Below are 116,486 nucleotides of genomic sequence, written 5' to 3' on the forward strand. Positions count from 1 at the left end.
AGTAAGAAGATAGGAAGCAGTCATAGACTGTCTAAGCATTTTCCAAATCAGGAACAGGGCCCCTTTATTACATATCACTGCATACTTGCAGAAGCAGGCTCACAAAATCTTTCATGTGTGCTGGCAGCAGGCAGAGAGTGACTCCGGGCATGCTCTGAGGACTGGATTCCCTTTGGCCAGTCCCCAACACATATATGCCTGTGGAATCATGGAGGGATGGAAGAACAGTAAAGGTGACTTAGTAGCTCAGGGATGAACCTATTCACAGTAGAAGAAGGGGAAAAAAGGCTGGCAAGGGTGGCAGTTTTGAGAGTTCGCCTACTTACTGCCTGGCATCATTTTTGTTGCCCTTCCCCACCCTGCCCCGATCTCCTCTGAGGCTGATGAGGACAGACATGGTCCTTAGCCCCCTTTCTGACCTCTTGCCTGTCCCTGCTCTTCTCCAGGGACTAAGAACCCTGCAGTGACCCCTACCCTGGTTAGCCAGAGGTGAGAGGAGGGAGCTGCCTCTCTTTCAGGCTCTCCCCCCAACCCCCACTGGGATGCCTGCCTGCTGTGGGAGAAAGACCCAGTGTTCTGCAGCCTCCAGCTTTGGCCACCTGTTCCAGAGGCTGAGAAACCAGGAAAGAGGGCCCCTTTGTTTAACTCAGATTTTGACATGGTTCCTGGGAAGTGAGAGGGTGTGCATGGGGTCTTGTTAACCCTTTAGGCTGTCCAGATGGTAGAGAGATTGGTGAACATCTGCCTGGGAATCTGAAACACCCCCAGTAAGCAGTTAGGAAAAACCTGCCCAATTCCCTCTCCTAACAATTGTTTAGGGAACAGGACCTGGGATGGGCATTGGTTCTTGAGATTAATATAGCAACAAGCCTAGCAACTCCTGCTGTGGTGTAATTCCTCTAAGTCAAGATGGAGGTGGGAGTGGGATGGACAGACATTTGTCTTGGTTAAGTGCTTAGAGATCTAAGTGCCCACTTACATCAGAACAACATTAAACCACTTCCCACAATCTCTTCGGGGACAGGTGATCTGCTTCTGTTCCTTGTAGCCAATGCTATCATCTTCAAAGCATGGGAAACTAGGTTTCACCGCTCACCCAGCTGCATGCTAAGGATGGGGGCAGGGGAAGTAATCTGAGTCTGCCCGACTGAAGGGGCTTTCTATCCAGGGACAGAAAGAGGGAGGATCTCTAATCTAGAAACTGCTCTGTAAATCTTAAAGAAACATATAACTATGAGGTCTCACTATTAGAAAATGAAACAAGGAGAACTAGAAAGTGGAGGAGGTGTAAATAGAGACAGAGAAAGATAAAAGGAAGAACATAAAGGAGAAAGAAAAAAGATGGTGAAAGAGAGAGAGCAGAGAGAGAGAGAAAGAAAGAAGAGAGGAGAGGAGAGGAGAGGAGAGGAGAGGAGAGGAGAGGAGAGGAGAGGAGAGGGGAGAGAGGACAGAGGAGAGAGGAGAGAGAGATGCAGAGGCTTGTCAGAGGAAGAGATGAAACGGAAGATTGGAGAGAAATCAGAGTCCCCTTCGGCTTCACAAAACACTTTTCCCCACAGCCCAGTGAGGGAGAATCATTATCATTTGACAAATGAGGGAACTAATCATCAGAGAAGTTTAAATTGTCAAGGTCGAGTTCATGCTCACACAACTTGGGGTTGAGCTCAGATCTTTTGACTCCAAAGTTTGGCATCTTTCCATTTACTCACATTCATTCTCAACAGTTTTCCTTGATTTCTAGAGCTGAAAGTGGGCTTTCCCTCACCTGATTTCCTGGCAGTCTATATTCTTCTAATAAACTTGTATTCTAATTTTATATTTATGGATGCACATGTCATCCTGAGGTAGGGCCATGTCTTAACTGTGTCTTTTTCAATACCTGGCACAGTGGACAACAGTCAGTCAGTCAATTATACAAACAAGCATTTAGGAGCCAGGCTCTGTACTAAGTATTGAGGATACAAAGGAGGGCGAAAACAATGCCCCTGCCCTCAAGGAGCTCATATTCTTTCTACCGGGAGAAACAACATGTAAAAAATTGTCTGTACCAGACACATCCAGTGTCAGTGGAAGGTAAGCTCAGATACTAGCAGTGTGTGTGTGTGTGGGGGGGCGGGGAGAGAATTGGGGGGTGGGAATCAGGAAGGAGACAATTTCAGCTGAGTCTCTAAAGAAGCCAGGAGATGGAGGTGAAGAGGGAGCGCCTTCCAGGCAGGAGGACAACCAGTGAAAAGGCAGGGGGTTTGGGAGATGAGCTTCTTGTGTGAGGAACAACAAGGAGGCCAATGGCTCTTCATGGTGAAAAAAAAGTGTAAGATTGGAAAGGTAGGAAGAGGGCAGGTTGTGAAGGGTTTTATAAAGAAAATAGAAGATTTTATCATTGATCCTGGAGGTAATAGGGAGTGTATTGATTGCGGACTGTGTGTGTGTGTGTGTGTGAGTGATCATCACCACTCAGCCTTGGAGAATTCACTTTGGCAACTGAAGCCGAGGATGGCAGACCAACAGGAAAGCTATTGCCGTGGTCAGTTGTGGGATACAGAGGACCTCACCAAGATGTTAGTGGAGAGGAGATGTATTCAAGAGATGTTATGAAGTAGAAGGGAAAAGACTTACACCGCTCATACTAAACGTTTAACAAATATTTTAAAAATGAATAAAAAGGCAGAAAGAAAGGGTAGAGAAAGGAAAGAGAAAAGAAGGAAAAAGAACAGAAGGAATCGGAAGCTTCTCTCTGGCTGAATGCCCCTCAGCCCCACAAAAAAACCAACAGATTGTCTTCCTTCGAGCTCCCAGCCCCTTCCCCCATAGCCCCTAGGGACCCTCTCACTCCCAGGCTGCTGGAGTCCAGATGTTGCCCAACACAAGCCACTTCCCTTTGATTAAGTTAACAAATAAACACCCAGCCCAGCCCCAATCCAGCCCCCAGACTGGGAGCTATTGATTTTCAGTCTCAGGGGATGCATCATTTCTCAGTGTTTTAATAGAGATTCATTCCAGCCAGACCCTGCCTAGCAAAGGAGACTAATGAGCATTTAACACTTTTAAAATCAAGAGGACCCAGGGCAAAGGACTGAAGATGGTTGTGGGGTGGGGCGGGGTGAGTCAGGAAGGAGAAAACTGCAAGAGATTAACCACCCGCCTGCTGCCTATCTGAAATTCAGGTGGACTGGATTGATCAGGAGTTATCTCTTGCCCTGGACCTGTGATTTTGTTGGCATAATAATGATAGTGACGATGATGGCTAAAGCTTCTATGGTGCTTACTATGGGCCAGGCACTGTGCTAAGCACTTAACAATCGTTATCTCATTTGATCCTTACAACAATGCTGGGAGGCAGGGGCTATTATTACCCCCATTTTACAGATGAAGAAACTGAGGCAAACAGAGGTTAAGTGATTTGCCCAGGGTCACACAGCTAGGGGGTGTCCAAGGCCGGGTTGGAACTCAGGTCTTCCTCACTCCAGGCTCAGCTTCCTATCTACTGTAGCACCAGGCACAGGGACCTCTTGGTAGGGAAACTCCTTCCACCAACATAGCTTAGCAACTGCTCTTCAAGTGATAGTCCTGGGGTCCAAGGTGGGATTTGAACCCAGGTCTTCTTAACTCTAAGGCTAGCTCTCTATCCGCTATTTCAGGCTGCCTCTCTTAAAAGAATTTTTAAAGGTAAGGCAATGCTTAAATCCCACCTAATTGGTTCATTTTGTTAGGGATGGAAGAAAGGTGGACATGAATGGAAAAGACTTGAACAGTCAGGAAGATATTGAATCTGGGACTCGGGTGGAATTGTAAGAAATCAGGGGACAGAATTGTAAGATTTCAGAATTAGAAGGGATCTTAGAAGTCAACAATATAATGTCTGATCTGGAGACAGAAAGTCCCGAGTTTGAAGCTGTATGACCCTGGGAAGGACTTCACCACTCTCATCCTCAGCCTGTGAAATGGAGACGGTAAGGACACCTGCCTCACTGGGCTGTTGCGAAGGTCCAATGAAAGTGAGAACGTGAGGCACTTTGCCTACCTGGAAACATCGTGGAAATTCTAGCAATTGGAACCATTCGCACCTGCTCTAACCCACACCTGAGCAGAAATCTCAGTTAATAACGTTGCTCAAGTAATGGGAATTCACAACTGCTCCTTGAGGGAAGCTCTAATTGTTAAGAAACTTCCTTAAATTGAATGGAAATCCCTGCCTCTGTAACTTGCATCCACCCCTTTTGGGACAAGTAGAACAAAAACTCTGATCTCTCTTACACACTATAACCCTTCAAGCCCTTTAAGAGAGCACCCTAGCCCTCTGGTCTTTTCATTGCCAGGCTAAATGACCACAATTCCTTCAACCTATCCTTGTTTTAGAAATGATGACCATCCTGGTTACCCTCCTCTGGGAAGACTCCAGTCTCTCAATGTCCATAGGATTTAGAGATAGACAGGCCACTGGAAGACATCAAGACCAACCTCCTCATTTTAAAGAATCAGAGAGGTCCAGCACTCCCTGTCCTGAAGAATCTTACATTAAAACAAGGGAGACAATGTGTGCTTATATTTCACCTTGTCACCTAGTTTGTTCTTTTGCCTCCTGGATTCTCGATACGGTAGTGTTTTCTATCTATCTCCTTTGACTGGTTTGATCAATGACACCGGGTATGCCCCTTACCTTATGCGGGCCCGAACTCTCCCACTGATCTCTCCCTTCCCTTAAATCCTATTTATGTAAGCAAGCACAGGGTTAATCTGCGTTACCATCCTGCTCCATAACTTGATTTTTAAAGTTGAGTTCATTTTTCTTTATGTCTAGCCTCCCTAACTTGATCTTAAGTGCCCTGAGAGCAGAGAGTGGGTGTTGTTTTTCATATTACCCTATACAAGTCAGGGCAGCTAGGTGGTGCAGCAGATAGAGTACTGGGTCTGAAGTCAGGAAGTTCAAATGCGATCATGAGTTCAAATATGGCCTCAGACACTTCCTAGCTGTGTGACCCTGAGCAAATCACTTAATCCTGTTCATCTCATTTTCCTCATATGTAAAATGAGCTGGAGAAAGAAATGGCAAACAACTTCAGTATCTTTGCCAGGAAAACCCCAAATGGCTTATGAAGAGTTAGAAATGACTGAACAGCAACACGCTTGAGTCGATGTCCTATAATTCCTTGTATCTCCCAAAGGACCTAGCACAAGGCCTTGGAGATAATAAATGCTTAATATATATTTGTAGGGAGGAAGCATGAGCATGACCACAGGTGACTGAATACTGGAGTTGGCATCATAGAGCCCTGGATTCAAATCTATCATCTGACACAAGAAGAGAGATCATAGACAAATCTCTAAGCTTCAGTTTTCTCATTGGTAAAAAAAAGAGATAACACCAGATCAATAAATTCTAGTGGCTTCTAATTGCCTCTAGGATAAAAAATATATGTGTATACACACATATGTGCATATGTATGTATATAAATGCCTCCATTTGGCTTTTAAATCACTGGCCCCAATCTATCTGTTCAGAACTATTATATATTACCCACCTTCCCCAACTCCATGGTCTAGCCAATTGACCTTGCTCACACATGATACCCTCCCTTCCCAGTGCCTTTGCAGGGGCTATCCTCCCCCCCTCACTAGGATGGACTCCCTTTTCATCTTGGTCTCAGAGAACCTTTCACTCCCTTTAAGATACAGTTCAAGCACCACCTTCTAGATGGGTTCTTTCTTGATCTACCTAGTTGCTCATGCCCTTTCTCCCTAACTACCTTATATTTATTCTGAACATATCCATTCTCTATATTTCTGTAATCCCCTCCTCCCCCTGCTAAAATAATTATTTCACTTTAAGTCCAGGGAGTAATAGAATGGGTCCCTAAGGTCCACAGGCTCACCTTCTTCTTTGGCTTTAAGGAGATTATTTTAGATGAAAATTTATGAGTTAAATCACAGCCCCTATGAGCCCCCAGTCAGGAAAATTAATAACATTTAGCAGAGGTTGTATTCCCTGCTTAAATTTACATTTATATCTATCTCTATTTAACTCTTTGCCTCATGGTAGTTGAAGCAAAATTCAGATTAATTGAAATTATGGGTAATAAAATAGCAGATTATATTAGTGTCTGTGGATAGATAGATATCTGGAGGGAAAGAGCTAATCTTTTCTCTAGGTGGGTGTACTGGTGGCAGCTTATAGAGATGGCCCTAGTTGATATCTCTTTTCTTTGCCAAAACTCAGTCCTTTTTCTCCTTTTGCTGGTTATCCTGAGGCTACTGGTTGTTGACTTATGACCTCTCCTTCCCCTCAAAATTTTTATCTGCATCAGAGATAACTCCTCCATTTTATGCAAATTCCTTAGAGAGTAACCACGTCTCTCACACAGTAATGACTTTGTCAGGAAGGTGTACAAGCCCTATTCACACTAGGTTCTGATTGACTCAATCAAGAAGACTACCAATTAACAAAGATTAAGTGAGTAGGATAATCAATGGATTATGTACAAGGTAGCTCCTCTGGTAGACTGTAAGTTCCTTGAGGGCAGAGGCTGTTTCATTTTTTTTCTTTTTATCCCCAGCATCTACTAGCATGGCGTCTGGCACATAGTAACCATGTAGTAAATGCTTCTGGATTTACAAGTTTGTTGCTAGGTGCAAATGAGATAATGTGTGCAATGCCTTTTTTTTTTTTTCAATTTTTTTGAGCAGGGAAGCTTATAGCTGAACTGTTATCTCATCAGAATAGGACAATAAGACAACCACCCAACTGTTCTGCATTTAGTACTGCTGAAGTTAATTGACTTACCAGAGGTCACTCAGCGAGTATGTCAGAGATAGGATTTCAACCCAAGACTTTGGAACTCTGAGGCTTCATCCTCTTTAGGCCATGAGAAAATTGAGGCTATCAGTAGTTAAGTGACTTACTTAAGGTCACATGGCTAGTTAGTAGTAGAGCCAGGATTTAGGATTATAAGATTTAGAGCTGCTTTTCTTTTCCAATCCATTCATTTTATATGTGAGAAAAATGAGGCCCAGAGAGCACTGGATGTGTCTAAGGTCACAGAGATAGTAAGTAGCATCAACCCGCGGGTACACACACAAGTATAATAAAAGGAGCATTGGTGAATCAGTGAGGCAGATCAGGAGACAGAAATCTCACATGGGCACAGCATTCTTGTTGTTAATATTGAAGGCAGGGGAAACGGGATGGGGGGACCCAGCTGTTTCTCTGTCCCTGCTTGTGACATTCCTCTTTCTGGGCAAATTTAGGGACCCCCATTACTTGGAGGATAATATGTAAATCATTCTGCAAGGACACCATTGAATTGGACCCAACAGCTCAGGCACTTTGCACACAAGGCTCACAGGCATATTGCCAGGCCAGCTCCTTGATCAGCTCTACCAGCCGCCAGAAATTCAGGCTTGGCTCAGGGGAGAATGTTGATGCCCCCAACCCTCAGCCCGTGTACACGTGAGAGCACACACACACACACACACACACACACACACACACACACCACACACCACACACCTCTGTCTTTCTCTGGCTAAACCCTTAAATGGATTTCAGACCCCAGGAGTCAGGACTCTTGCACTTGGCAGAGGGGCTGACCCACAGATGCCAGGGTATCTGAGGCAGACATTGTGCTTAGTTGGGCTACTCAGGTGACAGACGGAAGCTCCCTGGAAGCCCCTTTAAGCTTGCTGTGTCAGACAGTCCTGCTGGGGAGCTGGGCCTAATCCCACCCTACAGTCTGCCTCTCCCTCATCTCCATTCCTGTTTCTATAATCAGGGAAGATTTGTCTGTGCCCCCCCCCCCCTCCTGTACTTCTCCTGGTTCAGATTTCTCTTTCCTGCACTGGTCCCATTTCTACAATTTTATTTCAGGGACCTTAGAATAGGAAAAATTTTTAGGTATTGAAACAAGCTGAAGGACCATAATATGGTGATATTGCCTTGGATTTCTGTTAGAATCAGAGTACTTTGCCTCCACATGGTGACAGATTCTCCTGATGTCAAACCAATGGACTTCTGGGTCCTAGGGGGAGGTGGGAATCTCAGGGTTGTTCCAGGTCAAGGAGTGAAAAGGCTTGGGTCCAAGAAAGGAGACAGCAGATGCTGAGTGTTGGTGTCACACTTGGGGGTTTTTAATGCCCTGCCAGTAGTAATGACCTTGTGCCAGTCACACACAGACACGAGTCTGTCTTGGCCTCTGTGAATGATCTGGGGAGGCTCCCTTCAATCAGACTCCTGAGGGGGAAGGGAGCCAGTCAGGAGCTGCATCCTTCTGATTTTTCACAATGTTTCATGACCACCTGTCACTCAGCTAATTGGATAGCTTTCCTGGTGGGAAGATGCTCTGTTCCCAGGCTTAACCCTCTGCCCCACCAGGGCCATTCTGTTATGGCCATTTTAAGGGGCTAATTCAGTGAGGAGATTCACAGCGGGGTGGAGATGAGGGCCTCTTGGGAGCCCCAAGGCCCATAGTAGCTGCCAGGGCTTGGCCCTATGGCTTGAGGCTCCAGGGATGAAGAGGTATTGTTCCTGTCTTCTTTCAGTAGCTTGTGTGCCGCCTCCTCCACTTCCTCTGGTTCCATCTGGCAGGCATCAGCTAATGCCTGTCCGGTCGCCACCACGAAGCCAGTGTCGCCAGCCAGGGTGCCCAGGCCACCCTGAACCAGAGCCTGTCCAGGGATGAGAGAAAGCAAGGGCATGGATAACTTCTTGTCCCTTGGTGGAGTCAGAATAGGCTCTCCTTATCCATGTGACCCTGGGGCTACCCTGGTTCGCCTGTCCCAGCCCTTAAGGATCTGTCCCATTTCATTTGAATGGTGGGTCTAAACTCGTAGTCTTTCATGGCTCAGTGGATAGGGCATTAGTTCTCAAGTTAGAGCATTTAGGTTCAAATCAATCCTCTGAGATATAATAATATATAATAATAATAAACAACCACCACCACACTTTAAGGTTTGTAAAGCATATTACAAATATTATCTCATTTGTTCCTCATAAAAACCATGGGAGGTGGGTACTCACATTATAATGCCCATTTATAGGTGAGGAAATTGAGGCAGACAGATTGGGGGGTGTAAGGAGGAGATAATAAATAAAAAACTAGGAGGGACCCTAGAGGTCAATTAGTCCAATCCCCTCATTTTACAAACAAGGAAACTGAGGACCACAGAGGTTAAGTGACTTGCTTAAAACCATGCAGGTAGCTAAGCAGCACAATGAACAGAACCCAGGACTTGAAACGACAAAGATGTGAGTTAAAATCCAGCTTCAGACTCTGGGCAAGTCATTTAACTTGGGTCTGCCTGTTTCCTCACCTGTGAAATGGGGATAATGGTATTATCTACCTCCCAGGGTTGTTGTGGAGATCAAATGAGATAATATTTGTAAAATACTTTGCAAACTTTTAGGCTTGATTTGAACCCACATCCTCTGATTTGAGAGCTAGTGCATCCACTGTACCATGACAGCACAGAGGTTGAGATGTGCTGTTTAAATAGTGTAGGGAACTTCCTCTGCCAATGAAGATCTGCATCTGTTCTGCAATTTATGGTTCTGGAGAATTGTCTAGGAGCCCACGAGTGGTCTTGGGCCACTCAGCTAGTGTCAGAGGCTGGATCTGAACCCAGGTCTTTCCGATTCTGAGGCCAGCCCTCTAGCCATTAGGTAGGTCATACTGTCTTCTCTCCTCATGCCATGTACCCCTCCCCAAGCTGAAATCCCTCTTCCCTCCTCATGCCCTTAATTCTGGACACGTCACCAGCCCCAGACTCACCTTCCGGATCAGCCGGGCAGTAGCTGGCGTAGAAGGTGCAGGAGCTTCTGGGTCCATCCCCTTCCTGCCACCTGTGGTTGCAGCACACTGGGACTCTGGCATGGAGCTCTCCCTCTCCCTAGAAATGCTATTCTCCTTCCTGTGAGACTGATTCCAAATGGACAGAGGTCTAGGTCTCAGGAGGGGCACTAGACTTCTTTGGGGAACAGCTCACTGAGGGAATCTTAGTCACTCACCACAGGAAAGACTCAGGATTTCTGGCCCATTCCTGATTGAGGGCTAATGTCTGCTATGCCAGTGTCTCCCTTTCTTTCCCCTCCGTCCCCATTCCTCTCAGCCAACACATATATTGTTCCATGGCCCAGTTTCAGGAAGGAGACCATGTGTCTATATATGACTTTTCCCTTTATTACCTGGTCAGAGGAGGAGGGAGCTTGTGCCTCTGAGGATGCCACCAGGTTTGCTGCCTGCCTCCTGGTCATTCTGACCTTCTGTTTCTCTGGATAAACAGCACCTTGATGTTCTGCTGGGGAGAAGGGGGTTTGGCTTGACCACTGATATGAAGCCAAGTTAACAGCCCCACTGGGGCCGGGTAGGGCCCCTGGCACACTGGCAACCTCTGCCAGATCTACAGGAAGCCAAGCCACGAGAGGATGCGCTCAGGCCTTATTAGCATCAAGATCAGGCACCTCCAGTTTCCCTGGTCTCTCCACCTTTGCAAGTTTAGCTTCCTTAGGAGACATCAGGGATGTGGGCCAGTTCAAGGCAGCCTGTTCTCCAGTATATCCCTTCTTGAGAGAAGGCCTTACCCTTCCACTCTCCTGCCTCAGCATTCCCTTGGGTTGCCTCTACCCATGGAGTCTTCATGCCTTCCTCCAGCCCCATGTTGTGCTCTCTCATTCAGACCAGCCCCATGATGCCCTCCCAGCACATGCATTTGGCTCACTCCCTCATTCGCCCTCCCCTGAACCTTGCTAGGTGAGAGCTAGCTAATCTTATAAACTAATTCCAGCTAAGGACCTGCATGATTGGGTTAAGGAGTTGAATTTTTAATCAGAGCTTTCTGGAGACAGCTTAACCACATGCATTTTCTCTAATGCTGGTGGGTTTTTTTTCTTAAGGGAAGATAGGAGAAATAAATATTTTTCACAAGTGTTTCTTTATAAAACTTCCCTCATTTCACACTATTTGGTGGGCAGCCTCCGACTGCCCACATGGACTGGCTGAGGATATACCTACCATCCCCACACAGTTCCCATGGCAACAAGCTCCAAGGCAACCCCCTCATCTTGCCTACCACATGAAATCTGAGATCCTACCCCACCCAGGCAAGAAGGGGCAAGCTTGGAGTGGGCACTGATGTATTTCCTCAGAGGACAGTGCCCACTTAAGGGAGCACAAAGGGGAAGCTGGGAAGGGGGTTGATCCCAGACAAGGTTGGGCTTCCCATTGGGCCAAAGAAAAGGGGACCGACCTGGGGCAGAGTGAGGGTAGAGAAGGACATCCCTCTTTGGGGAAGGTGATTCTGGAAGCTCATTCTCATGATGGATACTGAAACAGAAGCAGGAAATAGACCATCAGTCTCCTGACTCTTCATTGTGACCATCCCCACCATCAAGACTCCATTCTTCCCACCATCAACTTTTCTGATGGCTCTTAACCTGTCCCATGGATCTGGCTGCCGTGTGAGACCATGATGCCTACACTGTGGCCAAAGGGCCACCTGTCTCAGCGCCCAATAGCATCTACCCTCTCCTGTAGACTGGTCAGCTTTCTCCCTGTCACCTACTACCTCCGTGCTCACCCCTGTCTCCTTCTTTGATCCCCCTTACTTCCCCCCTCCTGAAATGCCATTTTTCCTTCTACCAAGTATGTAATAGGTACTCAGCAAATACTTTTTTTTCGGGGGGGAAGGCAGGGCAATTGGGGTTAAGTGACTTGCCCAAGGTCACACAGCTAGTAAGTGTGTCAAGTGTCTGAGGCTGAATTTGAACTCAGGTCCTCCTGACTCCAGGGCTGGTGCTCTACTCACTGCGCCACCTAGCTGCCCCTTCAGTAAATACCTTTCTTTGGGATTATTTATTTATTTAATATTTTTAGTTTTCAGCATTGATTTTCACAAGAGTTTGAATTACAAATTTTCTCCCCATTTCTACCCTCCCCCCACTCCAAGATGGCATATATTCTCATTGGCCTGTTCCCCAGTCAGGCCTCTTTTCTGTCACCCCACTCCCCCCCATCCCCTTTTGCCATTACTTTCTAGTAGGGCAAGATAGATTTCTATGCTCCATTGCCTGTATAGCTTACTTCCTAGTTGCATGTAAAAACTTTTTTTTTTGAACATCTGCTTTTTAAAACTTTGAGTTCCAAATTCTCTCCCCTCTTCTTCAGTAAATACTTTTAAATTGAATTGGTCTCCATGGAACTAGGAGAGAGATTCCCGCATATGGGAAGTGGCTGGTACACTGAACTCATACCCAAATTCTCTCTATTTAACCCTACTATAGCAATCCTGGGTTTGTTGACTTAGAAAACCACATGTTAATATTATCTACATTTTATTGTATTTTTATTTATTTTGTTAAGTATTTACCAATTGCATTTTAATCTGGTTTAAGCTGTACTAGGAACTGCTGGAGCATGCTTTGGGCAGTTTTTTGATACCTCTGATCTAGTCTAAACCATTTTTGTATTTGAAGAAGTTGAGGCAAAGAGAGGTTAAGTGGCTTGCCCAAGGTCATACAAGTGACAAAGTTGGGATTTGAACTCAGGCCCTTTGTCTCAAAATCTAGTATGCTTCCACTGTACTATCTTATATCCCAAATCTCACAGAGACAGCTAGGCAGCACAATGGATAGACTACCAGGCTTGGAATCAGGAAGACCCGAGTTCAAATCTGGCCTTAGATACTTACTAGCTGTGTGATCCTGGACAAGTCACTTAACCCTGTTTGCCTCAGTTTTTTTCAACTACAAAATAGGGATAATAACATAACGTACCTTCCATGATATAATATTTATAAGGCACTTAGCACAGTGCCTGGTACACAGTAGGCACTAAATAAATGCTTGTTTCCTTTCTTGTAGATTTCTGAATTATTTAGTGACCTAGATGCAAACCTTCTTTCTCTCCTGTCCCTTGAGCCTGGATTATTGCAGGATTCTACTTTTTAACTAATAATATTTTCAATAAATTGCTCGATAAACTCATCAATTCATTTCACTGCTCCCTGGAGATACCACCATCTGTCTGCGAGTCTGTGGGATGAGCACATCATTCAGGCTGAAATGACAGGGTGACTTCTGAAATGGGGCTGCCCCCTCCTGGTGTAAAGGGTCTCTGCAGGCCGCGTTAGCTACCCTGTGTCTCGGTGAATTGGAAGAGATATGAGAAGGCATTGAGCCTAACGTCTTCATTTTACACATGAGTATGCTGAGGCCTAAAGTGGTTAGGTGACTTTTCCAAGGTAGTAAATGATAGAGTCAGAATATGAACCCAGGTCTTCTGACTCCAAATAAAATTTCCTTTTCCACTGAGCCACTTTGCTTTCCTCCTTCATGGGAAAAATGAAGTGAATGCTCCTTTCCTCCCCCCTCCCCACCAAGCCAGGATGATGCTTGTTCTTGCTTTCCTCCCCTCCCCCAGACTGCCATCCCCAAACCTAGGGCTGACAGTTTCCAGTCACCACCTGGAGAACACACAGCTGTTGGTATTGTTGGTATTGGCATTGCTGGCATTTCTGTTGGCATGAGTCCTGGCCAGGGGATTGGCATGTGGTTCTGAGGGGAAGTCATCTAGGAAGACAGGGGAGTCCATATCCTCCATCTCCATCTCTGTGAACTGCAGGGGCCTCTGGCTGGCAACATGGGGGGGCAATGAGTCGGTCCTCTCCAGGAAGGTGTCCACCTGGCCAAAGAGGCCTCCTGTCCTCTGGAACCAAGGGAAAAGAACAATAAGACTGAGAACAATGTCCAGAAAACACAGGCTGGGAGTGACTCTAAGTCAGACAAAGCTAGAAGGGGGAAGGTAATGTAGGCAGAGGCCCCTTGGGAAGTAAATGGCCATCTTCTGCCCGCTAATAGATTCACAGGAGGATGACCTGGGTGGTGAGGTATTCCTGAGGTTTACCAGCACCACTACCACCACTACCCCTTAAGACCCCTTAAAGAGCTGTCTCTTCCCCTGGGATGACAGGGTAGACTGCCATTCTGAGAGCTGGAGATGATACAGGGGAAAGAGGAGACATAGTCTCTGCCCTCAGAAAGTTTCTAGCCTGAAGAGGGAATTATTACATTAATAATTGATGATTGTTAATGATCACAAAATGAGGAGACATGAAGACAACAGATGGACAGGGCTGGAGTTGATGCTGGACCGAATGGAGGCAGGTGGGGCTGGTCAGAATTTGGATGGGAAGAGGGACACGACTGGACAGAAAAGAAGGAGAGGCTCAGAGGCGGGGCACAGGATGAGTTGTGTGTGGGATTAGAAATAGAGTTGCTTGGTTAGAAGCAAAGACTGGGAGCCTAGTAGCCACAAAAGGGGAGGATGGTCAGATGAGGGAGAGGACAGTTTGCTCCCAGGCTGCTGCTTATCTTGGGGCAGGATCTATCTGATGTGTCTGGATCTGACACTGTCCCTCTCTTTGTTTCCATGGGGCTATGCTGTTCCTTCACTCCCCAGCCATTCAGGTTGTCCAGCTCTCACTCACCCGGTAGATCCCCTCCTCCATGGCCGCCTCCACCATGGCCCTCTCCAGCTCTTCCTCAGCTGTCAGATCTCCAGAGATGGCTCGGTGGATCTCAGGAGCTGCTTCTTCTTCAATGCTCCGAAGCCCGGCCTTATGCAGGAAAAGAAATGCAATGATCAGTGCACCTAAGGAGAAGAGATGAGGGCTCCTAGCCCCAATGGTGCTCCCCTTCTCTGACCAGGGTTTCCAGCATTGGGAGCCAGAGTCTCCCTAAAGTTCCACCATTGTCCCTTTTTCATTTTGCTATTATGTCACTCACTTTCCTTTTAGCTCATCAAGGTCCCTGAGCAGGCAATCCTGGAGCTCTCATGGAGGTCATCTAGTTCATCTTATCTAGGAAGGTCCTCAAGCTAATCACCCCAGGGGATATACCACATCCCTCTTGGGTTGCCTAGACTTGACTTTTGCTAAATTAGTTATGGTCTAATGTGACTCTATCAAGCTGCAGTTTATACTTATTGCCTTTTACCCTGTTTTAAGATGGGGAATATCGGGCCCATCTCCTGGGTGATGACATTTCTTTTAACCTTTAACCATTCAGAAATGACATATGCACCTCTCCTGGTTTCGTCCCTTTATCATTGATAGTGCAAGAACATTTACCTGTATGACCTTAGGCATACAGGTGATGCTCCTCATCAATAAAATGCGGGAATTAGAATGGATGACCTCTAGGGTTACTCCAGCTTTAACATTATGAATCTACCATATGGGAAAGGTGGCATCTCCACTCTACATTTTAGTGGGGAGATGATGCCTCCTGGTGGAGGTGTGCATGTGTGGACATCTCTGGGTCCATTGTGCTACTCACTTGAATCTGCACAGTGTCTTTTTTGGGTCGATATCCATAGTACTCCTCCTGGCGCTTCATAAACTTCCGGAAATGCTCTTGGATGAGGAAGGTGGCATAGAATTTTCCTACTGTCACTTCATCATCTAGAGGGTTAACCAACAGAACCATGAGCCCCTACTACAGTGGGCTTCCTGGGCCCAATGTGGAGTAGAAGAGGTCAAGAAAGAAGCAGGATTAGACATGATAAAACTTCATTTCCCTTGGTTATTTGGGCCAATTGGGATACTCTATCCTGAGGCTCGTGGTCAGCTCTGATAGACTTCCATGAATGCAAAGGCATTCCAAACATCTGATAGCAAGGCATTCCTCTATGACAAAGGACTGGCTCTCTTGGAAATCTCATTCCTTCCTCTCCTTTAATAACCTTGTTCTCAGCTATGAGTCTAAAGGGCCACTGATGAAATATCCTCCCTATTTCTTGATAGAGAGGTGATGGAATCAAGGTGCAGAATGAAACATACATTTTTGGACTTAGTCAATGTGTGAACTTTCTGGGGGAAACTATACATATTTGTTTCAAGGACTTTTAATGGAGGAATGAAAGAAGTATCTTTTCTGTATTTTACTACTCCTGAATTACCCATTGTTCCCTTAAAGGGAATATCTCTTGAGCCACCATTCCCTTAAAATAGAGATAGTATAGCAAAAAAAAAAAAAAAGGCAGAAAAGAGTAATTGAGGCATCTTTTAAAAAAATTTAGAGAGAGGAATGGAAGGAAAGTCAGGAAAATGCACAGAGGAGCAGGCTGGCTGTGAAAACTAGAGGTTGAATTTATTATATAAGAAGCAAAGCAAGCAACATATACACATACATATGGAAATATGCATTTTATCGGACATTTGTTAAGAATAAAAGTTAAAAAAAAACTGCTGGCCTTTGGCTCCCTAAGCCATACTTACCTCCAATGGGGGGGATGACTTGGTCAAGGAGCTTCATACTAGTTCTCTTCCAGATCTTCTTAATGATGGCTCTTAGCTCCTCATTGGCTTGTTCAAAGTTACCTGGTGGCAGGTGGGAGGCAGGAATGGCTTCTGACACCATTCATACCAAGTTAATCCCTTGAGACCAAATGGCTTCCAGGCCTTCTCTAGAAACTCTAGAGCCAGCCAGCCGCACTTGGGAGGACAGGATATTTCTCTGATATTGTTGCCCTTCTAGTGGGTCTGAAGCCCACTTCTTGGATCACTGTCCCCGACCCTGGTTATCGGGGCCCAAAGCTAACCTCGGTTTTGTTCTCTCGTGGCCTCAGCTGTCTGGTTCCTAGGTCCAGAACACGCCCACATTTCAAGGTTCTCCAACATCTACCTCCTTGTTCATCTCTTACTCCCCTGATGTTTGCCCCTTGCAACATTTTTTCTGTAATATACCTCTTTTCTTAAACAAATTCCTTTCCTTAGGATGATTAACTTTAGGGAGAAACAGTGATGGCTATTATGTGGAATAAGCAGCCGCGGGTGCTTGGGGGTAGGGAATAGGGGGACAAGACTGCGTGTTGACGAGCTTCTAGGGAAGGACCGCGGCACACACAGAGACTTACTGACATCTCACGGGGTTTGTGGGACTGTGCGGGACGAGGAGGCTAAATGATTTCTGTGTGTGTCACGGACCCCTTTGGGAGTCTGCTGAGATCTATGGATCCCTTCTCAGAATGATACTTTTAAATGCATAAAATAAGACACATAATATTACGAAGGGAACCCAACTGTATTGAAATGTGGTTATCAGAATATTAAGAGAACAAGTTCACAGGCCCCAGGTTAAAAACCTTTCATGTAGACTGATAAGCATGTATACACACATACATACAGAAGACTTTTGGGCCACCCTGTATTACATATGTTATATATATATATCTATTATACTGTATAATCATATATTATTATGCAGTATATAATATAGTGTATAATTTGTTAATATTATTATATTATAGAATATATTATATTAATATAGTATATAATGATAGAATACAATAGATTATATATATATATACATATATATATATATATGTATAAAATACAGAGTGGCCCAAAAGTCTTACTGTGTATATGTACACAAATATGTGTGTGTGAATGTGTAGATTATATATATATATATATATATATATATATATATATATATATATATATAGTATGTATATCTAAGTGTATACACACATCTACATAAGATATATTGTGTATTACATATAATATAGATGTAATTCTTTAATAAGGGAGGGAGTACTAATAACCAGGGGAATCAGGAGAGGTTTCTCACGGGAGGGGGCACATGCCTTAAACCTTAAGGAAGTGAGGGATTCTAGGGGGCAAAGGTGAGGAAGGAGGTCGTTCCAAGCACTGGGGACAGACCGTGCAGAGGCAAGGGGAGGGAATGATAGGAATCAGGAAGTCAGCCAGGTTGGCTGCAACCCAGAGTGAGTGATGGGAAATAAAGTCAAATAACCTTGGAAAGGTACACTGAAGTCAAGTTGGGAAGTCTTAAAATGCCAAGTTGTGGTTTGAATTTTATCCTGAAGGCATTGGGAAACCAGCGAAGCTCCCTAAAGAGGGCGAGGTCATGGTTAGATGTGTGCATTAGGAGCATTATCTCAGTACTCTGTGGAAGATGGATTGGAGAGGAGAGAGACAGAAAGGTGGGAGCTTGTTACAATAGAGCAGGTAAGAGGTGATGAGGGCCTGAACTATGGAGGTGGTCATGCGAGTGGAGAAAAGGGAACGGACGTGAGAAATGTTGTGGGGATAGAATTGACAAGACTTGGCGACTCATAGAACATGTTGTCCATTTGTTTCAATCCCATTTGGGGTTTTCTTGGCAAGGATATTGGAGTGGTTTGCTGTTTCCTTCTTCAGCTCATTTTACAGATGAGGAAACTGAGGCAAACAGGGTTAAGTGACTTGCCCAGGGTCACACAGCTAGTAAGTGGCTGAGCCTGGATTTGAACTCAAGAAGATAAGTCTTCCTGACTCCAGGCCCAGGGTGTTCCATCCACTGCCAATATGGAGGTGAGGAAAGTAGAGGAGTCCAAGAGAAAAGCAATGTTCCAAACCAGGAGGTGCCTGAAAGGATGCTAGTGGCTTCAGTGGAAATAGGGAAGTTTGCAGGATGGGTGGGTTTAGCAAATGATGGGGAAGGGGAAGAAAATGAGTTGTTTTGTATGTGTTGGATTCTAGGTGGGGCGTCCAAATGGAGATGTCCAATAGGTAGGTGGTCATGTAGGGCTGCGGACTAGGGCAGACTGAATTTACATCTGTAGGTCTAATTTAGACTGTATTTAAATCTGGGAATGATATTCATAGAGGTGATAGTCAAACTGATGGGTGTTGATGAGATAACCCAGGGGGTGAAAAGAGAAAGGGCCCAGAATAGAACCTGGGAAGAATTTCCTAGTTCTGAATTCTGGATTATTTAACTATTCTATACTAAATCTTCATATAATTTTGTGAGTGGTTGGTAATTTTATCCTTTTTATGTAAATATAATGTAATATAACACCATTATGTCCTTTCTCTATAAATCTTCACTAATCCTTTAGGTGGGCTTCGGTTTGAGAAGAAGGGAACATCTGCCCAAAGAGGGGGGCCGCTATGGTGACAACTGGATTCTAAGGCACAGAGGCAGAGGGTGACTCAGTGTACTTAGCACAGTGCCTGGCACATAGTTAGCATGTAATAAAGGCTTGTTGACTGACTGATTCATAAGTGTCACTGACCCTTTTGCTGACAGGACCAGTCAAGAGCATGTGGAACTAAGGCAGGAGGGGGAACCAGTGTCCTCAAGGCCACACGTGACCCTCTAGGTCCTCAAGTGTGGCCCCATCCTATTTGAGGACCTAGAGGGCCACATGTGGCCTTGAGGTCACTGGTTCTCCATCCCTGAACTAAGGCAACCGACTCATCCATGTATTTCATACAGCTGAAGAGATGGCTAGTTTCCAATCTGCTAACTGTTCTCCTATGCACCTCTCTGTTCTCTCTCTCTAGTCTTTTCTTGAATTGAGCCAAGATAGTTATCAAAGACACTTCCCAGAATATCCTTAAGAGATATACACATGTACGTACATACGTATGTATGTATGTATGCGTCTATGTATGTTTGCGTGCGTGTATGTATGTACATAAGCATGTATACATGCATGCATGTGTGTATGTATGTATGGGAGTGGATCCTCAGGGATTATTGTTCTGTGTCCAGAGATGGCCTAACTCCCTCTGAGTCCTGTAGGGCAGAGGGCCATGTAGTTTTGGGAATTTCCCCTGCTTCCACTCTCCACTATTTACTTTCTCATGATGCAAACCAATGGGATGCTAAGGGTGAAGGATGGCCCCCTCTTCGGCCAGAAGGGTGGAGAATCAGGGAACATATGGCCTAAAAATATATCTCTACTAGGAGGAGAAAGGGGAACCCATGGAGGGGGTGGGGTTCTCACCTTCTGTCTTGATCTTGAGAGCTGTTCGGACCAGAGCGAAGAGGGTAGCATTGAAGGTGACGGTGCCATCACTGTTGAGGGGCATGTTCATGCTTACTAACCGCTACACGAAGAAAGGGAAAGGTCTATGGGACTGCAGGAACAGACTGGATTGAGAGCTAAGTTTGGATGGCAAGCACCATTTTCATCAGCTCTGAGTAGATGAGGACAAGGTGTGGGTGGTAGGATGGTCAGGAACCTTTTTTGTGGACTTTCAGAAAGATGGATTTAAGGGAAAATAGCTAGAGGATTATAGAATATAAGAGCTGGAAGGCTCCTTTCCCACCCTTTGATCCAGTTTTGTCATCTGACAGGGATACTGAGGCCTGGGGAGTTGAAGTGACTTTCTCAATGTCACACAGAGAGTTAGTGGCTGATTTAGACTAATGGGATATTAGATTAAGAGTCAGAATGGATCTTAGAGGCATTCTCATCCAATACAGAGAAGGAAACCAAGAGTAAAGAGATAGTGTCACAGAGCTTGGAAGTGTCTGAAGTAGGATCTAAACCCAGGACCTACTGACTCCAAGCTCAGGATTCTACTCATTAAGCAACACTGTCTCTTCCAGGACTATAACCTAGGTCTCCTGTTACCAGCCCGGTCTGCTTTCTACTATAGCTACTATACTGTGAAACTACACTACAAGGAGAGTGCAAAGTTGAGAGAAGAATCTTATAAGTCTCCATATGGGTACCCAAAGGCTTCGGAAATACTTGGCCAGAATTGACACATGTGCCTCCCACCCAGGGAATCTCCACAGCTCCCCAGCCTCCAATGTGGGATCCCCCTGGCAAAACACAAATTCCATCGGTTACCTTACATGCCACCCGGTGAGGGCAGAACTTCCCAAAGCCCAGAGGGGGTTGGATCCGTCTCAACAGGGTCACAACATCCAGATGCTTGATTCTGCCCCTGAAGCATAAGAGCACAGCTTTGGGTTTATCATCCCACCCCTCAGGGAGCTGGAGATGGGGAAGAAGGCTAGGAAATGTGGGAATGTCCCACTCTTGGATTCAGAGACCATTCTCTAAAGTCCAGATTTGGTGGGAGGGAGGCTGAGCAGCCATTCCTTAGAGGACTCAGTGGGTACATGGTAGCCCATCACCAGGATGGGTATGACTTAACTGAGGGAGCCAGAAGTTGCCGTATCCATGGGTCAAGGCACTTCCTTCCCTAGGCTCTGGTCCTTTTTTCCTCCAGGGCAAGAAATCATTTCAGAGTTAGGTATACATCAAGGGATTATGGATAAATGGAGATTTAACAGGAAGATGTCTAAATAGACTAGTGGTATAACAGACTCCCAATTAGGAGTTAGAGATGGAGGTTTTAGGGGACAGTTTAAGACCAGGGTCCCTCACTCTGGCTGCACTTACTTAGCTTCAGGGTCATACTCAGCCCAGATCTTCTTGAACTCATCCAGGTGATGTGGGCCCAGGATGGACCAGTCTCGGGTGAGGTAGTCAAAATTATCCATAATGACAGCCACAAAGAGGTTGATGATCTGCAAGGAGCGGAACCAAAAAATTCCCAAGCATGAAAAGCTAGAAATAATGGGGAGACTTCTCAGCAAAGGAGAGGGACTATGGATGTGGAATGTAATCAAATTACTGCAAACATTGCTGCTAATATTTATAAAGTTCTTAGCACAGAGCCTGGCATATAGTAGGTATTATATAAAGCTTATTCCCTTCCCTTCTCCTCCTCTCTTTGCATAGACTCTTGATTGGTTTGCTTTTTTTCCTTTCTATTTTTAGTCCTTACTGTAAGAGATAGCTCTCTGGGGATGAGAGATATTTGGAAATGATATAAAGTATAAGATATCAGTACAAATCAAGCAAAAAGCAAAAGAAGTGATGGGCACAAGGGGAAGATAGGACAGGAGCCACTGGTGAAGAGAAAAAGACTGAGATGCTGAAGAGCTGGCTCCCTCAGGTCTTCCCTGTGGGTAGAAAGCTGGGCAGGGGGTCCAGGAGGAAACTGCTTTTTGTCTTGTTCCTTATAATGGGCTCTCATGATACTGGACAAATGACTTCAATTGTCTGGGTCCAGAGTCCCCTTGGGGGGAGGGGTGTTACCTTTCTAAACCGTGATTTTGGGATGAGTGAAATCATATTTAAATACTTTTTGTAGGAAGCCCCTTAATATAAGGTTGCATTAAATCTCCTGTAAAATTAATAATTGATAACACAGAATTTTACACATATTTTCTCACTTGAGCCTGACAAAAACTTTGTCAGGTGGATACTATAGAAATGTCTCTCTGTCTCTGTCTCTCTTTCTCTTCCTCCCTGTCTTTCTTCCTTCTTTCTTCTTTCTTTCTTTCTTTCTTTCTTTCTTTCTTTCTTTCTTTCTTTCTTTCTTTCTTTCTTTCTTTCTTTCTTTCTTTCTTTCTTTCTTTCTTTCTTTCTTTCTTTCTTTCTTTCTGTCTTTCTTTCTTTCTTTCTTTCTTTCTCTCTCTCTCTCTCTCTCTCTCTCTCTCTCTCTCTTTCTTTCTTTCTTTCTTTCTTTCTTTCTTTCTTTCTTTCTTTCTTTCTTTCTTTCTTTCTTTCTTTCTTTCTTTCTTTCTCTTGTTTCTCTATCTCATCCAGGCTGGAAGGGCAGTGGCCACTCATGGACTTAATCCCACTGCTGATTAGCCTGGGACCTTTGACCCTCTCCGTTTCCAAACTAGATTAGATCCTCCCCTCAGGCTGCCCAACATATTGGTGCCAGACAGTGTGGACACCCAATCAATTTAGCTCTATAGCATCTCCGAACTCCCAAACTCCCCTGTAACAGGGACCATAGGCAGGTGCTACCATGCCCGGCTTACTACAGGTATTATTATGTGCATTTTATAGATGAGGAAAGTAAAGGTCAGAGTTACTAAGTGATTTACCCTTGGTCACATACCTAATAAGTTTCAGAGATGGGATTTGAACCCAGGTCTTCCTATCTCCAATTCTAGCACTCCATCTGCTATGCAAGCTGCCTTCTTTGTAACCCTTCTACTCCTAACTAGGGAATGAAAACCTGACAGAGGCAACTGACAGAGGGTAGATGGCATTTATGAAGCACAGTTATCACTAAGATAAATTTTTATTTATTTAACCCCATATTCGGCTTTTTAACATTAATTTTTTAAAAATTTGAGTTCTAAATTTTCTCCCTCACACTCTAGCCCCTCCCCTCCTCACTGAGAAGGCAAATAATATGAATTCCATGTGAAAACATGCAAAACATGTGTCTGTATTAGCCATGTTGTGAAAAAAACCAAGAAAAATAAAGAAATGAAAAGATATGCTTCACTCTTCATTCAGAGTTCATCAGTTCTCTCTGGAGGTGGACAGTGCTTTTCATCATGGGTCTTTTGGAGCTGTCTTGGATCATGGTACCGATCAGAGTAGCCAAGTCTTTCACAGCTGATCATCCTTAAAATGTTGCTACTATTGTGTACAATATTCTGCAGGCTGACCTTTTAAAAAGGATATCATCTCATATAATACCAAAATTCATGGCATCACTTTTTGTGATAATGAAGTAGATGCCCTTAAATTGGGGGGAGGGCAAAACAAAATGTCATTCATGAAGATAATAGAATATTATGGGACCATAAGAAGTGATGAAGAATTCAGGCAAACATGAGGAGACTTGTGTGAACTGAAACAGAATGAAATAAGCAGAACCAGGAAACCTATCTCTATGTCTGTCTGTCTGTCTGTTTGTCTCTCTCCACCCACACATACGTATACATATATGTGTGTATATATAATATATATACACCACATATATACATATATGAATATATATGCACACAACAAATATATAGACTACAATATATGGACTACAACAAAGTAAATGGAAGAACAAATCACCCAAATTAATGTTTAATTATAATAACCTAAATTAAGGAAGACATGAGAAAATATACTTCCCTCCCTTCTTTGCAGAGGTAGGGGACCATGGGTGTGAAATATTTTTACATATTTTGTACACACAGAAATATATACACACATATATAAAATGGGAAAATTTTGATTGATATAAGGGAAAAAATAACAGACATCTAATAGAAGCTCCAGATTTACTCATGGGGAGATTAGTTTGAGTAAGGAAAGGTGATTGTCTTCCTTTTCCTAATGAGTTTGTGAAGGGACCTGGATTAAATATAGACTGAGATAGAAAAATTCAGGCTGAGGAACTGTTTGACCACTGTAGCGATCACCCGTGATTCCAGAGGACCAGTGATGAAGCATGCTAGCCACTCCCTGACAGAGAGGTGGTAAACTCAAGGTACAGAATGATACCCACTTATGGGCATGGCCAATGGAAGAATTTGTTTTGCTTGGCTATGTCTATTTGTTACAAGTTTTGTTTTTCTTTTCTCTATGGAGGGGAAGGAAGTGGTCGGAAGAGAAGAGAAATGTTTCTTGATTTAAAAAAAATAAATTTAATTAAAATAACAAAAAAAGAAGAAGAAAGTTTAAAAAGAAAGAAAAGTCCAAAAAGGCAAATCTGTGACCTTTGTTCTCATATTCATCCCTGTCCCTGGTCTCTGAGATGACTAAATGGATGACTTACCAGGAAGGCACAGAGCATGTAGAAGCTGATGAAGTAGAAATAGGCAAAACCTGTTCCACAGGTATATTCCTCCCCAACATTGGCATCAGACTTGGGGTCACAGAGCTTTCCATAGGTGCAGGCCAGCAAGATTTCCTGCCATGCCTCTCCTGTCGCGCACCTAGAACAAGACAGGCTTCTGTTAGCTTTTTCAAACCTGGAATATATGGGCTTTGCCAGGATGCCAGGATCCCCTTCCTGGCTTTGCTCTTATGTTACTGTGTAACCGGCACTCATCACTGTCTTTTTTTTTTTTAACTATCATGCTTCAATTTATCCTTTGCCCTTTGACCGTATGACTTTGAATTGTAGAGACTCCTTAGGGCCAAAACAAGCCCAGCTTGTTTTCCCAAGGGGGAAAACTTAGGGATGCTGAGGGAGAGTGGCTTGTATGGAGTCATAGTAAGGCAGATTTTAAGAAATAGAAGCTTGAAGTCTTTGCCCCCAGGAGCTCCAGACTGGGTTAGCTAGATTCCAGCTACCAGGGGATATGGTAGTGCAACAGAGGAACTGTCCATGTGCTTAAATGGGAGCAAACTGAGGAGTAAAGGAAACATATTTCTTATCGAGGTAGCTTTTGATGCAGTAGTCAGGAAGGGAAAACGGGAAGTGTCCCCGAAGTATAACCAGCACAGGCAAATGATGCTTTGCCCCAGGATGCCAATACCACTAGGATGGGGGGAGGTTTCTTCCCTCTGAAGACTCACTACCTCCTTATAACCACTATCTATGCCCTCTCTTGAAGTCTTCTACCAATGTGTAGTTCATCTAATCCCCTCCCCTCCACCAAACACCTCTAACCCCCCCCAATCCCATTCTACTGTTTTTGGTGAAAAAATCCTAGTTAAGATTCTCACAACTCCTACCTGAAAAGCAGGAGCACGGCTTGTGGGAACGTCTGGAAGTTGTTATTACGATTGATTTGGGTCCCATCCACCATGGCAATTTTCCCAAACATCTGCAGGGCAAAGAGGGCTACAGTTCCCAGGTTCAGCCTTATTTCCTATTCTCACCATCCAAGCTCCTCACCCTCATTACCTTCTCCCCACTTCTCCATTCTTCTCACTTTCTACACTTTCAAGCCCGGAGAACACAAAACCCCCAAAGAAACTGTTTTATTATTCTAAACGAGATGAACATCTTCCTCTCATCAGGTCATAGGATGAGGCTTTAAAGAACAAAGTGCGGGGGCCAGACATCCAGATGAGGAAGCTCATAGCAAGACAGGTAGGCACCTCCTCTGAAGTTTATAGCCAAATCCCAATTAATGTGGTCTCATGCATTCAAAATTGCACTATTTGAAATTATAAAAACGTGGTAATTGGTTCTAGTCTAATGCAAATATGCAGTGGGAATTCAAATACTGTATATAGGCTTTGAGAGCTGCCCAGAGCAGTAAGAGGTTAAGTGACTTGACCAGTTTTAACCCACCATTATGTTACATAGAGGTGGGCCTTGAAACTTGGGGTCTTCATGGCTTTGAGGCCAGGTCTCTATCCTTTATGCGAAAGGGCTTTTTGAAGGGTAATGCCCTTTTTTAAATGATGCTTTTCCTAATAGAGACCCCAGAGGTAGCATTTCATGTAAACTGGGAACACTTCAGGGTATGGGCTGGTGTGTGTGTGGTTTGCACAGAAAACTCAGACGTCTTGGGCCTTCAAGAGTCTCCTTAAGGGATAGTCTGGCTTCCGACTTGTATCTACCTATCTTTCAGGATTTCTTCTGGTTCTCTCTTGGGATCAGGTAAACTTGTAAGGACTGATGGATGGCTTCTAACAATGAATCAGTCTGGCCTCCTCCCTCCTCTTTTCAGGGTCATTGTTGGAACTGAAGCTGGGTGAACCCCAGCAGAGCTCCCCATTTATTCAGGCTGGGCAGAGTCAACCCTCAAATGGTAGGAGCTGGTGAGGAAGAAGGGGAGGAGGCAGGGAGAGAAGGAGCAAGGATGAGGAGAAGGCCATTCTTATGCTATAGAACATTGGGCAGTGTGGTGTAGCGGGCAGAGAGCTGGCTTCAGAGCCAAGAAAATCCAGGTTCAAATCCTACTTCAAACACATCCTGTCTATGTAATCCTGAGCAAGACACCCCTTCTGAGAGCCCCAGGTCACTCTTTAAGGCTATAAATTGCAGAGAAGGTGTGGATCTGCATTGGTATAGAAGGTATTTCCTCTTCAAGACCCTCCCTTCTCACAATAACCATTTAATTGCAGGTCTGGTTAAAAAAAACACCCAAAATAGTACAACTGTGAGGAATGATGCTTAAGTCAAGAGCCTGAGCATGTTTTGAATGCAGGAGGCATGGCAGACAAGGCCCACCTTGGCAAAGGCTTCCTGGGCTTTCCCGTCTTCAGGGTCTAGTCCCACTCCCTCCCTGCTCTAGGATACTGGTAGAGAGAGCAATGGTTGCTCCTCCCCCTCCTCTCTTCTCAGGATAGCGTTGGGACTTCACTCTAAGAGGAGGGCCCCCAGCCCCGTGGTTATGCCCAGGGCTCCCTCCTGAGCCCCTTCCTCACCTGCATCCCGATGACTGCATAGATGAAAAAGAGCATGACAATCAATAGCGCCACATACGGCAAAGCCTAGTGAAGAAAACCGGAAGAGTTAGGGGCGCGGCGGTGTGTCCCCGAATGGGGGCCCCCAGGGGACAAGCGCTCTCCCTGGCCCTTCTCCTTTTTGCTCCAGACTTGGTTTCAGCAGTGTTCTAAACTCCTGCTGTGGAAACTGGTTCCACCGATAAAGACTGGTAACTCCTCTGGAATGACTTAGTTGCCCAGGAGCACTGAGAGACTGGGTGATGTCATTGCCTAACTAAGACATATCAGAGTCAGGGCCTGAACCCAGAATATTTGGACTCTAAGACCAGCACACCTACTATGCCATATTGCCATAATGCCTCTCCTCCCCTCTTCCCTCTAAGGGACTCATGGGTCTGCCACTTCCTGATGTCAATGGGGCTCCGGGTTTGGGGGACAGAAAGCTGATGCCTCTCACTTGGCTTTGATGAGCTGTCATCTCCCCAGCAGCCAGGTGAAGGGGGTCTCTTACTCCACCCGAACTATAGACCCACAGAGGGCACTGAGGAATAAATTTTGTGGAGCTGAGAAATACCTGGAAAGACTTGATGAAGGTCCAGAGGAGCGTTCGGACACCTTCACCCCGGCTCAATAGCTTTATCAGCCTCATGACCCGGAACAAGCGGAAAAAGGCGCTGGAAATGCGGGCGCTCTCATCAGGGTCCTGCCGGGGGAAGCAGCCCCAGAAATTAGTGTAAGGAAGGAGGCTTCCCTCTTGGCTTCTGAGCTGAGGCCTCTGGAGCAGCCCCCTTGGAGCAGGGTTAATCTGGCTCTGCTTGATAGGGACTGCTTCCCTGCCTCTAAGGTGAACCCACATCCCCCAGCCATTATCAGTATGGAAATTTCCATGACCTCTGTAAGGAAATGTCTTTTCCCTGCTTCTTGTGTCCCAATGCTTTCACTCTATGGAATGAACTTGTGGAAATAAAAAAAAAATAACAGCCTGGGAGTCGGGGGTTCTGGATTCTATTCCTAGTTTGGTTACTGACTCATATGTGTCAAGGCAAAATTATCTGTGTCTCAGTTTCCCCATCTATAAAAATTGGGGTGGAGGGTAGTGGGTGGGAAGGGCTTCTCCAGTGAAGGTTATTGTGTTGAGGTCTCAAAATTTCACTGAGAAAAAGCCAGGCATGTTGTTACCACCATGATGACCATTACCACCACCACCTCCCTTTCCTGGCTGCCTCTTGGTTTCCAGTACCCACCCCCATCCCTCTGCCCTCAGCAAGATTCAAGAAGAGCAGGAGGGGAAGAGACAGGGAAGAAGCCATCATGCAGGGCCAGGGGCAGGCTCATGCAGTCAGGAATTACAGTGTTGGCGCAGCCTCCTCCCAGGCAGTACAGTCCCCCGCTGGAAGCCAGGAAAGTCTGTGGAGAGAAGAAAGGAGGGGAAGAGAGAAAATCAGAGAGATAGGACGTAGCAGGGAGGAAGGGAGAGATAAGGGAAAGACCCAGGACTTGCAAGGGGATACGAGGGAGACAAAGACAGGGTACAAGCAACTCAGTTTGGGTTCTAAACCAGAGGGGCCAAATGGTTTCCAATCTGTTCCTAAATGGCAAAGAGGAAAGCATTGAGGGGAGAGGAGGAGCAGAGCTGAGGGACAGGAACCAGGTGGCAGAAGTGTTGGGTCCTTCTACTTTCCCCAAGGTCTGTTTACACTCAATTTGAATTCTTCACTCTGATATGAGGATGCTTTGGCACATATAACACTCTTGATAGACATGGGCACTTCAGAGGAATACTGCTTTTTCATTTGAAAAGGGATCCAGATAAATCCAGATGTTTCAGAAGGATTTGCATCTGGACCTGGACCTCATATAGCTCCCTTCAGTCAGGTAGTTTCCTCACGGCATTGTACTTCAACTGCAGAAATCTTGTCAAAGACCAAGATTTCGACGATGCTATTTGCTTGCATCAAGGGCAGGTGGGGAGAGCACAGCCAAATCTTTATGACCCAATCTGCCCAGGGACTGGGAGATAAGGTGGAGAAAGGGAGAGGGAATGAAGATGCAACTCCACTTGACCCTTGGGAGGTGGAGGACAGGACAGCTGGGATCCATTTGTGAAAAGTTTTTTGCACATAGGGATGCAGGTTCAGGGGAAGCCAATGGAGTCAATGCCCAGTTACATGGGAATAGATTATTCATTTTACAGATTATCTGATAAAAACGGGAGAATAGAAGCATCTATTACGTGCGTGTGAGAGGCAGCAGGCCAGAGAAATGACCTGGGAGCTGGGAAGACTTAGATTTGAGTCCTGTCTCTGACACATCCTGGCTATGTGACCGTAGGCAAATCACTTAACCTCCCATAGTTATAGGCAAAGTCTAAGACCATACAGAAATTGCAAAGAAGGCTCCTACCTGCACCGGTAGAGGGAGTTTCCCTCTCTGGGAGTTCCCTCTAAGAGTGAAATCATAGGTCCAGTCTCTATCTCTATACCCACTATAGGTGAGGCCCTATGCTAGGCCCCCCAACTAACAAGGACAAACAGGAAAGACAGTGCTTCCTCTTGAGGCATTTATATTTATCTATGAAAGCTGTAACCTATGTAAACTGGACATACACAAATGAAAGTTGTTATTCTCTATAAGCGACTGTCCAAGGCAGGGGAAGACTGCCCGGAGCCAAAGGGCATGGGACTCTTCATTATTTTATTATCATTATTCCTCTGCCCAAGTCCTGCCCTCCCTGGCACAGAGGTGATCCTGGATTTTCAAAAACTGTCAACCAATAAGCATTCATTAAATGCCCATTACATGCCAGGCACTGTGGGTGCTGTTTCTGGGGGTACAACCGCAATACATGGAAAAATCCCTACTGCCAGAGAGCTTATCTGTCAGTGGACTGTAATCCCCAGAGGCTTCCACCAAGCTGGAAAGGCTGTGAGTACAGGACCAGCCTGGCTGAGTTTGGTGAGGCTCATCACCAACAGGTCAGCAGCCACTGACCAAGGCGGGGACTGAGGTCAGCTGTTGTCGGCTACATTCCCATGCTGGTGAAACCACAGACCCTTGGACGTACTGAAGCATCATTATTGCTTCTACTGCAATTACTGGTGCGGTGGACAGGGCTCTGGACCTGGAGTCAGGAAGACCGGAGTTCAAACACTAACTCAGACACTAACTAGCCATATGACCCTGGGCCTGTCAATTTCTCTCTTCCTCAGTTTCCCAATCTGCAAAATGGGGCTAACAGGATTCACTTCCCAGGACTGTTTTGAGGATAAAGTGAGATAATATCTGTAAAGCACTTTGCAAACCTTAAAGTGTTATGTAAATGCTAGCTATTATTACTCCAGACCAGTTTGGTTTCCCTCTGCCACACAGCACATGACTAAGTTGCCTCCCTCCAGACTCAGCTGGCTTGTGCCCAAGGAATTCAAATGAATTTTCACATGAGCCTAAGAAAACATTGTTAGGAGGAGAAATCTGCTGTTGCTAAAAAAAAAAGCCATCTTTCAAAAACAAAATAAATAACTTTCAGAATATCTAAGTCAGTGTTCTTCTTTGATGACTTAAAAAAAATCAAGCCATGACTCTAGTTGTTGGGGAACCAAGCAACACTTTGGGATTTTATTCAGACCCTGCTGCTCTCCAGGAGGCCTGTGAACAGTCAAGCTAGGGGATTATTCTGGAATTCTATTTCCCCCGGAAGCTGTATATATAAATCCCACGTGTAGAAAATTCACATACACACACAAACACCTCCCCCCTCTCCACAAACAAAAAAGTCTCATTGCTCTCTAGAGAAGATACAAAAAAACCTCAATATGCAATCCTCACATCCTGTACACATCCTGCCCAGAATCCAAACTCTGTTATTCCATACGCAGCATTATTTGTCATTGTCTGATCTACACATGCTCCAGTCGAACTGGAGCCTCAGCCTGGGTCTGATGAACAACAGAACAACTCATCAGCCAAGACCCTAGAAGGCCCCTCCCTGTCTCCTACCACTCATCAGTCCCTCACCTGTCTGACCTTGTTCCTAGTTACCTCCATGGCTGAAGGCCAGCCTGTGGCAGGACTTCTCATCTCATATACTTTCTTTCACACAGAGTCATAACTAACAATTTTTATGCCCAGGGCAAGCAGCGTGAATCCCACCCTCATTTCAGTCAAATAGGGCCAATGATGGAGATCTCAGGATATTTGGAGGCTGCAGCTAGGAGGGTTGGGGGAAGGTGTAGTGACCAGGGCTAGGTCAAGGAGGAACTCCCCTGAGGTAGGGAAGTGGGTTTTTCCCCCCAAGGACTGCAAATAGTGTTAGCACCCTATGGATTTCAGCACTCTGAGGCAAAGTGCTGGTTGCCCCATCTTAGTTGTAGCTCTGCTCTCACTCATCCCCAGTAATGGGCCTCCCAGCCTCAGTGGTCAAGATCCCTACACCATGGAGTCAGGCAGCAAAAACAACTTTCAACTGGGCAGTGATAAACTCAGAGGGGATCCCTATGAATTTTTAAAGCCCTCACCTCTCTTCCCTGACTTCCAGGCCAAATGAGGTATACCCTGTTAGAATCTCACCAAGAATACTCTCACCCAGAGGTGCTCCTCTTCTGTTTAATCTCATTGTTCCCTTGACCTGCCCCACCCACTCGGACCTTACCACACCTACTCTTCCTTCTCTACCCAAGTTGATTTTCATCCCCAATGTCACCTCTAGCTCCCTGATCCTTTCCTATCCTCTTGGTTCATTAAGTCTCTTTAGGATTCACTTAGCAGCCTGCCTTGGTCAGTCACTTCAATGATATTCTGTCTCCCTAGAATTCCTTTGACCTTCTGTTATGCCTGTATCGCTGCCAGAACTAGCTTTGATTCCTCTCCTAGACTGAAATGCATTGCCAGTGGTTGTCAGGAAGCTAAAAATGCTTCCTTGCTTTCCTCACCGTTGCTTGACAATCTATTTCTTCAACTCTATTTTCCCTGGCAGTTCCAGACTGATCTATCTTGCTCTCCTCACTCTTTTAAATCTACTCCTGACTTCCTTACTCTTGGGAGAAGACCTGACCTCCTGTTTCACAGACAACAAGATTATTCAATCAACTTCCTTTTTCTCTGCCTCACAGCCTCTCTGTTATCACATCTCCATTTCAAAATTTCCCTGTATCTTTGTCCAATTTTCACCTTATCTCCTGACTCAGAGGAAGTGCCTTTCTTCCTTTCTAGGGCCAACTCACTAATCTTGAACTCTTTTAAAAAATAGATGACTATTTGATAACATACTTGCCTTCTTAAGGGGTAAGAAGAAGAGAATTTAGAACTTAAAGCTTTAAAAAAAGAATGTTTAAATTTTTTATCTGTAATTGGGAAATATTTAACAAAATAAAATAAATCAAGAGGAAAAATGGATTCTTATTATTACATGTTTTTATTTCACCTAGGTTTTCTCCTATATCTCTATTCCTTCCCATTCCTCAAGCCAATCTTCATAATAAAGAATTTTTTTTTTAAAAAAGGGAAAAAAATCCAGGAAAATGGATCCACACATTGAAAAAATGTCTGACATCATAAGTAATGCTTTACATCTGTGGTGCTCAACCTCTGCAAAGGAGTTTTCCTCCTAAGCTGTCCTCGTTCCACTGAGACTTCATGAGGAAAGACGGAATCACTTATGTAGCAGCTACCATTTACCAGACACTGTGGTGAGCACTTTTTTTTTCTTTTACAAATATTCTCTCATTTGATCCTCACAACAACTCTGGAAAGTATTACGATCCCCATTTTGCAATTGAGGAAACTGAGGCAAACAGAAGTTAGGCCCCCTGCCCATGGGTCACAGAGCTAGTAAGTGTCTGAGTCCTAATTTGAACTCAAGTCTTTCTGACTCTAGGCCCAGGGCTCTGCCCACTGGGCCACCTAGCTGCCTTTGAGTTGCCATAAGTTGCCCCACGTCTTACCTGCATCCCAGTTTCTTGCTCTGGTTCTTTCCTGTGTCTACAGACAGACTCAGTCTTCCCCACTTCTGAAAAATGTTCCCTTAAGCCTGCTTCCATCCCTAAATGGCATCTTGTGTCCTTCTCACCACCAAACATCTTCCAGGGGTGGGGAATCTACTGCCTTGAGGTCACATGTGGCCCTCTAGGTCCTCAACTCTGGCCCTTTGACAGAATCCAACTGGATCCAGCTGACCACACTTGAGGACCTAGAGGGCCACATGTGGCCCAGTTTGGATTTGGTCAAAGGACTGCACTTGAGGACCTACAGGGCCATATGTGGCCTGGAGGATGCAGGTTCCCTACCCTTCATAGACCTTTAATCCTACTTCTACCTCCTCATTACTCACTCCATAAACCATTGAAATTTGTTCCCATCCCTATCGAAACTTCTATAACAAGGATCTCATTTGCCAAATCCAAGATTTTGTCAGTTCTCATTCCCCTTGGTCTCTTTGTAACACTGACATTGTGAACTATGCCTTTTTCCCTTTAAAACCCTCATTAAAAGCAATAGCAACAAACATCCCCCTGTGGTTTCTGTGCTATCCTGCTTCTCTCCCTGTCTCTCTGACTACACCTCAGGTTTGCTTACTAATTCCTCTTCCTCCTCCTGTCCCCTAACACTGGTGTCATTATTTGGTCTCTTTGCCCCCTCCCTACTCTAATCTGTCTTCCACACAGGCTGCCAAAGTGATTTTCCTCAAGCCCAGGTCTGGTCATGTCACTCCCCTACTTAGTAAACTCTAGTGGTTCCCTGTTACCTCTAAGATAAAACATAAAATCCCCTATTTGCCTTTTAATCCCCTTCCCAACCTGTCCCCACCTTCCTTTCCAGCTTCTTTATACACCACCCCTCTTCCTGCACTCTATAGTCAAACTGGCCTTCTCTTTATGGCTCACACAAGATACTCTATCTCCCCTTTGCTTTTGTCTTGGCTGTCCCCAGGAATGCCCTCCCACCTCGTATCTGCCTTATAGATCATAAACATTTCCAACTTCACTTTCCCTATCACAGAGGCTACAAGTGAGTATGGTCCACCCCAACCCTTTCTTAAATGTAAACTGAGGGGATTTGACAATAAGACCTCTACAATTCTTTTTTTTTTTTTTTTGGAGGGGGGAGGCAAGGCAATCAGGGTTAAGTGACTTGCCCAAGATCACATAGCTGGTAAGTGTCAAGTGTCTGAGGCTGAATCTGAACTCAGGTCCTCCTGACTCTAGGGCAGGTGCTCTATTCACTGCACCACTTAGCTGCCCTATACAGTTATTCTTAACCTTTTTATGACCCCTTTTAAAAGGGAAAAATAGCCCCACATAGTGAAAAGAACAATAGCTCTTAGAGTCACAAGGCCTGGGTTCAAATCCCATCTCTGATGCGGACTACTTGTATATTTTGGGTGAATCATTTAATCTTCCCAGATTTCTGTTTCCTCATCTGTAAAATGAGGAGGTTAAATTAGACAGCCTCTGAGTTCCTCTCCAGCTCTAGGTCCATGATCCTATTAGTATCTGAGGATTGGGAAAATAGATTCCTTTTAAAACAAAGAACTGATAAAAGAAAGAAAAGCAGTTCAGCAAACACATTTAACCAAGTCTGACAGTGTATGCAGTATTGTTTCCAGAGCCCTCCACTTCTGTAATGAAGGGAGGGAGGTGCATTATGTTTAGGGTGAAGCTTTTTGGATATTTTCATTACACAGAATTTAGTTTTTGCTCTGTAATATTCTTTTGGAATTTGTCACATCCTACCTTGTATTATACAAGGTATCCCAAAAGCCTTAGTGCAGTTTAAAGCTGTATTTATTTGAGAACATGTCTTATCTCCCCTATAGGATTGTAAAGTCCTTGAGGAGGGAACTTTCACATTAAAAAAAAAAACTTCATTGTGCTTAACAACACAGCATCCTTGATATAGTAGCCCCTCACTAAATGTCTGCCGAATCAATGAATGAATCTGCACATCTGGAAACCTTACCCTTGTTTTGGGTACCTACGATCTCCTGAAACTCACATCGATCTCACTAAGGATGACGTCGATGATGCTGCCGATGACAATCAAGAAGTCAAACACATTCCAGGGGTCCCCAAAGTAGCCCTGAGAAAGAGAGGGAACAGGAGTGAAGGGGAGAAAGGAGAGAGGGAGTGGAGAGCAACGGAAGGGGAAAGTGGCCTGGGAGGAGAGCATCCTTGGTGGCCAGCAGAGGCCTTTGGGATTCCCTGCCGATGCTGGGCAGAGTTGTTAAGGGCCCAGACCTTGAGGGAGAGTGAGGAACCAGGTTTCTCTCTAGTGATTTCACCTCCATCATCCAATTTTAAATCAGGTACTCCAGAACGCCCCCCCTCACATCTGCATAGGAAATGTGCTAGATTCGGAGCCAGGAGACCTAGGTTAGAACCTTGGCTCCAGCACTTACTGTCTGTGGCAAAATGGGCAAGCCGTTTAACTCTCTGAGCCCCTCTTACCTCGTCTTCAAAATGGGAATAATAATGCTCATACTGCCCCCCTCACAATGTTGTTGTGGGAGAAAACCCTTTGTCAACCATATAACACTCTATGAACACGGATTCCCCATATGGCTATCCTGATCTTTTCCCATCTTCTCTCTCCTCTGAGCCCAAAGTAGTAAGTAGGTGGAGGGTGAGAATACAAGGGGAGGTAACAGACCCTGGGCCCAGTCATGCAGAAGGAGAAGAGGCACACAGAAAGAATACTTCATTTCCTTTGTCACTAAGGGCTACAAGTCTCTTTGAGTGACTTCTTCACCTCCAAGACCTGAAGGGGAGGGAAGAGTGATAGGGTGGGGAGTTGGGAGGAGAGGTGAGAGGTGATCGAGGGACATCTGCTTTCTGCTTATTGGTTGATAGCATCAAGAAGGAGGAAGATGAAAGGGGATATAGGTGAATGCAGACTCCAAGAGGAGGGAGCAGTGTGATGTAGTAAGTGGCACACTGGACCTGGATCCAGGAATATCTAGGTTCAAATCCCACCTAGGACATTTACTACATGACCCTGAGCAAATCCCAAAAACTCGATGATTTTCACTTTCCTTGTCTCTTGGTTTTGTGACCTCTAAGATCCCTTCCAGCTCTCCATCTATGACTCTAGGTTCCTATAAGCTAAAATCTGTTTCTCCATGTTGAGAGGGATCCCTTCTCCTTTCCAACCCTGATGCCTGCCTTGCTTCGTGACCATGAATGACACCTCCAACACTCACCTTGGCCTTGAAAGCCATGAGCTTGAGGATCATCTCCAAGGTAAAGATGATTGTGAAGGCCACATTGAGGATATCCGAAATGTGGTTCATTTCCTCTGACTGGTTGTAATGCTGTGGAAGTGGAAAGGTGGGGAGATGGATTGGGAAGGGAGAGTAAAGGATTATGGTGGCTCAGTCTGGGTAATTCTATTTGTACAGTGCCCAGTACAGCATTTGATTGTCAATCAGTTGCTAGAGATGTCATAGAGGTAAAGGGTTGGGTAAAGGACCTCAAACAGTTGTAGGATTATTTAAGCAATGGGATGATTAATCAAAGCTTAAAAATGAGCATGATAATGAAGTATCTAACTTTGGAATCCTTAGAGATACACCTGCTCTGCGAATACTAAATCCATTCCTAATTGAAGTGTTACCGAGATGCCAACCCAATCATCCCAGGGCCAGGACCTCAGTCTGCAAGTGAAAAGTCTCTTGGGGGCCTTCTTTGACCTTGGAATCCTGATCTACCCTCTGCCCTGCCCAGGGACCTGGGCCCTCCCCTGGAGCTGGTGAGCTGGCCTGAGGGGACTCTTACCTGCATGCCCAGGCAGATGGTGTTGAGCATGATAAGGGCGAACATCAGGTACTCAAAGTAGGAGGATGTGACGATGTACCACACCTTGTACTGATAAGGGTTCTTGGGGATGTAGCATCTCAGTGGTCGGGCTTTCAGGGCATACTGCACACACTGGCGCTGAATTAAGGGGCATCAGAATGAAGGGGGAGACAGGAAATCCCCCAGAGGGTAGTAGGGGATAGGTGACTGCTTGTGGGGGAATCTGCATGATGTCAACTGTGGCCTAGTGGAGGTGCCCAGTCTGCTCTGGGGAAGTTGTGCCATCCTGGTGAGGGCCTTGAGGGGGAAGCCTTCCATTGAAATCTCACACCATTGGTTATCTTGGCTCTCACCCAACTGGTGAGCTCTCAATCTACCTCCCACTCTATCTCAGGCCATTCATGGCATTCCATCCCAGGTTTTCTAGCCAGATATCTCAGTGAATACATGTTAGGTGGAGTGCTGGGCACTAAGGGCAAATGAAGACTTTGGCACTACCAAAGAGTTACTCCCTTTGTCTGGGATGGACTCTTTCTATCAGCTGGCACGATCCCTCCCACACCCCAATTCCACCCAACCTCCCTTTGGGGTTGTGGTAATAAGAATCCTCCCTCCCTTTCCCCAATCCCACCTTGATGGGCATGGAGGGTACCTGGTTCTTGTCAAGCTCACAATTCTTGTATTCGGTCTCACCCTGCTCCTGGAAGGTGACTATGATAAAGCCCACAAAGATGTTCATCATGAAGAAGGCAATGAGGATGATGTAGATGATGAAGAAGATGGCCATCTCCACATGGTTGTTGTAGATAGGGCCCATGTCCTCGGTATGTGTGTCAATAGCTTTGTAGAGAAGCCTATGGAAGGACAAAGGGAAGCAAGATCAGAAAGAGCCTCGAATGCCAGGCTGATTTTGGACTTAATAGTAAGAATAATATTTGTACTATCTATGGATTTTTAAAAATTAAATTTCTTTTAAATGAACAAGTTTTAAAATTTAAATTTAGGGGAAGGGAATAAGCATTTTGCTAATTACCTACTATGTGCCAGGTACTGTATTAAATGCTTTTACAGATATTATCTCATTTGATACTCACAAAAACCTTAGGAAGTAGATGCTACTATGGTCTCATTTTATAGTTGAGGAAACTGAGGCAAACAGACTTTAAGTGACTTGCCCAGGGTCATACAGCTAGTAAGTGTTTGAAACCAGATTTGAACTCAGGCTTCCAGACTCTAGGCCCAAGGCTCTATCCACTGTACCACCTAGCTCCTCTCTCTCTCATCTTCCATTTAAAAAAAAAGCAGGGGGGAAGCCTTATAACAAATATACATAATCAAACAAAATAAATTTTCATGTTGGCCATGTCCAGATTATTGTAGGGAAAGCTTTAAGGAACAGTAGAGTGCCACAGAGATGAGAACCATGATGTACTTCCATAGGCACTAAGGAGACATGGCAGGTTTTTGAGTATGGGATTGATGTTTATGAAGATAATGATAACCCACATTTATATCACGCTTTCCAAGCTTTCATGATCTTTACATCTGTTTGCTCATTGAGCATCCCAGCTACACTGTGAGGTGGTTCCTACAAGGTAAGATGACCTCCTTTCTACAGATGAGGAACCTGATGCTTGGATGGCTTATGTGATTTGCCTATGGCCTCACAGCTGGTAAATGTTAGAGGTGGGATTAGAATTCAGGTCTTCCTGGCTCCAACCCTAGTGAGCTCTGCCTCTTTTGTATTAAATAGAAGCAGGCACAGGAATGTCTTATTATTCCAAGGTTTGCACAGTGCCTTTTCTCAGTTCCATGCTGCCTCCTGCGGCCTGTAGCAATTATAAAATGCTTCCAGTGGCATATGATTGACAGGGGTGACCTACTTATTTTACCCATGAATCCCTGGGCACTCTACTTGCTTCGAGAAGGAGGTCCTCTATAACAATGCCCTGCTCTACTTGCAATCTCTAAGTATTAAACATGTTCTCAGCGTGGGCACACATACACACTGCTGGGTACATGTGTGCATGTGGGGGTGGGTAAAAAAAAGATTATTTTAGCCATCCAATTACCCTTCTAAGGTAGCCGTTACCATGCTCATTTTGTATCCTCCCCCACCTTTCCCAATCCCCACACTCACTGGGGCCATCCCTCGAAGGTAGAGACGGTGAAGAGAGCCAACATGGCAGACAGCACGTTGTCAAAGTTGAAGTCATTGTGCAGCCACTGTCTGGGGTATACTTGCATCTGGTTAGGGTCCCCATCTTTGTACACATAGTAATAGCCCCTGGGGAGAGGGAAGCCCAGTCCTTTGAGTGGCTTAGCTGCCTTCTTCCCTCCCTGAAAACCCTCTTTTGGGGCCTCCCTCCACCCCAGAGAAACTCAGACTCCCCTGTCCCCCATGTCTAGAAAGTGGAAGGGAGGCATAGAGCCCACAGGAATCCCCCCCAGTGCATGATCTTCTGATGTCATCCTTATTGGAGGTATTTCTTTGTTACAAGGGAGGGCTCTGAGAGGGGGGAAGGCTATTGGGAAAACAACAGCAGAGAAAATGATGAAGAAGATGTAGATCCCATATGTCAGTCTGGAAGGTAAGCCATGGAGGGGCGGGTTTTCTATGGGGTCCTAGACCCATAGGACATAGAATCAGAAAGAACCTTAGAGACGATCTAGTTTGACAAGGTGCTCAGGGTTAAACGGGAAGCAGAAGAGTTGACGCGGTTGCCCAGTGAGGGGGTGGAGTGTCTCTTCACTGAGTCTCCCCTGGTCTTACTCTCTCATAGGGTTACAGGATCATAGATTCAAGGCTAAAGGGACCAATGCTCCCATTTTCCAGATGAAGAAAGTGTGGCCAGGGAAATTAAGTGAATTGTCCGAGGTCACATCATAAGAAACAATCAGAATTAAAGCACAAGGTCTCTTAATTCAGAGCAAGGATTCTTCCCCCAGTACCACATTGCCTCTTATTTCTTCCCAATTTCCCCAGACCTCCAGGCTTTAAGACACCATCAGATCTTCTCCATCACCCACTACACCAGCATCCTCCTAGCTGACATTCCTGGGCAGCCCCAGGTGGAGAGTTGGGGAACCTTTCCTTGATCATGCCCAGGTGGGGAGGTTCCTTCAGGAGCTGGAGGGAGGCAACTTACTTGCACTCAGCTTCGGTCATCTTAGATAAGTCATTACAGCTGTAGAACTTCCCCTGAGTGGGGTGGGGAGAGAGAAAAAAGAGAACAGGGGGTAGGGGAGGAGGGAGACAGACAGACAGAGACAGAAAGACAGAGAGAGGCAGAGACAGTGAGGAAGAAGAGAGAGGAGGTGAGAGGTGGGAAGGGGAAAGGAGAGGAGAGGAGAAGAGAAGGAGAAAGAGAGAGAGAGAAAGAGAGAGAGAGAGAGAGAGAGAGAGAGAGAGAGAGAGGAGAGAGAGAGAGAGAGAGAATGTTGTTGTCATGGAAACTGAATTAAAAAGTGGAACCAGAAGGACATCAGGATAGCGTGATAGTGAAGAATTATCGATTCTGAAAACAGGGAAGTCTCCTTGGCCCTGTTACCTTCAAGAAGGTGAAAACCCTAACCTTTTGGAAGGAAGGCAGGACAAGATAGACTTGACCATCATTACAATAACAGCTTAACATTGTTCTTGTTAATAATAACATTGTTAATAAGCTACGCTGTGATATAATGAAATGCAATATATAATATGATCTGATTTGATATGATATGATATAATATGATATAAAATGATATACCATAATGTAATAAACATTGTTAACAATAGCGTTAAGGGCAGCACTTACACTTCACAGGATTGCTAGAGCTCAAAGGCATATTGTTTATTTTTAACATTCTTTTTTAAAAAAATATTGAGTTCCAAATTCTCTTCCTCTTTCTAGCACCACTCCCTCCGCCCCCATTGAGAAGCCAAGCGACGTGCTATCCATTATACATGTGAGGTCTCAAAGGTACATCATACACCATCAAGTCTGATACCTCACTTTGAAGGCCATACTTACTTCCTGCACATTTTATAAGTGAGGAGACCGAGCCCCAGGGAAATAAAATGACTTTGCCCTAAGAGCAGGTAAATAAATGGCAGAGGGAGGATTTGAACCCAGGTTCTGTGACTTCAAATCCAATCATGGTTCTGTTGTACCACATGATCTCACAGAGCGGGCTGGCTGCCCTGTGAGGCTCAGCCAGAGTAAAACATCCAGGGACTCAGGTCTTACTGTTCCTTCTCCCTCTAGAAAATGGGAAACAGTGATGTTTCCAGGGGGGAACAAATACCCCACTACCCTCAGAGACTTCCTCCCTAAATATTCTCCAAATCAGATTGGCATCCTCCATAAGGAAGGGCCAGTTGCTCTGCACTTAGGGGTTGGAGCACACCGCTTTAAATTTTTTTTTCCCAATTAATAAGTATTTTCTCTCCCTCCCACTCCCACTCCAGAAAAAAAATAAATCCTTGTAACAAGTGGTCCATATGTAAAAAATATTTAATAGCAGCTCCTTTTGTGATAGCAAAGAACTAGAAACAAAGAGGGTATCCATCAATTAGAAAATGGTGAACAAATGATGATATCTGGATGAAATGGGGGCCTCTTACCTTGAAGAGCTGGACTCCGATGCAGGCAAACATGAACTGCAGGAGGGTGGTGACCAAAACGATGTTGCCAATGGTCCGGATGGCCACAAACACACACTGAACCACGTGCTGAGTAATGGAGAATGGATGGGGTGAAGACCAGACTCACGGCCGGCCGCCAGGCTTTGAGGGAGTCCCAAGAATGCAGCTGAGTGGCAAGAGAGGGGACTCCCCCGGCTGGAAGGAGAGGGACTGACAGTGGACACTTCCAAGGTCCCATTGTGAAGGGCTTGTGGAAGGAACCCAGAGTGGATGCGGTGTCTCAGCCAGGCTGGTGAATCAATGTACCAATGTGTGCTTTGGTGTGGGCTGTTTGGGTGCTGTGATACCTCCGTGTTCTTTCCCCTCCCAGGGGAAGTGGGTCCAGGGCCTACTGAGCTCTCACCTTCAACCCTTTGGCCCTGTTGATGGCTCGGAGGGGTCGGAGCACCCTCAGCACCCTGAGAATCTTCACCACAGAGATGGTACTGGATCTGAGGGGGTGAGGGAGGGAATACAGGGCGAGGTGAGGAGCGGGAAGGAGACCCTTGCTATAACCCTGCTCCAGCTGGGTAACACTCTTCACTGACCCCTGCCAGCTACTGGCTTCTTCCTTCTAAGCCGTCAAATAAGCCATTCTTTCCACCCAAAACACTTCCTTTTCTCCTGAGCTCCCTCCCCCTAAGTCACCTCCCTTCTCTCCTTTAAATACTACCCACATCTCATTTCTTCTGGGAAGAGAATTTAGAAATCAGCTTGGCCAGCCCTGTCATTTTACAGGCGAGGGTACTGAGGTACGAAAACGATTTGGTCAAGGTCATAGAGATTGTCAGAGTTAGAATTTGAACTCGGGTCCTCTGATTCCAGATGTAGGCCTCTTTCCATTGCAACATGCTGCCTTTCTGATAGTTGAAAATAATAGTTAAACTACTTACTCCTGGACTTGTAATCAGGAAGGCCCGAGTTCAAATCCTACTTCAGACACTCCCTAGCCATGTGATCCTGGATGAGCTAACCTAACTTCTTTGATCCTCAGTTTTTTTATCTGTAAAATGGGAGTAATAATGCACCTGTCTTAGAGTTGCTATGAGGATCTAATGAGAAAATATATGTTAAATACTTTGCAAACCTTTAAATGACTTAAATATGGAAACTATTAGTATTTGTACTACTATTTACACCACCCTCTCAGAGTTGCTGGGGGAAGATGCTTCATAAACTTTTAAATTCTATATAAAGTATGAGCCATTGTTACTGTGTGAAGCTCATGAGCCCTGGGCTATGGGAAAGGCACCAAGAGCTTCAGAAACCTCCTAGTCTGGGGGTCGGTGCTGTGCATCTCATGAGGTCTCCTTCCTCAGAGACGGTCCCCAGTCATTACTCACTCAATGCCCATGGAGATGAGGGACACGGCCACGACCAGCAGGTCCAGGATGTTGAAGTAGTTGCGTAGGAAGGAGCCCTTGTGGAGGAAGGCACCGTAAGCCGTCATCTACAGAGGGAAAAAACAAAACCCAACATTGATGCCAAGGGGATGACACAGACTAAGCAAAGTTTCTTGTCAATGATGCCTTCTCTCTACAGACTACCCAGCTAGGAATCGACTGCTCTCTCTGTTAGGAAACTGAGTCCTTGGGATGCTGTGAAGAGCCTGAGGGCAAACAATTAATTACAATATAAATCAGGGCATGAAAAGTGCCTGAGATGGTGCAAAGTACCAGATGAATGTCAAGGAGGGTGAAATAATTTATAACTGTAGTAATCGAGGAAGGTTTCCTGAAAGAGATGGCTTTTGAGCAGAACTCTGAAGGATGGGTAGGATAGAAACTGATAGAAAGAAAAAGGAAGGCATCTTAGGTGGAAACAACTACATGGACAAAGGCACAGAGGTGGGAAAAGCAAGTCTGGCTGAAGCATAGAATATTTATAAGGGAGTAGTGGGAAACAATATAGCTTGGAAAAGCAGGTTGAGTCAGATTACAGAGGGCCTTGAATGTTAGGCTAAGAAGTTTGGACTTTACTTGGAAGCCAACAGGGAACCATGAGATATAAGGAAATATTCCTAATAATTAAAGTAATCTATACATGGAATGGACTGTCTTAGGAAGTAAGGAATTAGTTCCTTTTCACTGAAGGGCTATAACCACTGGCTGACTACTTGTTGGTTATATTGTAGGGGAGATAATTTTAAGTACAGATTGGATTAGAAAGCCACTGAGTCCCAGATCCTGTGACTTAATTCCTGGGCTGTTCTGGGCATAACTACCTAGTACTGGCTCTGAGATCCTGACCCATGAAATTTCCAGAGTGAATGTTCATACCTCAGAAAACCAGAGCTTGATTTATTGCTTTTGAATTGTCTAGACTTAAAAAAGTGATGGAGAACATGCTGATAATACAGATCAAACTTAAAAGTATATTGTAGGCACATTTTCCCCCCCTTAGAAAGCTGGTTGTCAAACATTTAGTAGCCTCTCTTGCAGTGGGTCACTGTCCATTTTCCTCTTTTTCACTGTTCGCTTTTAGAGTGCAAGCCCCTTGATAGACTGGAGTCACGAAACTATGTAAATCATTTATTCCAAGTGTTAGTTTATTTGGAATCTGGTACAGTGCTCTGAACTTAGAAAGGGATTTTTTTTTTGCTTTTTTTTTGGATTAGGCTTGTGATTTCACTGGGACCGGAAAGAAGACTTCCTTTGGCAATGGGATTTGTACCTGGTCTGCAATTTATAGTCTAAGAAAGCTGCCTATGGCCCTGAGAAGGTAGGCCACTTGTCCAGGGTCAAACAACCAGCAGCTATCAGAGATGGGACTTCAATGCAGGCTTTCTTAATTTCAAGGTCAGATTTCTATCCTCCACATCAGTGGTATCAAACTCAAATAGAAGCTAAGCAAAATGTAAATGATCCCATATTGACATAGAAAACCGCATATTAAGACTACATTCTATTGTATTTTTATTTATTTTGTTCAATATTTCCCACTGACATTTTAATCTGGTTTGGGCCTCACTTGAGAGTGTTGCCAGATGTGCAGGCCGCCTTTTTGACACCTCTGCACTACCTCAAAACGATAAGAAATGTTAATGAATATCTGATAAATGAAGGAATGAAAATATTGAGGAAAGTTGGCATTCCTTCTGGCTCCAAAAGGAAACTCTTACTTCATCTTTCCTTCAGGGTATGGGGGTAGCATGACAAATTTTGTCATCCCCTTGAGAACCTGAGGAAGGCTTCCCCTTAACAGTTTGACCATGTCCCTCTACTATTGAAATTAAAAAATTTTTTTTTAAATTTCTGATTATTAAAAACCTTTTTTGGTTTGGCCCCCAACCTACATTTGCAGACTTTGCCTCCATTACTGGCCCATGGGTATACTTTCTACTCCAGTCAAGCTAGATGACTCACTGTTGCCTGATCATGACCCCATGTTTTCCCTCCTTTGAACCTCTGATTGCGTCAGTCTCTCCTGGGATGCTTTCTCCTTATACTTCATCTCTTCCTTCCTTTTGAGATCCAACTCATTTTTCATTGTAAGCTTTCCTTGCTCCTTCCAAGCAGAAGAGATCAATACCTCTTCTGAATGCCCAAAGCACTTTGAATTCCTCTGCTGATACTTACATTATTTCAGACATTTTAATAATCTCCCACTCGATTCCGAGCTCCCTGAGGGTAGGTACTGCCTTGTTTATCTTTGTATCTTTTGCAGTAGCTTGCATATACATGTTTGTTGAGTGAATGAATGACATTCAGCAGATGATGGCCCAGAGAAGAGTCCGATAGAGATGTAGACTTTTGGACACTCAGACCTAACAACATGGGACTCTCTGAAGGAGAAGCTTTCCCAGCTATAGCTAACAAGGACCTAGCATGGCCTCCTGGAGCTATTCCAGCGACAATCAACCTTCAATATGTTAGACACATGCTTGCGAGAGTACAAACGAAGATTAGCCAGTATGCTAAGCTGCTTAGAAACTTACAGAGGCACTGTGCTTTGCAACAAAGGGGCTATACACCCACCCTGTAAAAAATTAAAAGAAGTTAAGTACTCCTGCGTCATGAGAATAGAGATGTAGATCTTGTCTTCATTCATCCATCCATTTATTCATTGATTCATTTTTCATTCGGTAGAAATTCACTAACTTCTCATTATATGCAATGTCCTTGGTTAAGTATGGTTGTGGATATAAACCGGATGTAGCTCCTGCCCTCAAGCAGCTTACTGTCTAATAACAGAGGGAGGGAAGTAGGGGTGGGGGGAGGGTGTTACTTAAAGTACTGCTTTGCTGTGCTCATGTGACAAATGGCCCTCTCTCTGTGTACTTTTGGAGGGTTGTTGTTTTCTATTTCTGAGTGACTGGATAAAATTTATTCATATATAATGGTTACTTCCATCCTCTTTTCTGATTAGCTAAGTGTGGGCCTGGGATTATGGAATGGACCAATGACATCGGGCCACGAGACCCTAGTGGACCAATCCCAGTTCAGAGGAATGCCATCTTTGTCCGGGGACACGCAGGGGAGAGGATGCTCTAGGATGAGAGAGAGTCAAGATGGTCAAAGATGGACCCTGGAAACTGCAGCAATGAAGAAAATGTAGGCGCCCTGAGACAGGAATTGGGTAGTTTTCTTTTCTTTGTCCTTCCAGTAGTTACCTTGCCCTGCTGTATAGTTTGTGAATTGATGGATTTCTATTTCTTTCATATATAAGCCCTGGAAAACCCATTCATTCTGGGGTTTGGAGTGTATGGTAGATGGGGGAAAGAGGGAATAGGTCTAGGGCATCCAGTTATGGTGACAGCAGCAAAAGCAAGGAAAAAGATAATTAGGGGATAGATTTAGCAGACACATGAGCCTAGGGAGCCAAGCAGTTTCAGGAGTCAGGAACGTCTGACAGGCCAGGGACCAAGGAAGATCTAGAAAGTAGAGAAAACTGAAAGCACAAAGGCCGGTGTGCTAGTATCCCTGGAGAGGCTCCAAGGAGCCTGTCAGTCAGGTGAAAGGCCCAGGGTCACAGCCTGCCTCTGTTGGCTGGCTGGGCTATTGGATAAGAAATCCTTCTCCTGTGGGCTTTTTGATTTGTAAGGTCCCATTTATAGAAAGGTCCCTTGGGAAAGATGTGCTGCCTTTGGGGCTCATTTGATCTTATCCTTGAGACTTAAGTTCAAAGACCGTCTCACTTACTAGCCATATGACTCTGGACAAAGTCACTTAGTCTCTATGTGCCTCAGTTTCTTGATCTGTAAAATGGGAGAAGGTTGGCCTTAATGGCCATCTAAGAGCCCTCTGAACTCTAAGTCTGTGATCTTATGGCAAACTGATCCGAAGCATTGACTCTGTTTTCCATTCCCCCCCTACCCCCAGGAGCTGTTCTAAAAGTGCAAAGGGGAGCCTGAGAAAGGCAACTAAGTGACTTGACTTAAAAAGCCATGTGGGCAGATATCTGGGGGCCCTCAGGAGTCTTCTAGACTACTTACCTTGAGTACAATTTCAACAGTGAAGACGGAAGTGAAGGCGATGTCAAAATAGCCAAGGATCTGAGGTAGGGAAAAAGGAGTGACATAGGAGGAAGAAAAGAAACTGGCGAGAGTCAGTGAGGTGACAATGATATTATAACCACCACCAAAAAGCAAAATAGATTAAGAACCTATTTGTGATGGACTCTGTGCTGGACATGGTACAGAGGTTGTGACACAGACAAGCCTGAATAGATATTCAGGAGTTTTTAATCTGGGTTCTATGACCTTAAAAAAAAACCCAAGCTATTTTGATAATTGTATTTTAGGATAATTGATTTCCTTTGTACTCCTACATATTTTATTTTATTTATTTAAAAATACTATTCTGAGAAGGGGTCTATAGGCTTCACCAGATTGTCCAAGAGGTCCAGGACACAAAACTGGTTAAGAGCCCATGAGTTAGAAGTCCAAGGCCTGACACTGATATGGATGAACATGTAGCAGATACACAGAAAACTGAGTCCTAGAATCTCAAACACATGCATGGATAGATGGGATTAGTACCATTTTGTAGAAGCTGCAATTTATTTTTTTATTCTTTTTTATTTTATTAGTCAATTTATTTATTTTTAGTTTTCAACATTCATTTCCATAAGTTTTAAATTTTCTCCCCCTTCCTCCCCAAGAGAGCCTGCAATCTGATATAGGCTCTACATATACACTCCTATTAAACATAATTTCATATTTGTCATGTTGCACAGAGGAAATATAATGAATGGGAGAAACCATGAGAAAGAAAAACAAAACAACAAAATAAGAAAATAGTCTGCTTTGCTCTGCATTCAGACTCCATATTCTTTCTCTGGATATGGATGTCATTTCCCATCATGAGTCCTTTGGAATTGCATTGCTGAGAAGGGCTAAGCCTATCAAAATCAGTCCTAGCACCTAGGCTGTTACTGTGTACAATGTTATCCTGGTTCTGCTCCCTTTACTCAGCATCAGTTCATATACGTCTTCCCAGGTTTCTCTGAAGTCCACCTGTTAATCATTTCTTACAGCACAATAGTATTCTATTACATTGATATACCGCAACTTGTTCAGCCATAGAAGTTGCAATTTAAGGGGATGGGTTAAACTATCTCCTGGAAAGAGCATTGAGCTGGGAATTAGGAGACCTGGGTTCTAATCCAGGCTTTGCCACTAATTCACCAGAAAAGTTACTTCCTCTCTGAGTCTCAGTTTCCTTCCCCTGCACAATGAGGGGGTTGGACTCCATGAACTTTAAGGTTTCTTCTAGCTTTGACATTCTATGATCTGATTGACCTGGTGGACAAGTAAATGCCTGTACCTTTGAGAGGCTGTGTGTCAGGGGACAAGCTAAGAGACATGTCTGGGGTTTCCTTTTTGGGAGGAGTCTGGCAGAAGTCTTTCCCTCCATTATAATTAGTCTGGAAAGGCTTCCTTGTAAAGGTGGGAAATCAGGAGTTGTTTGCAGTATGGAGCCATGGAAGGAACAGTATATTTAAAAGTAAGAGGACCTGGATTCAAATCTACTCCAGTCATTTGTTACTTGTGTGACCTTGGGCAAGTCTTAACCTTTCTGGACTCAGTTTCCTCATCTGTAAAATGGGATGCCTCTAAGGTCCCTTCTAAGCTTTAGATCTCTAATCTCATGATCCTGTGAATGAGAATGGGGAGAGAGCAGGGGATAAACACAGTTATGAGTATGTGACCCAGGGCTATTCCTTACAGTCCATAGAACTCATGAATGGAAGCCAGGAAGGGGAGTAGGATCATGGCCATTATGCCTCTGTGACGATGTGTTGGCTATTAGATGGTCTTGAATCCTGGGTTCAGCCATAGGCTGGACTTGAGAATATTGCCAAAGAGAGAGCTATCCCCAGAATGCCATGCATGCCTGTGGGATAGGGACTTGAACATCCTGCTGCTGCCAGCTGGCTAGGAATGGTCACACCTGAGTTCTACAAGGATGAGGAGGCAGGGAAATAAGAGGTGGCTCTACAGCAGATGCTAAATAATGCGGTAATAATCCCTGACATTTTTGTGTAGTACTTTTCAGCTAGGTGGTGAAGTGGATAGAGTACTGGGCCTGGAGTCAGGAAGACTCATCTTCTTGAGTTCTTAGACACTTACTAGCGGTGTGACCCTGGGCAAGTCACTTAACCTTGTTTGCCTCAGTTTCCTCATCTGTAAAATAAGCTGGAGAAGGAATGACAAACCACTCCAGTATCTCTGCTGAGAAAACCCCAAGAGGGGTCATGAAGAGCTGGAGACAACTGAAAACAACTGAAAGACAACAAGCTTTTCAGCTTACAAAGCACTTTCACACACATCATCTATTTTGGTCCTCATCTCTTCCTGGACTCTGTTTTGTCATATCCATTTTACAGCTGGAGAAACCGAGACTCATGGAGACAGAACCTTAAAGTTGAGTGACTTCCATTTCCTGTCTCCATGTCTAGAGCATACTCTCTGCTCACCTCTTCCTCACAGAGCCCCTCTCTTTCTTTAACACATGGCTCCAGCATGTATGAAGCCTTCCCTGACCCTTCCTCCCCAATTACTAGTGCCCTCCTTCCAAAACAACCTTGGATTTAACTATTTTGTATAGATTCCTAGTCACTAACTTTAGATTCATACTGTAATGTTTCTTTCATTAGAATGGGAACTCATCAAGAATAGAGCTTGTTTCATTCTCTGTACTTGTATCACTGGGTGCCTAGCACAATGCCTGGCACATAGTAGGTGCTTAATAAATACTTCTTACCCAACATTAAGGGATTTCTGATTTTAAGTCCAATTCTCTTTCCACTACAACCTCACTACTTCTTATCACGAAATACGCAGGGTTCATAGAAGAATAGAATGCTTGGTACATAGCAGGTGTTTAATAAGTATTTCTTACCTAAGGCAAAGGACTTCTGGTTCTAAGTCCAATTCTCTTTCCACTATAACTGTACTACCTCTTGTTATGAAATACATAAGGTTCATAGAGGAATATAATGCCTGGCACATAGTAGGTCCTTAATAAATACTTCTTACCAAGATTAAAGGACTTCTGGTTCTAAGTTCAATGCTCTTTATACCACAACCATATTTACCTCTTGCTATGAACTATAAGCATTGGGAAGAAGTGCGGCCAGCAGAGTCAGGCTCAGTATAAGGAAACACTTCATAAGAAGAGCTATTCAAAAGTGAAATGGGATCTTTTGGGAAGTAGTGAGTCTTCCATTACTAGAAGTCTTTGAGTGGAAGCTTTAACACGTCAGGAATATTGTCAAAAGGATTCCAATAATCTCTGAGATGTCTCTCAGCTCTGTGTTTCTGTGATTCTATGAACCAACCTTCCTGGGGTTGGCCTTGCCCCGGGAATGGAATTTGCTGAGAACCCAGGGACAACTGAGCAAAGAGGAGCCACCTATGATCTGGGGGTGGGGAGAGCAGTTACCTTGTTCCTAAAGGATTCTGCCTGGATGGGATCCTCCGCTGCCAGGGAGATACTGCTGAGCAGAATGAAGAGCAGGATGAAGTTGGTGAACCAGGTGGCGTTGACAATCCGGTGACACAGTACCCTGATCCTGGTAAAAGGAAAGGCAGGGAGAGGTGCCCTGGTGAGTATGAGGCACGCTTAACCTCTCAGTGTGCCCAGGACTATCCATTACAGAGAAGTTGGAAAATCATAGGATTTCAGGTTGGAAGGAACCTCAGAGATCTTCTAGCCCAACCCCCTTAATTTGCAAATGAGGATCTTTGGTATTGAGAGAACAGGTAGCTTGTTCAAGGTTCCACAAGCAGGCTGAATTTGAACCTGCATCCTCTGATTCCAAATATAACACTCTTTCATCTCTACTATGTACTCATCATCATTAACAGAGGGAATTTCCACACTGGAGGTTTCTCACATAGACAAAAACACAGATTTAGGACTTCTTCCCTCCACCAAATATATATATACATATATATATGTATATATGTATATATGTATATATGTATATATGTATATATGTATGTGTGGCACCACCTACTTATTGGTAGGGCTGAAGATGAAGAACGAGCTGGCTTCGGGCATAGGCACTGCTTTTTCTTTCAGCTGTAGCTCTGCCAAGGGGCGAGGCCGAGGGCTCAGTGGGATCTCTGGCTCCTCTTCCTCATCATCTCCTGTGGGGATGAGCAGGTTGGGGGGGGCAGGAAGCACCTGAGGTCATCATCCCATCCCTGAGAATTCTGTTTGTTCTCCCTGGCCCCATTGGCTCTGCCAAAGATCACAGGACCATAGAATAACAGAATATTGGACTCAGAAGAATATAAGCTCCATGAGGGCAGGCACTGTTTTGTTTCTGTCTTCATGGGTCCAGTACCTAGCACAGGTCCTTGGTTGTAGTAGACATGTGAGAAATGTTGGTTGAATCGAATTGAGTTGAATTAGATGAGACCTCTAGATAGATGATCCTATGAACCCCTTTATTTGACTGAGGAAGAAGAAGGAGAAATAGCTTTCCCAAGGTCACAGAAGTGACTCAAGCTTTCTGACTTCCAATCCAACGGCCCCACCCTATCAGGCTTTCAGAGGTCAAGCCCAGACATCATCTTTCACCTTATGTCCCTCCCAGAAGCTAGTCTTTTTGGCCAGCACTACTACGTGGCAACGTACCCAGGGTAAAGCATAAAGATTTGACCAGGGCATCAAGTGTCAGTAGTTTGCCACTCTAGACAGCCTCCCTGACCTGCTGTCACCCCAAGAGGGAACAATGGCCCTGAGTTGTCAAAAGGAGAAGACGGGGCCCAGGCTCTGATGATGGCCTCAGGCCTGGGGCCTGAAAGTGGAGCAAGGATGAAGAGGGAAGATGCGTGGAGTGGCAGAAAACCCTTCACAGCCTGTCTGCTCTGAATCTCAACAGAAACTTTATGACAAGACTGCCCAAGAGCCATACTGGGGGATGAGCCCTGACCTGGGAGTCTGAAGACCTGGATTCCAATCTCAGCTCTACCACAAGCTAATTGTTTCATCCTTATAGCTCTTGGTTTTCTCATCTGGGTGGACTAGCCCATGTCTAAGGTCCCTTTCATCTACACATTCTATGACTAGAGAGAGGAACTAATAAGTTCCCTAACAAAGTGAGGGGATACATGAAACCTAACAAGAGAAGGGCACATAGATCCTGAAAAGTGGGGGGGCACACAAATCCTAAAAAGTAGAGGCACATAAATCCTAAAAAGTGGGGGCACATAAATCCTAAAAAAGTGGGGCATACAAAATGAATAATCAGGGGACTATTGATTTAGAATTTGAAGGAAATTAGAGGTCATTGACTCCAACTTCCTTATTTTACAGAAGAAGAAACTAAAGCACAGAGAGGTAAAGCTTAATCACCTAATCGATGCCAAGCTTTTTTCAATTTGGGAGTCGCCATGACCAAAGGATTCATCACTTTTGGCCAGCCTACTGGTGATGAGTCTGTATGCTTTTAGTGAGGTCAGCCTTCAGAAAGCCGATCAGTCCTGTTGCTAATAGTATACTTGAAGTTCTTCCAGCATGGTAGAACCTGCTAGGACTTAACTTGGTTCTGGAATAAGCTTCAAGTACCCAAACTGGCCTAATAATCCATACAAGAAGAACTAAATGGATGAAAAATGCCTATTGCCCAGATCATGATATGCAATTAGATGGTCAGTCCATTGAACTAGTACGTCAGTGTGCAAATACAGGTCAGGGGTTGCAGAGAGACTTGGAACTGAACAGGAGGAAGAGTCCTCCACTGGGCTGCATATGGACAGTTCCCCAGTACTTTTAACCTTGCATCCCTTCCAGGGACAATGTTCCATCTTTTTCACACAAATATTCTCCTGATAATTCTCTGTGACCTAGCCTCTCTGAGAGTGGATAACCCAAAAGGCAATGGTAAAAAGTCACTGGATGGGTACAAGTAGCCTGCAGCATATTCTCAGTGATGTTTGTTGTCATTTAGTCATTTTAAGCCTATTTGACTCTTTGTGACCCCATTTGGGGTTTTCTTGGCAAAGGTACTGGAGTTGTTTGCCATTTTCTTCTCTGGCTTATTTTACAGATAAGGAAACTGAGGCAAACAGGGTTAAGTGACTTGTCCCAGAGTCACACAGCTAGTAAGTGTCTGGGGCCAGATTTGAACTCAGGAAGATGAATCTTCCTAACTGACTCCAAGGCCAGCATTCCATCCACTGCACCACCTAGCTGCCCAGTGATGGGCAACTTGTAGGCTCTTGAGATGGAATTGGGTACGCTAGGCAGTTGAATGGTAGCTTGATGGCTCAGTGAATAGAGCATTAGGCCTGGAATCAGGAAAACCTGAATTCAACTCCGGCCTCAGACTTTTACTAGCTGTGTGACCTTGGGCAAGTCACTTAACCTCTGTTTGCCTTAATCCCCAGGAGAAGGAAATGGCAAACACTCCAGTATCTTTGCCAAGAAAACCCCATGTGCAATATGGTCCCCGGGGTCATGAAGAGTCAGGAATGATGAACAAGGCAGTTGAATAGGGCAAAGCATACAAGGATGGCATTTTTTCACATAATTTCTTATAAATATGCCCGTTTTCAATACCACGAAGTCATGCTCGATGACCCACAGATGTTTATTTTGTGAAAAAAAGCACTGATCTGACTATGTCACATCTTCACCTACTCCCTATTTCCTCTAGGCTAAAATACAGACAGGGTATTTAAAGCCCTTTACGATCAGCATCTGATCCGTTTTTCCAATGTGGTCACATATTACTCCCCTTCACATAGTCCATGTTCTAGCCAGACCGGCTGACATGACGTTCTCCATACACAGCATCTCATCTCTGTCCCTTTTCAGTATCTGCTCCCTGTTCCTGGAACACTCTCCCTCTACTTCTTGGGACCCCTAACTCCCTTCGGGACTCAGCTTGGGTGCCCCCTCCTATAGGAAGCCTCCTGGCCACCCCAATGGTTAGTGCTCCTTACTAGCCGCCCCATTATTTTGTATCTATTTTAAAATTTACTTAGCTGTGTACGTGTTCTCTTCTCCCCCATAAAATGTAAGCTCCTTAAGGGCAGGAGCCAGTCCATTTTTGTCTTTATATCTCTAACATCTAGCATGGGCCCTGACGTAAAGTAAGTGCTTCATAACTGTTTGAATTGAATTGATAAATCAGGTCAAAGATGGATGACAAATTTTAACGGCCTTATCTAGGGCACAAGGGTATGTATGCCTTCTCTTGGCACCCAACATATACTTACTGAATTTAATTGAAAATAAAAGTTACTCTGTGGAACTAGTAGGGGACACAAGCTGGCAAAATGACTTCTTCTCAGGCATAAAGGAGCACTCAGGCCACAGAAGGGAGATCTCTTTTCTCTTGGGGCTCCCATTTGTGAACTGTCTCTTAAAAACTCTGGGGAATTTTGACATATGTAGTCCCTAATAAAAGGGAACCTTGGACTGCGTAGTTAATGTTCCATGGGATGTTTAAATACTCTCTCTGTTTCAATAGATCCAGGTCCTTCTGGCCCAGTCTTTCCACTCCCTGACTGAGCCCCTTCCACTTCCAAGCCCAGTCCTCACCTGGAAAATCGGCTGAAGGGTATGGATCCTTCACTTCATTGACATTGGATTCAAACTCATCTACTTTCAGCTGCAAGAAAGAAAGAAAAAGAGGCAGCCTAGGGTGAGTGGTGGATATTTGGAGACAGTTCCAGACCCCTTAGCCCAATAGGATTTTGGTGTAAGCTGAAGCAAAGGCAGGGCAGAATTATTCCTGGCTCCAGAGATGGGGAAACTCTCCTGGGGAAACAGTCAACCCTCCTTTCATAGAGAAGAAATGGTAAAACATATACCTGCTTGGACTGGTACAGTAAAGCCATCTGAGCTTAGCTAGAATCCTGCCTAAAGGCAGAGGGATGACCTAGTTGACCTTTTGATGTCCCATCACTCCCCAAGCATCTGAAAATGCCCCTAAATGAAGCCCTCACCTTGGCTGTGGTGGGGATGCCTTCTCCCTTGGCTTTCTGTTCTAACTTCTTGGCCAGAATCAACTTCTCTTCCTCAGACTTGTCTGGGAGACCCCTGAATTAGAAATTTCAGTAAGGCCATTTGGTAAACAAGCATTTGTACTATGTACCAGCCCCAGCCCCAGGAATACAAAGAAAGGTGAAAATGTTGTCCCTGCCTTCAAGGAGCTCACATTCTAGTGGGGAAGACCATGGGTAAAAAATCACATACACATGACATCCATCTCTCTCTCTCTCTCTCTCTCTCTCTCTCTCTCTTTCTCTCTCTCTATCCAGATATAAGTGTGTATGTGTATATCTATATCTATAAATCTGCATGTAGATTTATCTATATCTGTCTGTCCATCCATCCAACTATTCATCCATCCATCCATCTATCTATCTGTCTAGATTGGGGTAGAGGCCAGCCTGAGACCGGGAGATAATTAGAAGGCTATTACAACAGTCCAGTTGTGAGGTAATGAGGGCCTGTAGTAGGGCAGTGGCTATGGAAGAGGTATAGGCAGTGGTGTGAACTTATAGATGCTAAGACTTGGCGACAGATTGGATATTCAAACTGGGTGCATGAGAGGAGTCAAAGATGACGTGGAGCCTGGGAGCCTGTGTGACTGGGCAGATGGTGGTTCCCTTGACAACGATAGCTCTGAGTAGGACAGCCCCCCGCTGGCTGGATGAGCTGTGCTTACGATGCCAGAGCACGGACAAAACTTCTTGGGGTGGCATATGTAGGAACTAGGGACGTATCATGTAATGTCATTGGAAGTCGGGTTAGAAGAATGGCCTTGGTTAATGCCCTCAGACTTCCTCTGGGAGAAAGGACTTGTTTGAAAACAAAGCATGGGCCCCAAAGAGCTTCCTTGTTGAGTTGCCAGTACCTCAAGTAGTCATCCGTCTATCCTCAAGATTGCCAAATCTTGTCCTTTCTACCTTCACAACATACTTTCCTTACATCACTTTCTTTGTAATCACACAGCCACCACCCTAGTACCTCATCACCCATGACTGGCCCATTGCAATGGCTCCCTAACTCATCCCTCTACTCCAGCTACCAAAATGCCATTCCTAAACTGCAGCTCTGACGCTATCATTCCTTTCCCCACCTTACTCGATAAACTCAGGGGGTCCCCTATTACCTCCAGGATCAACCATAAAATCCTTTCTTTTGGCTTTTTTGTTCGTTTTGGAGGGGGGAAGACAGGGCAATTGGGGTTAAGTGCCTTGCCCAAGGTCACACAGCAAGTACATGTCAAGTATCTGAGGCCAGGTTTGAACTCAGGTCCTCACGACTCCAGGGCTGGTGCTCTATTCACTGTGCCACCTAGCTACACCTTCTCTTTGGCTTTTAAAGCCTTCACAACCTCATACCCTCTACCCTTCTAATCTTCTTACAAGCTGCTCCCCTTCATGGTCTTTACAATCCACCTTCACCAGACTGTTTGCTGTTCCTTACACATGGCACCCCACCTCCCGGCTCTTTGCCTTTGCACTTTGTCCCCCATGGCCGGAATGCTGTCCCTCTCCGCAGGTGGCTGTTGTCAATTTCCCCCCATTGCCCCCCTCACATCCCTCCATGTCACTTTCACTGTATTTATCTCATTTGTAGCTATTTGTATTTGTAGCTAGAATTTGAACCCTTGGAGGACAGGGACCCTTTTTTTTTGCCTTTCTCTGTATCCCCATTGCTTTGCACAGTACTGGTACATAGCAGAGGCTTAATAAATGTTGGCTGCCCTGTCCCGTGGCCGAGCACACCAAGGCTCACGCCCCGGGCGGACGACACGACCACTGACTTGGACATCTTCCTGCGTTTCTTCTCTTCGGCCTTGGCTTTCTGGGCTGAAGTTAAGCTCTCAGCCTCAGCCAGGTTGTCCACAGCAATGGCCAAGAAGACGTTGAGCAGGATATCTGAGGAGCAGAGTGGCTAAGGAACCTTCTTGGGGCAAGTGTGAAAAGAAACCACTGAGAGGAGGAGGTGACCACCTGCTCAAGATCTGCCCTTCTTTGCGTCTCTCAGGCCTCATCTGTGGAATGGGTGGGCTTGCACCGGACGGCCTTTGGGGTCTCTGCCGGGTCTCGATTTATGATCCAATAGTCTTTTGGTATGGCCGTCCAGAACTGGAGAGCATGGTGCTTGCTGACACTAGAATAGCGTACTCAGGGGAAGCTTAATCCTACAGAGCTGTCCTCAGGGGTCTGCATGGGTGATGCTCTAGAGATGCCATGCCTTCTCTGTTCAGAATAATGACAATAACAACATGGCACTTGAGGATTTATAATAATAATACTAATATTACTATTAGAATAGCCTTCAATTATAATAATCTTCTAAGGGATATAGTACGTTATCATTTTAAAGATAAAGAGATTGAAAATCAGAGTCACTAAGTAATTTGTCCAAAGGAGGATTTGAACCCAGGTCTCCTGACCCAGGTCCTCTGCTGTTTTCACTACACAGTAATACCCCTGGAAACAGAAAGGATATTTGAAGGGTAGGATTTGTACTCGTATGAGTGAAATGTGAAATCTCTCGACTACGGGGAAAGCAAACCTTGAGTGTAGAGTATGGTAGGGGTATGCTGGTAAATGTTTAACAACCAGCTCTCCAGGTGGAATAAATATACCCAGGTCACATTTTTTAAGTTTAGTCTGAATTATTACCCTTTTCTCCATGGCTTTCTGAAGCCTAGACAATCAACAAGACAATAGATTGGATTTGTAACATTTGCATATTTCTGGGGTGTAAGTGTTTGCATTAAAAAATTTTAAATCGGCTCTCTGGAACTGAGCTGGCTCCAGCACATGCTGAGCAGCCTCCACCCCGCCGAGGGCTAGTTATTCTTCTCTCCACTTCTCTTACCCAACTCTCCTTCTCCTTAGGATTCCCATTGATTATGTGATGGGCAGCACACCAAGGAGGTTCCACCGGCAGTTCTGCTATAGTCCATGTGTGACCTGGGTCAAGTCACTTCCTTCCAGGCCTCAGTTTCCCTCTCTGTAAAGTGAAGGGGTTGGGATTAAACGATCCCCCCCCCAACATTCCAGGATCCTACATGTAGTTTTAACACCTGTATAAGGTTTCACTTGGTCATAAAGCTTCCTGAAATCTATTTTTGCATGTGTGTGTTTGTTTAATCTTCCTTTCAGTCTGAGGGCAGACACCCTGCTTTCTCCCTTAAATATATGCTCATGCCTACCAAACACTAGGGTGGCTGGGTGGAGCAGTGGATAGAGCACCAGGCCTGGAGTCAGGAAGACCTGAGTTCAACTCCAGCCTCAGACATTTACTAGCTGTGTGACCCTGGGCAAGTCGCTTCACCCTATTTGCCTCAGTTTCCTCATCCATAAAATGAGAAGGAAATGGCAAACCACTCCAGTATTTTTGCCAAGAAAACCCCAAATGGGACCATAAAAGTTGGAACCGACTAAACAACAAAAAACAGCTATGCAATAATCAGGTAGGACTTTGCACACAGAAGCCTCTCAAATCTGATAGGTGTCTGTGCGGGAGAGGGGATGATGGGCATGGGTGACAGGGCAGTGCTGGGTAAGGCATGGAGGAGGATGACTGACTGATGAGGAATAGAGCAGATGGCTGCGATCTCGAGTCACCAGGACCCCACCCTCTTCTGAAAGGATACAGTTGCCGCAGATGAAGAGGATAATGAAATAGATGCAGACCAGCACACCTGGATAAGAGGGTCCCCCGTACGCCATGATGCCATTGTACATGATGGAGTTCCAGTCCTCACCCGTCAGGATCTAGTATGGGAGAAGAGGGAAGGACAGGTGTACAAGATGGAGAGTGAGAGCGAGAGACAGAGAGAGAGAGCGAGAAACAGAGAGAGAGAGCGAGAGAGAGAGAGAGAGAGAGAGAGAGGGAGAGGGAGAGGGAGAGGGAGAGGGAGAGGAGAGGGGAGGGACGGAGGGAGAGGGACAGAGAGACAGAGAGACAGAGACAGAGACAAAGACAGAGAGATAGAGAGAAGGTATTTCTAAGTCATTCTCTTCCTTCTCTCCTCCCACAAAAAAGATTATCCCGAGAGAATCAGGCATGCTATGAAAAATTGCCAACTTTCCTCCTTATCTCTGATTTTAATAAATGCTTTTTGATTGACTGTAAATTCCTTGAGGGCAGGCCCTATTTTTGCCTTTTTATTTTTGTATCTCCAGGGCTTAGCATGATATACCATGAAGTGCTTAAAACTGGTTAGTCAAACAGAACTGAGTATGTGCTCTCATGCATGTACACACACACACACACACACACACACACACACACACACTCACTGCCCGAGAGCTTCTGGAGTGCTACCTGAACCAGATTAAAATGTAACTGGGAAATATTTAATAAAATAAAAATATAATAAAACAAAAATGTGCTCCTACAGGGATCCTCATATATTGTTTAATGGTGTGTAATGACCCTCATTTTTGTTTGAATTTGACACCACTGATTTAAGACTTGGTTATTGACTGATTATCTTTTAAGATAACTATGTGGTAAAGTGGGTAGAGCACAGGGCCTGGGGTTAGGAAGACCTGAATTCAAATCTGGCCTCAGATGCTTACAAGCCATGTGACCCTGGGCAAGTCACTTAACCCTGTTTGCCTCAGTTTCCTCATCTGCAAAGTGAACTGGAGAAGAAAATGGCAAACCACTCCAGTACCTCTGCCGAGAAAACTCCAAAAGAGGTCATGAAGAGTTGGATCACGACTGAACAACAATTCCTTACAAAGGAGTGCCTCTTTTAGCAAAGAAAACTGCACTTTTAACTTTGGACCCTAGGGGTGCTATGGACTTAGCCATCTCATTCTAACTCCTGGCCCTCAAAGAATTATGAGCCTAAAAATACTCTGGACGAGCTACTGGCCGTGCCACATTCTCCAAGAATACAGACAGACTTCATTTCTATGAGATGTGTTTTTCCTGGATCCACAGAGGACTTTGTGGAAGAAGGGGAGCTTTGATCCCCTCTTATACAGCAGGTAAAACTTTTTGTAGGGCCAGTCGGAATTGCTTCTGTAGCAGGCTCCTTGTAAGGCTGATGAACATCATAAAGAATCGTAGATCTAGAGAAGGAAGGGAACTTGGAAGTCATTGATTCCAACTCTCCCATTTTACAGATGAGCAAATTAAGGTACAAGCAGTTTGTGACTTGCCCAAGGTCACACAGGCAGTCATCCTGGCAGAGGCAGGTTCTGAAACCAGATCCTCTGACTCACTCAGTGGTTTTCCCACATACATGTCTTCTATGTACCATGAACATTTGTCCACACCGGGGAGTCTTAGTGTAACCTGTGTTTTAAAATCCCCTTCAGAAAGATGTGTGGCTCTCACAGCAAGGAAAAGCCTCAGTCTCCTTCAGTGACATCCAGTGAAGCCCGGTGCCTTCCTAGGCTTGAGCGAGAAGGCATTGCCTTTCCTGCCTTTGGCTACAGAGGCAGGGGCAGAACCAGGAAGAGAAGGCAGGGGGGCATCGGGGCTCCCCTTCCTTGAGCGTAGCGACTGTTTCATTTTTTGTCTACCCAGCCCAATGCTTGACCTGGAATAGGGGCTTAATCGGTGCTTGTGGATTAACTCTGTGCCTGGAATGCCTTCCTACTTCCCTCTACCTTGCACAATCCCTGGCTCCCCTACTTCCTAATGGCAAATAACCCTCCCATATCTTGTATATGTCTATTTATATACATTGTCTCTCCCGTTAGAACGTAAGCCCTTTGAAGGCAGGAACAGTGCTCCTTTTGTTTCTTTGTCTTCCCCGTGCTTAGCACAGTGCCCAGCACAAAGCGAGGGCTTAAAAAATGCTTGTTGATTGATGGATCACCCATCAGGCTGAGCTGCGGCCCAGCCCGACTCCCAGGTGTGAATGAGCCGCCTCACCTGGAAGACGCTGATGAGGGCCTGGGGGAAGGTATCGAAGGTGCTGCGTCTCACCTCTGTGTCATCAAAGTCATACTTGCCCCCAAAGAGCTGCATGCCCAAGAGGGCGAAGATGATGATGAAGAGGAAGAGCAGGAGGAGCAGGGAGGCGATGGAGCGGACAGAATTGAGCAGAGAAGCCACCAGGTTGCTCAGAGATGTCCAGTACCTAAAGGGAGATGAGATCGGTGGGTGAGAAGCCCTGTTCCATCTATAGGAACCCTTTTCTTTTTTCTTTTCTTTCTTTTTTTTTGCAGGGGGGAAGGCAAGGCAATTGGGGCTAAGTGACTTGCCCAAGGTCACACGGCTAGTAAGCGTCTGAGGCCAGATTTGAACTCAGGTCCTCCTGACTCCAGAGCCAGTGTTCTATCCCCTGTGCCACTTTGCCGCTCCCATAGCATGTGTCTTAATAACTGCTTGCTGAATTGCGTTGAACTGACTGGTGAGAGAGCTGGAATTTCTGGGTTTAGTTGTTACTTTATAGGTTAGTAGAATTTAGAAACTGACAAAGCTGTGTGCTGGTTTAAGTGTTTAATAGCGGGCTTCCCCCCCAAGAGGACTCAGGATATACCTCTATTTAATATGAGTTATTAACATTTATCTCCATCACTTTCTTAATTCTAGACAACGAACAAAATAATGCACACTTTTAAAAGGGATTTTTAGTGTTTGCTGATTTCCAAGGGGTAGATATTCACACTGGAAATTTAACACCCAGCTCTTTAGCTGGTTTGAGCAAGCTCCAACACACTTATAGGCCTTTTTTGTTGTTGCTCAGTCATGTCAGTCATTTCAGTCATGTCCAACTCTTCTTGACCCCATTTGGGGTTTTCTTGGCAGAGATACTGCAGTGGTTTGCCATTTCCTTCTCCAGCTCCTTTTACAGATGAGGAAACTGAGGCAAACAGGGTTAAGTGACTTGCCCAGGGTCACACAGCTTGTAGGTGTCTGAGGCCAGATTTGAATTCAGGAAGATGAGTCATCCTGACTTCAGGCCTGGTGCTCCATCTTAAAAGATCATCTAACCACTCCATTCATTTTATGGATGAGGAATGAAAGACCCAGGAAGGTGAAGTTTACCCAAGGTCTCTGTCTCTCTGTCTCCTCTCTCTCTCTGTCTCTCTCTCTTTCTCTCTGTCTCTTTCTCCTCTCTCTCTTTCTCTCTCTTCTCTCTGTCTCTCTTTCCTCACTGTCTATCTCTGTCTCCTCTCTCTCTCTCTCTCTGTCTGTCTCTCTGTGTCTCTTTTTGTGTCTCTCTCTCTCTCTGTCTCCTCTCTTTCTCTCTCTCTCTCTCTCTGTCTCTCACTCTCCTTCACTCTTGTTCTCTCTGTCTCTCTGTAGCTACTATTTCCCTTTGTTTTTTTCTCTCTCTTCTCTTTTTTTCACCTTCTTCCTGATCTCCACTCTCTTGACTCTCAAGTAGCAGAGGCAAAGATAGGCGCAAGGGAGGAAAATGAGTCCCAAAAGGAAAAGAGTAATTTACATTCAAAATGTACCCGGGTTGTAAGTATAAATGAAAAAGGAAAGTATTACATTTGTGTAATGTAGTTAGGGAACTGGATCTCAAGCAGGTCACTTCAACTGTGCTTACCCTCAATTTCCCTATCTGTAAAGTGGGCATAAAATTAGCACCTACTTCATAATGTCGTTGTAAGGATTTGATGAGATCACGTGTAGAAAATACTTTGTAAATATTAAGTACCATGCAAAAGCTGGTTATTATTGTTACGCATGCGACAATGAAGCGGGGGAAAATGAGGGAGGACAGTTCAGAGAATTCTGACGGACTCTTGCTCCACGCAGACGCCCTTGAGCCCCCCTCTCCTGTCCCGCCCCCTGCCCCCAACTTCCTTACTTGGTGATCTTAAAGATCCTCAGAAGGCGGATACATCGGAGGACAGAGATGCCGAGGGGCGTCATGACCCCGGACTCCACCAGCATGATCTCGATGAGCCCGCTGCACACCACAAAGCAGTCGAAGCGATTGAAAACGGACATGAAGTACTGCCGGAGCCCCAGCCCATACATCTTCATCAGCATCTCGATGGTGAAGAGAGTCAGCAGCACGCGATTGGCCACGTCTGTAAGGCCAGAACAGGGTCAGCTTCGGGATGACTTTCCCATCCACCTTTTGGCTGCCTCTACCAATGTGTCTTCACCAGCCCTTCAGCCTGAGACATTGAGCATTATCTTCTCCATGTTATTCCCTTTAATTTTTTTTCCCGCTTCAACTGAGAGCAAAATTTATTTTCTCTACGAAATTTACCAGCAAGGAGGTGGCACAGAAAATAGAGTGCTGGGCTTAGCGTCAGGAAGATTCATCTTCCTGAGTTCAAATGTGACCTCAGACACTTACTAGCTGTGTGACCCTGGGCAAGTCGCTTAACTCTGTTCGCCTCAGTTTCCTCATTTGTAAAATGAGCTGGAGAAGGAAATAGCAAACCCCTCCAGCATCTTTGCCAAGAAAACCCCAAATGGGGTCACAGGGCTTTGGACATGACTGAACAACTACAAATGAAATTTTCCTTAATAAAACCCACCTGATTCAGATCGCTCCAATTACTCCATGATCCTCCTTCAATGCCTATGTGCAGCAAACCTTCACTAAAATGAGTCTAAATTGAGGGAAAGCGAACCAATGTGACTTAGTGAAAAGTCTTAATTATAACCTATATAAAGCAGTGTATAGTAGCTAGAGATCTGGCTTCAAAGCCAGGAGACCTGGGTTCAAATCCTGCCTTTCACATACACTGGTTATTATGTCTCTGGACAAGTCACCTAACCTCTCAAATGCTCTTCACAAACTCTCTAAGACTGTGTTACTGACTTGTCTAGAAAGAGAGCATATCCTTGTCTAGAAGCTCCCTCTACCAATTAAATCATAGATCAAGTCCCTGTCGCCTACTAAAAAAGAAATATGGTGTTATTACTCTCAAGAACCTTGTATTACAAACTAGAGATGTGAAGTTTATTCTTCTAATTATTCCATGTGCTGCCTAATGGGGCTCTTCAGAGACCTGTTTTAATGATCATAGAGAAATAAAGAAGACTGATTTATAATTATTAGGACAATTATTTGTAACAATTTACTTCTAAAATGATGAAAATACTTAAAAGTCCTTGAAGATTGTTTAGGTATTATAAATGTCCTCTTTACAATCTGGTCTATAATTGAAATTTGCACTCCCTATGAATAAAAGATTTGCTAAATAAAGCTGAATTTCTGCCCCATTCTCAAGTGAAACCTTACAAGACCTTATATCAGGAAGCACAGAGAAGTAAGGTATCTTTGAAAACTATGCATAATATTTATTACATATTACATTGTTTTTTAAAAGCAAATAGCATGAAATGAAAATTTATGGTTTTATAATAAATCTTTTTTTTTAAAATGTTGTGCTGTATACAGAGAAATGTTCTTTCTTTGGTCTTTTTGTATTTAAGTTTAAAATAAATAAATAATTTTTAAAATGGTGGGATATAATCAAGGCTAGGCTTAGGAAAAAAGATTGTCAAAGGTTCTCCTAATCTTCAATGTGTTATGTGGTTGCATGACGAATAAATTATATACATATGTATATGTGTGTATGTATGTATATATGTACATACATACATACATACACACATATCTGACTTTATATTCCCTAGGTACGTGGCTATATCAAAGTATATGTTAAACTGTAAGCCTCATACAGAAAATATGTGTATTAATTTACTCTGTACAAGTACTAAATGCACAGTAGTTCTTGGTTCTGTCCAAACATTCTGGTGTTGTGTGATAAGTGTGACCCACTTTAAGAAGTTTGATATGGGAAAATACAAATTTCCAAAAAAATAAATTTTCTTTCAAGGAGGAATCCTCCCTTCTTTTACAAGGATTCATGGAAGAATTTCCTTAAACACTGTTACATTTCTCTTGGGCAATTTAAAATATGACAATTTGATTTATGAAAATTCAGTTTATACATAACTCTTCAGGGTCATGGGGTTTAGAGCAGGAAGTGACTTTACAGTCTTAACCTCCCTCTCAATTTGCCACTGAGGAAATGAGTGAGTGACTTGCCCAAGTCACTTGCTCATATAAGTAATCGGCAAACTGGAAGCTCCCAGAGGGTAAGGACAGTATCTATTCCTGCATCCGTGCCCATTCTAGTCCCTCCTTTCAGTGCCCCATGCACAAAGGAGGCTAGTCCGTAGATTTAATAGGCTATTTTCCTTTATGCCATCTGCTTATGGTAGAATGTGAACTTGGGTCATGGGAGTCCAAACCTGGAATCCTACTACATACTGAAAGTCTTAGCCCTAAAAACTCTGCATAGCAATCTGTTTTCATAGGACAGAGCTTATTTCTAATAAGATAAAATTTAATAGGGACACAGAAACAGACTGCAATGAATGCAAGAGGTTAGTGGCTAATAAACCCAAGACTGGGGAATGAAATCATTATTCAAATAAAACTGTGGGGAATATTTGATAGCTGTATACTAGCTTCCTCCCCCATCTCCCAGGGTTGGAGCCACTGATTATTTCATATACTATAAGAAACTCTCATTGGTTTAATAATCTAAAAAGATTTTGAAGTAATAAACAATTATGAAGAAAAATGAATGGAACGTTGACTTCAGTTATGGAGAAAAGAAAAAAAATGTATATATTGAACAAGTCAAATAAACGTCTGAACACAAAATCAATGAGTATTCTTATATAAAGAGAATTTTTGCATGGCAACAAGCAATATTGCTAAAATAAAAATAAAAGAAATAGATGGGGGAAATATGGTAAACATGTGAAAAGTCTGATACTCAGAATTTATAAGAAACTGAACTAAATACTTAGAATTCAGCCTTCAGTGGAGAAATCATCAAATACCCCATGAACAGACAAATTTAGAAGGTAGAAATACAAATTTTTAATAGATAATATTTGTAAAGTGCTCAATACAATACTGTCACATAGTGGGCACTTAATAAATGCTTATTTATTTCCTTAATATCAACCTAAAAACTGTTGACATTTCCTAATAATCAAAAGGAAATCCAAATACTTTAAGATATCATTTAAATAGCCAAAAAGGAACAAACATAACAAAATTATATGTTGTCACTATTGCAGGAAAACAGTAGACTAGTATGAACATTTTGGACAGGCAATGAGCCATGGTAGATAGAATGTCAGGAAGACCTCTGAATGCCCCAAGCAACTCTTGCTGGCCACTAGTTACAGGGGATTGTTGTTCAGTCAATTTCAGTCATGTCTAACTCTTTGTGATCCCATTTGGGGTTTTCTTGGCAGAGATTACTGGAGTGGTTTGCCATTTCCTTCTCCAGCTCATTTTACAGATGAGGAAACTGAGGCAAACAGGATCAAGTGACTTGCCTAGGGTCACACAGCTCTTAAGTGTCTGAGGCCAGGTTTGAACTCAGGAAGATGAGTCTTCCTGATCTGAGGCATGGCACTCTGTGCACTGAGCCACCTAGCTGCCCTAACCCTTTGAAGAAATGAGCTCTCTATCACTGTAAGCAGAAGCTGAATGACTGCTTGTCAGGCTTGTTATAGAGGAAGATTCATCCTTCAGGCAAGGGTTAGTCTGGATGACTTCTGAGGTCACTGGACCTGGAGAAAGGAGACCTGAGTTCAAATCCAGATCAGACGCTTACTAGTTGAGTCACCCGGGGTAAGTCACTTAATCTCTGTCTGCCATAGTTTCCCCCATCTGTAAAGTGGGGATACTAATAGTACCTACCTCCCAAGGTTATTATGAGGGTCAAACGAGATAATACTTGTAAACCTTAAAGTGCTACATAAATGCTAGCTATTATTAAAATTTTGTGAATTCATCCTATTTATTTGTTCCAGTTTGCTGGGTATTATTCCATTTTGTTGTGAATATTGTCAAAGCCTCTGGTACCATGAGGAGGGGTCTTTTTTTTGCCAGGGTTGTTTGTGTATAATTGTTTGCATGTTGTCTGCCCTTTAGATATGAGCTCCTTGAGGGTAGAGGCTATTTTTTGCCTTTCTTTGTTCCCCTATCCCTTAGCACAGTGCCTAGAACATAGTAGGTGCTAAATAAATGTTCATTGACTGACAAGGGAGGAAGAGAATAACGGTGTCATCTACCTGACTACCTCTTGATAACCATCCACAGCACTGTCTGTCTTTTGAGCTGCTTCTGACCTCCCCTTGGCTACTGTTCTTCCCAACAGCCCCTTCTCACCTTGCAAATGCGTCAACCATAGGGGCTGGAGGTGGTGTTCTGAGGCAATGGACAGCGTATTGAGGGCCACAATCAGGATCACCAGCCAATAAAAGAGCTTGGATTTCACAATCTCTTGACATTTCCGGCGGAATATGCGATTCCACTGTCTCCAGTGCCGGCTGTAAAACGGAGAAAAACAAGGAAGAGGGAGATCCAGAGCCTTGGGTGCCGAAGCCATGCTCCTGAGTGTTTGGAATTTTCCTTGACTTTGAGACCCTTTACCCCATCCCCAATATCTTTCGCGTTATTCACAAGCAAACCTATTCAACACCTGTCTTCCAATTCCTCACTGTCTACCTGTAAGTTTCCTTCCAAATTATATCTAACAGAGGGATGTTTGTGGGGGAAAATGCGTTTCCTGTAAGGCCATGGGCTTTAAGGACAGGACCGGTGGATTGAAGCTCCTCTGACCAGTTCCTATGAAACAGTGAGCCTGTGGTGAAGGGTGATTGTGTCAGGAAGATAGGACACTTGGGAGAGGAATCAAACCAGCCCACAGACTGTGTCTGGGTTAGCATATGCTTCCATCCACACCCACCATCCACAGCTTCTTATGGAGAAAGGATGAATGTCAGTTTCATCATTGATCTTCTGGGATCAAAGATGGTGCCATGGACCTGGACTCAGTAAAACCTGAGTTCAGATCCAGCCTTGGTAGCTGAATGATCCTGGGCAAATCACTTAACCCAGGGGTGGGGAACCTGCAGCCTCGAGGCCACATGTGACCGTCTAGGTCCTCGGGTGTGGCTGTTTGACTGAGTCTAGGTTTTATAGAACAGATCTTTTTATTCAGGGGATTTGTTCCGTGAAGTTTGGATTCAGTCAAAGAGCCCCACTTGAGGACCTAGAGGGTCACATGTGGCCTGGAGGCCACAGGTTCCCCACCCCTGACTTAACCTCTCTCTGTCTGAGTTTCCTCAACTGCAAAATGGGGATGATAATAGCACCTACCTTGCAAGGTCGTGGTGAGGAGCAAGTGAAATCACATTTGTCAAATGTTTAGCAGCCAGGTGTGTGTGTATGTGTGTGTGTGTATGTGTGTGTGTGTATATGTGTGTGTATGTGTGTGTGTATATGTGTGTGTGTATATGTGTGTATGTGTGTGTCTGTGTGTGTGTGTGTGTGTAGGTGGGTGGGTGGCTGTTGGGGGAGTGGTGGAAGAATGAGAGAAGGTGTTTCAAGGAAGAAGTCAGCTCAGTGGGTAACTTATCTTGGTGGTCTTGGTGGCTGGTGGGGCATGTGTGCTCTCTTTCCACATAAAAAAGAATGAAGAGAATGATCCTCGAGAAGGATGTGGTGAGAATGAGTTATTCTCAAACTTCTCAGGTGAGATGCAGCAATTTTAAGTAGCCTATGCCCATACCCATGTGCCCTGCGCTTAAAGAAACTCAGTTAACAGCAAGATGAAAAGGGAGTAGGAAAAAACCTACCAACCGACCAGCCCCTCTTGTCTGTTCTGTGAGGGAGGCATCCCCTAATTCATCCTAAACTAGATGGTCCATGCTCTCCTAACCCACACACTGACGGAGTGTGGAAAAGGGCTGAGCAGGGAGGCAGGGGAGAAACCCTACGATCTGGAGGCAGAGAAGCTGGCTTTGAAGCCGTGCTCTCCTACTTAATCCCTTTGTGACCTTAGGTAGGTAACTTAACCTTGCTGGGTTTCAGTTTCTGCGTCTATTAAATGAGAATTTTGGCTTCGGTGTCTCTGTGGTTCCTTCCAGTTCTAAATCCTATACTCTGGCACATTTTGCAGACTAGTGGAAAGACTGTCGGTCTGGATATGTGGAAAACTAATCAGTGGCAGCTGAGTTTCCCAAATGGGTAAACGAGCTGACTTCCACGGTTTCCTGAGGGTGGACAACATACAGTCATCACGTCTACAGTAGGTTTTTGTGGATACTCACATAAATTGGATAAATTTGTTCAAGCCTTCAATTTCATAGAGACTCTCTGTGTCTGATCCCCCTTCATCTGATGACAGCTTCCCTAGGGACCCAAGAGAAATAGTCAGCCAAGCAAGCAGATGGCCTTTGTCATCTCTGAGGAAATTTCCTACTTTGGCACATATGGAAAGCTTTTCCAAGGTAAGACGCTTTTATAGGGCAATGTTTTCCCAAGACATAGTTATATTAAAGAGATATTAGTGTAACTTGGGTTTTAATCTAAGTCTGGGGCATTTTGTGGGCTGCATACATGACTCTGGATTGGTGGAGAGAATATTAAGTAAGATATATTAAGGGTTGCTAGCAGGAGAATTGTGGAGAGGAAAGCCAATCTTCTTTGACAGAAGAAAGACAGTCTTCAAGAAACACACACACACACACACACACACACATACGTACAAAACGAGACAGAGGGAGAGAGAGGGGGAGAGAGAGAGAGAGAGAGAGAGAGAGAGAGAGAGAGAGAGAGAGGGAGAGAGAGAGAGAGAGAGAGAGAGAGAGAGAGAGAGAGAGATCTCCATAAATGTCACTGTTTGGCTTGAAATGCAGGTTATATGGGCATGGGCTTAGTCTCTGACAATACACCTCGCCTCCCTGGTGAGGTCACATAAAGTCCTGAAGAGAACCCCACTCCCCCCATGTCTCTACTGCTGTACGGAGGGCCAACAAATGGTATTTCCTCTTAGCTGACTGAATACAAACTTTCTCTTATGTCATCGATATCCATGACTTCTGCTTGGGTGATCCAGTTCATATAACCCTTCAGGTCTTCCTCCAGTTGCTGCTTTTCCCTAAGCTTCTGAAAGGTCCCCCGAGACTTGGCCTTTTCCCTTTCTTTGGTGAACTCACTGAAATGGAATGAGAGGAGAAAAGGGAAGACAGCACCATTAGCAGGGTACTGACCACCCTGGGGAGAATGCAGGCTCCATGCTTGAATGAGTGGTCACCTCTTTCCCCCCAGCCAGGGCACTAGATGCCGCAACGACTACCTGAAGTCCTCCATATATAATCCTTGGCCAAGAAATGACTTAAAGTTCATGTTTTTCACATTTTATCTGAGTCTGAACATCTTTCATTTCTAAAGAAACTCTTAGAAAGAGGTGATCGGAGAAAATTTAAAACTTGAAAGCTTGTGGAACTGAATGTTGAAAACTAAAAATAGATTTTAAAAATTATAAAAAAGAAGGTGACAGTGTCCATGAACCCTTAAAAAAGACCTTTTTGTCATTGGCTGCTGCAAAGAGGAGGAGAATGTTATGCAGAATAACAGAATTCTGCATAAGAGAGCTGGTAGGGACCACCAGGATCATCTAATTCAATCCTTTCCTTTTTCAGATGAGGAAATGCATACTTGAGAGGTGAAATAATTTGTTTAAGGCCGCATAGCTTGTAAGCGGCATACCCAGGACTTGAATCCAGGTCTTCCGGCTGTAGATCCAGGGACTTTTTCAGTGATGCTGCTTCCTCTCAATTTAACATTTAGAAAGTGGGCAAGGCACTGCCTCCCTTGGTGTTTACTCTTGGGGGAGTGCTGGAGCCAGGTTTAACAGGCTCTAAACGACTAATTGTTAAATTTTCAGTGTCACCATTTATGCTTCCGAAATCTTTAACAAAGGCTGCAGGTCAGGGATGGATTTTTTTTATCTTGTTGATTGTTTAGACTTAAGAAAGTGATGGACAAAATGCTAATAATTCAGGTTAAAGTTAAAGGTATAGCATTGTTTCATTTTTTTTGGAGAGCTGGTTGTTAAACATTTGTCATGATTCCCCTTCCTACCACCTCATTTATTGGGATGTTTGGAGAAGACAAGCTTGGAAAAAGATGGAAGAGAAGGTTGACTTTTCCCCGAAAAGGGTACATGGAGGTAATAAAAAGGTACGTTTAAGCCTTTGTAACTACACTATCAAAGCTTTATTGTTCCTTTACCTCATTTCATTTCCTCTTCATTAATTAAGTTAATCTTAGCTTGCCTTAGATATGGCAAAAGAGGGTTTTTTGGGGTCCCTTAAGCAAGGAGGGTGTGAGGAATTTGACTATTTCAGAGCAAACAGAAAGGGACCAGGGGACAGCTAATGCTGCCACCATTCTCCAGAGTGGAATTATAGTTTGAATAGGTTATAATGAAGAACAGCATGATATTCTACTCCTGGCTTTTGGGGGATTTCTTTGCATTTTCTTAATTTACTTCTTTTTATAGATTTCAAGAAAAGACAATGTGCCTTCAATGAGGCTTTGAAGAAGGAAGATGTTTGGTTAAAATATTGTCACACAGGCATCAAGATGGTGGTCAATGGTTCTTTCTACTAAAGTGATGACTGGCCTCTGCCCTGACAGATGTAAGATTGGGTATCCTCATATACATCATGTTTTTTTCCTTATTATTCTGAAGCTTTGAGCCACTAAAAATGAAAATAAAGATTAATTTAAAAAAGTTATACATGGGCTCGAAACATGGAAGAAACTAGGCTGGTTCTAAAAAAATCAGGTGAACAAGGAGAAATGGGTCTGATTTTCTAATTTGTGGGTAGCAGGGTATTTGGCATGACTTTCAGGAGACTGCGTTCTTGTTTCAGTTCTACCACTAACTAACTGTGAGGTCTAGTTGTGTGTGTAGGGGGTATTGAATGATATAATCTCTACATTCCTCTACAACTCCAAAATTCTATGATTCTGGATCACTTCAACCAAATGTCTCCAAGGGTTCGTGCTGCAGAACTGGAAAAGGGAATACTATCGTCTGAGGGTAACAAAACCTGTCTGCAAAACTGCCTGCTGACCTTGGGGAACCAAACATCACCCATCAGTCTCTAAAAACCTGTACAATGCAACTGAGTCTTAGGGTAGGGGTCTGGAGACAACATAGAAGGAGGAGAGAGGAAACTCAGATAGTGACTTGTCCCTTGATTGAGTATAATATTTTACAACTTTTTTAAGAGACGAGGTCCCGAGGTTCCCCAAATGTTCATGACCTCTTCTCTGCCTGTTCTCTCTGGGGACACTGATGGACACCTGCATCCTTCTTCCATGCCAGAGGGAGTACCCAAGAAAGAAACCAGAGGGGAAATCTTTAGATAGATGAGGGGAATGAGGCAGGTGACCAAGGTAGGCCAGACAGTAGGGTCCCCACTTAGAGCATCAGCCAAAAGTTGGTGGGAACAGTTACTACAGCTGACATATTCAACAAGCAGAAGGTGAAGCATCCATACTTGAATCATGGGATCAAAGTGGCCCAATTTCTGGATTGGACTTACTTAGAAAAGGGCTACATTGTTATCCACAGAGGAGGAAAGTGCTAGGGGAAAAAAGGGGATTTGTGGCAAGGAAGAGAGGAAAATGACAAAACTGATGAAATCTAGCGATCCAGCCCCTCTTCTGTTAGTCTTATCATCGTCCCCTAAGTGAGTAGGCTGGACCAAGATGGACAAGGTAAGAACTACACCACCAGAGAAATCATGGTGATAAGCCACACCTCCTTAGGACTCCCTGACCCTTCAATCCCCCACCCTTCAACACACTTACCCACTCAGGACACCCAGAACTAGGTTGAGGATGAAGAAGGATCCCAGAAGAATGAGGCTGACAAAATAAATCCAGGGCCACTCATTTCCAATGGCATCATTGACCTAGGGGTTGGCAAAGATTGTGAGTCTGGAATTATAGAATCTGAGAGCTGAAAGAGACTTCAGGAATGATCTAGGCCAGGAATTCTTAACCCCCTTTTTATGGCTCCCTTTGGCAGTTTGGTGAAGCCTATGGACCCCTTCTAGAATATTGTTTTTAAATACCTAAAGGAAAAATTAACTTTCAGGGAGAGGTTAGTGGAAATGAAGATGTAATTTTTCCCCATCCAAATTCACAGGCCCCCTAAAATCTATTCACATATCCTTTGGGGTCCATTAAGAACCCCTCATCTATGTGCTTCAGTAATGCCGGCTATTGTAATGGGAAGGATGCTGCATTTGGAATTCGGAGAGGCTTGGGTGCAAATCCTGCCTCAGACGTTTAATGCTGTGCTATCATGGGCAAGTCACTTAATTATTAATAATAATAACAATAAACAATAACTAGCATTTTCATGTCACTTTGAGGCTTGTAAAGCACTTTACACACATTATCTCATTATAGACTCACAGCAACGTTGGGAGGTAGGGGCTATCATCAATCTCCTTTTTGTAGATGAGAAAACTAGAGCTAACACAACGACTTGCTCAGTCACACAGCTAGTAAGTGTCTGACTCCAGACCCAGCACTCTATTCATACACCACCTAGCTGTCTCTCTGGATCTCAGTTTCTCATCTGCAAAGTGGGATTAATAATGTCTGTAGTCCCTATCTCACAGAGTTGTTATGAAACTCAGATCGATAATGTACATAAGACACTTTTCAAACCCGAAAGCAATCTGCATGCATATTCCTGTTATTTGTTACTTATGAGGAAACTGAGGCATGGAGAGGGCAAATGACTTGTCTAAGGTCACACAGTTAGTAAGCATCAGGACTAGAATCGGAACTCAGGTCTTCTTTTGATTCCAAATCCAGTACTTTATTCTAATACAGTACCCCTGAGTTCAAATCCAGGCTCAGACACTTACAAGCCGTGTGACTCTGGGCAAGTCACTTAATCCTGTTTGCCTTAATCCACTGGAGAATGGCAAACCACTCTAGCATCTTTGCCAAGAAAACACCTTGAACAGTATGATCCACAGGATCATGAAGAGTTGGACATGACCGAATGATACCAGCACCAGCGCCAGCACCAGCACCACCACCACCATGCTGATCTTGCCCTTTTCCTCCTCCTCCTCTTTTTTCAGTCACTCAGGCCCTCTTGTGCTCATTCCAGAGCTTTTTCACCCAAAGAAAAATAGAGGAAAATCCTTTTAGATGTAGGGAGGAAGTATTTGTAAAGACTAGGACCACAGAAACCAAGTTGAAAAGTCTCAGTTTCTCCTTATGTAAAATAAATGGTTTGTGTGTTATGGACTTTGTTATGCTACATCTTATGGTCCTTTCCCAACTTATCCAACAGTAAATGCTTCCATCACTTCCTGAGGTTGTTTTGTCCAAACCCCTGCCTCTATGCAAGATTGGACTTTGTTGTGCTACATCTTATGGTCCTTTCCCAACTTATCCAACAGTAAATGCTTCCGTCACTTCCTGAGGTCATCTGGTCCATTCCTCTGCCTCCATGCAAGATTGAATCTATTCTATCCCTGGCCAAGAACATCTCTTATTTGCTTCTTTCTGACATTCTTCCACTGGCTAGTCCATCACTAATTAGTTCCTTCTCATCTAGGATCTTTGGAAATAGAAGAGACACCCAGTCTTGTGCAGTTAAGTCCTAGATTAGGAGTCCGGAGATCTGGAGAGTAGACCTAGTCTTCCACCAACTAGCATCGTGCCTCGGGCAAGCCAGCCTTTCAGGACCATAGTTATTTTCATTTATCAAATGGGATGAAAACATACATCTTCCCTCCTTACTCTACAGAGTTGTTGGGAGAAAAAATGAGGTAAGAGATGTGAAAGTACTTTCCCCAGTGTGAAATGCAATCCAATCCAAATGTAAGAGGTTGTTATTTGTCCTGGATTGTGGTCCTGTCTGGAGATTGGGAGATGGACACAATCACCTTCCTAACACCATTCCTGTCTCCAAGAATCCCAAGATGTCAGAGTTGGAGGAGTGAATCATTTCCAGTCTAACCTAAGGGACAATTAGTAGTCAGGAATGGAATCTTGGGGTGCTACAATTCCAAACTGTCCTCCGTCTTGCATGCTGAGAAGGCATAGTGTTCCATCATTATTCTCCACCCTCTCTAGTACTGAACTTCGCCAGGGGACAGAGGGGTATGTCTCCCAGTGACCAAGGGAGAATCTACATTTTGCTGTTTTCCAATGGAGAAAGAAGCACCAATGACAAACACCTGGGTATCTGCCTCCTGATGCTTGCTCCAGGCAGGGCATCTCCTCCCACCCCCAGCTCCCTTGCCTCCCTCCTCTTGTGGCTGGGTGGGGTTAGGATAGAGACCATGCAGGCAGCAGCTGAGACCTACCCAGTAGAGGACATCGGTCCAGCCTTCCATGGTGATGCACTGGTACACAGTGAGCATGGCAAAGCCAAAGTTATCGAAATGGGTGATGCCGTTATTGGGACCTGGCCAGCCACCTCGGCATTCGCTGCCATTGATGGTACATGGGCGTCCGGAGCCTGTCCTAGCACAAGGGGATGGCTTCTCCATCTCTACTGTGGCCACAATGTCTGGGGGGAGGAAGGAGGCAAAAGCATCAGTCTTTGATCCAAGAGCCCCTTCAGGCTTGTCGTATGACTGGGTAGGACAAGGGGATTGGGAGGTACGGAACCTGCTTTCTAGGGCTGGAGAGCGAGTCATTTGTGTATAACCCTGGGAAACCCACTCGAACACTTTAATATTGCTCTTCGTATTGAGAATTGTACTCATCCTTCCCTACGTGATACAACGTGGGAAGGCAGCTTGAAGACTTTCAGGCAGTGGAAGAGCTAAAAAATTGGAGCATTCAGAAAACAGTTCAGAAAGGGTTGCTTTTCTCTTTGTCAACTATGGAATAACCAATTCTTCAGTCTTTCCTGCAATACAGGAACTACATGGGCTGTATATAGAGGGAAGAAAAAGAGACATGGGATGCTTGCCTTTTCATCCTCTACTTCTTTCTCCATTCCCATTTTTTCTATGCGAGACCCAAGAATAATTAATAATCACCAAACTGAGGAATTGATTTTTATCCAGTGGCAAAAGTGTTGGTGCGTCAGAGCAGTAAGGTGGGAAAAGTACTGGAGCCACCAGGTCTAGGCTGGAGTCCCAGCTCGGCATCTTTACATGGTGAAACTATGGACAAGATCACATGACCTCTTTGTTCTCTTGACTGTCAAATGGGAATGAAAATATTCCCCTCTTCTGCTTCACATGGTTATTGTAAGAAAGGTGCTTTGTATACTGCAGGGCACTAGCTCCCTCTCTCTCTGTGAAATATTATTATCATTATTTGGACTTCTATGAGGTTGCTAGGGGAGTAGGTATACATATATAGAGGAAAACGGGATGAAGAGTGAGGCATGTTTTGGAAGTCTAGGTATAAATGAATGTAATGTGTTTTGTATAATTACGCATGTATAACCTATATTGAATTGCTTGCCTTTTCAATGAGGGTGGCTAGGGAGGGAAGAAGGGAGAGAATTTGGAACTCAAAGTTTTAAAAACAAATGTTGAAAATTGTTTTTGCATGCAACTGGAAAATAAGATATACAGGCAATGGAGTATAGAAATCTATCTTGCCCTAAAGAAAGTAAGAGGGAAGGGGATAAGAGGGGTGGGTGGGGTGATAGAAGGGAGGGCAGACTGGGGGAAGGGGTAATCAGAATGCACGTCATCTTGGGGTGGAGGGGAGAGATGGGGAGAAAATTTGGAACTCAAAATCTTGTGGAAATGAACGTTGAAAACTAAAACTAAAAAAATTAATTTAAAAAATAAAAATTTAAAAAAATTTTAAAAATCACTAATGCCCACCCCCCCAAAAAAGAAAAAAAATAATAAATGAATGTAATGCAGGGCTATTGTTCCATAAGAAATGATGAAAGGGACAGTTGCAGAGACACCTGGAATATTTGCGTGAACTGAGGCAGAATGAAGCAAGCAGGGCCAAGAGAACAATTTATACCATGACAACAATATTGCAAAGGGAAGTGTGTTTGGAAAACTTTAGAACTCTGATCAATTCAATGGCTAATGATGACTTTAGAGGACAGAGCATGCTGCCCACCTCCTGACAGACGGATAATGGACTCATGATGCGGAATGAGACATACATTTTTGGACATGGCCAGTGTGGGAATTAGATTTGCTTGACTGTGCATATTTGTTACAAGGGTTTCATTTTTCTTTCTTTCTTTTCTCATGGGAATGCAGAAGAGGTGGAGGGAGAGAAAAATAGATGCTTATTGATTAAAAAGAGTTTTTAAGAGATCTAGGGCAATTCTTAGCCTAAGTCTTTCACTTAAGACTTGTCCATGGTGCATGGAATAGAATATATTTCTCTTAGGCTTTAGAATCAGCTCTTTCTTGCACACCATCTCTCCCCTTCCTCAGAGAGTCCAAGCCAAGGCTGACCGATGGGCTTGGGAGGAAATGGCCATGCCTGCCTATTGGCTGAGCCAGCCTCAAGGCCTCTGTTGCTTCCTTTATCCCCTTGTGGGGCTCACCTGTCCCAATGAAGTAGCAGGTCTTGTGCATTTTTCCCTTGAAGAGCTCCAGTCCTATGATGGCGTAGATGATGACCATGAAGAGGACCAGGAGGGCGATGTGGAACAGAGGGATCATGGCCTTGATGATGGAATTGAGAACAACCTGCAGGCCTGTGGTCAGGGAGAGTCTGTCACCTTTCTTCTCACTTGCCCCCAATCCTGAGTTCTCCCCTTCTTTTCCAGAAAGCCTTTTCCCAAGGAAAGCAAGAACAAGCCTGTCTTCCCATTCCTATCCACCCCAGGGACCGTAGACCCCCAAACTTCTGTTAACAAGGAGGCCCAGAATTGGGGTCAGGGGAAAAGGATGGGGACAAGGGAAGAGCAGGCTCTACAGAGGGCACTGTCACTCACTCGGAACCCCTGACACCAGCCGGAGGGGTCTGAGGACACGGAAGGCTCTCAGGGCCTTAACATCCAAACCGGCTCCTTTGCTGCTCATTGGGGTCGAATTGCTTTGGATCAAGTTGATCTCTTCCAGAATCACAGTGGAAACCCTAGAGGGGAGGGGATGGAAGAGAAAGAAGGAGAAACCAATAGGTCAGAAAACCCCACTGTCTCAGGCCTGAAAGTTTAGGGTCCTAGGTTCTGAGGGGGTCCTTCTGTAGGATCAGCCTGGCTCCCCCAACCACCCTGTTGGCTGAAGGGTGTTCCTGAGCAGAGAGCCTAAAGTCAAGCTCCACTTCCATAACTCTGCTGCCCTGGCTTGGTGCGCACTTTCCTTTCCTCTCTGCCTATATAGATTTTACCATCCTTCAAGGCCTAGCTCAGATCCTCCATGAAGCCTTCCTTGACAGCTCCACTCTTCAGTGATCTCTCTCTCTCCCTTCTTTGAACTGCTCCAGAGCTTACTGTCTCTACCATGAAACCTGTCATTCAGTCATCCATAGCTGAGTGGCGTTCTCGAAGTATTCATGTCCCTTTGTCTTGTTGCCCCAACTAAACAGTAAGCTCCTTCATGGGAGGGGCTGTAGCATATGCTTCATTTGCATTCCCTAGCAGCACCGAGCACAGTGGTGGGCGCATAGTAGGTGCTTAGAAAATACTTCCAGAATTGAACTTAATGATATAAACTCAGCAGTTGGAGCACTATTCCATATGTGATAGCCAGCCAGCACAGACTCATTCATATTGAAATACCCATGAATCAAAATTACTTTGCATTTATTTTGTTTACACAATGATTCTGATTCACAAATATTTTAATATGAGTGGAACTACTCTGAATGGCTGCCAGGGGTATGGAATCATATTCTGACTTCTGAGCTTATATAATTGAATTCACCCATGTTTCTACGATTACTTATCTGTGAACCACAGTAGAATTTTTTAAAATTTAATTTTTTTCAACAACAACAACAAAAAATTCTTTTCCTCCCATTCTACCTCTATTGAAAAAGAGAAAAACAAAGCCCTTATAACAAACATGCATAGTGGGGCAGATCAGATTCCTGCATCGGCCACGTCCAAAGTCTGACTCATTCTGTACATCCTTACCTCTCTGTCAGGAGGTAACATTAGTAGAAGTCCCTTTAGGGCAGGGATCTTTTCACCTTTGAACTGCAGCCTGGAGGCCACATGTGACCCTATAGGTCCTCAAGGTGGCCCTTTGACTGAATCTAAACTTCACAGTACAAATTCCCCTAATAAAAGGATAGGCCCTATACAGTGCTTAGCACCTAGTAGGGGTTTAATAAATTCTTATTGATTAATGAAAGGAAATGGTTACAGGAGCCAGAGTGCCTCAGATGGTTCAAGGGAGCAGAATGAATGGGGTTAGGCTGAATAGTCTGTCAGGCAAGGGGTCTTATGATGCTCTCCCCTGTATCTCCAGGATGGTGACTGTGGGGACTCCCCTGTGAAGGACATCGGCAGAAGGGTCCAGTTCTCCATTTTTGTATACATATCTCTTACCATAGTATTCCTCCTGGCAAAGATGGTAGGAACACCGCGAGGCCCACTCCCCTCCAGTCCTGGAATGTTCCAGAGTTACTACTTACCCAAGGAAGACGATGATGAAGTCTAGCACATTCCAGCCACTGCGCAGGTAGGCATCTTGATGGAAAAGGAAGCCATAAGCAATGATCTTCATGGCAGCCTCAATTGAAAAGACGATGAGGAAGAAATACTCCAACTTCTCCTGCAGGGTGGTTGGAGAGTGGGAGAGAGGTTAGTCCCCAAATAGAAGATTTCCTAAGCTGGTTTCTCTTACCATCTAGGTATGGTTTTTCTTGTTATCACCACCCCAGAGACTGAAGGGATTTCTCCTACATGAGTCTGGGATTCAGGATGTTTTCCACTTTAACAGGGATACCCCTTCCTATATTACCAACTGTGATATAGTGGATATGGCCACCAGCTTAAAGGACACAATATTTTACTGCAGAGCTCATGCTATACAGGGGAGGGACACAGTCTCATGTTTCTCAGTTCAGCTTGACTTGGTTAACAGCAGCGCTCAGAAGTCATTTGGTCTATCTGGACAGCCTTGTTTTACAGATTTTACAAACTCAGTCCTGAAGAAGTGATTGGCTTGTCACACAGGTAACAAATGGTTTCCTAACCAAGGTCCTCTGACTTCAAATCCAGCACCATTTCCATTACATCACAGTGCCTCCTCTTCCTGGTTAGCTGACTCCTATGAACTCAATCATTTGGGTCATTTTGTCCTTACTTAAGTTATTACTACCATCTCCCAGACTCAGATTTGTAATCATTTACCTGTCTACTTGGGGGCAGCCAGGTGGCCCAGTGGATAGAGTGTTTGGGCTCTTCCTGAGTTCAAATTCAGCCTTGGACACTTGCCAGCTGTGTGACCCTGGGCAAGTCACTTAACCTTGTTTGCCTCAGTTTCCTCATCTATAAAATGAGCTGAAGGAGGAAATGGCAAACCACTCCAGTATTTCTGCCAAGAAAACCCCTAATGGGGTCATGTAAAGTCAGACAGGACTGAAATGACCAAACAACAAAAACTTGTTTGCTTATTTTTAATCTCTTCCCTGCCTTCCTTTTCCCTCTTCCCTACTTCCATTAGAGTTAAGCTCCCTAGGGACAAGGACTTTTATGTTTCTCTTTGCATCTCCAGGACCTAACATGGTGCCCTTGAACATTTTGTGGGGAAGGACAGTGATTTCATGGATATAAAGAGGAAAGTTCCTTTACCATGCAGAAAGTTCCTCTACCATGCAGAAAGTTCCTCTGCCATGCAAAGAGTTCCTCTAACCATGCAGATTGGCACATGCTTTGCAAATTCTCATCTTGAAGAGTTGTTTGGGGCATTGAGAGATTAAACTACTTGGGTCACACTTTCATCTTGTGTTGGAGGAGGAACTTGAGCCTAGGTCTGCCTATCTCCAAGACTAACTCTCTATTCACTACACCACACTGTCTCTCTCTGCTTTGTACATCCTAGGTACTTAATAAATGCTCACTGAATGAATTCTTGGTTTATTCCCATTCTCTGGTCTGAGCTCAGAGTTACTTCCTTCAGCCCCTGTTGTCACTAGGAAAGCAAGATCTGGGATGAAAATTATCCTTTGGTTAAGTCATTCTCCTCAAAGCCGCTTAAACTTGGTTGGTTTGGTCTCTGCTCATAAAATTTCCCTAAATAATAACTGTTGTTGTTTAGTCATATCTGACTCTTCCTGACCCCATTTGGGGTTTTCTTGGCAAAGATACTGGAGTGCTTTGCCATTTCCTTCTCCAGCTCATTTTACAGATGAGGAAACTGAGGCAAACAGGGTTAAGTGACTTGCCCAGGGTCACACAACTAGCAGGTATCTAAGGCTGGATTTGAACTCAGGCTTTACTTACTCCAAGCCCAGAACTCTAACCAATCTAAGTCTAGCTGACCTTCATGTGGTGCTTCAAATTGGCAAAATGCTTTGCATATGTTATTTGCTTTGAGATTCACCACAACCCTGCAAAGTAAGTCACTATGGTCCTTATTACCCCCATTTTGCAAAGGAGGAAACAGAGAGATTAATTGATTTTGTCTAAGACGACCCAGCTCATATGTCTCAGAGGACCTGACTCCAGGTCCAGCATTCAGTCTACTCTGACACACAGAACTTACTATGCTCTGGCTCAGGTCTTAAAGATACTTTCATCTCTTTGTGTTTCCATATGTCTTCTCTAAAGCCCTAAGTATTTTCAGAATTCTGAAATTCATCGTGGGGCTTCCAAAGACCTTCCATCCTTGGCCTCCACACCCCTTGTCACACCACCCCTCAGTCATCTCTTCCATCCTCATGCTTGAGTTTTGTCTTATCATGGAGAAATATTAGCATTAACTTTAATATCTATACAATTTCATTTCAGTTCATTTTATCTAGTCCCAGCCATACTGGTCTATTGTCAAATTCACATTTTTAGAGAGTTTTTTTTTAACTTGGTGGTGATATGGAAGGTAGTGGAAGCAGGTTTCACCAACGGCCTGGTCTTAGGCATCTCCAAGGGCCTTCTTTAGTGAAAGCTTCCAGAGAGTATAGGTGGAAACAGAGACACGAGAAATTGATTCTCAACAGATAATATTGGGGGAAACATCAGAAAAATCACCCTAAATTTCTCAAGGAAACCTCTAGGACACTGGAAATCTGGCTCCAAGACCCAAGACTGATTTGTAAGAATGGGAGCTGGGATAAGGCACCTTAGAGATTATGGGGCTATACGTTATAGAAGATACACTTAACTCTGATTCCTTTCACCAATTCTTTTTTTTTCTTTTTTATTTATTTATTTATTTATTTAACATATTTAGTTTTCAGCATGGATTTTCACAAGACTTTGAATTACAAATTTTCTCCCCATTTCTACCCTCCCCCCACTCCAAGATGGCGTATATTCTGGTTGCCCTGTTCCCCAGTCAGCCCTCCCCTCTGTCACCCCACTCCCCTCCCATCCCCTTTTCCCTTCCTTTCTTGTAGGGCAAGATAAATTTCTACACCCCATTGCCAGTGTATCTTATTTTCTAGTTGCATGCAAAAACATTTTTTTTTTGTTTTTGAACATCTGTTTTTAAAACTTTGAGTTCCAAATTCTCTCCCCTCTTCCCTTCCCACCCACTCTCCCTAAGAAGTCAAGCAATTCAACATAGGCCACATGTGTATCATTACGTATAACCCTTCCACAATACTCATGTTGTGAAAGACTTAACTATATTTTGCTCCTTCCTAACCCATCCCCCTTTATTAAATTTTCTCCCTTGACCCTGTCCCCTTTCAAAAGTGTTTGTTTTTGATTACGTCCCCCCCCATCAGCCCTCCCCTCCATCATCCCCCCCCCATTTTTTTTTTATCTTCCTCCCTCTTCTTTCCTGTGGGGTAAGATACCCAACTGAGTATGTATGGTATTCCCCCTCAGGCCAAATCTGATGAGAGCAAGGTTCACTCATTCCCCCCTCACCTGCCCTCTCTCCTCCTCCCACAGAACTGCTTCCTCTTACCACCTTTATGCGAGATAATCCACCCCATTCTATCTCTCCCTCTCTCAGTATGTTGCTCTCTCATCCCTTAATTTCATTTTATTTCTTTTAGATATCTTCCCTTCATCTTCAACTCACCCTGTGTCCGCTCTCTCTCTCTCTCTCCATATATATATATATATATATATATATATATGTATATATGTATATATGTATATATATACACATAGATATATACATACATACACATTCACCCATATATATACATAAACATATATGTATGCATATTCCCTTCAGCTACCCTAATACTGAGGTCTCATGAATCATACACATCATCTTTCCATGTAGGAATGTCAACAAAACAGTTCACCTTTAGTAAGTCCCTTGCAATTTCTTTTTCTTGTTCTTTTTCTTGATTACCTTTTCATGCTTCTCTTGATTCTTGTGTTTGAAAGTCAAATTTTCTATTCAGTTCTGGTCTTTTCACTGAGAAAGCTTGAAAGTCCTCTATTTTATTGAAAATCCATATTTTGCCTTGGAGCATGATACTCAGTTTTGCTGGGTAGGTGATTCTAGGTTTTAATCCTAGCTCCATTGACCTCCGGAATATCGTATTCCAAGCCCTTCGATCTCTTAATGTAGAGGCTGCCAGATCTTGGGTTATTCTGATTGGGTTTCCACAATACTCAAATTGTTTCTTTCTGGCTGCTTGCAGTATTTTCTCCTTGATCTGGGAGCTCTGGAATTTGGCAACAATATTCCTGGGAGATTTCTTTTTGGGATCTATTTGAGGAGGCGATCGATGGATTCTTTCAATTTCTATTTTGCCCTGTGGCTCTAGAATATCAGGGCAGTTCTCCTTGATAATTTCTTGAAAGATGATATCTAGGCTCTTTTTTTGATCATGACTTTCAGGTAGTGCAATAATTTTTAAATTATCTCTCCTGGATCTATTTTCCAGGTCAGTGGTTTTTCCAATAAGATATTTCACATTGTCTTCCATTTTTTCATTCCTTTGGTTCTGTTTTATAACATCTTGATTTCTCGTAAAGTCACTAGCTTCTACTTGCTCCAATCTAATTTTTAAAGTAGTATTTTCTTCAGTGGTCTTTTGGACCTCCTTTTCCATTTGGCTAATTCTGCCTTTCAAGGCATTCTTCTCCTCATTAGCTTTTTGGAGCTCTTTTGCCATTTGAGTTAGTCTGTTTTTTAAGGTGTTGTTTTCTTCAGTGTATTTTTCAGTATTTTTTTGGGTCTCCTTTAGCAAGTCATTGACTTGTTTTTCATGGTTTGCTCGAATCCTTCTCATTTCTCTTCCCAATTTTTCCTCTACTTCTCTAACTTGCTTTTCCAAATCCTTTTTGAGCTCTTCCATGGCCTGAGACCAGTTCATGTTTTTCTTGGAGGCTTTTGGTGTAGGCTCTTGTACTTTATTGACTTCTTTAGGCTGTATGTTTTGGTCTTCTTTGTCACCAAAGAAAGAATGCAAAGTCTGAGACTGAATCTTGGTGTGCTTTCGCTGCCTGGCCATATTCCCAGCCAACTAACTTGATCTTTGAGTTTTTCAGTGGGGTATGACTGCTTGTAGACTAGAGAGTTCTATGTTCCACGTTTGGGGGGGAGGTGCCGGTTCTGCCACACCAGCACTGCTCCTTCCCCAAGAACCCCCAACCCGAACTGGGCTTAGATCTTCAGCAGGCTGTGCACTCCTGCTCTGATCCGCCACTTAATTCCTCCCACCAGGTGGGCCTGGAGCAGGAAGCAGCAACAGCTGTAGCTGCCCCACCTCCGCTGCCCCTGGCGCTGGAAGCTGAACTGCGAACTCCTTCCACTCCCGCAGCTTTTCCCACTAACCTTCTCAGCAGTCTTTGGTGTTTGTGGGTTGAGGAGTCTGGTAACTGCCGCAGCTCACATATTCAGGGCGCTAGGGCCCCCTCCACCCGGCTTCTGGTCTGGATGGTCCACACCGCTCAGGCTGGGTTCTGCTCCACTCTGTTCCCAGCTCCCAGCTCCCAGCTCCCAGCTCCGTGTAGGATAGACCTCACCCAGAGACCATCCAGGCTGTCCTGGGCTGGAGCCCTGCTTCCCTCTGCTGTTTCGTGGGTTCTGCCGTTCTAGAATTGGTTCAGAGCCATTTTTTATAGGTTTTTGGAGGGACTCGGTACAGAGCTCACGCTAGTCCCTGCTTACCAGCTGCCATCTTGGCTCCGCCCCCCCCTTTCACCAATTCTTAATAATAATGATAATAAATGACATTTATGTAGCACTTACTGTATGCTAGGCATTTTACAATCATTATCTCATTTGATTTTCACAATAACCCTGTGAGATAATAACAATAATGCTGTAATAATCGCTGACATTTATATGGCACTTACTGTATGCCAGACACTATGGTAAGTACTTTACAAATATTTCATTTGATCTTCACAACAACCCTTGGAGGCAGGTGCTATTATTATCCCCATTTTACACATGAGGAAACTGAGTAGTTAAGTGACTTGCTCAGAGTCACACAGCTAACAAGCGTCTAAGGCTGGATTTGAACTCAGACCTTCCTGACTTTAAGCCCGGTACTCTATCCAGCGTGCCACCTGGGTCTCTTTCCCATCCAGAAGACTGTTCAGACAAAATTAAAATGGAAACTTGTGGATGGCTTTGCTACATTTGGCATCTTACCAAAGTGACAGTAAAAATGGCTTTTGGCAGGGAAGGTGATGTTTACCTGAAGATAATCATTAGGCGCAACAAACTGGGCTGAAGGGGCTTGTCAACCGCCAGTTCTGAATCTCTTCTGCTGGGGAGCAGAAAGGGTGGACTAGAATGAGGAAGGAGAATTTCAGATATGGAAAATGGTGAAACTGGGGGTCAGGGGGAGTGTATGTGTGGGATGACTACCTGTTTTTAGTTAGAACTCTGGTTTTATTTTATTTTATTTTATTTTTTAGGGCTAGTTCACTAGAGGCTGGAATTCCTTAAGGGGAAGGGAGTAAGAGAAAGTAAAAGAATTGAGTCAGCATCAAAGACCTTAGGCCTCTGCTACATTAGGAGACTGGGAGGAGGAGGAGAAGGAGGGATAGCAGCACCCAAAATAGATGCTGTGCTTTCCACAGGCCGCTGAAGAGGCTGTTAGTCATCTATCACCCAGTCCAGCCTCCTGCATCTGCTGCTGTCCATCTCCTAGCTGTCCCTCCTGGCAGCTGGCCTCAGGCTCAGGTTGACAGTTTCAAGGACTTGTGGGTGGCCAGATGGGGTAAGTCAGCTGTCTCAGCTGCGTGGCCCCTGAAGGCACAGTTCATTCCCCCAATGAGTTCTCTCACACAAAATCCTGGTGTTGATAGAATTACGAACTATTAGAGCCAGAATCATGTGCATGTATGCATGCATGTGTATATGTATATGAAAGTTAGTGATGGTATATGTCTGGGTGTACGCCATTTCATCTGTCAGGGTCAGTGTGAGACTTAATCTGGGTATATTGTGTGTCTGTGTGTTCCTGAGTGCGTCTGCGTCAGTGTATTTGGAGGTGTTAATCCGAGTCAGTGCATTGCTCTCACGCTGGGACGCACATACACTCTCCCTCACTAATCAATCTATGTATTGGCTCATAGAAGTAGGTAACATACGTAACAAACAAAAATGACCACAGTGTAAAGTACTTTGTAAAGTTTACAATGTAAACTCTAAAGTGCTAATTGAATTCTAACTATTATTATTTTCTAAAAGAGGTCCAATCAACCAGGCCGACTCTTTCATTTTATGGGTGAGGAAATGGAGACCCAGAGATGGGAAATCACTGCCTCAGTCATACAACTATCAGTGTCTGTGTGTGATTCAAATTAACATTGGCTCCCTGTGTCAGAATAATGGGAGCTAAGGGTTAGGATGGAAATATGTATGCATTGTAAAAACAGCCTGTTCACCACCCACCACAGGTGTCTTTGTTGCCCTGTGTGTGATATTTATCTTTAATTCTTCAGGAATTGTTGTATTTCATGTCTTGCAACATGCAAGCAACACTGGTAGATGGCACTTGCTTTCATGGGAAACTTGGAAGATTTAGAACTTCCAGAAGGCAATCTGGCTTTCTCTGCTTCTCCTACTTAACTCTGGGCCAAACTCATTGTTCATCTGTACTATCCATCCTCAATATTCATACTGATGGGCAAGTTTATAGGTTGTCCATTCAAATGCAAGGTATAATCTGAACAATAGTCATTATTCATCCACTTGATATTTCCTGTGTGGATGATCTGACCAAACACCTTTGAATGATTACAAATCTCTTCTAGGAGGCTCTGCAGTGTTCTAGGACCTGATATAATCAACACAATGCCATATAAAAACAGGAGTAGCTAGAGGGCTTCACCATCAACAGAGAACACCTCTCCAATTTGGACTCTGTGCTGGAGTTTTCTGTCATAGGGACAAACGCTTTTGTCAAGCGTGTGTCTGCTGAGGATTAGAGAGTCATTGAAAAATTCTGTTTTTATTTTTTTCAAGGAATATCGAGTAATTTTGATGTATGGATGAGAGACATCTTGTTGTAAAGGAGACTATAAGGTGGCATTTTGTTTTATGAAATCAAATGCTTTTTCATATTGTCAACAGACAATAACAACAGTGGGATTATTTATTCTCTACATCTTTTAGTTAATTGTAAAATGGTAACTATATAGCCCATTATTGAATATCTCTGAGGGAAGCCTGCTTATTCTCTACTAATACCCTCATTGAGGATACCTTGAATCATATATAGATGATTCTCATAAAGATTTATTGGAGAATAAACATAGAGGTTGGGAGAGTAGATTTATAATTTATGTATAATTGATGATTTCTCTATCTCCTTTTATTAATAAGATCTAAGATTTTTCCCTCCACACCTTTGCTATCTTCCCCTCCTTCAGATATCTTGTATATCAATCCCACGATGCCATCCAACACAGATCTCCGTATATACTTAGTCTAATCCTGAGGCTTTCCCTATCTTTGTTCTTTTGTAGAATTTCTTCTTCCTCTGTAAGCACATCCAGGAATGCGATGCTAGAGTCCAAGTGTGGTCATTCTCCTGTCCTTGCTCAAGAAAACAGTTTGTAACAGTGATTTTTATAAATCTTTTTCATTTTTCTTCTATTTATTGTGTGCTTTCTGCTTTCATCCTTGAATGCCCTTAGGATGACTTTGCTTACTTGGCTATCTTGCCAAATTGTCTTTTCCTGCTCTGAATCACTAATAATAAGAGAAATGGAAATCAAAACAACTCTCACACCCAGCAAACAGGCAAAGATGACAAAATATGAGAATAGTATATACTGGAGGGCTTGTGGAAAGACAGGCACACTAGTGCATTGTTGGTAGAGCTGTGACTTGGCATATCCATTTTGGATATCAATTTGGAATTATGCAAATAAAGTGACTAAAATGTCCATACTGTTTGAACCAGAGGTTCTACTTCCAGGCATATATCCTAAGGAGGTCACTGAGAAAAAAAATGTTTAACACACACCGACATACACGTTAACCACAGCACTTTTTGTGGTACTATAGAAAGAAAGGAACAGAGACAAAATAGATCCCCATCCATCGGGGAATGGCTAAACAAATTGTGGTACGTGAATCTGACTGAATATTACTGGCTTCCAAGAGATGACAAACATGATGAATACAAAGAAGCATAGAAAGACATATGAACTCATGGAAAGTGAAGTAAACAGATCAAGGAAAACAATATACAAATGACCACAATGTGAATGGAGAGAAAAGCAGCCATAGAACAACCACAAAACTGAATGTGGTGAAATGATCAGGAATAAGCTTGGCCCTAAGGAGAGGCATGAAGACGCCACCCCCAGCTTCTTTGCCGAGGAGAAGGTAGAGAAGTGTAGGATATTACATATTATGTAAGATATTTTCTGTGTTCATTGGTTTTGCTGAATTGTTTTTCTCCTTCTTAAAAAAAAAAAAGAAAAAAATCCCAAATTCCTAGTTATGAGGAATGGCTTTTTGAAAGAGGGAAGAGGAAGAACCAAGGGGAAAATGTAAGTTATGAAAATATAAAATCTGTCAATAAAAATCTATCTAAATGCAATTGAAGACTGGCCAAAAGGGACCTAATTCTAGAAACATAAGCAGTTAGTAATCCCATTTCTTGGAGTACCTGATGATATGTAATGAACACACCTGACTCTCCACCTCAGAGCAATAACAAGCATTCTCTGACTACTTCTCATCTGCCTTTTTGATTGAGTGTTAGTTAAGCATATGCAAAAGATTCCCATGGAAGCAAATAGGTCTTTTTCCTTCCTGGGGTTGAATAAGGAGGATTAGCTGCTTTGGGCTTCTGGGTCAGGGGAGGTATTGGGCCTGGAGCTGGAATGAAGGCTCAAGCTAAGATGGGCCCTGCTATTCCCTGGAGAGGTAGTAATAGTGATAGTGGCCTATTCTTTCTACCCAAATTGACATGAAGCCATGAACATTTGACCCTGCTGATTCTTCTGTTACTGACAGGACTATTTTTTCCTGCTTTGGCTGAAAGAGCATTGGGGATGGACTTGGCCATGACCTTATGAGCTTCAAAAGATTAAGAGAACCACCAGATATCTGGAGTCCATGCTAGACATTTCAAACAGCCCAGTCCAACAATGAATTGGCTCCCCAGGCAAGATGGTGCATCCTACAAGCAAGGGAGGGCCTCTCTCCATAGGCTCTGTTGAATTAAGAAGTGAACTTGGCAGGGCAAATGTTTTGTAGTATCTACTTTAAATTTGAGCCCACTCTCCCCAGAGACTGAGGTGGTAGAGGAAAGTGTGCCTCAGCTTTGGATGAACGTGTTTTTAATTCTTGCTGTATCTTCTCAGCAAATATCCCTTCATAAAAGCTAATTGATAGTAATTGGTTAAATGATATTGGGGTACTCACTCATCATGGGATCAATGAATGATATAAGGGTGATATACTAACTGTAACTGATGATTTTGGGGGGGAGAATACACTGGAAAGGGGGCTTAAAGAAGTCACATTGCCCCTCAGAGGTATCCCTGGGAAAATCTGATGGGGAGGTATATCTACTTAATCTTGCTCTGGGGACCTGACTTGTCATTTCTTGTGTTGGGATAAGGGCCCCTAGAGTCTATAGGGGCTATATTGAATGAATGAATAAATAAATAAATAAACTGGCTTTACCTTCCACTGGTTCTCTCTCTTTTATGAACCAATACTACTGGTAATTGTCCAATACTCTTCTACATAAGGTTTTGTGTATGAGTTTATATTCTAGTCCAGTGTGGACTTTGGCAGCCATCTCTCTCTGTCCAGCAAATACATCAGACATTTGCTGACTAGGGTGCTTTCTGGACTCTTTTGATCTTCTTGTTGTGGCAATGAATTTACCTTAGTTAGACCTCTAGATAAAAATTATTAGTCAGTGTCAATATCATTTCTGATATCCATTTCCCATTTATATTGTGAATTATTATATAAATTAAAATTATAATTGCAAATATTACTATTTTATTTTTGTTCTACTTTGAATTACCTGTATGAGCTCAGACAAATTGCTTTACCTTTCTGAGTCTCAGTTTCCTCATCTAAAAATGGGGGGAAAATATGAAAAACGGGAAAAATTTTATGTCTACCATACAGAACTACCAACACTCAGCAGCATAATGCCTGGCACATAGTAGGTGCTTAATAAGTATTTGTTGACTAACTTTCACAAAGATCAGATGAGATAACTGATAAGAAAGTTCTCTAAAATAAAGCACTATGTAAAAGCAAGGTAACATCCCCTCAGTGCATTGCCTTTATGTCTTTTCCCAGTCAAATTCCAAGAAAAAGCTATTTATTTATGCTGTTTTTTTCCATGTCTTCTCTCACTCATTTTTCAATCCCTTGTTGTCTGGAATGCAGCCTTATTACTAGGCTGAATCTGCTCTCTCCCAAGTAACAGATGATGTTAATTGTTAAATTCCTTAGCCTTTCCTCGGTCCCCATCCTTCTTGACTTCTCTGGATTTGTCAACTTGGACCATCCTCTCCTCCTGAATACCTTCTCTTCTCTCTGAGATTGTGATACCCTGCTCTCTCTTGGTTCTCCTTTCTATCTGACAGCCTCCTTTGCTGTATCATCATTCACATCACATCCTCCTAGTGGTGAATGCACCCCCAAGGTTCTTTCCTGAGTGTTCTTCTTTCTACATCCCAACTCTTGTGACCCTCAGCAGTTGAACTCATGTGTTCTACAATCATCTTCAGGCAGACAAGTCCTATTCTAGTCCTACCAAATACCCAATGAACATTTTTTAAATGGAGGTCTTGCTTTATAGGCATCACCAACTCAAGATGCCTAATCTCCTTCCTCCCAAGCCCACTGTTCTGCCTAACTTATCCATTTCTCTCAAGCACACCAGGTTTTCAATTTGGAGCCAACCTCGACTCTTCACTCTCCTTTATCCCATGTGTTCAATCAGTTGTCACATATCATTAATTCTGCCTCCACAGCATTTCTCAGATTTGTTCCTTTCCTTCACATAGGTGCCAACCTTGTTCAGGCCTTCCGCACTCACCTGGAGTATTTTGATAGGCTTCTCATCCTTTTTTCTCCAGCTTTTCCTCTGTACCATTCATCCTCTGCACAACTGTCAAAGTGATTTTCCTAAAACTCTAGAATGACCATGTTACTACCCAGTGCATAAAGTTTTAGTGACTCTCTATCACCCCAGGATAGAATTCAAACTTTGCTGCTGGGCAGTTAAAACTTTCCCCAATCTGGTTCAAGCCTCACCCTCCAGGATTGTTAAACATTACTCCCAGCCAAGGTAGCTTTCTTACATCTCCTAGTACATGGTACTCTTCTGTATCTTTGCAAACTATACCCCCTGCTTGGAATGCATTTCCTCTTCACCTTTGTCTCTTGAAATTCCTAACTGCCTTCAAAGTTCTGCTCAAATGCTAACTCCTTTAAGATGCTTTTCTCAATCCATTCATCTACTAGTACTCCCCCATTATTCCTCCTCCCAACTCTCAGGTAGGTGCAATTATCTTCATTTTACAGTTGAGGAAACTGAGGCAAGCAGAGGTTAAGTGACTTGCCCAGGCTTACCCCACTAGTAAGTATCCCAGGCTGGATTTGAACTCAGAGCTTTCTGACTCTCCAGGCCCAGCATTTATTCATTAAGCCATCCACTGCCCATACCTGGCACATAGCACACACTCAATAAATGCTTGTTGATTGATAATTAAAGTTGTCATTATTATAATGCTATCGTTACCAACAGTAGTCTCTCTCTAAATAGGGGTGCCTGCCCTCCCCATAATGAATTCCTGCCTGTCAGACCTCATTATCAGGTCACAGTTTGTGACCTGACAGCCCCTCAGGCCCTTTGCCACTTGTGTAGCTGGGTCCTTGACAGCCTTGGAGAAAAACAATGTCCAGTCTGTGTTTTTTCTCACTCACCTTTATCGTTATGTCTGTAGGCATAAGGTTGGTCACAGCTTCCATGAGCTATAGGTACCCATTTAATGGGACCATCTACCTTCCTACTCATACCCCCGGGAGTACTTAGGCAAAGGATTAAGTCACGGGGAATTAATGCTTTCTTGACAATAACATCAGCAGCCCAAAGGGGAATAAGACTGTTTTCCTCTTGGAAAGGACAGTAGGCTCTGTCTAGGTATAGCCATCTGGGACCAAAATAACTATTGGGAGCTTTTACTTATTCAGAAGCCAATTAGTTGTCCAACATTTGGGTTATTAAGGCGCCTTGCTTCGACTGACTGTTTTTCTTTTGTGTTGGTTGTGGTGATTGTGGAATAGAATATATAGAACCGGAGGGCCTGGGTTCCAGTTCTGGGATAATCCTGAGGCAATTACGGGTCAGGTGTACAGAGTCATGCCTACTATCCTGTGGGGAAGGGGCAACATAGCACCTATAATTCAGCAGAGAACCAGCAGATGGAAATACAGAGAAGAAAATAGGTCAGGAGATAATGCCAACCACAGCTTGGTTTAAAAAAAGCAGCAGAGGCAATGGCATCGGCAGATTTGTAGGAGCGGCAAGCAGTAGCTTCAGAGGCAGAGAAGGGGTATCAGTTGGGACACAGTCCTAGGAACAAGTTGACTTGACCATAAGTATTCTTGACCTGTGATTGACCCCTCCCCCACTGTTGGCATGGAAACCTGTGGGCTAGTGTGCCCTTATGTACATGTCTTTATCATGGTGCTTTGCTTTAATGAAATGACTTTTTGTTTTGAATTACTAGGTCCTTTGCTTTGGTCTGTTAATAGAGAAATATCAATGGAGGCTTGTGAAGTATAGTTTTTGATGGCAATTGGGGTTAAGTGACTTACCCAGGGTCACACAGCCTGTAAGGGTTTGAGGCCAGATTTAAACTCAGGTCCTCCTGACTTCAGGGCGGGTGTTATATTCCACTGTGCCACCTAGCTGCCCCTGAAGTATAGTTTTAATTAGATACAAACCCAAGTGTGCATTGAACCCGGGTATAGTTTTCAGGGGCCTACATTTGTCAGGGCCCTGGGTGTATTATTCTTTTGGACAAGATGGAGACATCTGGGTTATATAATACTAATTAAATAGATTCAGAATTTGCTAAATGTTCACATCGAAAGAACAATCATTAATAGTTTAATATCATCTTGGAAGGAGGTCTTTAGTGAAATGTCCCAGGGATCTGTGTTTGGGTCTCTACTGTTGAACGTTTGTACCAATTAATTAAATAAAGACTTAGATACCATACTTATAAAATATGCAAACGTCACAAATCTAGGCAGGAGAACCAATACACACGAAGACAAAATTCAGTTCCAATAAGGTATTTTGTTGTTGTTCGATCATTTCTGACTCTTCATGACTCCATTTGATTTTTTTTTTTGCAAAGATACTGGAGTGGTTTGCCATTTCCTTCTCCAGTGCATTTTACAGATGAGGAAACTGAGGTAAACAGAGTTAAGTGACTTGCCCAGGATCACACAGCTAGGAAGTATCTGAGGCCAGATTTGAACTCAGGAAGATGTCTTCCTGACTTTCTGACTTCAGGTCCAGCAATCTACTCAGTGAGCCACCTAGCTGCCCCTCAATAAGGTATGGACAGTCTAGAAACAACAATGGGGAACCTGCAGCCTTGAGGCCACATGTGGCCTTCTAGGTCCTCAAGTATGGGCCTCAAGGCTGCAGGTTCCCCAACTCTGGTAGAATGTGGGGCCATATGTAATAAGACAATTTAGGATAAAGAAATGTAAAGTGATAGGATTATATGTTTAGAGCTGGGAAGACCTTAGAAATTACAGAGTCTATCCCCTCTACTATCATCAGTTGGTTAGTAAAATTTATTAAATGCCTGCTATGTGCCAGGCTGATCATTAGGGATTCAAAGAAGGGTAAAAGACAGACCCAGCCTTCTAGGAGCTAAAGCTTTTGGGTTTTTTTCACCCCTCATTTTATAAACAAGGGAACTGAGGGCCAGAGAAGTGATTTGCCTAAAGGTAGCGAACGGCCGAACCTAAATTTGAAACTGAGTCCTCTGACTTTAGCTCTGGAGCTCTTGGCAATCCACCACACAGCCCCAAACCAAGGCTTATACTTGGGTTCAAAAAATAAAATTTATATGTGTGAGTTGGGGAAGTGTGGTTGAATAGCAGTTTCTCTGAATTTGTCTGTAATGGAATTCTATCTAGCCACACTTCCCCCATCTCGTATTTGTAAGATTTATTTTTCGAGCCCATATGGAAGACTTGCTTTACAAACTAAATATGAGTCAACAGCATGATATGGTGGCCAATGTGAACGTGAATCTAGACTGCATTAAGACTATTCTGTCTGGATCAGACTACATCTGCAGTGCTGTGTGCAGTCCTGGGATCTATTGTTTAGGAAAAGCATTGATAATCCAGAGAGTATCCAGAGAAGGGCTTCCAAGATGGTGGAAGGGCCTTGAATTCATACTCTGTGAATATAAGTTGAGGGAGGAAATTGTAAAGAGACAAATTTAAGCTTGATATTGGGAAAAGCTGCCTAACAATGAGGACTGTATGAAAGTGCAGTGAGTTGCCTTAGAGGGAGTGGATTTCCCTTCACTGAAGGTCTTTGAGTAAAAGCATTTCATAAATATTTGATTGACTGATGTTACCGAGGGGAGTCCTGTTCCAGTATGGATTGGACTGGATGGCCTCTGAAGTCCCTTGTAGCTCTGAGATTCCTTGTTTCCTGAGAGTTTTGTCTGCCTCTGTGGACCTGCCTAGCAACACAGCCTTGAATACACCTCTGTCTTTGTTTCTGGGATATGACTTGGCAACGGGCTTGGGCTCCCAGAGGGGAAAGGCAGGCAAATGTACTTTTTGCCTTCCTTCCCAGTAGGGGGAAGGAACAATAGGCCTCTCATGCCTGTATACACTGTCTTACCCACATCCTGTCATAGTGTCTCAAATTCTACCACCATGCAGTTACTCATTTGGGTTAAGCCAGTGTTTCCTGTTAAATGCATAGTCCCTGGTGAGTGATAATCCATTAAGCCTTTATCAATCTTTAATGCTTTAACTTACTGCTTTGTCAAACTCTTCTCAAGGTGACTGCTAGGCTGGAACATTTGTTGCAAAAAAGGTGGAGAGAAAGGTCTGGAGTATGGGAAGATGTCCTGAAAGGACAGGTCTCAGTGAGAGGGGGAAATGAGGGGGCTCCAGGAAGCTCCAGTGGGGGCAGATGAAGGTAGGAGGATGCTGGAAGGGGAGGTGGAAGCACTCTAAAGACCAACCTCAATAACTTCATAGCTGTGTTTAGGGCTAGCACAGGGGACTTTCCTGAGTTGTAGATTTGCTGCTTCTTGCCCCTACTTAATGAACTTCAGGGACCCCTAGTGTCTTTAGGATCTGGTTCAGGGGTAGGGAACCTGTGGCCCTCTAGGTCCTCAAGGCAGCCCTTTGACTGAATCTAAATGTTGAAGAACAAATCCCCTTAGTAAAAGGATTTGTTCTATAAACCTTGGCTGCACCCAAGGACCTAGAAAGCCACATGTGTCCTCAGGGCCACAGGTTCCCCACTCGTGATCTAGTTTAGAATTATAAATGCCTCTGTTTGGAATTTCATGTTCTTTAAAACATGCCCCAGTCCTACTTTTCCAGTCCTATTACACGTTATTCCCCTTCATGCATAGAACAGTCCAGATAAACTGACCTTACTATTCCTTAAACAAGACATCTCCCATCTCTGAGCCTTTGTCCTTGCCCTCCCTACCCCCAGACTTCAAACCCTCCTTGCCTTTACCTTTTGGAATCCCCATTTTCCTTCAAGACCCAGCTCAAGCACTAACTTCTTCATGAGACCTTTCCTGGTCCTCCCACCTACTACTTGACCCTCGACTGAGTTATTTTGCATATATTTTGTGTACACCTATATATGTACCTGGTGTCTCCCCTATTAGAGTGTGAACTCCTTTAGGGCAGAGACTTTCACTTTTGCCTTTGTATTCCTCAGTGCCTGGCACAGTTCTTGGTGCATAGTAGATACTGAAGAAATGCTTATGGATTGAATGACTGATCAGTGAGAACCATGCAAGAATGGGAGGGGCACTGAGGATTAATTTATACATAGTGTGGTAGAAAGGACAGGCATAGGGAGACTAGAATTTGAATACAAGGTGTCACTAATGCACTGTGTGTATTTGATCTCAAGTCTGTCTCCTCCTTTCTCCCTCTCTTTTCTCCTTACTGCCTTGTCCCCCCCCCCACTCTTTCTCTCTCCCTCTCTCCTTCCTTCTCTCTCTCTCTCCTTTCCTCCCTCTCTGTATCCCTTCTTTCTCTCTCTCCCTCCATCTTCCTTCCTTCCTTCCTCACTCTCCCTTTCTTCTTTCTCTCTTTCTTTCTTAAAGTTTCTTCTTCTATTAAGTGAAATAATAATTTAATTTTGAGCATGTCTAATTTCAGCTCCAACATTCTCTAATCCTTTTTGGAGGTATACTGTGGCCCTTTGGCTTCAGGAATTTGCCTGGGTCCTTTTGACTTTGTGATTTGATTTCTTGATTCTGGCTTCCTTGGCTCCCTCCAAAAGTGTAACATCACTTAAACCAGTAGAGCTGAGACCTCCCGAGGGAATCTGGCCTCTCAAAATTTCCATTTACCCTCTCCTCTCATGGAGCATTCAGTGCTTTGATATTACTGAGATTGATTCAGGGTCTGGGTTTGGAAAATGACTTACCCGAGAATGAAGTGAGTGGATATATTTAGGCCTGTGAACCTTGGCCCAAAACAATCTGGTTCTCTCCATCTACCTCACCTCTCCAAACAGAGCCCTCAAATGGTCTCAGGTTCCAGGCACACCCCCTTCTCCCCTCCCTCCCCCTTGCTTGGGACAGGCAAGAGAAGGAGCTCATAGGGAAAAGTGGCTCTTCGTGTGTGTGTGTGTGTGTGTGTGTGTGTGTGTGTGTGTGTGTGTGTATGTGTGAAGATTGATGTTGGAGAACTGAGGATCATTAGAAGGGATATTTTGGGGGGGCAAGAAAAGGGTAGGTTCAGGGTGAAATTAGGAAGTCAATATTTGCTGAAGTGAGAGGCAAGAGAGTGAGAAGAGATGGGAAAGGTCAGAATGTCCTTGGGAAGACAATCAGTCCCTCCCCTAACATACTGTTGTTTTCCTTCAGGCTCTGCTGAGGGTCTATCAAATGTGGCTGTGGCTGTAGAAGGCATTAACTCTGGTGCTTTACTTTAAAAGAGTAGAGACAGATGTCCTCTGAGTCTTCCAACTAGTTAAAGGAGTTCCAAAAGTCCTTCACTCTGGGGTCTGCAACTAAATCTTATGGTGGGTAGGATATGCCTGGGATGAGGGGTTATGGATAGAGAGCAGAGAGGAACCTCAGAGGTAATCTAGTCCATTTCCTTCCCTTGAAGTGATTCGCTCCTGGTCTCAGAACCAGGATTTGAACTCAAGTTATCTGACTCCAAATACAGTATGTGCCTCCTTGTTGCCTCCTTGGATTGGGAGTAAATGTTGGGTTCCAGGACTATGTTCAGCAGAGGCTGGAGGGCTCACTGCAGCTGAGTCAGTCACTCTGACGTCTCAGAAATCCAGTCCTGCCCAGGCTCAGGAGTCTGTGTGGGAAGTTTGTGTGCACATTCCTGACCCTAAAAAAAGCCCCCCCCCCCAAGTCTTGATGGGATGCCAGGGATGCCAGAGGCTTCAGCCTCAGCCATCTTAGGGACACTTAGCTGTAACCTAACCCCAGAAGTCCTTCATGGAGTATCAATGAAGGAGTCTATTGTGGACCGAGGGGCCCTGCCAGGGCAGCTACCTCAGAGGGCACATGAGGGGTATGAATGGCCACCTCCCTAAATAATAATAGTTCACATTGGTATCATGCTTTAAGGCTTATAAAGCACGTGTCTCACAATAACTCTGCAAAGTATGCAGTGACACTATGACTGTGTCCATTTCACTCTCTGAAGGAAACTGAGGATCAGTGATTCAGCGACTTGCTTCGAGTTACACAATTAGGAAATCCCAGAGTCAGGATTTGAATTTAGGGTTTCTTAGAACAGAGCCTAGGGCTTTTTCCACTACACATCAAGCTGCCTGTCTAAGAGACCTGACCTCTCTCTTTCTTCCCCTAGCACCTTGTGAAAGAGTCTCCAGATGAAACTGACAAAAGTCCATCCTGGCCAATGTCCATGGGACCTAAAGGTTGGCATTGTAGTCTTCTGGACATTTGCAGGTGGGCATTTCAATTAGAGATTTCCATGGCTTGCACTTGGAGAAAGAGAGTGTTACTTGAAGGGTCATAAGGCTGAGGACTAAGGAGTTCTGGATACCAGCCTCGCTTGGTACACAGAGATGTACCTGTTGTCTCCGCTGATAGAATGTACAGTCTTTGAGGGCAGGGGCTGCTTCATTTTTTTTTGATCTCATTATCCCCAGTGTTTAGCATAATGTCTGAGTATAGTAGGCATTTAATAAATTCTTGTTGATCATTCACTGCCTCTTTCCTGGCCTCATCTGGGGTTACAAAATGAAAACAGGCTTTTTTTCTCTCTGTTCAACCTCATTCTTCAATTCAGTACAATTTATCTCTCTATCTCTGTCTCTGTCTGTCTCTCTGTCTCTTTCTCTCTCTTCTATTAGCATGACCCTTAAAGGAGGAATATCAGATAGTAGGAGAATGGAGCAACCCCTTAAAGAATCTTCAGCATTGGAAAAGTGGTTCCTCAACATGGGATGACCAAATGAAGCTTTGTTGGAGGAAGGAAGATGTATAGATGGAATGATTCACTTCCAAGAGTTTCGTGATTACTAGTGACTAGAGTCAGCCTGTGGTTCGGCTACGTTGGCCCCCTTGCTCCTTCCAAAGGATGATCCATTTCCCAACTCGGTGCCTTTGCCATAGCTGTCCCGGCATGCCTCCTCTCCTCGACTTCTTGGCTTTCCTGGCTTTTTTCAAGGTTCAGCTCAAGTCTCACATTCTGTAGGAGACCTTTCCCAGTCCCCTTCTTCCTCCTCCTTCCCCACCCCACCAGTGTCTTTCTTCTGAGTATGACCTTACCTCTGCTCTCTTTATATCTGGTATGTAGTTATTTACATGTTATCTCCTCCACCATAATGTGAACTTATCAAGATCAGGGACCAAGTTTTTGCCATTCTTTGTCTCCCTAGTACTTAGCACGGTGTCTGGCACAAAATAAATCCTTAATAAATGCTTGACCGACTTTCTCCTAAAAAACTCAAAGCTTGAAATGGAAATGATCTCACACTGTTCATCCCACCCTGTGGACTTAGCTGGCATAGGGCAAGGGGCAAACAAGAGTCTTGGACCCCCAAGACCCAAATGGACCACCTCAGTGACACTCATCCATGGCTGCAGAGGATTTGCCTCATGCTTCCAAAACCACTGTGGGGTCACTCCCATCCACATTTCCCTAGCACTTGGTTAATACAGGAATGAATATCAGCATGGCACCTGCTTAGCTACACAGTTACTAGAGTGAAAGGCCCTTGGGCCAGAGAACCAGGGTCCTGAACCCTCTTCTGGATTCATGTTCTGACTTATTACACAGCTCCAGAAAGCTTCCTGCCCTTCCTAAAGGATCAGAGTCCCCCTTGATGTACTAGGGAATAGAAGAGCAACATGGTTTAGGGAATATGGGATTGGCTTCTATTATAATAGAGTCAGGAGGACCTGGGTTCAAATCCCACTTCTGCTGCACACTGACCAAATGATCTGAGCAAGTCACTCAATCCCTTACTGTTCCAGGTAACTCTCTCCAGATCCTTCCATCCCTTGCATGGAGCTGGCCTTTAGATGAGGCAATGGCTCGGGAAGAAGGGCCCTGACGAAGATGCGTATGATTTTCCATCTAGTCCAATATTTCTCAATACAAAGGAATTATTGTATCTCTCTCTAAAGACTCTGTTCTCCTCAGATGTATTTTAAAATATGGGTTCTGAACCATATAAAAGGGGTTAAGAATGAGGTTTGGCAAGGCTAGAGCCTGCTAGGGTAGTTGAAAGATAACACATTTGATGCAAATTAGGTTTTGAGCTCAAACATGGCTCGCAGAGATTGAGAGCCAGTCAAGTTCAGAGAAAAATCTTCTAATTCTCAAAAGACTGATGCAGAGGAGTCACTGCTCTGGATCGATTACCTCCTTCTCCATGCTTACGTACCTCATAAGGATGTTCTAAGGAAAAGCATTTTGTGAACTTTAAAGCACTTGGTAAACGTGAGTTACTATTAAAACAACCTATGTAATCTTTCATTCTACCAGATGACATGGGGTTGTATGGAATAGAATGAGGTGATGCAGGGCAAAGTCCAATGAGAAGGGAGGCTCCAAGAGCTAAATATTCTTTATCTTGGATGGAACAAGCCCCATGAAGAAATACGATAAAGGATTGTTTATTAGAGGCAACGAGGAGTCACAGTGGATTAAGGGCTGTACCTGGAGTCAGAAGGATCTGAGTTCAACTGTGGCCTCAGACACTAGCTGTGTGACCCTGGGCAAGTCACTTAACCTGTTTGTCTTAATCCACTGGAGAAGGAAATGGTAAGCCACTCCAGAGTCCTTGCCAAGAAAACCAGAAGGACAAGCATTGGCATGCTATGGTTCATGGGGTCATGAAGAGTCAGACACAACCAAACAACAGCAACAATAATGAAAACCTTGTCAAAAAGGAAATGAAGTTAGACTAGTTTGATTCAAATGTGATGAAGCCAAAGATTTGTCTTTGTGATCTTGGCTTCCTTTTCTAGATGTACGTTAATCAACTCTTGAGTAAGACATTTTAGAATTTTCCCAGGAATTGAAGTCAGTCTCTCTCACCTACAGCTGGCCAGGCCAGTTCCATTCTCTTCCATTTTTTGACATTCACGGTACACACACACACACACACACACACACACACACACACACACACACACACACATATATATGTATATCTCCTTCAGCTCTAAGTTACCACTCTTGTTCTCCACAATCTTTCAAATACCATTTATAGCGGCTCAACTGTCACATTCATTAGCTCCTCCAGTACCTAAGCATATAGCTCACCTGAAACCAACAACTTGAACTCATCAAACATTGCTAAGAGATCTCCAACTATTTCCTTAGTAAGCTTGGCTATCAACTCCCTATTAGCCATTTTTGTTCTGTCCTATCCAGTCCCAAAGGTTATTCTCCCTGGTAGAGAAGACAAAAGAAAAGTAAGAATTGAGAAGCTTTTCTCTGTCATCAATGATCATAGGATAGCAGATTTAGAAATGAAAGAGCCCCCAGAGGCCACCTAGTTCAACCCCTCCCTTTTACATGTGAGGAAACTGAGGCCTAAGAGGTTAAGTGACTTACCCAAGGACCTATAGCCTATATGACTGAGGTGGGCTTCATACTCAGGTCCTCTGACTCCCCAGTCAATGGTCTTTCCACTGTACCCACTTTCTACCCAGCCTAAGCTTTGATGCTTTTGGATCAAGGCCATCAAGCCTCCTGGGTAGATGGGATTACTGGTGAGGGTGACTATGCCTGGCTGACTAAGCTTTTTTTGTAATGGGGGCTGGGGGAAGGGAGAAGGAACTGGGAGGGGACACGGGGGCTCTAGTAATAATAGTATCCCAAAAAGAAGAAGAGAAAGCAGAGAGTGTCATGGGAGCAATTTTTAAAAATGCACAGAGGGAAGTTCAGAGGCGGCCCCAGGCAAGCAGCTTTTAAATGGTTGTGTCGAATTTATTATATATCTTAAAAATACAAACTAGACTTTGTTTTGCTTGACTATGCATATCTGTTACAAGGGTTTCATTTTTCCTTTTTTTCAATGAGTAGATAGGGAAGGGAGAGAAGACAAATTCTTGTTCATTGAAAAAATATAATTTTAAAGTTAAAAATATAAACTGTATATAATAGATTCATGGTTTCATGAGCAATCTTTTTCCATTTTTCTTTGAAAAAGGAAATGCTTGTTGGTATATACCAAGTTCAGAATAACAAAAAAAATTTTCTAAAAAAAGAAAAACAGATTATGTCCAGAAGATAGAAGAAAGGACAAATAATAGAGAATAAAAGTCTCGGAGGAATCAACAAGGGGGGATTCTCTTTGTATCTCATTCTAATCAACAGGTAGGATAATCCCTAGCAATTGGTAATTGATACCTAGCAAAATTGATGATAGCAATTTTAAAGCGCCGTAACTCTGTTATCTCATGTAATCCTCATAACTACGGGGAGATAAGTGGTATTTTAACCCCATTTTAGAGATGAGGAAACTGAGGTTGAGAGAAATTAAATGTCATGGGTCACACCGTTAGGAAGTATCTGAGGTAGGATTTGAACTTAGGCCCTCCTGTTGACAAGGCCATCTTTAAAACGCCAGTCTATGGTACAATTTCTTTTCCTCTAGCCAGGATCATTCTGTGTCAGTCTGGGTCTAAACTGGGGGTTGAAGTGGGGGAATCCAGGCTCTTGTCTGGTGTTGAGAGGTCAGCTTCTGAGGTGAGGAGTTTTATGTTCCTCGGGGGGTACACTGCTTAGTATCAGAATCCTTGACCTTTGGAACCTGGTTGCCCTCAAGAACCAGAATAAGGTGATCTAGGCTTGGGGCCTTAAGAAAGGAGGCAGTGCTCCAAAGAGAAATTAATGCCTTCTCCCTGAAATTCAAATAGCGAAGCCTCATGCAAGGTTTTTAAAAAAAAAATTATTTTATTTTGCACAAAGCTGGTTTAAACCAGCACAGTGGGTTATCTACCCCACGAGCTTTTATTTCTCATCAAAGATTCAGGCTATATTTTCTATTTTAGGCCAAGACCAAGGACCATAGGCACACAGGATCATAGCTTTAGAGCTGGAAAAGACCTTAGAGTTATCTAGTAAAAGTCTTTCAATTTACAGATGAGGAAACTGAGTCTTGGAAAAGTAAAGTGACAAGGTCACAAAGGCAGCAAGTAACAGAGTCAGGATTCGAATCCACATTCTCCAACTCCAAATCTCACACCCTTTCCCACTCTACCATGCTGTCTTTCAAGGTTACATGTACTCATACACACCATCTCTCCCTGACACTATCTTCTCCCCATCCCTGCCTCCACCCCGCTGCCGCCTTAGTTATTAGATTTTGTACCTCCTCCTCCATCAAAAGTTATCAAAGAGTAGTCACAAAATCCAGGATATCCTTAGGAATTCCAAATCCCCAGCATCCTTGGGGCTGCTGTTAAAACTTTCCCCAAACAGCAGGCGTCCGTTGTATTAGGAAAAGATTGCTATGGAAAGGAGATTCTCCAACTTTCCTCAGGCACTTTCCTGCCGGCCCCCCGGCCCCCCCCCCCCGCATTGAAAGCGGTTGTTGGGGAGCTAAGTGCCCAACTTCACTTTCTCTGGCTAAAGTTAAACCCTCTTCTTCCTGGTTTGCGCTCATAAGAGATAGAGAATACAGATTTGAGCTCCTTTGTGAAGCAGTCCTTTGCAAAATAGTATTATTAACTCTAAGCCCCATCCCTTTCTTCCTCACCCTCAGTAATACCTGAAACCTTCACATTTTTTCTCAGAGGCTCTTAAATTAATCTGTCATTCCCTAAAATGTTTTCCAGCTGCTTTCTGCCAGCTGTCTTCCATATACACACATATACGGTCCCCCTTCAGATGGTAGTCCAGGACCCTTTGTCCATTGCTATTGTTTTTATAAATATAGGGTGATGTCTCCCTGCCCACCACGGTCTCTTCAGGCTATTCCTTCCAGAAGCCTGTTTGCGGGCTCTACCGCTGGGTACTACCCAGCACACACTCTGGTGGGGCAGGCGGGCTGGCTTCTAGAGAGAATGCGATTCTCGGGAGGGTGAGGGGATGTAGGATTGGAGAAGTATAGGTGCCACCAGGAAGAGACAGGTAAGAACTGATTCCCCAGAAAAGTCCAGCCCTCCTTAGCCTGCCGTGCTATGACAAAGAAACAGCCTTCCCAATAGCTGCGAATGCTGCTAAACTAACGCCCTGCTGGGAGTGAACAGACATCTCACTCCTGCTGTGTTGGGGGAACCGGGAGGTTAGCAGAGAGCTGACTTGTACTCCTAGGAGACAAATGGGGGACAGAGGTGACAGTCAGTGGGAATGGGTGCCAATAGTGCTGAATAATTAACTTGCTTTCTTCTTATTTCCTTGCCACTCTCTTTTAATGGAACATTGTCGCTCTGAATTCATGTACAATCTGACTTGGCCAGAAATAAAGAGATACACAGGGTAAGAATAATACGTGGGAAGCCCCTTTCCCCCACCTTGCCCCTCAGATTGACTCCGGACTTTGAAAAAATGATGCATATACTGTCAAAATCAATCACTATGTCTTTGTTCTAAGGACAGCTTCGATGCTGGATAGCTGGGATTATATCTGGAAATAACAGTGATATAAAAACAAAAGGGATTTATCATCCCCCCCCACCAAGATGAAACTGATTCACGTAAACTTAGAGAATCTGTGCCATTAATTACATGAATAGTTATGGTTATGATTAGTCTTAAGGGTTAACTAGTTAGCTCTTGGTTATCTGTATAGAATTTTTAATATGGACCCAGCTTTTCACCCCTATCTAGCTTTGTACTGAATAAAGAGTGTTCTTTTTTTTGTTGCTTAGTCATTTTTCAGTTGTGTCTGACTCTTCATGAGCCCATTTGGGGTTTTCTTGGCAAAGATACTGGAGCGGATTGCCATTTCCTTCTCCAGCTTATTTGACAGATAAGGAAACTGAGGCAAACAGGGTTAAGTGACTTGCCCAGGGTCACAAGCTAGTAAGAGGCTGAAGCCAGATTTGAATTCAGGAAGATGAGTCATTTGCTGTGCCACACCTAGCTGCCCCAAAGAGTGCTCTGAGCAGAAGCAAAAGGCTTAAACTTGAGTCCCTAATCCAATACTTCCCAGATATGTGATTGTGGGAAAGTAATTCAATTAACCCCTTTGAGTCTATTCCCTTTTCTGCAAAATGGAGATGGTACAGTAACTGCTTTGTAAACCTTAAAGCTAGTTATTTTCATAGAAGCAGCTCTGCATTTATTTTTAATCTATGGCAAAAATGAGGAGGGGGGCGCAATGAGGGAAGTGCAGGGAGCAGCCACAGCAGAAGACAGCGGGTGGAGTGTTGTGGGTGCACTACCTTGTGAGTCACTCCTTCCTTTTCTCCCAGGATCTCCCTCCTCATTCTCAACTTTTGACCTGGTACAGGATAATGGACTGCAAGGGGATGCCATGAAGAGAAACCATACCACCCCTTGATCCCATATTAATCCTAGGGAGAAAGCCCAGGTTATATTGCCCAGTTATGGTTCTGCTATCTGTATGGACTCTACCTCCATTTCACAACTCCGAGAAATCTTTACTTGTACATCCTGCCCTGTATCCTGCTTGGTACAAAGCCTCTGTCTAAAGCAAAAATACATGCAGAATCCCAACCTCCCACCAAATCAAGCCGAAGTCTGTGAACACCTAATACAAAAGATCTCTAGAGATAAAAATGAATATATTTAGGCCTGGGCACATGCTCGACGGCCTAGCCAGAGCAACCTTTCCCCAGGGTGGGCAGGTGATCCTCTCTTTATACAAGGCAATAGAGATGGACAGTTTGGTCTTGGGGGGATGGGGAGATCAAGAAGCCCAGGACATTCTTCAGTCCTTCAACACCCCCAACCTGATGAATGCATGATAAAGAGAATAACAAACAACGTTCATATAGCACTTTTGTAACAGCCCTTTTGAAGGGGGGAGGGGGAAAGGTGCAAATTTTGTTCCCTGGATGCTGGAAAGGTGACCTGGATTCTCACAGACGCTTGGGATTGCCTCCTTGGGCAAGGAAATACAGCACAGGTTTGAGATGGGGCTGGGAAGCCCCTCCAAGCCTTGCCCTTTACCCAAACCCACTGGGTGTTTTCTTGGCCAGGGAGATTAGCAAAAACCGAAATCTCAGAAATCTGTGAGAGTCCAAGCCACTGGTGGGGGAGCAGAACTTGCCCTGCTCCCTTCAGTGCTGTTAAATTTGAAAGTGCGCCAAAGTCTTTACCAGCATTACCTCATTTGAGTCTTATAACAGCCCTGTGAGGTGGCTATTTTCCCCATTTTACATATTAGCAAACTGAGGCACTGAGAAATTCAATGTCTTACTTATAGCCATATAGTAAGAAAACATCAACAATAGAATACAAACGGAGGTCTCCCTGATTCCAAAGCCCATCCTCTCTCTGCCTCTCAGTGTTCCAGATTTTCTGCTCTTGGTAGCTTGGTTCGGAGGTAACCTTTTGTGGTCTACTTTGAGGTGGAAGGGACTGACCCCTCAAATTTGTCCCCTCCTCTGAGGGGAAATCTATAGCCCTCCACAAGGACAAGCCAATGGGACCAAATTTCTTCTAGATTATATGCAGGACAGGGAAGATTGAGATCCCGTGTCTTATGAACCTACTAAATTGTTTATGATTCAGTGTCACAGATTTAGAGCTGGAAGGGACCGTAGAGCTCATCCAGGTCCAATCCCATCTTTCACCCCCCAGAAGTCAGTAGAGACCGGCCAACTTCATCAGTGCCCTGGAGCCCTAGTGGTGTTATCCAGAGCTGGGTGGGAAAGAAAGGGCTGCAATCTAAAGGAATGGAGTGGATTGCAAGCTAGGTAAGAGTCAACAGCAGGGTAGGACCTCCAAAAAAGCCCAGGAGATCTTGGGCTGCTCAAGGAGAGGGTTGGCTTCCAGCAATTGAGAGGTGATCATCCTGCAGTGTCCTGCTCTGGCTAGAAATCACCTGGAATATCATGCTCAGTTGGGGGAACCATGGTTTAAGAAGGACATAGATAAGCTGGTGATTATACCAGAGCAGGGCACCAAGGGTGGGGGAGGGTCTAAATCTATTCCAAATGGGGATGAGTTGAGGAAGTGGGGAATGTTGATCCTGAAGAAGATTCCATTTGGGGTTTTCTTGGCAAAGATACTGGAGTGGTTTGCTATTTCCTTCTCTAGCTCATTTTACAGATGAGGAAACTGAGGCAAACAGGGTTAAGAGACTTGCCCCAGGGTCACATAGCTAGTAAGTGTCTGAGGCCAGGTTTGTATTTAGGAAAATGAGTCTTCCTGATTCGAGGCCCAGAGCTCTATCCATTGTGCCACCTAGCTGCCCCAGGAGAAAGTCAGAAAGAGGCAAATTAGGCTTAGTGTTATGAAGAATTTCCTAACCATTAATGCTGTCCTTGAGTGGCATGAGCTGCCCTGGGGGATAGTGAGTTTCCTTTCTGTAGGGGTCTTCAATTACAGGCTGGGTAACTACTTGAGTATGCCATTGTGGGGATTCTTTTGAGGGGTCTAGGTGTTTTTTCAGTTCTACGATTCTGTGAGAGTGGGAAGGAGTCAGGGATCACTTACCAGGCCAAGGTTGAGGGAGTTGTTGTCATCCTCAGGCATGGGTAAATACACTGCCAGAGCCACACAATTGGCAAAGATGGTGAGTAAGATGATTGTCTCAAAAGGTCTGAAGGGGAGGTTAAGGAGAGTCCTTGATTACCAGCGGCCCCTTTTGAAGGAAAAGGGTTGAGTAGACACCTCCTCAAACAACCTAGGACAGCACTCATACACAGTCGGGTCAGCGTGCAGGATCTTTAGGGTATCCTTGCAGAATCCAAGGCTTGTTATCCCTCTGTGGGAGTCCCATCCAGGGACAGAGGTGGGAAAGGAGATCTAGAATTCACTCACAAATGTTCAAGGAGAGGCAGTCTTGTGTCATTGTGATATTCACAAACTCTGGAAAAGTGAATTCCTTACTCCCCATTTAGAAGCATTACTCATGTTATCCCAACCATGACAAATCTTTAGCACCTCAGTCTTGTGGTCGCCCTCCTAAAACAAGCTCTAATCATTTCTTTCCTCCACTTAGAAAAACCTTCCATGTCTCCCCAATGCCTACAGAATAAAGTCCAATCTGCTAATCACAGCATTTTAAGGCTCTCTGTGATCAGAGACTTTCAATCTTCCTATACCCCTAACTCTTTTGTGGGTACCACCATCCACTCTAGGCCAGCGGTGGCAAACAGATAGAAACAGGGCCCACTAAACCACACATAAGGATCCCCGCAGGCCACATGTTGACTCAGAAAACCACATATTGACTTTATTTATGTTCTGTTGTATTTTTGTATATTTTGTTAGGCATTTTCCAATTACATTTTAATCTAATTCAGGAGAACTGTGATCAGCAACATGGCCAGTAGCCAGATGTTTGATATCTCTGACTAGACTAGACTCTAGTCCAGGGATTTTCAAACTTTTTGGTCTCAGGACCCTTTTACACTTTTCAAAATTATTGAGGGCTCCTCCCCTCCCCCCTGCCAAGGAGCATTGTTTATGTAGGTTATATTTACCATATTAGAAATTAAAATGTCTTTATGAAAGTAGTTTTGATCATGCAGGCCTCCTAAAAGGGTTTTGGGAACTACACTTTGAGACCTGCTGCTCTAATCAAATGAGATTTCTCACTATTTCATTCTCACTAATTCACTTCAACATACACACACACACACACACACACACACACACACACACACACAATTATCTAAATCAGATCTGTACTTTCCTATCTCTATATCTTTCCTTCTGGAACATCATAGAATCTAAGTCTAGTACTGGAAGGAACCTTAGAGGTCATCAAGTGTAATTCCTGTTTTACGGATGGGGACACTGAAGTCCAGAGAGGTTAACCTCTGTGTTAACCCATTGGCTTGGCTTGCCTAAGTTCACACAAGTAGGAAATGGTAGAACTTGGGCTCCCTGACTCTTTCTTATGTCACTTCCTGAGAATCAGTGGGATGTTGCAGGAAGAATAATGGAGCTGGACTCGGGCCATGGAGATTTGAATCGGGAGGTTTGAGTTCTGGGTCCTAATTCATACCAGCTGCGCTGACCTTGAGCAATACGAATAACAAACATTTCTCCAGTGCTTTAAGATTTGAAGACTTTGTACATGCGGTCTTGTTTAATTCTCATAATAACTCTGGGACATAAGAGCCATTAATATCCTCACTTTCAAGGTGAAGAAACTGAACCCGAGAGATGGTAAGTAGTCTGCCCAGAGTCACACAGGCAATAAGTGTCTGAGGAAGGGTTTGAACTCGTCTTCTTGATTCCATGTTCATCACCGTGCCACGTGGATGCCTCACCAATCTCTGAGATTGAAAAAAGGCATAATCATATTTGTATTACCTGCCTCACAGGGTTATTGGGAGGTAAGCACTTTGTGAACTTTGAGACACTTATATAAATATAGATTACAGGGTGTTCCTAAAGTCTGGACACATAGGCGAAAATGCCTGTTTTCAAGAAACGAAATGAAGTTTTCGGTCACATTTTATTTAATTGGAATATTAACAAATAACATCTTCAATATGCTTTCCATCATTTGTGATGCAAAGATTGATGCATTTTGCAAGATTCACATGAACTCAATGCAATAACTCCACATTGCCGTCAATTTTCCTATGTGTCCAGACTTTAGGGACACTCTGTATTTTTTTTTTGTGATTATCCCTGGTCGTCAAAGTTTCTTTACTCAAAAGTTCAAATGCCAGCTCTTATAACTCTTAATAGGAGATTTGGGGATAAATATTGGTTCTGGCAGTTAATATGTGACCAGGGGTAAAATAAGGAGTGTAATTTATAAACTATATAAGTGAAATTTATTATTATAATGTGAAATTAATGCCCCCCCCAAACCCCACTCTTTGTACTACCAGTTTTTAGCTCACACACATAGACCACTAGAATGTAAGCTTCTTGAGGGCAGAAACGTTTTTCATTTTTGTCTTCGTATTTCCCAGTGCCTAGCACAGTGCCTTGCCCATCGCAGGAACTTAATACATTGGTCAAGTTTAATTGAAATAGTATTAGAATTATTTGCATACATGTTTCATCCATCATGCAGAATGGTTTCTCTGTCTCATTCGGTTCTGTAACTTTTCTCCTTCTTTCCAGCACCTGGCAGGATGCCTTACTCCTTGTAGGTGCTTAGGAAATGCATACTGAAATGCTTCCCTCCTCACACTAGAGGACTTTGGGTACAGAATGGTTGAGGTGTTCATCTGTTTTAATTGACTGTTTAACTTTGTTCTCAGCTATGGTTCTGTGTGCGCGTTTGTATGGATGTGTGTGCTATTTGGAAGAAACAATGATTGTTACAGTCATCAATATAACAAAACAACTGTGTGTAGAATTGAACTGGACTGAATTGTTATTGTCAAGTGGCATTAAAGTCTCTTTCTCTCGTAAACTCTACTTTTGTCTCTTCAGGCCAGGCTGTCGCTAGAAGAATCAGACACCCATTTAGGTCTTCCTCTCTCTCTCTCCCTCCCTCCAAAGGATACACAGACTTCTGGGAATCTGGTTAGAATTAAGGCCGGGGCTGTATTACTAGGGGACATAGGACGCTGATGGTTGGATGTGTATTATGCTAATATTGTATTAGGAGCTCAGATAGAAGCGGGCTTGGTGATGTAGCTCTGGGAGAGAATGAACTCTTAAGTTTCCAGTGGCTCAAAGAGATTTCCATGGTTAAGTCATTACACACATTTGCACACACACAGTCCTATATGCATGCACTTCAATACCTCCTCCTACTTGTATATACTTAGAAATGCAGAGCTTTGGGGATGGCTCTAAGAGGGGGAGGAAAACAAAACTTGGAAAAAAAATTGGTGATGTGGAAACAAAAGATATAAATAAAAATTTATTATTAAAAAAAGAAATGCAAAGATTTCTTTGGGAATTGGAGAGGAGGGGAGATAGGCTCCTGTGATTTCATCAGCATAGAGAACTTCTGGTGTGGAAACTCCACTCTCACCATTGATGCAAATCATCAGTCAATCTGAAATTGAGAGCATCAGGAGTTGCCTGGGGGTGCTGAGAGGATACGTTACTTTCTACTGTCACACAGATATTAATTGTCAGTGATAAGACCTGAAGCTAGCTCTTCATGACTGCCCGACCCAGTGTCTGTACGCTGACTCACTCCAATATACTTTCACACCTATAACCCCACCCCACCTCCCACCAAATCTTAATCTAAATGGTTTATTTCCATGACTGGTTCTTTCAACACTGTAAGTGTCTGCAAGTGTGATTGAGTCTAAAGAAATTTAGAAATTAGGGAAAAAATAGGGTGGGGTGGGGAGGGCATGGTGTGAGGAGGGGAGGGCAGAGCAGAATAGATCGGGGCAAAGGAAAGGGGAGCGGAGAATAAAGGGAATTAGACTGGATCACACTTGCCACTGAGACTCCTCATTCCTGGTCTCTCTCTCGCTTCACCACTGGGCGACAGCAGTGAGGGCCAATGAGTGAGGATGGTGTTTCATAAGCCTTCACATCATGGAGCCCTTTCCACAATTCTGTGGAAAAGAAGGAAGATGGGTAGCCTTGGGGCTTTAAAAGATGGACTTGGTTGGGAAAACCTCAATTCTGTTGACATTGGAGAAAGGGATTGGGGGGTGGGGAGGATATGGAGGTGGAATAGAGGAGAGGATGCCAGAGGAGAGGGGGACAGAGAAGACAGGAGGCAAGAAAATGGGGAAGAAGGAACGCAGTTGGGGCAGAAATAGAAAGGGGATTAAAAAAACAACTAAAAGGAAGAAAAAAGGGAAAGGATCAGAGAGTGGGGATGGGGTGGGTGGGTAGAGAAACTTTTTGGCACTCGGGGAAGAGAAACAGAAAGGGAGATTTGATCTAGGGCAGGCAGGGAGCAGCTGTGGGGAATAGGATTCATGCACATCCCAAGTTATTTCAAACAGCTCTCACAACTCTTCCCTGAAATGGTTTGCTGCTCTCTCTTTAACCTCTTCATCTCCTTTCCCAGGGACTCCATGTGCTCACCTCTCCAGAGCCCTGCACTACAACCTCTCCTACATCCCTCATTCCAAATATCCCGACTATCCCTATGTCCCGTCCTCACCTTTCTCATACCCCCAGACTTACTATTTTAACTATACTTTCCTTCTTCAGAATCCTTCTGACAGCCCCCCTCCCCACCCCGGCCAATTCTAAGCCATTTGAGAGACTTCCCTCCTTCCAGACAGGAGCCAAAACAAAGGTTGGACAGAGGTGATTCTCTGCCCTTGGGGAAATCCATTTGGGCTAAAACAGAAAGAGCTCTTAACTTTCTTTTCCATCTTGGTGATGCCCTTTATGTGAGGATTTCCCTTTCCCTTTCTCCATCTCAATATCTGATTCCCCATCCCCTCCCCTAACCCGACCTTACCAGCTTAACACTCAGGAGGCTTACACATTTATTCACAGGATCTCAAGGATTTTAAGTGGGAAGGGAAGTTGGAGGTCATGCTTTGTTTTACACATCAGAGGAAAGTGAGGCCTGGAGAAGTTAGGAGAAGTGCAGGGGGCTAAGAGGGGATTTCAATCGAGGTTCTCTTACTTGAAATCCAACACTCCTCCCACAGCCCCATTCCCACCCTCCTCTGTCTCCTCTTTCACCACGACTGTCCGCACACTGATGAAATCAACAGACCTTTGGGGGCATTGAAGTACTGAATATTGCTAGCTTCTCGTCTCTCTCTCATCTCCTGCCTCCTGACCTCTCAAGAGTTCAGTCCTTCTGTGAGATCTCCCAGCCTCCGACCCACCCCCGTCCCCAGTCCCTCCACTTTGTGCAGTCCCAAAGGATACTTCCATTCTACAATGCTGATGCAGGCCTTCCTCAAGGGGTTCTGAAGGGTGAGGCAGAACAGGGCCCGGGGTGGTCGGGGCAGGATCTCAGGAACTGGCTTCTTAGGTTGCTTCTTCTTCTGGTTCTCATCCTGGGGTGAGGAGGGCTCCATGCTTTCCCTGGTTGCTGTTGTCTTCTTCTCGGTCTCCTCTGCCCTATGCGCCCCCTCCTTCTCCCCTTCGCCTGTCCTGGAGGGCCCCTTGCCCCGGACTGGACAAGCCTGGGCTCGGTCGCTGCTTGAGATGGGTTGGGGGTGGGGATGGGGGCGGGCGGGTGGCGTGTGTGTAAAATTAGCCCCAGCTTGGCTCCCTGCTGTGCTGGAGTGATTGAGGCTAAGGGGCAGCTGTCACTCCTTCCCTCCCTCATACACCAGCCTGGAGGTGGGATAGGAAGCAATGTTCCAGCCATATTCTGGGATTGGTGAGTGTAATGTGCTTGAGGAGGCTCTTAGGGTAGGGAGGACAGAAAGCAGAGTAAAAAAGGGTTCAGAATATTCCCTGGAGACTGGCCGGGCTTCTTGTCCTAGGGAGATAGTGTAATAGATAGAGTTCTGGACTTGGAGTCAGGAAGACCTGAGTTGAAATCCTGCCTTAGTCACTTAATAATATGAACTGGGCAAATGACTTCGGTTTTCTGAGCCTCAATTTCTTCAGCTATAAAAGGAGAGTGGTAATAAAAAGCGCCTACTTCACAGGGTGGCTGTGATATTCAAATGAGGTAACAAATGTGAAGTGATTCAGACACTTTAGTTTAAATTTACTTAAATAAATGCTGGCTATTATTATAACAGCTAACCAGACAGTCACATAGGATCATAGATTTAGAGTGAGAGGGGACCTTGAAATCACTGAGCCCCACTCCTTCATTTATAAAAGATCTGGGGCTAGGCAGGATGTGCCTTGGGGGGTAAGGGAAGCCCAAACAGGCTTCAAACCCAGGCCCTTGGCCTCCAGATCCTATGTTCCTTCCACTGTAGCACTCTATCTGTCCTAAAACTGAGGCCTCTACCTCCAGTCTCCCCAAAACAAAGGGGAGGACCTGGTCTGTAGCCTGATTGACTCTAGTGACAACTTCGCCTTCCTTCCGATCTATTTTCTCCTAAGCCCAGACTCCTTTTCCTGACACAGGAGTAGCTGAAGACTGGGGTGGAGAATTATCTTCCCTCCACCCGGCTGGAGTCCAGCTTAGTTATCCTGGAGGCATCATCAGCTCTGAGGCCTTCCCCAGGAGGCCTATTAGGAAGAGCTCTGGGGTGAGAGAGATTGTGAGGGATGGGAGTAGGAAGAGAGGGGACAAAGGTCGGGGAGGGACAGGCTGCTTTCGAGAGAACACCAGAAAGTCGAAAAAAGCTTTTTATTAAAACCTGATGTGCAGTGGCAGTGTCCTGGGGCGGGGAGTGGGGGTGGCACACAGACATAGACCCTACCCTCAAGAGGCTTGTAGTATAAAAGAAGAAAGACCAAAGAAAGGGAGGAGGTGCTCCATGGAGTAACACATTGCACTCTGCTACTCCCTCTCATCGCATTTCTGGATGAAGGCTGGCTCAAACAGGTAGTCACAGGCTCCAAAGAGATCATGTAGGCGTTGTGTATACACCCATGGATCAGAGGGTGGTGGCACTTACCTTGGGAGAGGTAAAACCACAGAGCTCAATCCCAGGGTACTTTGCTCAGTCACCCCCACATCTATTCATTCTTTCTGCTTTGACCTCAGAAAGAGCTTGGAGGAGTAAATCCCACAATGTCCCACCTCACTCTTCCCTATGTGCTCTCCTCCCTTTATGTCATGGCCTAAGCAGCAGAGGAGGTGAGGTTCTTTCACTTGGTGAACTCAGAATGAATTATCTTTAATGAGATAATTCTTGAAAAACTTTAGTACGGGTGCCCGGCATATAGCAGGTGCTCAATAAATGCTTGTTCCCCTTCCCTTTTTGGTGTGAGTTGTTGGTGTGGTCGTGTGGGAGACAGTGTGGCGGTGTCTTGGTTCATCAGCCTGGACTTGTGATTTTTTTCATTGTAAGGAACTCGGGATTCGGACAACTCCTTCTACCATTACCAGGTTGTCAGCTGTCCTAATATTTAGAGTCGCAGGGAGTTGGCTGGAACCTGGAGGAGATGCTAGAATTTTGGAGTCTGGCACCATCTGGTGGGCATCATGGGGTACTGCATAGCACATTCAAAAGGTTCGCCTACAGAGACTTCGTATCTTATCCAAGAGGACTAGCTTTGACCCCCAGGCACCATTAGAGAGTATGAGATAAAGAAGATGAACTGGTAGAGAATTGCCAACCAGGCCAAACCTCTTCCCACCTGAAGTACCTACATTGTTGGTCTTCTTGAATCAGAAATAGAGGGATGAAGAAAAGAGGGGGATCTAGTGGCTAGATTCCTCTGATTCACAGAAAGGGGATGAGGAAAAGTAAGATGAAGAGGAAGACTCTGGGACCTGGGAGGAAGAGGCCTTGGATTCACCATCACTGGTGCAGTCCGTCAGAGGGCCAGGAGGAGGGTTGGGAGCTGGTCCTCCACTCAGGAGATTACCGCTAGCCGTGGAAGCCGTGCCCTCTGGTGCTGTGCTAAGAAGGTCTTGTAGGTATTTGATGTATCGGATGGCAGCTCGAAGGGTCTCCACTTTGCTGAGTCTCTTCTCTGCTAGTGCACCTGGAAGGTGCCCCCGAAGTCGGGCGTATCCCTCGTTGACACACTTTACCCTCTGCCTCTCCCTCTCATTGCGTTTCTGGATGAAGGCTGGCTCAAATGGGTAGTCATAGACTCCAAAGGGGCCATGGAACGGGACATAGGGGAACACCCCACTATATGTGTCATAATAGGCTGGCTCCACATTGCTGGGGTACAGCAGGAAAGGCATGCTCATTAAAGACTCTGTCGGGGGGAGGTGGGAATGCCCAGGAGGGGCCACAATCCCCAGCTGCATACAGCTGGGGGAAGCCACGGACCTCCGGTCCACCAAGGCCCGGCAGAAATTATTGTTCATGGTCTCTGATCAGGACAGACCCAGAAGAATCCCTCCTCTCCACGGTCTAAAGAGAAATCCACCTTCAGGGTGTAAGTCACATCTCTAGCCACAGCTTAGATTTAGAAAGAGATATTGGAGTTTTTTCTCCTTAGGAAGGTATCTGGGGGCTTCCAGGCTCTAATATAAGCCATTACTCCTGAAAAAGAATCTTCTTCCCTCAAAGCTAACCAGTTCCATCTCAAATGCTGGCTGCTGCTCAGGAGGCCACCTGGTCACCCTCTCTGACCTCCCAATTTCCCAACAAGTCAACAAACCTTTTCATTGCACGTTTCTGTAGAAGGAACATAAATGAATTTTTCTGGCTCTATCTCTGGAACTCCATTCCTCAGACACAAAGAAGTTAACTTTTTTTTTTTTTTAGAACATAGACAAGGAGGAATTTCACAAAGGAATTGATGGTCAAATCCTGGGAGTTGTGGGAAGAAATCTATAGATGCCGTCTAGGGAGCCAAGAAAGTAAGGATGGCTGTTACAGTTGAAGTTGCCCAGCAGAGATTGTCCCAGTAGCTCAGAATCAATTCTTCTAAGGAAAAGAAGGATAAAAATATTAGTCATGATGGGAATCTTTCTGGTGGCCAC

At 44.2% G+C, this 116,486-nt stretch overlaps 2 protein-coding genes across 2 annotated transcripts; both read right to left on the reverse strand.

Annotated features, from left to right (window-relative positions):
* Nucleotides 1–8,412: 8,412 nt before the first annotated feature.
* CACNA1S (calcium voltage-gated channel subunit alpha1 S) lies at nucleotides 8,413–112,983 on the reverse strand. Its single transcript, XM_036754197.1, has 44 exons — nucleotides 112,832–112,983; nucleotides 107,537–107,642; nucleotides 79,254–79,393; nucleotides 77,608–77,750; nucleotides 77,215–77,367; nucleotides 75,035–75,240; nucleotides 72,504–72,607; nucleotides 69,686–69,831; nucleotides 68,945–69,026; nucleotides 66,999–67,159; nucleotides 62,640–62,865; nucleotides 60,746–60,953; nucleotides 58,503–58,623; nucleotides 56,655–56,769; nucleotides 54,826–54,919; nucleotides 54,419–54,488; nucleotides 50,880–51,012; nucleotides 50,303–50,432; nucleotides 46,849–46,908; nucleotides 42,758–42,864; nucleotides 41,779–41,866; nucleotides 41,355–41,462; nucleotides 39,898–39,950; nucleotides 38,889–39,035; nucleotides 37,401–37,602; nucleotides 36,728–36,886; nucleotides 36,154–36,264; nucleotides 34,950–35,033; nucleotides 28,311–28,367; nucleotides 27,535–27,663; nucleotides 26,940–27,005; nucleotides 25,293–25,384; nucleotides 24,388–24,547; nucleotides 21,201–21,328; nucleotides 20,643–20,739; nucleotides 19,788–19,890; nucleotides 16,264–16,365; nucleotides 15,323–15,447; nucleotides 14,473–14,601; nucleotides 13,450–13,691; nucleotides 11,236–11,312; nucleotides 10,175–10,287; nucleotides 9,762–9,908; nucleotides 8,413–8,658 (listed from the first exon to the last, which is right to left on the reverse strand). The coding sequence occupies exons 1-44, from the start codon at nucleotides 112,981–112,983 to the stop codon at nucleotides 8,413–8,415; spliced, it is 5,622 nt and encodes a 1,873-aa protein (XP_036610092.1).
* Nucleotides 112,984–115,244: 2,261 nt separating this feature from the next.
* ASCL5 (achaete-scute family bHLH transcription factor 5) lies at nucleotides 115,245–115,865 on the reverse strand. The gene has a single exon (XM_036753568.1). The coding sequence runs from the start codon at nucleotides 115,863–115,865 to the stop codon at nucleotides 115,245–115,247; it is 621 nt and encodes a 206-aa protein (XP_036609463.1).
* Between the last annotated feature and the right edge of the window lie 621 nt (nucleotides 115,866–116,486).

Source organism: Trichosurus vulpecula, chromosome 4 (genome assembly GCF_011100635.1).
Source record: "Trichosurus vulpecula isolate mTriVul1 chromosome 4, mTriVul1.pri, whole genome shotgun sequence".
Classification (NCBI taxonomy): Eukaryota; Metazoa; Chordata; class Mammalia; order Diprotodontia; family Phalangeridae; genus Trichosurus; species Trichosurus vulpecula.

What these genes read in the sequence shown, in the direction of transcription:
- CACNA1S (XM_036754197.1), bottom strand. Translation starts at nt 112,983, where the DNA reads ATGGAGCCCTCCTCACCCCAGGATGAGAACCAGAAGAAGAAGCAACCT. An exon ending in CCCTTCAGCCGATTTTCCAG is followed by an intron (nt 51,013 to 54,418) that starts GTGAGGACTGGG and finishes TCATCCCCACAG; the next exon opens with GAGATGATGAGGAAGAGGAG. An exon ending in CTCATCTCCATGGGCATTGA is followed by an intron (nt 41,867 to 42,757) that starts GTGAGTAATGAC and finishes TCACCCCCTCAG; the next exon opens with ATCCAGTACCATCTCTGTGG.
- ASCL5 (XM_036753568.1), bottom strand. Translation starts at nt 115,865, where the DNA reads ATGAACAATAATTTCTGCCGGGCCTTGGTGGACCGGAGGTCCGTGGCT.